At 38.6% G+C, this 131387-nt stretch overlaps 1 protein-coding gene across 3 annotated transcripts; it reads left to right on the top strand.

Moving 5' to 3' along the window:
* Positions 1-9997: 9997 nt before the first annotated feature.
* On the top strand, positions 9998-95992 carry cnih3 (cornichon family AMPA receptor auxiliary protein 3). Of its 3 annotated transcripts, XR_015090899.1 has the most exons (8): positions 9998-10563; positions 32605-32673; positions 42244-42291; positions 76279-76391; positions 85380-85526; positions 85960-86015; positions 87222-87281; positions 93923-95992. XR_015090899.1 is itself a non-coding variant. In XM_086061438.1 (7 exons), exons 1-6 carry the CDS (start codon positions 10486-10488, stop codon positions 85985-85987), a joined length of 483 nt encoding a protein of 160 aa, XP_085917564.1. In that variant the 5' UTR covers positions 9998-10485; the 3' UTR covers positions 85988-86015; positions 93923-95992. The 3 variants fall into 3 exon arrangements, 2 of the variants coding, with proteins under 2 accessions (XP_085917564.1, XP_085917565.1); XM_086061438.1 differs by lacking the exon at positions 87222-87281; XM_086061439.1 differs by lacking the exons at positions 85960-86015; positions 87222-87281.
* Positions 95993-131387: the final 35395 nt, after the last annotated feature.

The raw sequence follows: 131387 nt of genomic DNA, 5'->3' as shown, positions 1-131387 counted from the left end.
TTAAGAGGATGCTGTGGAATTAACAGCGGAGTTCTCTATTTAACATCGTAGGAAATCTTGAGTGACAGGCTTAAGACAAAGAAGCTCTGAACTAAGGAACATGTTTGCCTCGTTTTCACTCTAACGCCAACTATACTGTAAATGTGTTTACTTGAGAATAATAAGTTCTATCCTTGTAATTAGATGTTATTATGTTTATTATGTTTCTTTATGTTTGTTGTTGTTTGTCATATCAGGCAGTAATTGTAATGTTGATTATAGTATGCTCATGATCAAAAAAATAATAGTGCAAAGACTTCATGCATGTCCTTTGTGTTAAAATAGAACACCACAAGCTTTACCACTGGATCTCCATGGAAATGATAGCTACTGTACTAAAAAAAATATCTAAAATAAATACTTGAGAAAATACAGGTACCTGTATTTATTTTCTGACAATTTTTACCTTTTTATCCGTCCTTTATTTGTCATAATATCGTCATTATTTTGTTTTCAACCTCCATGGATGATGGCACAATGTAAAATACACAGAAAAAATATTATCACGATTGAAAAGCTAATTGATTGACATTGGGATTTGCTCTGTTAAAACTGTTTGCAAGATTTGAATATAGCCTCACTTCACTAATCCCTCCTCCCATTGAGTTGCTGACAAAAGCAATGCCTTTCATTACGGGTGAAGTCGGGGCTGGACTGGCACAAATAATCGGCCCTGGCATTTTGACATAGGCCCGCCGGCCCAACCCGATTTCTGACCACCATCTAGCTCCACCACTGATGTTGATTGGTTCAATTTGCTCTCCATAGTGTAAATTGATTAATTGGCTGCTCCCTCTAAATTGTGGGCTGGTCTCTTTTGTAAAATTTGAGGAAAATAATTGAATAGCGGCACATCGGCCCCGTAAGACATTGGCCCACCGGGCATCTACCAACTGTGATGTAATTTTCAGTCGAACGGGATAAAGACGGGTGGATTTTGTTCCTTAAAGGTACAGTGTGCTTTATTTAGTGCCATTTAGTGGTGAACTAATAGAATGCAACGATTTTTAAGCATATACACTATGGTGCCTCAGACAGACCACACGCCACAAGCCTACCACTAATTACTGCCATACTACGAGTGGACGAGTGAGCGATTAACACAGCAAGCTGGAGCTAGCATAAGTAGCGAGCAAGAGTGGCTAGCAAGAACTAGCTGGAGCGGCTAACAAGAGCAGCTACACAGTAAACTTCGTAGAGTAAATTTTACTCTAAAAAGACTATAGACTATAGTTTGGTCCCACTCTAAACAGAGTCAACTTTCACACTTGGAAGAGAGCAAAATACTAAAACAGCAACAACAAAACACTCAAGGGTTGAGGAACGATCCCACAACTTTCAGCATGTAAGACAGCCACCACAGCTATACTAGACTTATTTTTAGCTAACATATTGCTGATATGTCCCAAGGGAGACCAAAAAAATTGAGGTATATGAGGACTCCACCTGACACCTGCAATATATTGACACAGAGTACGAGTGGCATAGGTAAGTGGATAGGTTGGCTGCCTCCCAAGCTGAAGGTTCTGTGATTGTTCCTCAACTGCTGAGTTTTGGTTGTTTTTTGTGTACAAAAACAAAAAACCTCTCTTCCAAGTAGAAAGTTTACTTTGTTTAGAGAAGACTGGGACCGAATATAGTCTTTTTCGGAGTAAACTTTACTGTGTAGCGGGAGAAGCTAGCAATTAACTCAATTCCACAAACGCAACATTAATCAGAATGCCGCGTTAAGATTAGTGGTAATGCGACAATGTTTGGGTTTACTTTAATTAGTATACACAAACATGATTCTCAAACATAGCTATTCATAATGGCACGCAAGTATGAAAGTACATAGTTGTGGTGAATAGTCACCGAGAACGTCTATTTAACTTCAACAAAATAGCACTAGCGAAACTAAGCTAGCATTAGAACTGTAAACAATCCGATGTGAGCCATGGTGACATTGACTAATTTGTCATGGAGTGTTATCGTAACACTAAAGGCTCTATTTTCATGCCCAACGCAAGTCTAACGTGAGACGTGTTAGAGTAGACAATATTAAGTATTGTACTCTTTGCGTGTTCAATTAACTGAATGGTGAGATTCTGTTGAAGAAGTTCCTTTGCAAAGGTTTTAATTAACAGAAGCTTCTGGTCCACATCAGACAGACCATCCAAGCGATCATCTGTTCAAATGTGTCTCCCTCTCTCCAGCTCACATCGTTATTTATTCACAAAAAGGGTTCAGAAAAAGGTCAGCCCACAACACACCTGGTTACAACTGAATACAAGAGAATCCGTTCCCATGGGTATAAATCAGATTAGAAAGAAACAATCACACATCGGCCCGTCTCCTTCGGAAGAGACAGATACCAGACCCATACACTCCCTTATTTTCTCAGGAGTGTGAGACACATAAAAATGCTATTCATTTAGCCATACTGAGTTAACTAAATCTAAAACGACTAAAATATAATTTAAAACTGAAAAACAATGTTAATAACTTAACAATCCCTCATTTGAGCTCATAAGAGCTCAACACATTAAAACATTTTTTTTTCCATGGTTGTGTGATAAAAATAATTATCCTTAAAACATCCCTTTAGCAGAAGAGGAGATAGTTTAGCAATCATATGACATTAAAAAACAATTTGATACATTTAAAAGATTTTTAGTGGAATCCTTTCAACCTGAGAGCATCAGTTGATGAGATGGCCGAGCCTGGCACGTCTCCTTTCCAGTTGTGGAATTTCTCCTCATCAACCCCCTCAGCCGTTCTCCTGAGTGCAAAAACTTTTCATTTTTAGTTTCTCATAAACTCACATAAATTTTATTTGGAGAAAAAAAACCCTGATAGTTTTTGTTAGTTGGGATTAGTAAATGTTATTTGATTAAGATCCGTAGGTCCTGTGCTGTTGGAACAGGAAAATATCTATTTTTGTGACATTAAAATAGAGCGCTCATTCATTAATATAAGACAGAGCTTATAAATATTTATTTTTCAAATAGGTTTTGTTCAATAATAGGTAATTTTTTACCATGACTAAATTTGTTCTAAATTTTCATAACTGTGCCTTTCATATCTTATTCTCTTCCCAGAATCCCATGACCGGCCGAATCCTGGCATGCTGGGAAAAACTCACATATATTCATATTATCTATACTCTTTTGCAAACACTGGGCTCCAAACATTACATTTTTCAAATATGATTCTGAGATAAAAGATATAATATAATATAATTACCTTCATTCGGCGAATATGCATTATTGTCCTTGCTTGCTTCAGACTTACTTTGCGATCGATTTCCTCTGATAGATTTCTTCAAACTGTGGATTATCATTTTCAAACTCATTCTGTCAATTGGAGTGTAGGCCGATACCCCACAACCTTTTTAATTTCGTTTTTAATTTTCTAACTCGTCTACATTGGTTAAATTCTTAAACATAAACTCCCTCATTTGACAAAGATCCACTGATTTTTTCAAACACGTCAAGATAAAGGGAGGGCAAAATAGAGACCTCATGACTCAAAAGACGTCATAAATAACTCAACCCTCTAAATCAGGCTATGAGATAAACAAAAGAGCTACAAAACACTATAAAACTGAGCATAAGCAGATACAACTTAAGACACTAATATATGATGACTTTGGGGCCATAAAAAATAGAGGTAACCATATTACTCTAATTCTCCTAGAGTCCCGAAAATTATTTAAACTGCCAATCAACCTCACCTCTTTTATAGATTAGTGGGGCGGAGGATAAAATCACACAAAATTTACAAATATCTACCATTTCCTAGATTTAATCAAACTAAAAATCATCTTCAAACTGCTAATCTTTCACATATTAGCGGGGCTCATAAAAAACACAGCACACAAAATATTTCTGGGATTTATAAATCACAGTGCTGTTAAAAAAAAATCAAACTTAGCCATCAAACTCTTAGTTAGTCTTTTACTTGTTACTACTCATTTTATTCTATTATTTATTTTATACTATAGCTGCAGCTGGACGAAGTCCAAAAAAGTTCCTCACGGGGAAAATAAAAATATATCATATCATAACATATTAATAAAATTCCCATTGTACCAATTCAGAAACTGATTCTCCCAAAAATATAGGCAAAAATTTAGTAGGCTATAGATTGAAATAAATTTTCTCAATCCCTCATTTCAAATTTACATATGTTGTTTTCAATTTCCTGAAATATCTTGCTATAGATCACAGTTCCCCACTCAACACATTAAAAATGCCTTGCATATCACTATGTAGCATTTTACTGAATGGATCACATCTCATTCCGACCACCAACTTTCTTTGTCCAGACCCCCAGCAAAAGGCAGGACGGCAGCTGTTGTCAATGTTCAGTCCTGGCCAGCATGGCGGCTGCTGTGGCAGCAATGTTCAGAGCAGGCATTTAGATTTCCTCTGGATGCAAAACAGCCATAGGGGAGAAGTCACTAGAATGAGGCGTATACACAGTCACTGGGCATTGAGGAATTTGAACATCATGTTTTTCTTAGGCACAGGACGAGAAGATTGTTGCTCTGCGGCTTTTGACCTTTGATCTCTGCCACATCCATTCAGACGCAGTCTGCAATGTGGATCCGATGACACACAGTCTTTCTGAGAGCTCACCTGATCAAAAAAAATGCACACTCGTTGATACAATGCATTAAAAATGCCAGACTGAGGATATGGGATCATAGCAAGACAGTTCACTCCCTGCTTTCTCAAAAATGTTCCGTAAAAAACACAGCCTCATTTCTTTTTTTTTTTTTTTTCAATACCCCTTCAAATAGCTATTAGCCATACAACGTATCAGCAGCTGGGGCGCATCCCGTTCGCAGTTTGTAATCAGTGAAGGCCATCAAACCCTCATCTGCCTTGGAACTCAAACATCAGTTTCTGAAATGACACACTCAGAAAAAAAACAAATATTAAAAATCATTATCAACATGTCAATTTCAAAAACATTCATAACTCCTTATTCAACTATCTTACTTCCAGCCACAGCTATAAAGATGTAGGCATAATTATATCAACTCTCAAACAAAATGCCATTATTTTATCATTACTCTTTATTCATTTGTCCCGAAAAGGGAAAGTTAACAAATTAACCATCGTCATCAATCATTAAAGTGTAAAGATTTATTAGCTCAGTCAAATACTTTTACTTATTTTATATTGTTTATCATTCCTCTCTTACCATTTTGACAAAAAAAGAGTCCCATTACGAGGACACATTATGCTCACAGCGCACAGCCCAGCCCCCACCTTTTTTTCTAACCTAGAAACGGGGGAAGGGGGGGGGGAGGAATCTTAACATTATAAATCGCAAAACCTATTTTATCATATTCCCATTAATAAAACAAACGCCACTATCACAACAGTATCATCTCACACAAAAACAACACCAAACTTAGTTAAAAATATCGATGAAAAACAAACAAAATCCCCATATGCACATTTCTCACATACAAACCCCCACCTCTTTTTTTTTTCAGAAGCTAGGTCACACACTCAAATGCATACGCACACACTCTTCAGTCATTATAAAAAAATTAACGTTGTTATTCCTTCAATTCGTTGTCTACAAATCTTATAGCATTTAAACCGCAGCTTCGTACGGTAATTTCAATAAACGGGTTAACTTTAAACAAACCACCCGTAAACAGCTCCAAAAATACTGGAGTCATTTTAGCATCAAATTCAGCCTTTTTCCATTACCAACAAAAAAAATACAAAAGTCTGACATACCATTTTGTCCAGCGAAAGCTTTGTATACAATCGATCCATAGTTCGTTTTTTCATTGTTCATCGACGCTTTTATTTTTCGCTGAACCGGAAGCGCATTCAGGACAAACCATTCTGTATCCGGGTCGAAATCGCCTCCATTTTGTTTATAGTTTTTGATGTATACATTCGGTTTTAATACAGTGACGTCTCACTTTTAATATTAATAGTTCAATATGTTAACACATATGGCCACACATAGACAGACATAAGAATTACGTGACCTCTCGTTTATACACAGCGGTTACCCAATCCCGCTGAGCTAAACTGTTCTCCATACATTGCAAAATTTCTGCAAGGCGCTCATTTTCAAAATAAAATGTCACGTACCATCGAATTTAACCGTAGAACAAAAGGTATTCATACGGTAATCCTGATCCCAAAACTACAAAAGTAGGAGCGCCATAACTCCAAATAAAATCTTTCACGTAATCTCTCGATTGCAAATACAGTAAGATAAATCCAATTATTACTGTAATCAACCTGGACCCCTCAATACTGTTCAATTTCAAACAGGCGTTTTTTCAAAAAAAAACATATTACGTGTAAATAGGACTTTTTCAATAAGAGCCATGAACAAATATGATACTCGTCCCCAATCCGGTCAAAACTGTTATATCATTAATATAAACAGAAACGCTTACCATAATCTTCGCGATCCTTAGTAAACAAGAAAGACTTGTTACGTCATCCGGCAAACCCTTTTATTCAATATATATTATGGTCTAAGGATTCTTCATAGCGTTGACGAAAAACAAAACAAATCAAAAAATTAACCGCTATTTCTTCCTGTACAAAAAAGCTTCACCTATTTGAGTCTGCATTACGTCACTTCTAAAATGCACCACTCCACGACGTGTTTAGTTCAATATCATCGGAATTATCACAACTCACAATAGAACGACATCAAACTACACTCGTTCACACAGATCTCTTTTGAATTTTAGATAATTTGGAAGACGAAAAAACCAGCTGCAGCGGACCAGACAGACAAAATTTCTTCTACGTGGATAAAGATCTCCACTTACCGGAATTAATATGGCGCCAGAAATTCCGCCCGTCAGGGAACGCCGCAGCCTGCTCAATCGTCAACAACACCATCCGTTTGGTTCAACGGAGGAGACCATTCGTTATAATTCAGCGTCGGCGGTCACCATTTGTTAGAGTAGACAATATTAAGTATTGTACTCTTTGCGTGTTCAATTAACTGAATGGTGAGATTCTGTTGAAGAAGTTCCTTTGCAAAGGTTTTAATTAACAGAAGCTTCTGGTCCACATCAGACAGACCATCCAAGCGATCATCTGTTCAAATGTGTCTCCCTCTCTCCAGCTCACATCGTTATTTATTCACAAAAAGGGTTCAGAAAAAGGTCAGCCCACAACACACCTGGTTACAACTGAATACAAGAGAATCCGTTCCCATGGGTATAAATCAGATTAGAAAGAAACAATCACACATCGGCCCGTCTCCTTCGGAAGAGACAGATACCAGACCCATACACTCCCTTATTTTCTCAGGAGTGTGAGACACATAAAATGCTATTCATTTAGCCATACTGAGTTAACTAAATCTAAAACGACTAAAATATAATTTAAAACTGAAAAACAATGTTAATAACTTAACAGACGCCATCTAAATCTTACGCGGAGGCCGGATAGACCTTGATTTGGTATTTTAACAGATGTGTGCATGGCGAGTTTAAAAAAGAGCCTTTTGCACTTCATTTGCCCCCAATCAAAGCAGCTCCTCTCATTCCCTTTAAAATGCAGCACACGAGGGGTGCACTGACAGTCCTTGACATGACGCGAGAAGAAACTGATTTGCTAGAGTGCTGCGGTAACTTGAGGCGCGCAAAGTATGCTTACAAGAAATTGCTCTTTGCTAGTCTTCTCTGCAGTTGTTGGCAAATGAGGTATGTTTTCTTTTCTTGAGGTTAATATTCTACCATCATTTCAGCAAAGCTCCTGAAGCCCAAGGTAACACAGGTCAGCGTGAGACTGCAGGAGTGTGCCTGCTACGAGTGTCCCTACAAGTGCAAATGATTGTCAACTGTCAGTCATGTGCGTGGGTCCTAATAGATGCTTAAAAATATAATTAGTGGTACGAGATTGGGCCGCAGAGGACTGTTTTATTTACCAGATTATTCCACACATTAGGTCAACCAACTTTTTTGTGTTCTTTAACCCATAAAGTTGCAACAATTAAATTTTTTGGGGTTGTTTTGTTTAGACAGACCAAATTATAATCGGGGGGGGGGGGGGGGTCGTTGTGCAAAACAACCAAATATTTTGGGTTGGTTCAAGCATTGTTTAAGGGCAGGAATAGCTAGACAACTTGCACATTTTGAGGAGGGAAAAACAAGTAAGTAACACACAATCAGTATTAGCTTTGCATCTTTGACCACAACATCAACTTTTTTTGTGTTTTTCACACACTTCCTATTTAGTCTTCTTCAGCAACTGTCTCACATTCAGATTTGGAGAAGCAAGATATTTCGCATCCATGGCTTTGCTTATTTGATGCTGACAAAAATGATTTGCCGTGAATGCGTCATGTCTTGTGAGAGCCTATGAAAAAGTGGTATCGAGCCATTCTTATACATGACGTCACTTCTGGTGCACCTCGACCGCATGCCGATGTCCAAATTCACGTGGTTTTCTGATCTAGCCTTCAAATCGGGCTTTCGTTTCCATGGAGACAGGCCCTGAGCAAAGCCTGCTTCGTAGCACACTTTTGTAACCTACGCTGCTCTGCTCTACGCTTAACCTGTCCAAATTCACCACGGTTTATGCAGTCCACACAGGCTACATGAGGAGGAGCCTTCGAAGGACCCAGCCTGTGGAGGGTACTCCTGGACGCAGTCGATGAATCTGGACACAGCTACAGTGCATGGCTCCTGTGGAAGTGGTCTTACACCCATCCGGCAAGACCTCTCTCACAAAATGCAACGTGATGTGCATTATTATGTTTTGTTTCCTTGGTTCCAGCACTTTGTAAGTTAATAAAATATCAGAGCAATTGCAGTTTTTCCCATTTGGTGTTATTGTTAACGGTTATTGTTAATAACTGACAATTTAAAAAAGTTTAAAAAACATTTTTAGTCTTTACTCCCCCTTTTTTTTCTTCTTTTCACTTAAGTTTTGGTGTTGAATTGGTTTGTCGGTCTATGTTTTTATTTTTGTTTTTTGTATGTTGACTTCTTAAGTACCTTGACAGAGCAGACTCGGCACAATTGTTGCGATGTATATTTGAAGACAAGAAATACACTTTTGGGTGGTGTGGAATTTCATAATTACAGTAAAAAAAAATTGAAAACACTTATATGAAGATGAAACAATCAAACAGTAACACAGTAAATTTGTAGAGTACATTTTACGGTAAATAGATTTTGGTCCCAGTCCAAACAGAGAAAAAATTATCTACTTCAGACATTACATTTACATTTAGCCTACTCTGAATATTTTACTCTGTTTAGACTGAGACCAATTCATATAGTCTTTTCAGTCAAGGCAAGTCATCTTTATTTCTTTATTTATTTATGTACTCTACCAAATTTACTGTGTACAGCGGTAACGTGTGCCTTGTTTTGACATTTGGCTTGCACTGACGTAGAGTTAAATTGTTTTTGTTTTTTATAAAGTTCATTTGTTTACGTTCTGTGTTATTCCTTGAGCTATATACATTTACTAAAAAAAACGTATATGTAAAATGGTGGTGTTTTGGGGGGTGGGAGTGGATGGGATTTCAAATGTGAAAAAATATTTGATATATGAATGAATTAAGTACGAAAAGACAGAGAATCTGATGGTACAGCCATGTTATATACAATAATAACCAGTAGAGGGCGTCAGTCTCCCAGGCAAATATTTTATGGAGAGCTTGGTCATGTTTTAGGCACCATTAGAACAGTAGTTCAGTTAATGTGTCATTTTCACGGTTACAAATGTAACTAATTATTTCCCTACTGTCTTGCAATGTGTTATATTGTTTCCCTTTCATAATCAGTGATGTTGGCCAATTGATCGCCTGTGCAAAATATGGAAATCAATCACTAAATTTAGAATTGGGAGGGGTGTGGGTGCTCAAAAATCTTAGCCACGCAGCAAAAACAAAAGCAAACAAATTACCATGGTGTAGCCTAATAAATCAAAATTTTCTCCGCGCGTGCACCAGACACACGTGCACACGCCCTGGGTGTTGCTCATCCCAATCCACCTGTTCGCGCGCTTGCACATGATGTGCTCGCTTCTCTCCTCTCAAACGAATGGAGCATCCATCACTTCACCTTCCCTGGCTGCTTTTGCGCATCAAATAAACCGTCGGCATCTAGCTGTTATTGATTTATGTTTGAATAATCTTTTTCTGACGACATGAGCCTTCAAATGAAGACGGCGAACAACGCTTCTCGTCGAACGAGCCAAGTGGACTGATTTGGAACCAGTTTGTGATTCTGAGGCACAACACACGCAGTGTGGTTTCCTTTCATTTTCCCTTTTATTTATTTTTCTGCGTTTTATTCCTTGACATAGGCGAAGTCATGGTACCGGTACCACCTTGCCTTCTTGCGGCAGCGTGACAACTTTATTGTTCACCACAGCCCTTTTTTTTCCTCTTAATGGGATCGCGCTTTTTCTGGGGAATTACCCGTCGTTTTCTTTCCCAATTATGTTCACTTTTGCTGCCTTCTGCTATATGCTGTCTCTGGTCCTCTGCGTGTCCCTCATCTTCTTCGCAATATGGCACGTAAGTATATACTTTAGATGTGGTATAATTTTGGATGTGTCTAATGTATGCCAGTGCACCGTGACAACACTTTACATCTAAGATGCAATTAATGTTTGCGAAACATTTACCTTAATTTGTGTTGACTAGGTTCCCGGAAATGACTGGTGCACACCTGTATCAGATCTTGTCGCATAAATATCCCTTTTGTCACAATTTGGCTCTTAATTTTGCATGCTTAATGCAATCGTGATCCTGCTTAATGCAACCGACAACACGGTGCAGCCAAATAGCCTATCCTAAATCAATATATCATCAACCTTCCCTGATCTGTTTGGGAGTTCTGCAGCTTTCCCCGCACACAACACACACACTCACATACACACGTAATGGGATCCATTCTCAGCTGTTCTGCTACACCATGCAGTGCAGAGATGATTGACTGCATCATGATATTTGAATAATGATGGTTGCCCATACTTTAGTCTAAATATGCATGGATTGGATATTCTATCCTGTTCCATGAATTGTAAACAACAAAAATAATGCATTTGGAATAGCTGTACATAGTAGCATATAGATGCACTGTATTATTGCATATGTTTATGAAATAAAATATGTAGTGTTACGGTCTAAAATGTTATTCATGCATTAGGGCTTAACAATTATTTGAATTTTAATCATGATCACAATTATGGCTGCCATGATGAAATCAACCTGATTATCAGCAAAATTTTCATTTTGAATGTGTGTATTGCTGCATATCTTCTCAAGCGCTTCTTCAACCACTTAAAAAAAGAAACCCCAAAAAAACCTCTTCAACCACTGGTCGCCAACCACCAGGGGGGGGGAACATATGGTAAACATTGATTATAGGTGTCACAAGCTCATCTGTGTGTGCGCATGGGCAACAGCGGAACTCCCATTGCTTTTGAAAAACATTTTAGAATGTCTTTGTGACAAATCAGCTTGTGATAATACCACAATAAGCAAATGTGACCCAGAAAATAGCATTATTGTTTTCTCTTGAATAACGAAAATGTTGTCCAGTCGGATTGTGACTTTAAGCATATGTTTTTACTTGGCACCCTTCATCCAATGATAAAAATGCCAGGACTTAAAGTGTGATTCAAAATACACCAAGTGCTTTTGTCAAGATCTGGGATGGGTAAATTAAACAATGGAGGGTGCCACAATTTTTTTTGACTGTGCAGCTTCCTAACCAGGTATGACAAAAAATCATTTTACATCAGGACAAAAAATGCATGTCTGTATTTTTTTAATTGAACCAATGTAGGCTACAGAATAATACCTATGTAAAAATATTCTGATGCTCTTGTGATTCTTGTGAAAAAACAAAAACAAAACCAGAGCAACATTAAGTGCAAGAAACCATTTCCATAATTCATAGTAGGCTAATTTACTCTCCTATATAACACTGCAGTCGAGGGCAGTACATTTTGTCCCAATCCATCATAACTACTGCTTGTCAAAGTAATTCCAACGACATGTGGTTAATTGAACACTCCAAATTGCCCATAGGTGTGATTGTGAGTGTGGATGGTTGTTCGTCTCTGTGTGCCCTGCCATTGAATGGCAACCAGTTCAGGGTGTACCCTGCCTACTGCCCAAAGCCAGCTGGGATAGGCTCCAGCGCCCCCCTCCCGCGACCTTTGTACGCGGTTAGAAAAATGGATGGATTAATGGATGGTTGGATGGTGTTTGGAGCATTGAACCGATCCATGTATTTGGAGGACACTAATTTAGTAACTGCGCACTTTAAACAAACCGGTTCTTGTGTACTTTTGAGATCAGTGTTGTAGTCGCGATTTAGGTTGAAAATTTTCATGACTAATAGCGTTCCTAAGCAAACTTGGCAGATAGGTTTTTAAATTTGATGAACAAATAATGTGCTTCTTATTTTACCTGAAAGACAGTATTTTCTTGACCTTTCTTGGATTTGGCCTTGGCTTCTAGTCAGGACGGGTTTACTCTTCTCTGATGAAGAAGTGCAGTCTTAGCGTTAGAGGTGCTCTTGAGCAATGTCTTCCATCTAGTGTTGAACACTGTTATTACAACTCAAAACTGATCAGCAATAATAAACATTTTTATTTACAATAAAATAATCGAGGGACACTCAGTTTCTCACCACTGGTCGAGATCAAACAGGCATTTATGTTTATACAACCCCCTCCAAAAGTATTGGAACAGCAAGACAAATTCCTTTGCTTTTGTTGTATACTGACAACATTTGGGTTTCAGATCAAAATATGAATATGAAACAAAAGTTAAAAATTCCAGCTTTTATTTCATGGTATTTACATCTAGATGTGTTAAATTCAGGACAGAACACATCTTTATTTGAAACTACCAACTTTTCAAGTGAGCAAAAGTATTGCATTGCCACATTAACTTAAAGGTGCATTGTGCCGTTTAAAAGGGTAATATTAAAACTTTTTCTACATCATGCATGCTCTACCAATGCCCAGATGAGTACGAAGAGCCCTGACTGTTTTACTCTGACTGCACTTATCAGCTTTTATCTTCCCTTTATAGTAGAGTGTGCGGACCCACTTAGTCCAGTCTCTTTGGGGAGGGGAGGGGCGGAGTTTTTCTTACCTCATTTGTGAAGTCATGTCTTCATTTGTCAACTGTGACTGTCGCTTTAAGATCGTGCGCATGCGCACAATGAACGAGCGTGACACAGATGCTGCAGTTACGCTTTGGGCCAGAGGTGGCAGTCGTGAGTGAAAAAGTGACAAACTGCACAAATATCCTTTAAAGTAAATAACATAATATTTGGTGGCATAATCCTTACTTGCAATAACTGAAGTGTTGCCTTCTTCATTTGAAAGCCTTTTCCAGGCCTTTACTGTAGCCTCTTTCAGTTTTTCATATTCTTCTTTTGATCTAAAAACCAAATATTTTCAGTATGTAACAAAAGCAAAATAATTGACCTTGCCATTCCAATACTTTCAGAGAAAAAACGTTGAGTTTTAATGCCATATAATCCACGATTGAATTAGCATTTTTAAAAAAAATTTATCAAAAAAGTATGTCATTATTATGATTTTTTTTTTTGGGGGGGTATACAAGTTATCAGATGTTTACATTCTAATAGGGAGAACATCACCTTATAAAATGAATCTTATTTCCCTGCTGTTTTATAAATACGAGACGGAAAGCAGACCATCTCCACCAAATGTATGTATTATTTTGTTTACAACTATATATGTTATTCAGAAGATAACAATAATCTACATCGATTGTGTTTTCTGCTTAAAACAGCATAAAGAGTGGTGACGCCTTCTTCACGATTCCCTCTCACACTGACATGTAGACAAACGGCATAATAAGATCAGGCTGCACACCGAGAGGAAACATAATTAGGTAGAGGCTGAGTGTTGGGAATATGATGGCGGAAGCATGCTGCAGAGCCAAGCTTTGCACATTTAAACGCGACACCTGCCGAAAGCTGGGAATGTTGGCTCATTTACTTCTGTCAAGCCTGTTTGGCATACGCTCATCCCGCCAACTGTTTTTTGTGCTTTTAAGTCATATGCATTCAAACTACTTCAAAATGGGCTGCTGCTGCTGGGGGCTCTCAATAACTAAGACATTTATATCTGCAGTTAACCATCCATCCATCCATCCGTTTTCTGAAGCGCTTAGCCTCACTAGGGTCGTGGGCGTGCTGGAGCCTTTCCCAGCTGTTTTCGGGCAGTACACTGTGAACTGGTCGCCAGTTAATTGTTTAAAAATACATCCTTTCTTCCATGCATCTTCTACCGCTTATCCGGGGTCAATCAGCTTTAGCAGGGAAGCCAAGACTTCCCTCTCCCCAGCCACTTTCGTCCAACTTCCTGAGGTGTTCCCACGCCAGCCCGGAGATACAGTCTCTCCAGTGTGTCCTGGGTCGTCCTCTGGGCCACCTGCCTTTGGGATATAACCGCGACACCTTACCAGGGAGGCATCCTAATCAGGTGCCTGAGCCACCTCATCTTGCTCCTCTCAACGCGGAGTAGGAGCTCTACGCTGAGTCCCTTTTGGCTCAGCTCCTTCTTTACTTTGACAGATTGAGATATAGTCCACATCACAATAGATGTTGCACTGATCCGCCTTGCCTCACTTGTGAACAAGACCCCAAGATACTTGAACTTCTCGACGTGGGCTGGATCTTTTCCCCGCCCTGGCAAGCAAAGGTGTCAAATCCATGTCCAGAAAGTAAAAACCCTGCCACAGTTTTGTATAACCCCTGATACTTGCTAGCTAGCTCCCTAAAAGGTAAACAAACAACATGGGAGCTAGCTAGGGTGCTAGCTAGCTAGCACCTGGGGCTAAAGCCAAACCGTGGCAGGGTTTTTAGTTTCTGGACCTGGAATTGCCACCTCTGCTGGCAAGGGCACTTTACTTTTTTCCGACTGAGGACCATGGTCACAGATTTGAAGGTGCCGATTTTCATCCCAACCGCTTCACACTTTGGCTGGGAACCGATCCAGTGAGAGTTGGAGATAGCGGTTTTAATATTTGATAACAAATGGCAGCCTTGGCGGAGTCCAACCCTCACTGGAAACAAATCCGTCTTTCTGCTGGCAATGCAGACCATAGTCTGACACTGGTTCTAGAGGGATCTAATAGCAAATCTATCAGAGGGTTTGGCATCCCGTGTTCCCAAAACACTTACCACAGATCTCCCAGAGAGACACAGTCAAATGTCTTCTCCAAGTCCACCAAACGCATGTAGACTGGTTGGGCGAACTCCCATGCACCCTCGAGGACCCTGTCTGAAGGCTGTTTCATAGCCGGGACGAAAACCACACTGATCCTTCTGAAAATAAATGTGCATTGAAAATCAGTAGCCTATAGCGAAACCAAGCTATAAATAATTACAAGATAGACAAGTGTGATGAAAAACACGCCCTAGATGAAAAGGCATTGGAAATAAAAATGAATTGTGAACTTTTGGGACACTGAAAACACCAAGACAGTTTTTTTTTTTTTTACACACATGCTGGACCTCTTGGCCTACTTTCAAACACATTTTACAAAAGGCAAGACCATGCATAATTAATCACTCAGAGACAAGAAAGTGAATAATATTGTTAAATCTTAAAGAATTGTTGGGATCTCATCGTGAATTTTACATTATGTCATACATATTGTAATGTAAAGGAATGAAGGAGGTCTAATACATTCAATTCAATAAATAAAAATAATTGTAATTACTGTTAGAGGAAATTAACCATGTGAGGCATACTGACAAAGACATTGTTGTGTAATTGTTTTACAAAGTCAGAATGGGGACACAGAAGCGAGGAGTTAGAGGAAAGTCTTTTGAAAATGTGTTCATGTTAATTCTCCAGGCAGGAATACTGCCAGGGATTGAAAAGGAAAGTCATTCCAACACAAACTTGAAAGATTTTGATATTTATATATATATATATATATATATATGGTGGCATGGTGGCTCACTGGTTGCACATATGCAGGAGTTGTGGGTTTGAATCCAGGCTCCGGTCTTCCTGAGTGGAGTTTGCATGCTCTCCCTGTGTGTGCGTGGGTTTTCTCCTGGTACTCTGGTTTCCTCTCGCATTCCAAAAACATGCATGGTAGATTAATTAGAGACTCTTAATCAAGAGTGTCAAACTTGCAACCCGGGGGCCATTTACGGCCAGCAGAGGTATACTTTGGAGCTGCTCTACTTGACATCAAAGTTTAATGTCAGTGCGGCCCATCACATTTTTTGCCACTCTAATGCCCTGGGTGTTTTAATACGTGTGTGTGTGTGGGGGGGGGGGGGGGTGTCTTTTTGGGGGGATGGGGGGGGGGGCCTATACCGTAATGTCATGCTTATGACAGCTTTCGGCGAAACGCAATTCTTAGTAGTAGGAACTTTTCAACCTTAATAAAATATTTTCATAACTCTTCTGATGAAACAGTGACTTAAAACTAGTTGAATTGTACATTTGCCATGGCCTGAGGGGTCTGTATCATTTTTACTGGCACTAAGAAACTTTGGTAGGAACACTGCCACACAAAAAACTACAAATGTGCTGACTGCTTTATGGCATATATCACTTCCCCCTTTTGTTACAAAGACGGAAGTCAATTTGAATGTCGCTGCATGATTACTGCTTTCCTGGCCGAAGCTGCTAAACAACTGAAAAGTTTCTTCTGCGGAGACAAAAAAGAAACAGCTACCCGGATAAAAGGACAGTCAAGGATCAACAATGGCCCAGCTTTCACTCACTGGCGTGAGCTAAAAAACGATGCAATGCGCTTGTCCTCATGGGAAATGTGGTCTTCCTTCAAGCATAATATTAACGCTTTTGTCCATATGGAGCCGCCATAATCAACATGAACTGAAAGTTCCTTAGTGTTGCTTTAAGTGGCACCAAGTGAAAGGAAAATATATCCTGTCACCCAGTCCCAGTCATGTATTTTTTTTAAAACTGCAGAGAAGAGAGAGGACGGTGACGAGAACAGTCAATTTCCAGAAAAACAGGAGACAAAATGTTTTCATGTTGAGCACAGCGACTTGAATGCACGGAGAAAGTTGCAATGCTCAAGAAATCATGTCATGACTGAACTAGACTTGCTTAAGGAGTATGTGAAGTACAGTACCAGAGAGATGAGAGAGAGGTTACCAATCTTGTTAATGTTCTGAAAAAACATTAGTGTTCTAAACTGTTGACAAAATTGGATTGTATTTTTTGGAATAGTTGAACCCCTTTTTTGTGTAATAGTTGATGCGGCCCAGACACACCCAGACTCTATCAACAATATTCCCTACATAGGTTGAGTTTGAGACCCCTGCTCAAAATTGTTTGTAGGTGTGAAATTGTGAATGTGTCTATTTGTGTCCAGCGATTGACTGGCAACCAGTTAAGGATGAACCCTTCCTTTCGCCAAAGGACAGCTGGGATAGGCTTCAGCGTGCCTGCAACCCTATAGTGAGGATAAACAGTTTGGAGATTTAATTAACCAATCAATTAGTACAAAGGAGAAGTAATGTCGTGCTATATTTAAGATTAAATGTTGCGTGTACTGTACATGCAAGGGAAATGCACTCTTTCCGAGTTTTAATATTAATTAACTGTATTTAATCAATGACGTGTGAAAGTGTGAACTGTGTGTGTGTGTGTTTGTGGTTTGGGGGAGGTCAAAAAGGGTGACTTCTATTGCAGATAAATGCCATATTTGATCTTTCATACGTGAACCAGTCCTCAGTTCATTGTGTGCTATAGAGTGGGAATAGATCTGACACTAGCTGCACAAAAAAATCTAACAAAAAAACACAACTCTCTTTTGAAGATTTACTCGACACATGAATAAATAATGACAATGTTCTAAATCAGGGTGCCCATCCCTTTTTGCCCAAAGATCTACTTTTTGAGATATATTGCCGGTGACAACAGTGACCGAATCACCGAACTACGGTTTGATTGCGCAGAGCGTTCCCAGTGAGCTCAACTTCTTGGCCGCCAGCACAGCTCAATTCATTTGAACGCTCAGGGACAAAATGACTGCATTTGTATGTTCTTCAACCAGAAACTTAACACACCCCTCGGTTCAACCAGAAACGTAACTCACCCCTCGGTTTGGAGACTTCAACAACGGCGATGAAAGACAGACGTCTTTATCTATCTATCTATCTATTATTTCTATATATTTTAAGCACATGTAAACTGTGCTGTTAGTAGGGAGGTACTTTATTCCAATCACATTCCTCGGATCCCCCCTGCCCTCCCCTCACGTAAACAGCACTTCCGTTAGCGAAATGTTGTTGTGTTTCATCATTTGCCAATGTGTATCGGGGTTTTGTGTTTGCGCGTTTACCTTTTTGTGTTTGTGTTTTTTGTGTGTGTGTGTGTGTTCGCGATTTTTTTTTGGGGGGGGGGGGTCATATTTTGTGTTTGTGTTTTTAGATTTGTGTTTGTGCTTACTTTTTGTTGTTTTGGTTCATAATTTGTGTTTTTTTATTTATAGTGGCTAAACATTGGTTTCGAGTGTCATAAGTATGGCTTTAAAATGATAACTCATAGTTTTGAAGCAGGAATTTTTGTGTCGACTAATTTTTGTGGTGGACTTAAACAGCAAAAAAAAACAAGCAGACTACTGTGTGGCTCTCTACTTTGACCTGTTGGAGGAAGACAGAGGAGACGTAGAGCTAGACAATCTCAATAACAATACTATCAGGAACAGTCAGGCTGATAAGCAATAGTGATGGATGGCTATTTTCACCACCAAATATATATAGTATTAATAGTGCCAACAGAGTTATAGCAGAGATAATAAGATAAGATAATTATTTATTGATCCCCAAAGGGGGATTACAGCTGCACTGGGTAAAGCAGCACACAGCAGATTGTTACAAAAATAAATACAATAAAAGGCGCAGTAATTGGAAGACACTGTCTGGTCATTGCACAAGGAACAAGACCAGTTGCCCATAGGGAAGCTCACAGAAACGATTATGAAGCCATTGTAATTAACATACAAGGTGAACTGCAACCTCCCTTGAGCTCTAATGCGCGACGCTTCACTAGGCCAACACTTGAGTAATTCTCTTCTCATGTAACAAGAGTCTGTAATGTCCTCTATGTGTCATTAAAGCTGGAAGTGTGCCAAATAATCCTCCGGCACACCTCAGAGATGGGGAAGTCCTCTGGTGCAGACATGTTATATAGACTGTCTAGACCAGGGGTGCCCAAGTTCGGACCTCGAAAGCCCCTATCCACCCTGTTTTCCATGTTCCTTCCTGCAGCACAGCTGAATCTAATGATCAGCTAATCAGCAAGTTTTGCAGAAGCCTGATAACAATCCTGATCATGAATCAGGTGTGTTAGTGGAGTGAAACACGGAAAACAGGCTGGATAGGGGCTGTCGAGGACCCAACTTGAGCACCCCTGCTCTAGACAGTGTTGTGCAGGGCACTCTGGGAAAATGTCATTCTCTCTCAGCAACAGGCCACAACTTATTGTGTCACCTATGTAAAACACGATCAATCAAATGATAAACGTGTGCAGCCGTAACATCACACATAGCACTGCTTATAGTAAGGTTCCAAATGCATAAGGATCTTGTGAAATCCTTTGTCCTCAACCACAGACAAGAGCTCTTCGTCAATGGACATTAATTAGTTTCATTATTTAAAGGGATAGCTTTAAAAGAACGCAGACTCTCTATAATACAATATATATAATTATGTTTGTGTTGATTTGTGTATTTGTAATTCGAGCGGTCCAGTTAAGCTGGATTTTGTATGGGGTTTCAGTTGAGTGTGTACCAGATGATAACTATTGTTTGGCCATGTCACACACTTTAAATGCTATATTGGCATTATCCATTACTTATTGCATCAGGTAGGCAAGTGAGGCAGGGCCTCACTGGTGCCCCTTGTTGGCCATTCTCTGCACACGAAGAGTGGGGGGGATAACTTCAAATGATTACAACAAATTATATTCCATTTTAGTTCGATGGTCTGTGCTTTACCATTCATTTTCCTTTTCAATCAAATAATTATCAATTATTTAATCATTAAAATAGTTGAATGTGCGTATTTCCTGTTGCAATACATGGGCAGGAAGTGAAGTGAAGCATTGCACGCTCCATGCCTACAGTGACCACGTACACTTTCATTGCTGACTCAGGCAATGGCACACACAAATTGTGATGCTTCTAAAACTTTAGTTCTTAGTGTTTTTTTTTTGTGTTTTTTTTTAATCTTTACCCCTGCCTAATATACTAAATTTTGGATCCATGACAGGTCAGGTTTAGTATTATTACAGGGAGTCCGAGACTTACGTCTTACGTGACCTACGTCGTTTTGTCACAGTGTGGTCACGGAGCGGCGTGGTGTCTGTTGGCGTGTGACGTGGAGGACCCAAAATGCAGGGAGGGAGGAGAACCACAGCAGGAGTGCGAAACTGGCGTGCTTTATTTTACAGAAAACACTAACCAGGGTACTGGTTAATGCTAACTAAAACAACAAACTGAAAAGATACAAAATCAAAATGACAGACAGAACTCCGGTGTTGACCGTGACAAGCAGCAATGATCCCACGCCGACTGATCACCACCCGGGAATTAAATACACTCACACTAATTGGGTAACTAGCCACACCTGGGGCCAGGCTTAAGTGGCTGAGGGCCCGGATTGGTCAACCCGGAAGGGCTGGAACCCACTCAGGACCAATCGGGACCCTCAACCAAAACCAGATCTTCCCAGACATGACACGTTTCGACTTTACGGCCCCCGTGCCTCGTCCGTAGCACCTTCTTTTTCGTTAATTACCCACAGTAATCACGCCATTTCAAAGTTAAAGTTGTGTTGTTACCTCCAGCAACAAACATCCATTGAGCAGGTTGGCTCGCCATCAGGCACGTCACATTTCCGTGTTTAAGTTTGAATTAGCTTCGCTCTGCCGTCCGTCAGCAATGAATGTCCGTTTAGAAACACAAAATATTGGTTCCGGCTCTTCCGAGTCGCGCAAATATGTTTTTTAAAATTACTATAGAAAGTATTTTGATGTAAATATCGACTTTAATGGTGAAATTCGACTTAAGTCGAAATTCAGGTTACAACGCCAGCGTAGGAACGGAACTCGGCCATACCTCGAGTACTCCCTGTATTTATAATTTGTCAAAATGGAAATACCATTTTATTTTAGTTCATAATTTTTGCTGTTGTTTTGAAAGTAGAGGGTATTTTGTTTTGAATATTACAGTATGAACGCATGTGGCCTGACCCCAACCTCAACGAGGCCTTTGACTCATTGAAAACATGATTTGTGGGAATTTGTATTTGAATTGTACGCACCCATTTTCAACAACCAGATATATTCACGAGAACGGGGTATTTCAGTTTAACCGAGGTAATGTGAGAAGCACATATGCAAATACAGTAAATATCTAATAGTTATTGTTCATAAGCGATAAAAGAGCAAAACAACAATTAAAGGTGTTTTGTCATTGTCAGGGGATCCTGTGATTTCCATGTACTGTTTCTCTGATCTGAAATGCTGTTAACATCTAGAATAGAGAAATGGCTGCAGTAGCCGAGTCAAGCTACAAAAGACTGCCGCTGACAAGAACACAGGAGAATAGATAAAAGAGCTGAAGAATATAAAACATAACCTTAACCATAACCTCTGGAATGATGGATAAGCAAAGGATGAAAGGCCATTGAGACTACAAAGATTGCTCACTGGGGCATATCTGGCTTCTTGATAGATGAGTAGAGCAGAATTTAAAATGGATCGAATTGGAGATCGAACTGTTTAGAGGAGAAAATTCAGACAGCCATTAGAGAACGTCTAAAGTTGAACATCCATTCTGGGAAATTGGTCAACCTCCCTTCTATAGGAAAACATGGAAATAGTAAGATTCCTTTATAAATAGTCAGTTTGCTAATTTCATGTTTATTCTACTACAATTATATTTGAGGTTGGTCTTTTTTCTTTCTGTTTCTTTTCTTTCTTTCTGTTTCTTTCTTTATAAATATATATATATATATATATATATATATATATATATATATATATATATATATATATATATATATATATATATATGTATATATATATATATATATATATATATATATATATATATATATATATATATATATATATATATATATGTAAGCCCTCAAAAGCAAAACACTGCCAAAGTTAATCTTAACATACCGAACTAACGTTGAAAAGTTGGATGAAGTAATCTTTTTAGGCGTCATTTTAACAAAACATTTGGTCAGAATCCAAACTGCATGACCACAGGGTATTTCCACTCTAGAATAAATTATCTGTGCATATTTTAATGTGTGAAGCATTGTTTTAAGCTGGGGAAGCCCTGGCATGGCATGAGGCTTGTGAAAGATGAAGAACTAAATATTGAGAGGACAGAACTTGGGTGCAGTCCAGCGGTAGAAAAGAAAGTTGCAGTTAGCACACTCAGTCTTCATCTGGATTATTTATGTTTTAATATCATGAATGAAATAAAGATGAAGTACAATGGCTTTCCTTATAATGTCCTAGTTAAATATTTTCCCTTCAATCTATCTATCTATCCTGCTGGATAGGTTTTTTACTTTATTTTTGTATATATATTTTTTGATTCACTCACTCACACACAAACACGCACACATACAAACATGGTCTTCCAGGCGGGGAAGCGAACACACACCAACCTGCTCCATAGGCAAGTGACGGCTGCACTCCGCCACCTGGAGCCCATCTTGCTGGATAGTGTTGGATTATTAACATTGTTTTTCAGTTTTAATTTATATTTTAGCCGTTTTTGGAGTCATTTAATTATAGCTGTGTAGCTCAATGAATAGTATTGTCTATTGTATTCTTATCTGTCTCTCTTGCCTGGGAAAGAGGGAGTAGAGTTTGTACCAGTCTCAGTCGGTCGAGTCCAAGGACAGGCTGATTTATTATTGTTTAGGTCTAATCTGATTTGTATTTCTGGGAACTTCTGCCTTTTTGTGAATGGGAGGGGAGAGGAGACTTTTTGTATTCACCCACTTTTCAATAAATAATGATGTGCAGGAGAAGGAGGGACACACTTTTGAACAGAACACTGCTTGGGTGACTTCATTTGTGTGATCAGAAGCTTCTGATAATGATACCTTTGCAAAGGGACTTCTTCACCAGAATCTCACCATTCAGTTAATTGAACACGCAAAGAGTAGAATACAAATATTGTCTACTCTTACAATAGGTAATAGCTAGCAATCTACTTATCTAGCTAGCTAGGTAGCTAGCGAGCTATCTATCTAGTTTTTCGTCAAGAAATGAATTTACTGGGAAACGGTTCTCAAAAACAACCTAACTGCTATGCTTGATAGCCGGCCCAGCATAAGCAGAAGAAAATGAATGGACAAATGATGCAGAACACTGTCACTATAATATCAATTCACAACAGTAAAATAGCAAGATTAGAAAATCAAGCACACTAAGAGGTACAGTATAATGTATTTTGCCTTGCTTGATTTGTAGTGACAATTTCGTGTTTTTTGCTCCAAAGTAATCCGGCTGTACCTATTAGCAGTGTTAATAGAAAAAGAATACATAAAATCAGATAGTAGATAAATGTAAATGCAGCATAAACAGATAACTTGGATAATCCCGTCAATGAGAGTCTGACATCAAATAGGCTGCCCAAACAACTCAAAAGAACACCCGCTTTAAATCTAAACCATTAAATGTGCTCTAGATATGGTACATTAGATGTGTATCATCTATTAACGAATAGAAATAATTGGCAGTACAGTAATACCAAGGTTACTCTCATTTAAATGTGGTGGAGGGGGGATAGACCAGGCCAACTATAGTGTCAGCACGTATGGGTTGTTTCATGTGTTCACCGAATGTAAACCCAAATTTATTACATTGTGTCACTTAAAATGTACGTACATGTGAATCTAAATTGGAATTGGGTACTTGCAGTGTAAATCCAGCCTAGATGAAGTAACCAAACAGTACAGTACTGTATGTGATGTATCACAAACAAGTGTATATAACATCATGGGCGCTGATGTTTATGAATTACAACAATAACAAACATGGTAAAGTAAATGCAGGTCTTGATTGATTTCTCCTCATACGCATGGTGGGAGTTTCTGCCATGTGCACTGAGCTGAAACGTGTGGACAAGGCGCCCCAGTGAGACATCAAGTGGGAAGAAATTCATAGGTGCTACAATTGACTGTAATCTCAATGAAGCAAACAGTCAACAGAGTTTTTGGCACTAGGAAATGGAGGTTAATGGAGGTGGCGTTTGGTGTATAACTGGCTTGGCTCAGCATTGATCCACGTGTTCATTAACCCCCGCCGGCTCCTCATCCATCATCCTGACTCCACGGTTTCTATTGTTTCATTGCACAATGCACGCGCTTGGGGATTATATGGGTGATCCTCATCCTTTTTTTTTTTACATCTTTTTTCCCATCTTGCCAAACTGGCTAACACTCTGGCTCGCCACGTATCATAGGACTGTTTCAGGAGAGCGACTTAATCATTCATCAGAAAGTATAAGCAGGAAACTCTTGCTTCTCTAATTTATTATATTGGTCACATATTCATGATGTCAAACCTAACATTTATCTGTGCTGTGATCACAGTCGACTAGGTAAAATTTGTGGAATCATTAGGATTTGCATTGCTATAAAGACAGTGGGAGAATAACATCAGTGATACAGAAGCTGGAAACATTCTGTTGACTATCTCATTTGACAGGTTAGGTTAAGAAATAGTGAGTTGTTTCGTTGAATATGTATGAAAGCTACCATTTGAACCAATGAGTGTAGCAAACAAGGGGCCAAGACCTCTTGTTGCCTTTTAGACCTGTGAGGGTGAATAAAAGGAATGTTAATGAAACTACAAATTGGAGTAATTTATTAAAGGAACATATGACTCAATGTTCCTTTTCCTTCATTCTATGAGGCAGTGTGTATGAACATTGAAAATATCAATAATCAGGTTTCCATCCAATTGTTTCAAATTTTTTAAGCGAATTTACTGAAAATGCGCAAAACGGTTCCATATCTTCTTTAACGAATATTGAGAGGGTACTCCGCCGCTTTTACACCATAGAGATGTGATCCACCAGTAATTTAAAAGAAAAGAAGAAGAAGACCAGGAAGCGACTGCGCCGTGCGATGACATCAGATGAGATTGCTTTTGTAATTCTTGCTAAAACGTAGCGTTTCTTTGCTGGTTTCTATCTGAAATAGCATTAATATTCGCTTCTTTAATTAATTCCAAAAATATTTCTGTTTCGTCGTCCCCCCAAATATACCTTTACTTTATTGTCCGACATTGCTTTGGGACTACAAACGCACATGTGACGTAATATCCGATCAAAACGTGCGACGTGTATCTGGTCTTGCCAGCGGTTATTCGCAAAACCTGTTTCCATAGCCAAAATTCGCATTTTCCTTTTTTTTTGATACGCTTCAATATCCACCCCATCTAAGTGTAAAAACTTTTTGGGAGAATTTTGGGTCCTTTTTCGAATTTCTGGCGTTTTCATTCAGTTTTATTTTCACATTTCTTGAAAATTCAAATAAAAATGGGTGGATGGAAACCCAACTAATGGCATCTTATTTCCTTGTCTATTGTGCTATAAAAATGGCATATAGCGTTGTCAAATATTGATATAATTTAGATGTCACTTCAAACCATCGCAGGTTTCATATTCTTCCTTCAAGAAAAAAAAGATAGATAAATACAACCCACCATTCACTGCACAGCAGTGTACAGTCGGTCCATTTTGGTGCCATATATGAAAACCATGACTGAGTGTCCCCCAAATTTACGAGTACATGTGCACACATGCTAATCCAACCATCCATTTTCTGAACCGCTTGTCCTCACAAGGGTCGCGGGGGTTGCTGGAGCCTATCCCAGCTGGCTTCGGGCAGTAGGCGGGGTACACCCTGAACTGGTTGCCAGCCAATTGCAGGGCACACAGAGACGAACAACCATACTCACAATCACACCTATGGACAATTTGGAGTGTCCAATTCACCTGCCATGCATGTTTTTGGAATGTGGGAGGAAACCGGAGTACCCGGAGAAAACCCACGCAAGCACGGGGAGAACATGCAAACTCCACCCAGGAAGGCCGAAGCCCGGACTTGATCTCACAACCTTTGCACTGGGAGGCGGACGTGCTAACCAGTCAGCCACCGTGCCGCACACATGCTAATAAGAGTCTGAAAATATTAGAACGAAACTCGCAATATTTTGGCTAATATTAACGTAGGAAGCGTTATTATGCATATGCAGATGAATGTGGCAACGCTTCCATGGTATCTTAAATGTCCTTCCGATTTTCCCTACACGCTTTACAGAAAGTCTGACAGCAGCATACAGAAGACTCGTAGGAGATGTCTGCGAGGAAACGATTAGTTTCATTTGATTTCCTCAGAGTGAAGTAAAGGGTTAACTGTGCCAACACTATTTATCAACATCAGGGAAACTGGCTTCTCCAGCTGTCTCCCTCTGCCAAGGTGTTCTGCACAGATACAGGCCCTGTAGGGAACATGCAAGTGATTAAAGCAGAAGCCAACTCCCGGCTTATGGACTGCCATTGACCTCTGGTAAGTCTGCAGCACAGATTTCGATATTCCTTGCTAAATCCGAGTAAGGATTAGGTAAATTTTGCACCCAGGAAAAACAAAACAAAAAACGGTTGTTTTTGAATCTTTTATAATTAGTTTTCTGAGCTGTTCTATAAAACACTTCCAACAAAGGTAATTACAGTTTGGATATTGTGTCTGGAAACTTGTAAACCTTTCGTGCACACTGTCATTTTTATTATTTCAGCACTGTCAAACATTTGTGTAAAAACTTGTGATTACCAAGACAAAATAACTCACACACATCTCACACAACTTTGGTGCGTTTCACTCTGTGGCCAAGTTATTCAGGAAAATCCTCCTCATAGTTGAGATAAAAAAAATCTCAAGTTAAAGTTAACTTTAACATTAACTTGAGATCATTTTAGTTGACACCTAGACATATGACATGAATTGAAACCCGTCTGATGGGTAAAATGCAGAGATGGGCGCTTCCGTTAATCGTCAATTCCCCATCAATTGCCCACTTTTCGCTGAGTGCTTCTGCATTTTTGGCAAATGCTTTATGATACTAAGCCTCGCAAAAATACACAGAATGAGAATGACCGTCTGCTTCGCCCCGTTCGACGGACATAAATCTGCTTGAGTCAGGGCTCACTCCGTGTATTTTATTTTTTTTAGAATTGTCGTCATCAAGCACTCACCGAAAGGTGGGCACCGTCACTTGATGGGAATTTAATGAGGAACAAACACCTTAACCTGACCATGTTCTACCGAAAAATTGGATTAACAAACAGACTAGTCGATTAAAAAATAAATTCCTCTAGCTGCATTTATTCAACTTTCATTGATTAAATATTGGAGCCAGCTTTCTGCACGTTTCAGTCTCTGTAGGACATCCTATGTCAATTTTACAAGAGAAGAAAAATCTGGTTGAGTGGCATGTTTGAATTGACAAGGAAATATATTAATGTTATGTTTTAATACCCAAACTTTTTTTTTAATTTACATTTGAATTAAAAACCGCCATGCATAACAACATATCTTTACTTGGCTAATCTAACCATTTTCAGCACTAAAAAGTGAATATTTTGTGCATTATGTACAATTAATACCTTTAAAAACTATTTTTTCCACTTGCTGTTGACTGAAGATGACATCACCTGTGCTGAGGAAGTAGGTTAAAGTTAAAGTACCACTGGGGTGAAATTCGTTCTCTGCTAATGACTAATCATGGCTCAGTGTACTGACCAAAGCCAGAAAACAGGTGATTGGTCATTACCTACTTCTTCAGCACAGGTGATGTTATCTTCAGTCAACAGCTAGTGGAAATTTTTGTTTTTATAGGTATCAATTGCATATGAAAAATTATGAAGTTATCAAATCCAGACAAACAAAATATAAACTTTTATCTGCTGAAAATAGCTCAATGAGTCAAGTATCCCTTTAAGACCAAGATTAAAAAGTAATACTAGTAGACAAACAAACTAGGCTTCTTGTTACCCTAAATTGCCCTAAATATAGTTTAAACACGCATCCTGCACAAGAGGCGTAGTAGTGTTTAATCTATTTAAACAAAATATATTTAGTCAAGTAAGAATGTGCAAGAATGTACAAAATAGGCACTTTCATTAACATACAATCGATTAATGCATTCAAAATAATAACCTTTTATGAAGCCATATATGAATTTGTTACCACCCCTGCTACTCCGAATGGAATTACATTCAGATTATGCCTGTTTATTCCTATTAATGTGTTTATGTGGTGCATTTTCATTCGGTTTGGGCATGTGGTAAACTCGACTATTGGTTGACCACAGGGTTTGCACCCTGACATAAACCTGGTTAAGTATGCATGTTTATGTACAGTACCTCCCAATACACAGCGATCTGTGCACACATGATAACGCTGTATATGTAATTTCATCAGGCATGAGGATAGCCCAGGGGTAGCTAACACTGTAACAGAGTGAGGCAATGAACCAGGATCACACTTGGGATCCACTGGGTAATAACATGTAAAAAGCTGCCTGTCAGTTATGGAGTCAGGGGAAATAATCAGGATTGGAGCAAACCGCTGTTGTGTCTTTGTAGGTAACACATTCACGTAAAACATTTTGTGCACAGCAGTCATTTATTTTATTTTGTTTTTTTAGGGTTAAAATGAGACTTATGTCCTCCAATAGTGTCTTCCACTCTAATGGATAACATGCCTCCATTTTATTTATTGGTTTACTGAACAAGTACAACGCACATGAATGAACATTGCTAGAGTCAGACAATCACTGGTTGACAAGGCACCATGTGTTCCGAATGGTCCCATTTTCATAGCTGTTGCAAGCCGAAATGGCTGTATTTATATCTAGCAAAGTATCCTCCATTGTGGCCAGGGCCGGCCCTAAGTGATTTGGTGCCCCAAGCGAAAATGCAGATTGTAGCAGCCCACCCCCCCCCCCCCGCAGCAAATAAAGAAATACATATATAGATGTATAATTTTATAGCACACCACACTATAAATAAAAACATTTACAACAATACTACAAATAATTTTAAAAAATAATTAAAAAGTATGCCTCTACTATATGTTTGTTTATATTAAACCAGCACGCAATTCTTATCTTGCTAAATTAACATGGTTATGTGAAACAATGATTCATGCAAATAAGTTTGCAGGTATCTGAACTGCGTTGTTTTAAAGCCAGCAAGTTTTGCCACGCTCTGGTGCACAGAGCAGCATGGATGTAATGGTGGATTAAACAAGTTACAAGCAAGCTAAGAAGCTAACGCTATTTTCATGTCTATTTTTTATAGCCAATGATGATTGACTGATATACATGCCTCTACTCTGAGCCCGTTTTTCCTCCTACTCCTTTCGCCGCTCTCTTAATGCAGCACCTCAGGGCTTGGACCTTTTCATTGTAAAGGGTTTTGGGGAAAAATAATTATTTAAAATCTTTTTATTTTTGTATTTTTTTTTTTTGCAATTTGGCGCCCCGTCCACAAGATGGCGACTTAGGCGACAGCATACCCAAATAGTAAAATGCGGTTGAATCAATGTTGAAACATAATTCAGCTTAAGTATTGAATCTACGTTGAGATCTAAAGTTTAAATTATACAGTGTTCGTCTCAGCAAGCTGTATAACATTCTGTCATTAACTCCCCACAGGTTTTGAGTTATTAAGCATTGAAGTATGAATTAGGGTTAGTCTAAAGAGTGAGAACTTTGCGCAGGAGTGTCACACAGAAATTATACAAATGTCCACTTTTGTCTTGGCGAGTTTAACAACATACTAAAGGATGGTCTTTTAGGTGGATATTTTTTTTAGTTAGAGCTCTAGAAATGAAGAAGTTAAGTTTTATGCAACAGGATGAACACCAACATGTTCAAGGCAAAAAATGTGTTCAGAAAAAGTGTCTTTAAAAAAAAACATATATATATAAATATAAAACACATTATATATATATATATATATATATATATATATATATATATATATATATATATAGACAGCAATTGAAAATAATGTTTCTTTCGGAAAGATCGCAATTTAGAAGTTTTGTAGAGGATTCAGTTTCCCTCAAATAACAAGAAATTGTCCTGCTTGCTATTATGCAATATGTATATGTATGATTGTGCAATAATTATAGCAGGCCTGTCCACAGAATACCCCCACTCCTAATCCCTTTCTCCGCTGAAGGAGAAAAAGGAGAGAGGCAAAAATAGATTCAACATTAATTAAACATTGACCTTTCAAATGTTTAAATTCAACCAAAATACAATGTAGATGCAATGTCATCTTTTAAACACAAACTTCAATGCTGACATAATGTTGTTGAATCAATGTTGATTGACCAATCAATCTTCAACCGTAACCAGAAATCAACCTTCTTAACCCTATTTCAATGTTGATTTAACATATTTTACTATCTAGGTAGTTTAGCTATGCCCAGGGCCAGGCCTGGTAGTGGCCAAAGAACTAGACTGGTAAAACACAATGAAACAAAGCGTAAAAAAAATGAATATGGTTCTTACCAGCCAGCCTAGTCCAAACAAAATGGGAAATGGATTTATTCAAATAATTGTTTTAAAAAGTTAAAATCCTCTGATTTTATTTTCTCAAATGTGAATATTTCCAATTTATTAGTCCTCGATGAAAACATTTTGAAATATTTTTGTTCAAAGCAGACTTTACGGATATCAACTGACTGGAGAAAACTGGTTAACATTTTTGCCTATTTTCTGGCAAATAAATTAAGCACCAACCCAGTTCTTCCCAAAATGATACAGGGCTAGGGTGCAATTTGAAATGTGAAAATCCTTTGAGTCCCACCAAAACCTTAAATCATGTGAATAAGATGTATTTTTTCCACAAAACCTATGATCGCAAATTAACGGGAAGTATTACACAGATTAGAATGAAAGAACACATTTTCACATTGCTTAGATGTTAATCGGTGCCAAGAAAAAAAAGTGTAATTTAATTCCAACATATTGTTTAATGTCCAATAGTACACATTTCCACAATATAAGATAATATTTGCTCACCGTTAATCACAGACATGACTAAAAACTTGATCATCAAACTGTGACACCCATCTGTTTGAAGATGGTGCTTTTTAAGGACAACCCATGACAATCACAGAAGACCAATAACAAAGCACCACTCAGTTCCTCCCAATGATGCCCTACCAGATCTCAATAGTTGGGATTCCATCCACCCATTTTTATTCAAATTTTCAAGAAATCCGAAAATAAAACTGAATGGAAACGCTAAAAATTCAAAAAATGGCCCACAATTCGCAAAAAGAAAGTTTTTATGCTAAAGGGGGTGGATTTTGAAGCGTATCAGAAAAAGGAAATGCAAATTTTGGCTATGGAAACAAGACCGGATACACGTCACACGATTTGACCGGATATTACGTCACACGTACGTTTGTAGTCACAAAGCAATGTCGAACGATAAAGAAAGGTATGTTTGGGGTGACGACGAAACTGAAATATTTTTGGAATTAATTAAAGAAGCGAATATTAATACTATTTTAGATGGGAAACAGCAAAGAAACGCTACGGTTTATCAATAATTAAAAAATAAATCCCACACGACGTCATCGCACGGCGCAGTCGCTTCTTGGTCTTCTTCTTCTTTTAAATTACTGGTAGATCCCATCTCTATGGTGTATACCGCCACCTACAGCGGTAGAGTTCCCTCAATATTCACGAGAAGAACAGATGGAAACGGGCATAAGTCGCATTTCCGTTTTGTGCATTTTCAGTAAATTCACTTAAAACATTTGAAACAATTGGATAGAAACCCCTCTACTGCCGTTGCCACGTGATCATAAATGTGGGATCAGAATATGGGAGTCTCCAGCACCCCATTAAAGAACTCCAAAAAGTGTAAATAATGTGAGTTTTTGGTGCATAGGCACAAAGAACAGCCAAGACCCGTTCCGACGCAGAGGAAGGAGCATGCTTGTCGTTTCAGGGACAACTCTGGATTGGAAGAGTTCCCACAATGAAGCAGTGCAGAAATGCTGAGATAAAAGGAAATCAAACAATGCATTCTTTGAATAAGAAACAATATGGCAATTGTATCGAGAAGCCAAAGTCGAGCGAGTGAATGTTGATATATTGACGAAACAGCATGCAATAAGTTTGGTTTCGAAGTCTTACTTAGGGTTCTCACACTCTATTTTGCTTCTGGAAGTTCTCCTTGCCACCAGTTAAGTGATTTAATTTAGTCCTGTGATTGACAGGTGATCATTCATTCCACGGTGTCCTCTGCCTTTAATTCCAACTCATCAGGAATAAGAGATACAGGAGATTTATTACTGTATCCCAATATAGAAAATGTGATTAGACACTTCACTATTGGATTTGTAAGAATTTACTGTAGCTCAACTCATGCCTTTAATAATTCAGTGGTGCACTGATCACAAAGTCATTATATTTATTTTTTAATTCGCAGATAACCGCTTTTGATGAGCTCCAGGCTGACTTCAAGGTGCCAATCGATCAAGGAAATCCACTCCATGCAGTAAGGGGGCTTTCTTGGGCTTTATTTTTCTTTTTTTTGTTTTATTACATATGTTGTTATTACTGTATGTATGTATTGGATTTACTAGTATGTATAATTTAATCGAAATGAGGTATGCATCCCGAAAGTGTGTGGGGTGGGGGGGGGGGGGGGGGGGGGGGGTAAGCGTAAAGATTAGTTAAAAAAAAATAATCATTTTTTTTCTTAGCACTGTAGCATTTTGCATATTGTAATGAACTGGGTTATGGATATTTTATTACGTGTTTTGGAGGGGTTGTGACAAGCATGCCATGTTCGGTTAATTTGAGTACAGGGAGTCCTCGAGTTACGTCTTACGCGACCTACATCGTTTTGACTTTATGGCACCCACGCCTCATCCGTAGCACCTTCTTTTTCGTAGCAATGAATGTCCGTGCGGAAATACGAAATATTGGTTCCGGCTCTTCCGGGTCACGCAAATATATTTTTTAAAATTACTGTGCAAAGTATTTTGATGTAAATATCGGCTTTAAAGGTGAAAGCCGACTTAAATCGAAATTTGGGTTACATTGCCAGCGTAGGAACAGAACATGGCCGTAACTTTGACGACTCCCTGTACTTCAATTTCAATTTGTTTGACTGCGAGCGAACGACCATACAGTAGCTGTGCTTTGTTGTAAATAAATGTGAGCTTAATGTCTAACATCGTTCTTGAACCTTGGAAGACGTTACAATGTCTTGTTTTCAAAATACCGTTTAGTCTAGCCAGCCACAAAGCCTCGTTGTAAAGATAGCGCTGCATGGCACCTCATTTAACCACAATAGCTAAAAATACTGGTGCTAACTTCATTTTACATAAGTTGTCTTACTTGACAGACCATTTGAACACTAGAGCAAGCAGGTTGGCAGCCTATTTACAAAGCCAGGTTATGTGACTCTATTAATGCAATGCCGTCATATAAACCAAGGAGCTGCGACATATTTGCATTTCTGACACATTAGTGACATTGTTCAACTTTTCTCTACCAATGCAGGCTTCACCCACATTCAGTACTTGCAAGTAGGCTAACACCATGTTAGTTAGATTTCATCTGTTAGAATATGCTGTTTAGGCTCTTTATGACCTTTACAGACCATGACTTTTGCTTTAATAAGTAAATATCAAGACTATCTAAAAAGGTTTTTTGAGTTATAGCCAATTTATTTGGTGGAAAGTGTAAGCCAACAACTATTTAAAGTCCATCCATCCATTTTCTGTACCGCTTGTCCTCACAAGGGTCGCGGGGGTTGCTGGAGCCTATCCCAGCTGGCTTCGGGCAGTAGGCGGGGTACACCCTGAACTGGTTGCCAGCCAATCGCAGCTATTTAAAGTCAATTTCAATATTATAGGCTCCATTTTGGACTAAGCCACTCACCTAAGGACACTTCTAGCTCAATTTTGTCACTTTAGCTGGCCTTTACAACTCCCTCAAGCGTAAAGTGTCATCTGAGTCTTATTACTACACTTTTACTTCATCATCTCAGCGCTGATTTAAAATAACAAATCATTGAATCACTTGAGTTTTGACCACTTTGTAAATGTCTCTCAAGCTGTATCATTTGACTGCCACTTATTCCATGATGATTACAACCACCAAAATCTTGCCATTAAGCTCAACCTCTGGGCCTGTCTCCAGAAAGGGGGGTGCTCGGTGACCCACTGTCTGGGCAAGGGAAACCATGCTTTGTCCGGTCTCTCACCTAGGTACGACATGTTTTCCATTTGGGACCATTCAACGCTATAAAGCTCCTAGGATCATTGGGACACACAAACCCCTCAATCACAATGTGGTGATGGCTCAGGGAGGTGAGGTGAATGAAATTGATTAATTCTGAATACAGCCAAGAGGGTGTGCAAACACATTATTTCAGTTGTTGTGCTGCATGAGGAAGTCTGGAGGGGCAGAGAAGTATGTCTGAATAATAGTACAGGACGGTAGCAGGACAGTAGTGAGGTGTACTTTAAGGCCAAGCTACACCAATCCCGACGTCGGACAAATGGGACCGACACCTACCCCCTGTGGCGTCGGCCTAGACGTCGGTAACCGGAAACCTCTTTACGGGGGCGGGATATAAAAACGTAAACAATGCATAACGGTTACTTTTACTAATTACAAAAAGTTGCTATACTTCTCAAGCATAAAAGTAAATCCTACCTGCTATATCCAGTCGCGTTCCCATGTCATGCCATAGTTTGGCTTTCATACCTTTGTCGGCATACCCTTTAACGGTAATATCATACAATGCCGGTCTCTCTTGAACCAAAGAGACGAAGTCATCTTCCCGATCTTCTGTCCAGACAGACATTGTATGTTCAAATGTGGAGGGTACAACACTGTGACAATAGGCAAAATGAGCGGGGAAAAAATGGTCCAGGCTTTCCATCAGGACTGTTTATCCGTGTTAGTCACTTCCTCTTCTTGCCCCGTGCGCTGATGATCAAATGCCCCGACGGCGATTCAACATGTCGAATTTGTTGGAAACGCCCCTCCCCCGACCCCAACATATTCCAACTCGATCCGACTTTACGACAATAATTTGAACACTGATCGGACGGCGCATGCTGTCGGCCCAACACTGTCCGACTCCCGAAGTCGGATTGGTGTATCTAGGCCTTTAGGTGAATTTAAGGTGGAGGTTGGATTGCATCCTGGGTCAGCTCCAAGCCACTTCCTCTTTGCAATAGTGATGAATATAAGGACAGATGAGGTTACACTAGAATCACCATGGACCATGATGTTTGCAGATGATACTGTGATGTGAAAGTAGGGCATCTGGAGGATCATTTAGAAAGGTGGAGGCATGCACTGGAAAGGAGAGGAATGAAGATTAGCAGAAGTGAGACAGATTATATGTGTGGGAATGAGAGTGCCAGAGGGGGAAGAGTGAGGCAACAGTGTGAAGACATAGGGGGTTAATAATTCAGAGCAAGGGTAAGGAACCCTGGTCCTCGGGATCCACTATCTTGCCTGTTTTCAATGGGTTAGGGTTACCCTAACCCAATGTCTCCTTCCACCAACACATTGCATTGGCGACTGTGGTAAGGAGGTGAAGAAACTGATCCAAGCAAGTTGGAGCGTGCAAAGTAAAGTGTCAGGCGTGTTATGTGGTAGAAAATTATCTGCTAGGATGAAGGGAAAAGATTCCAAGACAGTCAGGACGTACAGTTTAGAGACGGAGGCACTGAAGAGACAACAAGAAGCAGAGATGGAGGTGGCAGATATCAAGACGTTGAGTTTTTTTTTTATTAGGAGTAACCAGGATGGGTAGGATGAGAAATAAGCTCATCAGAGGGACAGCCAAGGTTAGATGTTTTAGGGAAAAATCTAGAGAAGGCAGACTGGTTTCGGCACATCCAGAGGAAAGATCGTGAGAAATCGGTAAAAGTATGGAGACATGGTGAAAGAGACCTAAGACAGGGACACAAGTCAGGCAAACCTGGTCCTAGAGAGCCACAGCCCTGCGTGTTTTTGATGTATCCCTCCTCCAACAGAGGTGATTCAAATGATCAGCAAGGTCTGGTGAAGCCTGATAACGATCCTCACCTCACGAAACAAGAGCATGATATATTTGTTTTAATTGCTTTAATCCTGATTTCTCTGAATGCTGATTTCCACACCAACTTTACTGGAAGACATTTCAGTATGATCAGAATTTTGTTCTAAAAAAGTGACTGCTCTGCATCCTTTGCCATTGTTGCTTCACTACATACGTTCACACCTTTTACTTCAGTTCATTTTCACGACCATTAACACATTCAACACTTTCTCTTGTTTGGCCTTCGTTAGCTTACCGTGCATGAGCAATGCACTTCCTGTCAATGTTCTTAATTGCCATCGATAATAAACATAAATTCAAAATGACTGTTGTCTAATTGTAACCAATTTTGTTATGATTGTATGATATGAAGAGATGTTACTTGAAATCGTTGGGGTGTTGTGTCTCATCTAATTGTAATTAGTTATTACTGATTATTTACATTACATCATGACTGTTAGGATGATAATGTGTTTGCGTTGGATGAGGTCATCTTCAGGACAGAGGAAGGATCAGAGACTTCTTGAGCATACTAAAAGGATCTGCAATTTGTTTTTTTTCCACCGTTCTTCTGTGAATCATTTTCCCCTCAGTTTTGCCACCACTGTACATGAGACACCAGAGGCAAACTTTCTTCCCCTGAAATGACTTCTCCTTCCTCTCTGAAACACTTAAAATAATGAAAAAGCAGCAAGATACATTTTATGCTCTTTTCCCACTCCCACGTCTTCTTTGCTAAATCTGAAATGAGATAGAGTCCCATGTGGCATTTGGGATAAATGAAAGATAGTAGCAGTTGAAGACATGATTGCCTTATACACACACACACACGCCCCCCCTCCCCCACACGCACGCACACGCACACGCACGCACACAAACACCCCCCCCCCCCCCCCCCCGCACACACACCCACGCACACACACACACACACGTACAAAGCCATGTTTCAATCACTTCATAGTACATAGAAATGTCTCTATAGTTTATTTTCTGGAGATGCATTCTCACAGATTTTAAAAATTAACTATTAATGCTGTCGACGGGAATTCCCGGTAACGTTAGCACGAACGAGTAGCGCTTGTCGACGGGAATTCCCGGTAACTACGTTTTTTTATGGTAATTAGCGTAAGAGCGCCTTGTGCTCACGGTATCAAGCTAACTAATAACTAACTATGGCCAAATAATAAAATAATAATGATACAAACAAATGTACTGGCTATAAAATGTCTGCAACCCTGTTTAAATGCCATGTTTTGTTTTGTTTTTAAATTTAACACCCCCAAAAAACAAACAAAAATAAAAACAAAAAATCTTTAAAAAACTATTTTTATCATTAGTATGACCTTTACTTGTACAAGTTACCTGAAAAAACAATCAAATATTTTCAAGAGGGGAACTAAGAATAAACAAAAACCAAAGGAAGTCAGATAATGTTTTAAGTGTGACCTTTTGGTGTTCAGGAGCAAGAAGTCACATTTAAACTCATTCATTCAAGCAATGTTACATGATAAATAAACAAAATAAATGCACAACAAATGTCAATAAATGCATACTACAGGGTCACACAAAAAAACGGGAACTTTTTACCAATCCAATCAAATCAAGAGTAATTTTTTTTTAATTCAGAATAATTGAAACCCTAAAACATGCCATTTAAGGCCGCGTCCACACGAAAGCCCGTTCCAATGTATCCGCACAAGTTTCTTACCGTTTGGGCAGTTCATCCACAAGGCGGCGCCGTTTGGGAGCTTGAAACCGATCAATATTGGAACGGGGCTCCAGAGTGGAAAGATTTCAAAACGCGCCCCGTACGTTCCAATGTGGACATCATATGCGGGATACTTCTCCAGTGATGATGTTATTCTCGTGCACGAACCGCCAGTCTGTCAACAACAATAGTGGATAACCGCGTTGTCGTCATTTTGTACAACCTCCTTAGCTTGTTTATGCTTTTACAGCAAAATGTTTTGCGGGATGTTGTTGTACTTGAATCACCCGGCATTGTGTTCGTCTCTCTGATCTGTATATACTACTGGATAGCCGATAGCCCATACACGCCCGTGCAAGCAGCAGGGCGGCCATCTTACTTCTCCCATCTCGCAAGCAGACTACTGTATAAACTACTTTGAAGACCCCCTTTTCTTTTATCGGTCAGTTCCTAGACCCCAATATTAGATTTGGCAAAGTCATCTTTTGTTGAATTACAGTTATAATTCTTTAATAAATAAATAAATACAAGTTTCCTCCTGTACACATCATTAAGCATATAATTTATACCTGTATTTAAGGCAAGTTGTAAAATGTTTTAAGTCCTCTTGTTCATGTTCAACAAATTTAAAATTAAATCATGCTGTTTCTACTAAGTACTGTCTCAAATGTTCTCCAATTTTGATACTGTTAATGTATAAGATCGTATGCCGAGAAACGTTTCTTGGGAGGAGTAATATGGCGGCCTCGTGTCTTCAAATTTTTGGCCTTATCGGCTATTCAGTTCAGTGGTTCATCTTCTTCTCTGATTCTTCGTCTACGCTTTCCGTTAATTCCCTGTGGCTGCGCTACAACGCAACTCCAGACTTGGCATAAGTCTTCTTTTGTACACACGAATGTCTTCAAACGTTTCTGTGTGTACAAAAGATTATTTTGAGGAACGTGTGAACAGGGCCTTAAAGTGCCTCTGGTTAACCCCAAATGAAGTTCAGGTGTTATACAGGGTGAAACAAAGAAAATAAAAAACAAAGATGTGCTGTCACTACCCACTTCCTGAGGTCCCCTGAGATTTTCTCTTCCTCTCAGCATGACTGACCTGTTCACCTGGGTAAGACTAAAGTGATGTGGTTTTGTCTCTGTTTCAGTCAGTGATGCACAATATATTTTTGCTAAATCTCTCATTTCATTGGTCCATTTCAGTGGTTAGTTTAGCTACCAATTTGTCCTATCTGATCCTACTTGACTGCTTGTTTTAAGCAATGCAGCTCAGGGTTCACTTACTTTTGCACCGACCTGAATTGACCAAAAACTATTTTTAATTTAGTTTTATATATATATATATATATATATATATATACTAGCCTACGAGCTGTACATGTCTAATCTGTTTAATACAGTAGTCTGCTCGCGAGATGGGAGTAGTAAAATGGCCGCCCTGTCGCTTCAACGGCTTGCACGGGTGTGTTGGGCTATCGGCTATCCAGTAGTATATACAGATCAGTGAGACGAACACAGGAGAAGTGACAATGGCGGGTGATTCCAGTACAACAACATCGCGTAAAATATTTTGCTGTGAAAGCAAAGGAGGTTGTGCAAAATGACTACGACACGGCTATCCGCCATTGCTGACAGACTGGCAATTTGCACGCAGTCGCACGAGAATTGGAGCATACGTCATCAAACTTGGAGGAGTATCCCACATATGGTGTCCACATTCGTACACTATGGAGCCCGGTTCTAAAAGTGATCAGTTTCAAGCTCCAAAATAGCGCCGCCTTGTGGACGAACTGCCCAAACGGCAAGAAACTTGTGCGGATACATTGAAACGGGCTTTCGTGTGGACACGTCCTAAATTGTATCAGGTGTGTGCTGAGTCTCATTCATCGTAACTTTGAATGTAATAGTTTATTTCTGACCTCAGCCCTCTCTCCATTTCCGAGGGTGTGCGCACTTGTGCAAGCACATTATTTCAGTTATTTTTTACTTTCCTCACTAAAATGTATAGTCTTGTTTGTTTGTTTGTTTGTTTTTTCAATTGAGTTGTGCAGGTTATAGTTTTACAGTGGAAAACCCTTTTTTAAATTATCTTGATCTAATTTTTGTATATCACAAAAACCTGTTGTTTGAACAAGGCTTTGTGGACTTTTTATATCCACATATTCAAATACTTTTGGTGATGGGTGCCTCTTTTTGGCTTGAGCACTGGCTTGCACAATGTCTGTGCACGTGCCTGCAGACACTCTTACCTTTCCAAATTTAGGCTCAGGAACCAAAATAGCACTTTGGTCAATTTCTACTGGAGAATTTTGACTGGTCAAATTGAAAATTCACATATGCCAAATATAGCTCCCATTTTTTTTAAATGCCACATATGCCTTTTGCTATGTGCCTTATACTAAGGAGTAGCTTCCATCTGGCCACTCTACCACAGAGGCCTTATCAGTGGATTACTGGTTTAAAGACATTCTCTTTCAAAAAAGGCACAATGGAACTCTGACAGAGTGCTTATTGGGTTCTAGGGCCCTTCATAGATGTGCCTGCCTCACCCGATAATTTCCAATCAACTGAATTTGGCACAGACAGACTTCAATCAAATTGTAGAAACGTCTCAAAGATGATTAACGGAAACAGTATGCATGTCAGCTCAATGTTGAGCTTCATGGCAACTAATGCTGTCACTATCAAATAATTTTAGAATCGTTTACTCTATCGATTATTCAACCAATTAATCAACTAATCAGACTCTTTTTAATTTTGCACTAAAGTGTATTGCAAAAGCAATAGGGCCTAGGTGATTTGGTGCCCTAGGTGAAAATGAAAGAAGAAATTATCATATAAAAAATATATGCTGTATAACATGTTTTATTTTTGAAAACCCTGCCCTGCAATTTGGCACCCCCTCCACTAGATGGTGCCCTTGGCGACCGCCTAGTTCGCCTATGCCCAGCCTATACAGATGCGCAAATATATGTGTACTGTACACACATACTGGAGCTTTCAGATGCAGTACATTTTTATATAATTTGTTATTCACTGCAAACTCGTGTTTCTGGCAGTGGTCAGCTAATAAGAAGTAGAGCTTAAGTCATCAACTAACCACATGAACACCTATTCTGACACTAATAGAAATCCTCCATAAATAGAAGCCAAAGTTATACACACCCCATTCTTTAGAACTAGCAACACAGCCAGGAAAAACCCAGAATGTGATGCTGTGGGAATTTGTTTAATATTTGATGATGATGTTAAAAGCTTAAGTGAAATAGTGGCTGCTCAAGTCAGCACTTTGGCGAGTGCTGATTTGTGCTTCTGAAGCTTTTTACACGTTATTAAACAAGCTGAAAAGCCAACACATTATTAATACAGTCACATAATGTTTTTTTATTGAAGTATTTGTGAGCTTCTTGATGTCACACCACATGACTAACCGGTGTGGTTATATACTAGTACTTGATGTGTTGTGCTCTTACACTGTTTGATGTGAAGTTTCCACAACATTTTTCATGAGTCAAAAACTTTTAGAACTGCTGGAAATGTAAAACATTCCCTTTTCACTTCCATGTAAAATGCATCGCATTTTATCAGGTACTATTTTTTGAGGCAGCATTCAAAAAATGTACTGCCTGTTTCGACTGTGACAGAAACCAACCACCTTACAACTACAGGTTTGGTTGACCGCCTCAATAATTGCGGCATGGAAAGAGGGCCACTCGCACTCAATGTCCACAGCCTCCACGGTCAAACTCTGCTCCAACTCTGCCGCACTTTCCCAGCAGACCCTCATGGTGGTTTGAGTTTGTTAGGCCTGACCAGCAGAGATGGCAAGTCCAGGTCTAGAAAGTAAAAACCCTGCCACAGTTTGGCTTTCGCTCCTGATAGCTATCTAGCTAGCTCCCTAAAAGGTAAACAAGCATCAAGGGAGCTAGCTAGCTAGCACTTGGAGCTAAAGCCAAACTGTGGCAGGGTTTTTACTTACTGGATCTGGATTTGCCACATCTGCTGACCAACATAGCTCAAGTATGAGGTCGTAATTCGAGTATTTAGTAGTAATCAAGTATTTCTAGAAAGCACAGTAAAGAGTACAATTATTTTTGTAGTGATGAAATATTACCTTTTAGATTACTTTTAAATCCCATAAGAGTAGACGGCCATGGGACTAAAACAGCAACACAACAAAAACATTGAATGTCATTTCTACTCTGTTTCATCATTAAACAGATAGCATCATAGCAGATAATGCAACATAGCCACAGTATTCTGTAAACGCACGTAAGTGACCTCATTTCTTTTTGCTATGTCGTCTTACAGAGGGAGAGACTGCGAAACATTGAGAGGATCTGCAACCTGCTGAGGAAGGTGAGCACCTTACAGCCCTCTGATGGCTCTACATATTTGCTTTCATTGCACTATTGATTTATTTTTCATACTTCCATAATGATGATAATTTGGGAGTTTAGAGTCAGTCGTGGACTGTTTAATCATTCATAATTGCACACAGATGCTTCCCGTGTCTTCTTGCCTCATGTTGAACTGGCATTAAGGCAACACAGATTGAAATATGACATGCTCTGCAGAGCCATCATGTGTGTGTGTGTGTGTGTGTGTGTGTGTGTGTGTGCGTGTGTTTGTGTGTGTGTGTGTGTGTGTGTGTGTGTGTGTGTGTGTGTGTGTGTGTGTGTGTGTGTGTGTGTGTGTGTGTGTGTGTGTGTGTGTGTGCGTGCGTGCGTGCGTGTGCGGGGGTGGGTGTGTGTGTGGGTGTGTGTGTGTAAGTGTGCGTCTGTTGACAGTTTGCCTTGAGGATGCATTTCGAGGTAGAACTAAGGCCTACTCAGAGCTTTAACATGAGATTACTCTCGCTGCTGTTCTGAAACTCACACTTTGGTCTATCTATCTATCTATCTATCTATCTATGTTTCTATCGATTCATCCATCTATCTATCTATCTATCTATCTATCTATCTACCTACCTATCTCTCTTTTTGGCTGAAACAGGTTTTAAAAAACGTTAAAACCGATCGGGTCAATAGTTTAAAATTCGGTCTGCGTTCCGTTTGGTCCTTCTACCCAACTCTTTTGTTCCTCCCCTTATGAGCTCTAATCCATGATGGCGCCATCCATGATTACAGCGGCGATTCATGACATGTGCGTCATAACCGTCAGCGACGCTGCAGCCCATCATATTGCAGCGGGCGGGTAGCGCCTCGGAGGCTTGTCGAGTTCTCCGGTTTCATGACGCTAGTAGTAGACTACGGTGCTACCAGCGCTAGCGTCCAGAGCCATCACTCATCGCTGCCAAGTCTTTATCCACCCAACACATGATTTGTGGAACATGAAACGGACATCGGAATTACAACTGGCCAGAAACGCTATGTTCATGACTGAGGTGTTTTGTTTCAAATGGGAATTTGGTTTAACCCGAGGATAATCGATGATAGCATAGCACACAGCTAGCCGACGCTCCTAGGCCTCCAGCCGCATACGAGCGCATACACAAATATTTACTTTGAAGAGATGTACTAAGAAGTTTGAGAAAGATAAATCAACTTCAACTTATTACTTTTGATTTGTGTCATATTTGATATAGCAAATCACAATTCTTTAAAATTCATACATTTATAACTGTCAAAAATATAATAATAAACAGACATATTAAGCATAGTATTTCCAAAAATCGGAAAGAGCATTTCCCACTATTAATAAGTATAGTTGTCTCTTCTTTCTCATTTGGGGCGATCTTGCCAATCAATAAAAAACAATCAATCAATCTTGCAAGGTCGCTGGAAAAGCCATCAGCTGGGTGACACTGCCCTCTAATGGATTATCCATGCAGTGCATGTGTCAGATCATATACATCAGAGTTTTCATGGAAATAATATTATGCTCATGAAATATAGGGCTCAAAATGTCTTGTATTTAACAGGATGTTAATGCACAATATACCAAATATACAGTAATAGTAATTTATTTTCATTTGTAACAACAGTTACAAATTCTTGCATTTGGGGCAAGAATGCAATTAAAGTCAAAATCTTCATAAAGTAGCCTACACTTTGATTTTATTTACATAGTAGCAACATTCTTTGACTATATTTTTCTAAAATAATAATAATAATAATAATAATAATTAATAGAGCTTATAAACACTTACTTTCCATGACCAGCAAAAGAGACGTTTTCTCCCATATGCAAAGTTTTGCCAATGTATGATGTGACTGAACAGCCCCCAAGAGACGATTTTCCTATTCATGCATTAAATGCCGAGAGTTCACAGAATATATTTTCTTTCTGTTTAGTGGATGCCCGAGGCTGTGAAACAGGAGGTTTTGTGGTTTTGTGAATGTTTCCCCTCTTTTATCCAGAACTCTTTTTCTCTCTAGTGAACTATTCAACTCACTCCAACTGGCACAGTCACAGTCACAGATCTTGATTGATTTGGATAAAAGCGTTGGATAACGTTTTTTTTTTAAATATATGTTGGCAAACCAACAGTTACATTTAAAATAGTGCTGTCAAAGTTAAAGCGTTAACTGATTAATTAATCACAAAAAATAAATGCATTAATCATGAATTGATGCAGATTAATCGCACTATTAATTTTGATCATAGATTATCCTTTAGCGAGACAGTAGATGGCTACGTTTAAGGTAGCACAGGTTGTGTTTGAGCAATAAACATAGTTACATGCATTAAAGTAAAGCATTTAATAAATATTTGCGTATTACATTTAGAATATTTGTTTATGTCAAAATATTGGGGTAATTTTCGTTCCCATTTTAAATTATGCAAGTAATTAACTGTTTAGCAAAAGAGGAGGATGAATGTGCAGTGGATCAAAAAATGTTGAAGATGTCCTTATAACCTCAAATGTCAAAAGAATTAACACATAACCGGTGCTCTTTAAATTTGGCGGGAAAATGTTTTTGATTAATCGTGATTTAAAATAATTTACCTCTTGGATTTAATTTTTTATTTTTTGTCAAGCAGCAGGGGTGTATATGACAACATCACCAGGAGAAGTGTTGCGCTCTTTTGATGCAAATGCGAATGTTATTCATTAGCTGTTCAGTCTTGTGGCTTGGAGCAATGAGCCAGCACGTTGTCATAGCAACCGAGCAAGTGTACTCATTAAAACTCGTATTTTTGGTTTACATGCTTTTCCTCACTTTCCTTCTCTAGTTTAATGCACTCTCTAGCTCCTAGATGATCAAACAAGCGACTTTCAGATGGACGACGAGTTGTCCTGATTAAATGTTCTCTATGTTTTTAACTTTTTGTCAGTGCTCTAATAACTTAAGCTTTGCTCCAGCCCTTCATCTAATTTTATAAAGCTTTCTATCTCACATCTCAAACTTTCCTTGCTTCGGATTGTGGCTGGTAATGCACCTCTTTTAAGGAGAAAGAAATGAAAGAAAATATTGTAAAACTGGTAACTGCCAGCTTATGAACAATGGTGGCTGAAGAGATTCTCGAGAACTACCAACAGCTCGAGAATCCAATATATCCAATATGTATTGATTCAAGTCACCAAGATCAAAAAGCCAGACAAGCGCAACCAAGGGGAAAGACATGACCACTTGAGAAACGGCTTCAACGCTAATGTTACGAAAACCCGCTAGCTGTTCAGATGCTTCTGACCATCACAATCAATCAGTCCACACAGAGTCATGGCGCTTTTGACTGCAGTGTGCTGGAAGGTTGAAGTCTGCAGGGATGCTTTATGTCTGAACAAAAGCCCCATGGGTGCTTTGTTGTAAGGATGAAATAACTAATTAAGGAAAGTGGGTTATTTAAAGGATAAGTAAAATGATTTAATCTGACCTTGAAGTGAAGTAGATGGTTAATAAAAATAAACTCAGGCTGAGTAAAAGCCAAACCAAAGAAATACTTTCTTGTTTACAATTTAGCCACAAGATCACACTAACCTTCACAGCTTTACAGTAAGTCCCAAAACCTCAAGAGTGTGCAGTATATACTGTGCGACTGGGCTGTCTCAGATTAAATGTATCTCAGTCATGTACCTCAAAATCGGTGTAAGTACATATCAGTGAGACAAGAGCAAAGATGAAAGATGTAATCGGCGACTTGACTAAGAATGACTGTCCCCAGATCCACAATTGAATTCCTTGTTTATGATGCCAGTATTTTGACCATTAGCCTACTGAGGCATTGAATGCCTTCTTCTCTACTCAGTCAAAACTTGCGGCTGTCGACAAAATGTCTTCAACTGAAAAGGGACCAAGTACTCCTAATGGCTTGCAAACTTTTTTTTTCAATTGAACATTTTCAGTAAAAAATGTGTTATATAAATAAATATATATTTTGGGCAAGATAAAATGAATGCTATGTGGTTTTCATTTTTTTTAAATGGAGCTCCTAAATCAGTGATGTTCTATTCTGATGCATAATGTTGTGACCGTGTCCTCACAAAAACAGGTTTGCAGGTGGTTTTTCTTTGTTTTTAGTCATTATTAGGGGTGTCAGATGATTAAAATTTCTAATCGTAATTAATTATGACTTCAATTGTTAACTTACTATTAATTGCAAATTTGATATCTGTTCTAAATGTAAAATAAAATAAAATAAAAATTTCCCCTAAGTTTTCATACTCTTGTTAACATAAAAATAGGGAAAAAATAAACTAATAATAATAATCATATGGCTGCATCTTTTAGTCATTGATACAGTAATTTCTAGGGATGTAACGATGTTTTGTGGAAAACACTACTTCACCTTTATATTTTTATGCAGGATCGTGAGTGGTCGGCGGCAACAATGAATACACAGAGACTGATATTCTTTGCTAGAATAACTGTGCCTTTTATTCCCCGCAAACAGCAATAAACACTTTTATACTGTGCTAGAATAATCATACGTTTTTTTCCCCGCAGACAGTCATCAACACCTTTGCTTTGCTAGAATGATTGTACCTTTTATTCCCCGCAAACAGCAATAATCACAACTTGCTTTGCTAGAATGATTGTACCTTTTATTCCCCGCAATCAATAGACGACAACGTTAAGCAGCATAATATGATCATCATCAGCGCTTACCTTGACACTAGACCGGGGAGCCTACGATCCGGGTGAAGCGAGCTGCAAAACGGCTGGGCAATCGTACGTGTTCCACAGCTGACTCCGTCCGGACCGTGTGCCCCTCCATCTTTTATTCGTTAGCAAAAAGTTGTGAGTGTGAGAAACCAGGCTGTCCAAGCCCTCTCCCAGACACTCTCGAAAACATGTTTGCGAAGCAGGGAAGGCTGTAGTATAAACAAGGTATTCACTCCCAGGCTGATTCCGCCCTTTATTTACAAATTGTTGGGCACCTGGATTCGTACAACAGTTCAGGACAACAACATATCCTTATATAAGAGGTTACATGAGGACATAGCAAACCATGGTTATTTTCCCTTCATTCCACCCCCTGGACTCATGAAACCATATAATATTTTCAGATAACGCATTGGTCCTGGCACATTTGTCCAAATCAAAAATGGGTTCATTATAGACCCATACCTCTGTTATAGTTTTGTCGTTTGATGACCCTCCCATAATTGACCAGTATGGAAAGTGATTGTTTCCCATAGATATTATCCATACATGTTATTACAAAATATTGTCCCCTTATTCCAAAAGTGTTCTAGTTAATTTGTCATCCATGGCGCGTTTTACCTGTTTTACATAGAAGCAAGTACATACATTGAGTAAAGATATCGCACATAATACCACAATAAGTACAATCAATGGAGGAGTCGTTACTTTTCGTACAAAGGGTGATAATCCTGTGAATATATCATACCAGTGCGACGCCGGTGATTGTTCCACCGTCTTTGCCACTGCAAGTACCTGTTCCCTGGCTACCACTGTCATTAATTTAGTAATGTTATGACGGTGGTCTTTCACTATCTGTTTTAGCACCTTAGAGTCGCTCAGTGCGCAACTGTACTTCTCCAAGTAGATACCCAAACGGTTGTCATGCAACACCTCCCACTGGATCAAGTATGATTGTTCCATGTCCACAGGTAGACATCCTAGAGGCAGCCAGAGAATGGTACTTTCGGAATTATTTGTCATTACAATTGCTTTAAATCGATTTCTTTGTACTTTGGCATGCATGTATTGCAATGAACACGCAGTCCAATTCATCCAATCAGTCATATTTTGCAATACCTCATCAGTGGAGTTGTTTACTCTTTCTCGAAACTGCACTTGTTTTTCCCAAATTAATACATTCTGTGCTTGACCTTGCACCGCAGTTGGCATCCACCGTGCCACTTTTCATGTGTGTATTGTCCAGTGTAGTGCAGCTTGCTTGTAGTAATCTGGTTGTCAATCAGGTTGGCGAATCCCAGCAACTTTCCCATCCCCCCCCCCAGAAGAGTGTCATACCACGCCCGTTGAGCACGATGACACTCTGGTAAGATAGGGAACTTGATTGTCCAACGTACCTCAGTTCAAATCAGTCCATGTGCCATATAAAGAACACGTGGCATCCACCGTCAGTTGGCACCCTCAGGCTATCAGAGGAATGTCCTGGCCACAGAAGCACCTCCGACACACCTGGAGCGGACAATCACTGCTTACGTTGGCAATCAGGCAGGCTTGCCCCCCTGGACAAGTAAAGTCGTCCTGGGTGCGGTTGTCAGCAGCGTTTCTCTACCGCAACCGAAACCACCACACGTGCTCCAGCGTTCGACCAATGGTGGCCGTCTGAATCGGCTCCCAGCAAAGGACGATCATCCCCATCAGGAGCACACCACCTGCAAGGCCTCCGATGCCCCATCGTCCGGCACCACCATGACTTCGGCCAGCATACATCATCTCGTTGTACTTGGATCCCCAATCGAGGAGAATTCATACCTGTACACATACACATAGACAACTACACGCTTGGATTAGTTTTCTCGTAAATAACATTTGTTAACGGGAATATACACTTACTTTTCGTCTCCAGGATACATTACGGCCACAGAGCTATCTTTCCCCTGCGCTATAATTGCTCCAGCTTTGTCGGTCAAATTTTCCCCTTTTGTTAACACCCGTTTTGGCATTTTTCACAATTTTCGACCGCTGTTTTTACATCATCTATTTTTAGATCAATGCCTCGATCCACGGCCCACTGTCTGGTCCCCTGGATACCCCAATGTCCGCTTTTCCGATGTGCCCATCTTGCTAGGCCCACAGTGGATTCCCACTGCACTATCATCGCTTTTACTAACTGGTCTATCGCTTGATTGTGTCGTGCTTCAGAATCTGTATATTTAGTGTGTGCATCTACATGTGACACCGTAATTTTCACACCCTGTACTTTGTCCCAAATGTCTTTCCCTAGCTCTGCACCCCATACCTCATTCCCGTGTAATTTCCACGCATGTGCATGCCATGGGCCGCCCAAAAATGGAAGAAAAAAAAGAAAAAGAAAAAAAATTATTTAAAAAAAAAAAATGGATGGTGTGTGGCAAATGGCCCCAGGGCTGAGGTTTGGACACCTTTGCCCTATGTTTTGACTTCTGGGAAATTAAAAAGATAACATCAGACATTTTTGTCTAAACATCAAATTCACACAGAGCTAGTTATAAATCGCGTTACATAATATGCATTTTATCACACATTGGTTTATTTCCCCTTTAAATCCACAAGATCACATCGTAATTATTCTTAAATTACATTACAATCGTAAGAATGTTGAACACAAGGAACTGTCAGGTTCCTGAATCTCATGAACAGCGTGTGACATTGTATTGTTTGTAGCCGGCCAGTCACTCACGTAAGGCTGCTGTTCCAACATAGCCATAACACATGCTTCCAATAAATCACTTTCTCCTCCCTCAGTAACACCAACACGTATCACAGCATTAATTCCTGACTCAACTGTGCACAGCGTGTGACATTGTTTTGTTTTAGCCGGCCAGTCACTCACGTAAGGCCGCTGTTACAACATAGCCAAATCATACGCTTCCAATAAATCACTTTCTCCTCCCTCAGTAACACCAACGCGTACCACAGCTTTAATTCCTGCATCAGTACTCAACCGTGCAAACTTTTAAATGTCCATATGGTCCAACTTAACCTCTGATGCACCCATTTCCACCAGACGCACCAACCAAGTATCTAGCGCTTCACCTGACTGCTACTTATATTTACTAGTCAGATGTGCAATCTCGTCCTGAGTGTAATCCTCTAGTATCGTGCTAATCTGTGGCACTGGCTGTGGTCCCAAAACTCTATTCCCTTCTCCATCCACCATGGGGACGCCCTGCAAATCCCGCTCTACTCGCCTCTCATCAGGCAGTACATCCTGCAATTTCCTACGTCTCAACACAGGTCTCGCCTTTAGTTCTGTATCCCTCCTTACTTCGGTTTTACACTCCTCATAATTCCAGATATAATCACGCCAGTCGTCTTCCTCATCACTATTACAAATGTCACCATCCCATGAGGAAGGATCAAACCCCCCCCCCCCACCCTGTAGTGCAGCTTTGGTTACAAAGGCGCGCACAATTTTCAAGGATGGTTGTTGTTTCTTTTTCCTTGCTTTATTTATTTTGGCCACATGTAGAACAGATTGCTCAGCCATGTCTCGGTATTTCCCCAGCTGCACTTGTATTACTTGCACTTGTGCTTGGGCTACCGCTTTATCACCTTTTTCCTTAATCACCTCATCCTCCTTTTCATGTAACTGTTTTTCCAATTGCTTAATCTGTTCCGTTTGTTTTCGCCATGCAGAAGCCGTTAGTCACAACCGTCTTTGCAGAGCATCTATCGGCTTTTTGCCAGTTACATAAATTTGCTGTAGAGCCGCGGTTAGCGCTGTAGGACCCCGTCTTTCAGCACTTCAGCTCACGACTCCATTCGCCCGCCCCCCTTACGCAGCTCCTGAGCTACTGTATACGTGGGCGAACATTCATCCCAACCGGGTATACTTTCACTTTCGTTTTTGTCTTACGACTTATTCTCTTTTCTCCGAAACATTGTACCGAAGCCACTCACTTACTTCTCTTTACCGAGAAGTTAGTAAATGTGCCGACAACGGCAAAATGTTTTGTGGAAAACACTACTTCACCTTTATATTTTTATGCACGATCGTGAGTGGTCGGCGGCAACAATGAATACACAGAGACTTGATATGCTTTGCTAGAATAACTGTGTCTTTTATTCCCCGCAAACAGCAATCAACATTTTTATACTGTGCTAGAATAATTGTACGTTTTATTCCCCGCAAACAGTAATCGACACCTGTGCTTTGATAGAATGATTGTACCTTTTATTCCCCGCAAACAGCAATATTCACAACTTGCTTTGCTAGAATGATTGTACCTTTTATTCCCCGCAAACAGCAATCTATACACTACAACGTTGAGCAGCATAATATGATCATCATCAGCGCTTACCTTGACACTAGACCGGGGAGCCTACGGTCCGGGTGAAGCGAGCTGCAAAACGGCTGGGCAATCGTACGTGTTCCACAGCTGACTCCATTCGGACCGTGGGCCGCTCCGTCTTTTATTCGTTAGCGTGGGAAACCGGGATAGCCAAGCCCTTTCGAAAACATGTTTTGCAAAGCAGGGAAATGTCATGTCTGGGAAGATCTGGTTTTGGTTGAGGGTACCGATTGGTCCTGAGTAGGTTCCAGCCCTTCCGCGGGTTGACCAATCCGGGCCCTCAGCCACTTGTGCCTGGCCCCAGGTGTGGCTAGTTACCCAATTAGTGTGGGTGTATTTAGTTCCCGGGTGGTGATCAGTCGGGTGGGATCATTGCCGCTTGTCACGGTCAACCCCGGAGTTCTGTCTGTCATTTTGATTTTATATCTTTTCAGTTTGTTGTTTAGTTAGCATTAACTAGTACCCTGGTTAGTGTTTTCTGTAAAGTAAAGAACGCCAGTCTCGCCCGCACTCCTGCTGTGGTTCTCCTGCCTCCCTGCATTTTGGGTCCTCCACTTCACACGCCGACAGACACCACGCCGCTCCGTGACCACACCGTAACAGAACTCCGGGGGTGACCGTGACAAGCGGCAATGATCCCACCCCGACTGATCACCACCCGGGAACTAAATACACCCACACTAATTGGGTAACTAGCCACACCTGGGGCCAGGCACAAGTGGCTGAGGGCCTGGATTGGTCAACCCGCGGAAGGGCTGGAACCCACTCAGGACCAATCGGGACCCTCAACCAAAACCAGATCTTCCCAGACATGACAGGAAAACTGTAGTAAAAATTCGTACAACAGTTCAGGACAACAACATATCCTTATATAAGAGGTTACATGAGGACATATCAAACCATGTTTTTTTTCCCCTTCAAATGATAACGGTAATAATGTGATATTGCGATATTAAAACTGCCACAATATATCGTCGCCGTCATGTCACGATATTAAAAGCAGAACATCTGTTTAAAAAAGCTTGGGTTGATTTGCATTTGTGCAGTTCTAGCACCCTGCAGTTAAATTTTCATAAGGGATGTTTTGGCCCTTCTATATTTAAAATCCATGCTAATTGTCAGATGAAGGGGAGCGTAATGTGCTTGTGAACAGAGTCAATATGTGTAAGAACTCAATGTGTGCTTGCATTAGCAAGTGCCTTAATATACAGTATATATATTTATATTTGTATTATATTTTTCATTGCTGTAATGTACAAAAGCACAATATTGTTTGTGTTTTTTTAGTATGAATTCTTATTTTTTTACAATATTGTGACCTTTTTTTGTATCACCAACCGCCCCACAATATTGTGATAATTATTGTATTGTGACCTTAATCTTGTGATAATATCGTATCATGATGTTTGAATATTATATTCCTAGTAATTTCAAAATAATTCATAAAATTGAGTTAAAATTAAAAAGATGTACTGTACTGTAAAAAAAACGTGTGATACTGATTTGTGTTGAGGTAATTTTTCTGCCACTAGATGGCATAATTGCATTTGTAAGACGGTGACAGCTCAGTGCATTTTTCTTTTCATATTAAGAGCTATCTAATCTTTAACTTGAAGTAACTGTTACGGTGTGGTCACGGAGCGGCATGGTGTCTGTCGGTGTGTGAAGTGGAGGACCCAAAATGCAGGGAGGCAGGAGAACCACAGCAGGAGTGCAGGCGAGACTGCCGTGCTTTATTTTACAGAAAACACTAACCAGGGTACTGGTTAATGCTAACTAAACAACAAACTGAAAATATACAAAATCAAAATGACAGACAGAACTCCGGGGGTGACCGTGACAAGCGGCAATGATCCCACGCCGACTGATCACCACCCGGGAATTAAATACACCAACACTAATTAGGTAACTAGCCACACCTGGGGCCAGGCACAAGTGGCTGAGGGCCCGGATTGGTCAACCCGCGGAAGGGCTGGAACCCACTCAGGACCAATCGGGACCCTCAACCGAAACCAGATCTTCCCAGACATGACAAATATTAGGGGTGTGAATTGCCTAGTAATTGGCGATTCGATTCGTATCACGATTCATAGGTCACAATTCGATTCAATAATGATTAATCCCGATACGAATATATAAATTGATTATTACGATTTTTTTTAACTCAAATTTAGAAAATACTCATCAGTAAACTTGTACATGTACACTGTAAGATTTGTATGAAAATGTATTTATTTATCTGAAAATTCAAGCTTATAACTGAGCCACTGCATTTAACAAACAGGTTGCAGTTAAATTGAATTTTAATTAAATTTGAACAGCACTGAAATAAAATATTAAGACTTAAAGTTCCATTAATATAACATTCTTCCATGCTTAATGTGTGAATCCAACCCTAATTAAGACGTTTTGTTGAATAGTCCCATAAAAAAATGTATGTTTAAAAATCGATTCGGCCGCATATTGAATCGTTACGAGAATTGTGCACTATAATATCATGATATATTGCAGAATCGATTTTTTAACACCCCTAAAATATATATTTATATCTATATAAATATATATTCTTTTAACAATTACCATCAAAAATACATTTACAAAAGTCCCCTTTAAACAGGCATTATTGTGCGCTGTAATATCGCGATATTTTGCCAAATAGATTTTTTCTAACACCCTTACTAAATATGACCTACTACATTTCCATTAAGTGCAACAAAAATTATCCAGTGTTGCTGATAAAAGCTGTGCTGTATGTGTGAGTGAGATCCCTCACGTGGGAACATTGTAAATCAGGCACTCCGAATAATGAGCTTATGTGCAAACCACAGCACTACGTTGGTCCCACGCAGTGTAGCAGGCAGGAAGTCCTCAGATGTGGAGAACACTGTAGAGGAATGGTGTCAGGAGCAGAGAAAGGGAAGATAAAGCACCAGGCAGCAAAGAGGATAATAATAGGAGAGGAGAACTGGGGGAAGGGAACCCCATCTTTGACAGGAAAATAGCAGCCACTCGGGGATCTGTAAGAAATTAATATTAATCGTGCCATGACTCACGCTGTAAACAGCATACATTTACAGGATTGCCGCCATTGTATTAATCTGTAATGTCATTATAATTTTATTCTACACCGCAGAGGAGTTTATGAAATCCAGCAGATTGGATAATTATAGAAAAAGTGCTTTATATATGCATGCCCAAGATTGTTTTCACTGATCTAACATACTGTATGAATATGATGTACAACAGCTGAAATGTACAATAGTATATTATTTATATACGTAGGTCACTCTGTGTTGAGAACACACATATTGATTAGAGCTGTCACTCCAGGTGCAGAATTAGGACCTTAATGCAGACAAAGACACGGAAGGTGGGAAACAGAGAATCTTTATGTACAACAATTCCAAGTATCAACAGAGAGTGAGGCGAAGAAAACACTTGATGGAGAAAGCTTTGGCTAAGAACCTTGAGCGGGCTGGATGCATAGAAACCTCTATTATATGGAAGACAGCTTGTATGGAAGAGCAGGTTTAAGAAACCTCAACGTGCTGGGAGAAAAACTTGACATACTGACAAAAGTGTCATTCAGTGACTCTCACTAGGGCTATGCACAAATCGATATGACAGTATAAAGGCATATATGACAAAACAAGGGTCACAAATATAGAACCTAAATACAGAACTAAGAGTGACAATTACAGAACCATAGCAACTGCATAGCAACTGACAACATCATCAAGAGCTGTGCACGTATCGGTGGTGACTCGACTTGAGAATGAATCAAAAGCATACTGACAAGTACACTAGTGTCACAGAAAACACATGTGACGTATGCACATTCGTGAGGAGTGCATGTTATTTGAGGTGCGCTGTCCGAGAGCGACACGTGTAAGTGTTTGCTTGTGGACGGGATTGTTTGGCTGGCTAATGAGCATTATATTGAGGGAGTTTGCAAACTTAGATGCTAGACCTAGGAAATTAACCCTTTAGTGCTGCCCCTATGAATTTTTTTTTAATCGATTATCCTAATTACATCCAATAATTGAGTAACATTTTTATTTATTTAATTATTTATTCTTGTTAATCCACTAGGTTGGACCTAAGTTAAATTGAGTGGATATAAGTACTCATAATTTAATATCGTCTATACATATGTATTATTAAACACCAACAAAATTTGCCTATGCTAAATGGCTAGCAACCGCGATTAGCAATAGCACACTAGCGGTTACCATTTCAGGTAAACAAACACTAACTACCATTGAGTTTACACATGCATCATATTAGCCTATGCTAAACGGTTAGCAATCACAATTAGCATTAGTGCGCTAGCAATTACTACTCAAGATAAACAAACACTAACTACCATCTACATTACACATGTAATAGTGTCTTAAAAGTCACTTACAGATGATGCTTCAACATTATTCCATGAGTAAACAAGGATAGAGCTAAGTGTTAGCTACATGAGGTCAATAACTTCCTCAATGTGATGTATTGTCTAAAAACCCACTAAGTACTAAGACAGTGAGCGTTTTTAAGCAGACAAATAACACCCCCCATTCAGTCACTAGATGGTGCACTAATAGAAGAAATAAAGATCAGATCACAGCCGCCATTCCAATACTGCGTGCATCTGCAAAAAAACAAAAACAAAAAATAGTCAGGGCCAGACCCACTAAAGGTTTGCGTAGTAAATTAGGTAATTTGCATACATTTGGCGAACAAATTGCCCACCTCTATTCAAATGAGTCTCATTGATAAACTGCGTCTAATTCGCTAACACCAGCGCTTATAGCCACACGGAGTTTGAGTGACGCAAACAACGTTTATGGAGGGCTGATGTAAATTTGGCACTTCCTTGATCCTGTGGATTATAGCAGTAGTGGTTGTGGCACGGAGAAGGCAGTGCCCGTCCCCCTAACGCTGATCACGCATGGTGCGCAGGGTGAGAGAGAGGAGCGGCGGGGTGGTGGTGGATTCTGCTGTGTTGGTTTACAACAGATGACGTTACCCGGGATGATCGGCGATCGCAAGAAGGGTTAGGGGGGGCTTTTTTGCGATAATTTTCACGTGAAAGATGCATGCTGTATGCCCACGTCAACCTCTGAGAAAGAAAAAAAATATCTTAGTGGATTTGGCCCTCAGTGTATAAAACTTGGACGGCCCAAACATGGTTTGACCTATTTTTAAAGTTGACTTTTTTCCCCAGCCCGAGAACCCTTCCGTAGTTTGCGCAGCTGGGCTTCTGTAGCAACTACCATTTAACGCGGAGTCATTTGGCTTTGGATACAAGATAGATAACCATGGTGAATTAAAAAAAGGAGGAGACTTTTTACAGCTCCATTCTGAGAAGCTGACAGAGGGTTTGACGAATCACGATGAGTGGTCCCTGGATCGCTCAGCAGTTTCAGACAGCAAGTCCAAACAAGACCAGCCCACCCCGCTAAAAGGAGCCGTGTTATCCGCTCCACTGGAAGTGGCGACGCAGTTCAAGTTATAGTAAAAGCTTGTAGAAAAAAAAATGGTCTCCTAGATGTGAGGGAGTCATAACGTTTTTGGCAGTACAAGCCTGATAATCAAAATTAATACACCCATCTTCCACAGAAAACCAAGAGAGGGGCTTTATTTGCTACTCAAAACAGCGAGTAATAACCGCATTAGCCGTTTATGTGAGTACGAGAGAGCAAGCTGTCAAAATGACGGTCTGGGAGATCCAGTTGTTTTAGAATTCTAGTAGTGCTAGTGTTAAAACTTTACCTAAACGAAAAAAACAACCTGGGTTCTGCTGTTGGCCAGTTTGTTTAAAGTTTAAAGGTCTCATATTATTAAAATTTTCCACATACTAAAATAGTTCTCAAATGTGTAAAAAACAAGCATTTTTCAAAATTGACTTTGGATCTAATAGTATTGCTATCCCTAAGTTGAACTCTGTTCAAGACAGCCTGTTTTGGGCTCTCCCTGATGTCCGGGGCGGCGCCGCTGCGGTGCGGTCCGTCGCTCTGAGCCCGGCGACGCGGTTCGGGGCCTGTGGGCCACCGGGGTGCCCCGTGGTTCCCTCTCCCCTCCCCCTTCCTCCCCCTTGCTGCCTCTCCCTCCACCGTCTTCGCCCTACAACTCCCCTCCAATTTTAATGCACCACACAACTGTGTCTGGGTGGGGTGCCATCGGTTGGGGCAGACCGCAGTATAGAGCAGTGCTGCGGTCCCCTGTCCGTGTCCCCGCCCAGCCGCCCCCCCCCCCCTATACATTTTTTTAATGCACCACATACACTCACGGGGGGGGGGGTCGTGGGGGGAGCGGGGGCTGTGGACCGGTGGGGTGCCTGGCGGGCCTGCAGTGCCCCGTCCTGCTGCGTTGGGTTGGGGGGGCGCGGGCCGTGTTGGGGCGGGGGGCGCTCCTGCTCCTGGGTTTGCTCTCCGGCCGATGGCTCTGGCCATACCCTTCTCTCCCGAAAGGGCTTTGATTTTGGCTCCGGTAGCCATGTGATAATGTTGTGAATGGAAACAACTCGGCCATGGCGAGCAGAAGCCATATAGACATGTATTTTACACATTTGAGAACGATTTTGATATGTGGAAAAGTGGCATAATGTTTTACCGTAAGAAGAAGTAGCATTAAATTACTACAGAGACTATGTTGTAGTGTTAGTTTGCGATTGTTCGGGCAGTGGTTATTTTGCCGTAACCGGCAAGTCTCCTGTGAGCATTATTTTGCCGTGAATATCTCTGATTTGACGTGAATGGTTGTAGACATTTACAAGCGGTTATGAATAACACAAATGTGCACAGTTAGTTAGCAGCCGGTTAACATCACAAAGTCAGGTCAACTAGGTGGCGAGTTGCCAGTCATGGCAAGATAACCGCCGCGGATTGTATTTGAGCAAAACAATATACAGCCGCTTCATTATTATCCAACCACCGTCTGCTTTATCATATCTGACCTCTTGTAACCAAACAACCTCCACACAACAAATGTAGCTCCCACTTGCACTAAAATACACCGGTAATATGGTAGAAGGTATGATATGGCACATCTCTAATTGAAAGGATAGGAAGGAAGGCTAAATCAAAATAAAATGTTAAACTTACATCTTTCACATTTGCAGTCGTGTCAAACACCGTTGGAACCGATCCAGCTCTGAACAGGCTTTTCATTAACAAAACAGTCCTTCGAGAAATGCTGTCGGTACACGTCCTTCAAAAATAGATAATTCCCGTGTGGTCACCCGTGCATCCACCATATTTTTGGGTTTTCCTAGCAGTTGGCACGGTGCGCGGCACTATGCGCTTGTAAATTTCAGCAAACAAGTGTTCCTTTTCATAACCAATATGGTTGTTTCGTGTTGGGTACATGGTTGTCCTAAGAAAGCTGACAAACTTTTAAATTGGAATTCTATTCCATTCCAAAGATCCGAGCACATGAAGGGGATTTCACTAAAACAGTGATCCCGTCGCAGACTGTGTTTAGCCAGTGTCAACAGAAAGGATGAACCAAAGAAAAACTCCAAGATCTGCTCAGATCACTTCCTCACAGGTTAATTAATATTCCTTTTAACGTTTCTTCTTCTACTAAGCATGTTTACATTGTGCACATCGTCTGTTCCTGTCCAGTCTTGCACCTTCATGCTAAATCCCTCAGTAGTAAACAGAACCCCCGCGCCCCCTTACAATAAAAGGAGCAGCTTTTAGAATTTCTGTGGGTGTGACAAACCTTTACCAGAGGCGGTGCCACTAACCCGAGGGGGCAGGGTCGAGTGCACTTCCGTGTCTTATTGATGTCATTAAGTCACGGAAGTTTCATCTGCCCGTTTAAAGCTCACATTGTAGAAAGGAGGAGAAAGCTAAAGAAGTGGATTTTTTAAATTTTGGACTATGATGTGTTTTTCAGCAAAAGTGATGTCAAGGTGAAGCCCTCTGCAAAAAACTCAGCCAATCAGGTTTGGGAGTTTCGTAGTGAGTCATAGTTGTGGGTTGGAATTGAAGAGGTTTCCACGATGCTTTCTGATGTTTCTCTACAAATACCAGAGACTATAAAAATGGGACCCATTTGCCTCCCTGCTTGACACTCAGCATTAAGGGTTGGAATTGGGGGGTTAGATCACCAAATGATTCCCGAGTGCGGCTCCTGCTGCTGCTCAACGCTCCCTCAGTAGATGGGTCAAATGCGGAGAAAGAATTTCGCCCCACTTAGGTGGGTGTGACAATCAGTGGTACTTTAATTTAACTTAATTCTTGACCCTGCCTCTGTCTCATTCGTTTTTGCTGTGTCCATCATGCATCACATCCATCTCTACATCTTATAGTCTGCTACTCACCCTCTCTTTAGCTTTTATCTTCCAACTAGGTACACGCACGCACGCACGCACGCACGCACACTCAATATGTATCTACATTGGCCATAGAAACAGAGCAGCTGGGCTTGCTGTTGCTTTAATCAGTGTGAAGTAGATTGTCTGAGATGGTGCCACTGAGGACCTGTCCTGCATACTTTGATAAAGTTTGCCAAAACACATACTGTAGAAGGATAGCGATACAGATGGTGGCTGTATTTGCTGTGAGAGAGTGAACGAGAGAAAGACATTCCAAATAAATTTATATTAACTGGCCTACAAATATACTACAAAGGATTTTGCACTGGGCTAGCCAAGTTTCGGGCTTGGTTTGAATTCTCAACTGATTTTAAAACTCTGAGTTGAATAAAGAACCCAGTTTAGTTCGACGGATTTTCAGTACTTTTTTTTGCTGCTGCATATGCATTTCCATTATATTTTATTTTATTATTTTTACTTTTAAGTTAACGTTTATTCACCTCACATCTCATTTTAGCCCTATGAAGCCAAACGTATCATATTAAATACAAGACATTTTGAACCCCCTGTATTTCATGAGTATAATATTTTTTCCCCATTAAAACCCTCACATATATGGTCTGACACATTCATTTTCAAAGAATCATTTTCAAGAATTGTCTCTCATATATTTCATGGTTCAGGCTTTATATGATTAAAAAGGAAACATGAAAACAGCAATCTACTGTACACTGTACCACTAATATTGCTAGCCACATTAATGTGATGACAAGCAACAACGCATATCATTATGCCGTAGTCTTCAACTTTTCATCTACACTTTTTTGTACCAAAAAAATTATTTTTCCACTGAAAATTCTCTGCTAAAAATGATCCAAAAGTGCATTTTTTGTTTCGGTCTGAAAGGCTTTTGCCACCGAAACAACATGGCCGAAACAGTATGTTGTGATGTTGTTACAACCTTTCTAAGGAACCCCGACTGTAATGACAAGTTTGCTCCATACGATTTATTTGGTTGTTACTAACATATCTATGAGATTAATTTTTCAAAAATCACCTGCAGTTTAATAGATTTTGTAGAAACTTTATTTGTATGTACCATTGCCACCATTGTTGTTTACATCGCAAACACATTCTGCGAAATGACGTCAAATGGCCACTCGCTCTCTGCTGAGCAATGTGAAACGGGTATGAAAAAGTGAGGTAAGCCTCGTAGCGTTAAAGAAAGAAAGAAACTATATATCATATTGCAGTAAAGAGTGTGTTTGGAGAGGCAGAAACATACAAAAAAAAATTACTTTGAAAATGCTTACAAAGAGCTCAATCGTCGGCATGAGTAAAGACTTTTTAACGTGGGCTTTAAAGCATTCACAGTGGGGCTGACTTCACTACTGTTGGAAGCTTATTCCGTAACCATGTGTGTGCAGCATAACAGCTAAATACTTCTTCACCATATTTACTTTGAATTTTGGGCTCCACTAATTAATCTGCTGACCTCATTAAATACAAAATATAACATAGACGGCAACATATGTGCGGTATACACGTCAAAATCCTTATACTATTTTTCGCCTAAGTCTACTCACCTTATTTTTTTATTAACAAATCTAAACATTTTGTTCAAATGCTCAAGAAGAGCACTTAACTTAGTAAAATAGCTATAGCACACTCCCCAGAGGAAAACTGTTTTAAGGGAAAATCTCCAGATACATATCGTAAGGGATAAATAGGATTTAAACTTGCATTTCTCCCTCTAGATTTCCCATCTGACAGTGATGTTGCATACGTTCCTCGTCTCACATCTCCACCCAAGTGTATGAAGGCGTTTAGAATGTAGCAAAGCCCAAAGCAGCTGTCCTGACAACTCATGCGCAGAGGGAATTTCATCAACTCAATTGCAAAAAGGAGACTTCAATTTCATGCCTATCACTGCTGCCCTCGGGTTGAAAGGCCATCAGCATCGTGCTGCTGAATACTGCAGTAAGTGCTGAAAGAGGACTGATGTTTCAGCTAAAACGAAAGTTTTAACAAAAACTCAGTTTCCAAAATACAAATTCTGCAAAACCTGCCATATATGCAGCTCATGCAATATTTAGCCATAGTTTAATTGTACCTGCTGTTGCTTTAAATGGGTTAAAATACACCATACAGTATATTTCATTAATTCTTTTTTATGCTGTGTTACTCTAAAAAAAGAGGTGCTGTAGTTGTGTTGTATTTAGACATGTTCCTTTCTGACAGTCACTGCTCCCCTGATGGTAAACGGCAAATATTGCCATTCATTTCTGAATTTGAAAAAAGTTTGGCAGAATCTAACAGATACTGTTTTCCAGCTGAGGTAATTAAGATGTATACTGTATAGCAAGGGTCCTCCTTGAACTACTGAGTAATTACCTCCATCCTTCTTCAATCGAGTAACTGAAGTAGGTCAGCAGTTCATTAAATGGGCCAATGTTGGAATGGCCACCAGGCAATTAAACATTAGTGACCATCGCCTGTTGGGTTGCAGAACAAATTGGACCTCAGAGAGATAATGGTTCTGTGGCAGTGATCCTCAAGTATGAGTGGGCAGCCTGATCCAATATACTGTACTTTGCGGTGAAACACTGACAGCAGCAAATTCATGAGTTAAAAAAGGCAGAACACACTAAGAAGACAACACAACTTTGCTGTTAAGAATCGAAACAATACAGAAACAATACAAATACACATGACAACACAAAAGATTCGGTGTATTTTAGTGTTGACAAGTAAATGAATCAATAAGCCACTTTTTCAAATGTTTAGTAAAAGCCTTATATGTTGTTAACTGTCTAATCTGATCTGGTAGTGAGTTCCATTTCCTGGCCCCGCTCGCAGACCAGGCGGACTGACTGAAGGTGCTCTTACGCAGAGGGATAACAAAGTCTCCTCTCGCAAATCCTCTCGTCACACTCTCACTGCTTATACAATAATTCGACTGGTCTCATTGTGCTAGTTGAGGCCTGAGATCAACTCATTACACAATAATTAAGGTGGCTAAAAATCATTGAGTGTAAAAAGAGTTTTGCCGCCTCAGCACACATTCCATTCCTGATTGAACGAAAATTTGCAAGATTTAACTTAATTTTTGTAACATTATTTTTCAACATGAGCTTTAAAGGAAAGGTTAGAGTCAATCAATAGTCCAAGATATTTATATTGATTAACAGTCTGTAGTTTTTTACCTGAAACCCATATATCAGGATCATGGGAATTTGTATTGGTTTTACTAAAAAACACATTGTAGACAGCGTTTTTGCAGCCATGTAATAACATTATCCATTGCTTTAGTGAGTTTAGCTGCAACAATGTATTTGGAACGACCGTAAGCAAATACAACTGTATCATCTGCATACATGATGCATTTGACATCTGGGGGCAGAACGGAAGGAAAATCATTAATATAAAGACTAAATAAAAAGTGGCCTATAACTGATCCCTGAGGAACACCTGTTGATAATTTGAGAAACTCAGATTTATAGTTGTTATTTGAAACCCACTGAGAGCGATTGTTTAAGTAGGATTCAATCCATTGTTGTCTAAATAATGGACAATTTGTTCAGTGACCCATTTTTCTGCTACTTTTGAAATAGTTGGAAGAATACTTATTGGTCTATATATATATATATATATATATATGTATATATATATATATATATATATATATATATATATATATATATATATATATATATATATATATATATATGCTGCCAGGTACTCTTTTGTTTCTATATTTTTACATGACTTTTTGGTTATATTGTGGATACATTGTTTGGGCTTTGTTGCAACTTCACACAGTTCTCACATCGTTCAGTGCTAGTAAAGCTTTAACATAACAGTCCATTGAGAAATTGAAATAGGAATTTAGAGCTGAATGTGAACATTAATTTATTTCCCTTACATTCCTTGGTTATAGTGTATCATTTGTCAGTGGACATCTTTATAGGCAGTGAAGTAGTACATAATAGACCCATGATGACCACATCTTGCATAGCGACTAAATCACAATGACACTATCACACTAATTCCCCTTGAGGGCTGACTGTGGACTAACGCTTGTGTTACACTAATATAGTGTAGCATTGTGGCCCTCCCAAGTTATTAATGGCAAAGTAACAAATGTGCGTGTGAAAGTCAGCTTTATGGAGCACAGTAGAATGTGTCAATAAGTAAACAGGAAACAGATCGGAAGCGTGCAACTGCCAATATGAAATAAATGTTTGCTTGGCGAGTATATTCAAACGTACTTGCAGATACATTTGAACATAGTTATTAAAATGTGTACGTTCGGAGGGTACTTGTAAGCTAACACTACAAACATAGCATATTTCCTCATAATGCCACGGGTTATTTGGTCCACATACAATCAAAAATTTAATAAAAAAGATAGTTTTTTTCCATAACTTATGATTCATTATTATTTCTGCATTTGTGTGATTTAGGTTCGGCAAAAAAATGCTATATTTTTGTAGCATTTAGCCTACAAGTACGTTCGAACGTACTTGTGAGTATGTTTGAACGTATTTGTAATGTAAAGTAATGTATTAAATAAAAAAATATTCTTTTTTCGTAACTTATGATTTATTATTATTTCTGCATTGCGTAATTTAGGTTAGGCAAAGATATGCTATGTTTCTAACATTTCGCCTACAAGTACCTGAAACGTACTTGTGAGCACTAAGTACGTTTGAACGTATTTGCGAGTACGTTCAAACATATTTAAATATGTTTGAACATGTTTGGCAGTTACACGCTTCCGTAAAACAGGACCAATCAATGCTGCAAATTTGAGCGGTCCCCTCAAAGTTGGCAAAATACTCCTTCATTGTGAGTGGCATTAGATTCCACTACATTCTAAAAAGAGAATTGTTGAACCAATTTAAGACTACAAATTGAATTGTTGACCGAATAAAAAAAAAAATCGCTTAATTGGTAACACACGTTTGAATTAAATTAGTTGAAAATGAATATATTAAGTTTAATTAATTATGAGTTCATTCAACTTAATATATTCACCTGAATTAAGTTAATCCAAAGTATTAAATATATTCACTTTGGACTAACTTAATTCAATTGTGTTACCAATTGAAGCGATTTTTTTTAAGTTGGTCAACAATTCAATTCATGATTTTAAATTGGTTCAACAATTCTCTTTTTAGAGTGTAGGTGTACCTAATCGAGTGCCAGAGCATATAGGCTGTTGTGTCTCTGCAAGCAGGTGGTGAGAAGCCAAGTGCTGGCATAACCTATTAAAAAACCAACAACAGTCCTGTAAAATAGAAGACTGGCTTACGGTAATTGCTATTTCAATCATCAACATTTTCCATGTGGTTACCCTGCACCTGTGAGAGCACGTGCCTGAAAAGTCACATTTGAAAAGCTCTCTTGTCCTTTTTTGTTATCTGTGAGTGTGCACACACCAAGGCGGGTGGCCTCACTAATTGGAGTTGGAGAGGATGAGGCTAAGATGAGACCCCTTGAGCAACTGAATGAAACGTGGGCAGGCGCTCTCATTTACCATGTAGGACACCTTGGAACTTTCAGTGGCTAATATAAGAGGAAACATTTAGGACCTGATTTACTGAGATCCCAAATAGCAGCTTTGCTCTAGTATTTATTTCTTATTTTATAAAAGCAGATATTGACCCTACAATTAATATGTATGAGCGGTCAGTGACACAGCTCATGAGTGCCGCAAGCAAGAGCTAGATGTTGTATATCTGTAAAGGGAATCAATGATGATGCAATGTCATTCATATTCAGTGGATGTACAGTACCTGCACATCAGAGGAGTCGCTGCGGGTGAAAGAGAGGGTGGATGTCACTCATCATGTGCAGCAGAAATATAAACAGAAGGAGATGATGATACATTGAACATGGGAAAGGGGGATTTTACGGTTTTGTTTTTTCTTTAAGATAGGATATTATACTTTTGGGCTTTTGGGTTTGAGAATAGACTTTTGTGAAATACAAAGCATTTTGACTATGCTCCCTGTAAGAGGATTTTGGAGTGCACTGCCCCTTTTGTCAAGGGAAATTCTGGGTGTGGGTGTGAATGTAACACAAGAGTCCAAAATCAAGTTTGTTTCAGAACTTGAATTTGGTGTATTCTTTCCATTCCAGGAGGGCCCACAAAACTAACAGAAAACAGAAATGTGGCACATTTTTCAAAATAATTTTCCAAAGGAATTACTGTAATGTGAACTGTTCAACATTCTCATTCGTACAGCATATGCCATCATAATGTATTCCCAGATGAGGGTGTTTTTATGATCTTACTCTGATTCATCACCACTATCAGCTATAAAGAGACGTAACCAACTTGCAGCATCTCAGCCCTATCCTGGCAAATGTATATTGCAGAATCAGCTGGCAGCTTTAACCCCTTCAGACCCGCATTTTTTTTGTGCTGGGCAAGATTTCTTGTTTTTCTTTTTCTTTTTTCTTTTTTTTGTGCTGATTTTGACTATTTTCCCACCATATGAACAACATGGATTTTTTTTTTCTTTAGGGTTATCTCATGTTTTTAGTTGTTATAGTGGACGCCAGGATAATATGGCTGTAACGTGTTGCAAACTTACCAAGCTTATGTGCAACATTTTTAACATGAACATCATGCAAATCAACTTGCGATTGTGATTGGTTAGTTAAGATCCAATCATGAACCAGAAGTGTTGACATCATCCAAATTATACAATTTAATGGTTTAGACACGCAAATATGTCATGTCCATTGCAACCATCTATGGGTCTGAAGTGGTTAAACTCTCGATAGCTTTGAACACTGGCAAATGTCCACACTCTCACCTCATCCAGATCAGTTTCTCGCTGGCCTAATTATTTCCGTCAATATGTTCATGCTTAACACCCATTAAAATCGTACGTACTGTACATTTGACTGAACAATTTCCAAATACAAAGTACATATTTGTTTCAACCCCTTGGTGCCATTTTTTTAATATTTAGCATTTTTAGCACACACTCACAACATCATAAGTCACAATTTGGTAAATTTCATATTTTTTCAAAAATGTATCCTATTAGTCAGTCCACACGTGTGGGTGTTATTTTTACAAAACCGACCAATCTAAAGTGTTGAAAATAGCTTGCTCTCTTGCAATGTTAATGGTTTAGCAACCGTTTTTGGGGTCTCCTGAAAAATGAGTACCATATTTTCACGACCATAAGGCGCACCGTATTAAAAGGTGCAGTCTCAGTTACGGGTGCTATTTCTGTATTTAACAGACAGATAAGGCACTATTGGGCGCAGGCATGGTGAAACATACGCTAGCTCAAAACATATGGTAGCATGCTTTCACGTTAAAACATACGCTAGCATACATGTTAGCATGCATGCTAGCATATGTTTTTAAAAAGGCAGCGGAACAAAACTGAGTTCGGTTGTACTCTATTGAAGTATTTAACAATGTACTCATGTTACTTTTGATCAATCTTCATCCACAAATCCCTCAAAGTCCTCATCTGTATCTGAAGCAAACAGCTGGGCTAGTTCTCCATCAAACACACCAGGTTCTCTCTCGTCATTGTAGTATTGTCAGTGTCTCTTAACCGTGCGGCTCCTCAGAAATGATGCCGGCTTTTGCGAAAGCTCCAACATTAGTGCAAGCAGACGCCCAAGCATGCACAATTCATTCACAAATTGTGGCGTAACTCACTCTAGCAGTTCCGTAAATTGAAAGCAGTGAGCACCATGACGTCCTACTGTATCTTATATACAGGAAACCCGGCCCTGGTTGAGGACTGGCAGGCATGAGATCCCAAAAGACTGACGTCATCTTTAAGTTAAGTCTTTTGTGTTCTCATGCCTGCCAGTCCTCAACCAGGGCCGGATTTCCTGTATGTAAGCAATATGTCGGCACTGCGCTTATTGAAATAGCCCAACATTTACAGATTTTGGAACTCGTTGCACACAAAAGGGGCACCTCACTATTGGGCGCCCCGTTGATTTTTGTTTTTTTTATGTAAGGCTTTTAAGTGCGCCCTATAGTCGTGAAAATAGGGTATTTTGAAGGTACAACCGTACAAGGTTGGCCCGACGGCAGCGAAAATATCCTCAAAACGTTGAATAATTTCCATTGAAAAAGTCAAACTTTCATAGATTATAGATTCAGCGCCCACAATTTAAATGATTTCAAGTATTTAAGGGGCTGCATGGCTCAGTGGTGGAGTGGTTATCGCTTGACACCTGAATTCCCATGATGAGTAGTTTTCTGGCGTCAAACAGCAGGATTGTGGATGTGCGAATGACCGTAGTCCAAAGTATAGTGATTCTTTCTATCATGAGACACGTCCCAGGAGTAAAATTACATTTCAGATTAGCACATGAATGAGGCCTCGCCAGTGACACAGAAGAGCGACTTTGTGGTGGATCAGATGGATGCTAGGATGGCCTCCGGGCACTGTAACACTGCAGCGAGGGATGCACTACTGCAGTCCCAGATGGACACAGTCCCAGATGGGCACCTCTGTCAACACACTCACTCACTCATTTAGAATAGTCGCCTAGCAATTAAATCGAAGGTGTATACACACTTTCACTTTCATATCTCCTGTAGTGAACATGTTTGCTTAGTGTGTTTGCCTAGTGTTCAGTATGATTTATTGACTCGTAGTTTACAAAATTTTAGTTGTAGAAGAGTACTTCAAGGGCGGGTATGGGCTTGGCAGGAGTTTGGTGTTGGTGGACTGCATCACATGCAGTTACATTGATTGTGTTACGTTTCTGTTGAATGACTATAGTCAAACACAGCTGTTCACACAAATATACAACACGTGCGCTCAAACGTGAATATTTCATGACTGGAGCCAAGGATTCTGTTTGTTGTTTGTCCTTCCAAAGTTTGATCAGTTGGTTCTTACAGCTAATGAGGTGTGGCATGGTCAAAACAAAACTTTATGAAGTGAAGCATAATACCTAAACCTCTGTATTGAAAGTTCCTTATTTTCTTCATTTGTTACCATTGATGGGTGCCCATAGCGACACACAAGCCAAATATAATGATGGAGTTATGTGATACCAGCATAGTTTTAGTTAGGGTGAACGAACTTTAAAAATAAAAAAACGGGACACAAAAATGTTACTGAAAATCTATTGTACAATAAATTCTCACCAGGAACTATTGTTAACAATTTTTATTGCTGGTCAATCTGGTGACCAGTGGTTGTGTTAATACTTTAGCTCAGGGGTCAGCAACCTGTACGGTCAAGTAAATAACAAAACATTTGAACATTGTGATGAAGGAAACCGTGTGTTAATCTGATGTACTGAGTGCCCAAGAGCTAACCATAACACAAAAATATGACGGCAGTATCCGATACGTAGAAATTAATGTTCTTCTACCTTTTATCTTCTGTTTTTGGAGATATATTTTGTTTTCATGCTTCATTTTTCATACATTTTTAGACTTTTCAGAATTTCTGTCAAAATTCTAACATTTTGGAGGATTTCTTCTTTTGTTTTTGGACATTTTTCAATGTTTTCTTTTCAGCCTTATTAAAAAAAAAAAATTCTCACTTTTTGGCAATTTTGTGTACGCTTTATGGGAGTTAGGGTTATTTTCTGCCTTTCTTCTTTTGTTTTAAGACATTTTATGGTTACTTTTTGGATATTTTCTGCCTTATTTTTTATTAAATTCTCTGCCATTTTTGTTTCGTTTTTATTTGTTCATTTTTTCTTTCGGACAATCATAGAAACAATTTACAACATTCACTATTCACATACAATTATAGCCGAAAAGAAAAAGGGCTGACGGGATGAAGCAGACGCTTATTGATTATAATTATATATAATTATATATAATCCCAGAATGCAATAGGACGCACATAGTCAAAGAGGTAATTCGTCACATATAGTTGTGTGGATTATCAAGTTGTTGATTGATGCAAAAGTTCGTCTTCCCAATAGTCTTTGATCAAAACGTTGATTTTTTTCTCTTGTTGATCAGTTTGGTCCAGTAGCATTGGATTGGCTAAGGATAAATGGAAGCCCGCATCCAGCCACACCCTTCAGTCGGTTTCTTCCTCGTCTCGATTTCTGTTCATTGCTGCGTTCCGATGAGCAATCATCTCCAGGTTGTTCAGCTTTGTAGACAAGTTCATTGCCATTCTGTTTGTGGCAATGTCGGATGCAGCTAGGTCGTTGTTCACCTGTGACATGTCGTCACAAGCCATGGACAAGCCAGCTTGCACTCCAGTGATGGGTGATGGTGCTCAGAGCCACAGCGGCCATTTTCACCACCTTTTTGCCCATCCTGCATTTTTCTAAGGATTCGATGCAGCCAGAGGGCTCCGATCCCTAGCAGAAGCATCCCAGCCACCAGCGTGATGAACAGGTAGATGTCTTAGTTGTCTTCAACTTCGAGTGAGGCTAGACCAGGGGTGGGCACACTCGGTCCTCGAGGGCCGGAATCCTGCAGGTTTTGGAGGTTTCCCTTCTCCAACACAGCTTATATATGATCAGCTCATCAGCAAGCTTTGCATAAGCTTGGTAACGATCCTGTTGATTGGAATCAGCTGCGTTGCAGCAGGGAAACCTCCAAAACCTGCAGGACGCCGGCCCTTGAGGACCGAGTTTGCCCACCACTGGGCTAGACACAGCGGCCGCCATTTTCCCCAGCCATCTTCCGCAAATCCAGACATGAACGTTCCACCCGGACATGAGCGTTGACCAGGTCCAATTCTCAATGTTGAGAAGATTTTGTCCAGAGCACTTAAAGAACAGTTCACTAGTTCCATTTTCAAAGACGTAATAACTCCCAAGTCCTTGAGCAAAGATATCAGGTTGAGCTGTGTGTTTTTTTGTTCTGTTTTTAGGAACACCAAGCCTTGTTTACAGTTCAGGGTTTTCACCCAGATTTTTGACCTTGTGTGCAAATGTCATCATATCCACAATCTATCGATTTTCATCAGTGTATCTGTTAAATAGAAGTTCTTTTACTTTTTTTTTAAGCCAGCCAATGTCCCTGAGTTGGTTACTCCAAAATCGAAGTTATTCCATTGTTGTACACCAATACAGGAGATCGAAAATGATTTCAGTGTTGTTCTGATATGGCTTTTGTACAAATACATGTTTCCTTCTCAAATCATATTTCGATTCCCTGGCCTAGAAGCGAATTTGCAAGTTATAAGGGAGGCAGTTTTTTGACGCTTTATACATTGTCTGCACAGTCCTGAAGTTTATTAAATCATATAATTTCAATCATTTAGTTTTGATAAATAAATCGTGTGTATGTACATTGTAAGGAAAGTTGTGTATGATTCTTACTGCTTTTTTCTGGAGTACCATCAAAGGATGTAGGCGACTTATATAGGTATTCCCCTAAATTTCAGCACAATAGGTCAAGTAAGGCAGGATCAGCGTGCAATAAATTATTTGAAGGGCCCTGTGATTTAACATATTTTGGGCTCTTCTAGCTGACTTGAATGTTTATAGATTCTTTAAGACCTATTTTTTTACCAAATAACATACATTTTGTCTTGTTAAGATTCAGTGAGTTTGTTTGCATTAAACCATTGTTGCAGCTTGTACAGTTCTTCGTTTACACTTATTTAATTCAATTCAATATGTATTTGTCATTGCAAATAACATGGTTATAAACGAGATAACGTTATGAGCCCCAAATACCGGCATAGTGTGTCTGTAAAGTGCAGAAGTGCAAATCCTCACCTGCACAGAAAATATTTGTATCATCAGCAAAGAGTACCCTTTTTAAGACACTAGAGACCTTGCATATGTAATTTATGTTTAGTATAAACAATTGTATATATATATATATATATATATATATATATATATATATATATATATATATATATATATATATATAGAGAGAGAGAGAGAGAGAGAGAGAGAGAGATATAGATATATATAGATATATATATATATATGTATAGATATATATATATATATATATATATATATATATATATATATATATATATATATATATATATATATATATAAATTCTAGTAATTTTTTTTAGATCCACAAGAGAAGGACTAAAGAGTCACATGTGACTCCAGAAACACAGGTTGCAGACCCCTGCTTCAGCTAATGCTACATGCTATCTTGGTTGACAGATCAATAGTGCAAAACTAGTATTTTTTGCTCTGTCCCGACAGCTATTGGAAACTGGCTGGGCCATTTGCCTTGCGCTGGTTCCGCATTGTTACATTGGAAATATGTCGCCAGAAAAGCTCAGCTTGCATTCGGTCTGACCGGCAACCGCAGCAGTAGCCTAGTAAGATTATTCTTAGACACGGAAGACGAAATGGTTCTAGTTCCAGTTTGACAAAAACACGCCTGCTAGCGATTAGATGCAGATGAGAATGAGAATTCAAAATTATTGTATGAATCCCTATGACAACTGCGTGATTGACATACACATGGCCCAAACAATTAGCTTGCTGACTGGGGAAAAAAACAAAAAAACATTGAGGCTGGGAAATCCACCGGGACTTATGACACAAGGCTCAAAATGGGACTGTCCCGGTTAAACGGTGACATCTGGTCATCCTAGTCTTCTTCTTTTCTTGCTCCTCAGTTCTGCAAGGTGTCAAGTCAATTTCTCCAATAGGAATGTCATCATGTCAGGCATTCAATGTAAGACAGTTAAGTTCAAAGAGGAAAATCTAGACATACAGTATAAGACTATTATAAATATTGGACGCAACCATGTTCATGTTCAAGTGGAGCATTGCTGTTTATGGTTGCTGTGACTTCTGCTTCACCGCATGTTTTTTTACGCTGTTCTTGCTGCAGTGGCTCGATTAGCAAAGCAAACACAGCTGCAACAAAACAAACCACTGACAAGACTCTGATTTGACACTTTTATAATAATTCTATCAGTATTTTAACTCCACTATGGCCTCAAATGCTAAATTTAAGGTCAGTATCATGGGTAAATCATACACTTCAGCAATGACCAGTATGTGAGAACAGTATTTTCCTCCATTTCTCCTTTGGTGATTCTTCAAAATCAGCTTCAAATTCAGCAATATTGCCTTGCTGCGGACAGCACACTCCCCTCTCGTCCAACTTTCCTCCTTTCCATCACAACCTGTTCTTCTAGGTGATTTATCTCAAAAGGATCATCTAATATTTACCGGCTGTTAGGGGTGTGAATTGCGTAATACCTGGCGATTCGATCCGTATCAGGATTCATAGGTCACGATTCGATGCCTATTAATCCCGATACAAATCTATAAATTGATTATTGTGATTTTTTTTTTTTACTTAAGAAAATACTAATCAGTAAACTTGTACATGTACACTGCAAGATTCGTATGAAAATGTATTTATTTATCTGAAACTTCAGGCTTATAACTGAGCCACTGTATGGAACAAACAGGTTGCAGTCTGTTTCATGTTTGAACAGCACTGAAATAAAATATTAAAGCTTAATGCTCCATTAATATTATATTCTTCTATGCTTAAAGTGTGAACCCTAACCCTAAGTAAGATGTTTTGTTGAATAATTCCATCAAAAAATTATGTTAAAATATCTATTCGTCCACATATTGAATCGATTCGAGAATTGTGCACTGTAATATCGCGATATACTGCCCCATTAGATTTTTTTTAACACCCCAACTGGCTGTACTGGTATTTGGACCCCAAGGATCAATCTTCAGTCTCAAAGTGTTTGTTCCATTTCCTTCCATGTTAGCTAGATATTGGACATTGCAAAAATATTTGCTACTAGATTAATGAATAAAATAAAGCAGTAATATGCAATACAGTGGACCCCCACTATTCACAGGGGATAGAAACCAGGCGAATCCGGGAATGCCGAAAATCACGTATAATTGATGGCCATAGAAATAAATGCATTGAAAAAAATATGGTTTTTTTTAATCTCCAAAGTCGTTAAAAAAAATCCACAGAAAATTGGGGCTTTTTTTAGTAGCTCTAACTAACCTCATTGAATAGTTTTTCATCATTGTCATATAAGCAGAACTCTGCAGGTCACAATTCTCTAAATAAGGCACATATCATACACAATGTGATTTGCATTGTACATTACTTATTTTAAGTACAACTTTTAAAAGCATTTACAAACAAAAGAACTAATGACATCTAAAATCAAAGTACAATTAAAGGTAACTTAACTAAAACTTGTTCAGATCCATAGCTAATGGTTTATTTATTTTGAAAAGTGTCGTCTGATGCTGAAAGCTAGCATGCATTTAATCATTTCATTGAAATTATAATGCATTTCCTGATATGGTAGTCAGTTGGTATACATGTATAACCAACCCTTAGCATAATGGCCATGGATACATTTGCAATGTACAGTCGGCAATGGGATTTGAACCGGCAACCTCCTGATTACTAGACAATGCACTTTAAAAAGTGTGCCATTGAGCAGTATTAGGCAGTTGGTCATGATGAGCAGTTGTATGTATGGAAATGGGCATGGAAAGTGGGACTTTGAAAAATTTCAATGTCTGTCACATTAAAAATGAATGGAGAAAAGTTTATATTTAACGTTAAATTGTGCGAATACTGTAAATAATGTGGAATCTTATTATATATTTACCCTGGGAAGCGTGAAAGTATTAATGTGGGAGTTACACGGCAAAAAAGTATTGAGAATAAAAATCACAATAACATAAGCATTCCCACAATTACTAGGGCTGTTAAAATTGAAGCATTAACTCTGGAGATTAATTTAAAGACTTTAAAGCATTAAAAAAATCCACTCAGTTAACTCAGTTTTACATTTTTATTTACGGCCTATAACCTGCAGCCAAGCGTAGACACTGGCACGAAGATGGACTAACACAGACTAAGTAGTTTTTCTTTCAGTTTTACTTGTTTGATGCTTGTTGGAAAAATTTCAAGTAATTTGAGCACTTTACACAGCCAAATTCAAATAGCATATTAAACTAATATGCTATAGTTGTACGTCAAAATAACCTGCTCGAGTTCCCTCGTAAATCAACCTTTCTAATTAAAAACTAAAAGCAAAAGTAGAAAGTGTGATTAATCATGATGCATCACAGAAAACTGTGTGATAAATTAGTTAAAAACAATTTAATCGCTTCACAGCACTAAAAATGAATACATCACAAACAATGTGTGTTTGTTTTTTAATGAGCTTTTTGTTCATATGGGGAGTGGAAAAGTGTTTTAGCACTCATCCATGCATGCTATATTACGGGGGTCATGGTGGATGGTGGGTGGGGGGGGGGGCGGTAATGGATAAATTTAGGTTTAGTCTTAACAGCATTTTTCTTATGTTGTTTGCTGATGAGGCGCTTTTCTGAAGAAATGTGCCCATGTGCTTTTATAAAGGTGTGCAGCCATTTGATATGAATAATGCATCCAGAACACAACCTCCTAATGGCAGCAGACATCTTGAAAGTCTAACTGTTTTATTTGAAGCACTCAAATAAATAAATATGTGTGTATTAGTCATAAAGCAACAGTAATGTGTTTTAATGTCTGATGCTTTTTAGGACCCTTTTTGTTTTCACGTGATTGATTCACAGAATAGAAAATTGTCATTAATTGCATTCAGTTTTAAGGCGAAATGCTAAATCGGGATGCATAGGTCTTCCTTTAAAATGAACTGTCATTGGGTTTTTTACAGAAATGTTATGCATCAAAAGTACAAGTGGTACTTGGTATCGGTGAGGTCAGTACTAATGCTGTACTGATATGAGTCTGAAAAAAATTGTTATTGGACAATCCTTTACTACTCTGTATTAAAAGTAAAACTAAAAGAAAGAAATATCAACACAGCCGTCGCTAGTGACCCCTCTAAAATATTTATTTCAGGCCACGGCCTTCACGGATTTGGTTGACTGAATGATTTTTGTCATTGCATTTGACATTTTATAAATCTTAAGCCATGATACAAATGTTTGGGTAACTTTTTAAGACTAAAGGACAAGGATTGTTAATTTTAAGTTTGGAGGGATTTTGGATATGACTGAATCAACTGAAGCTAACTAAATAGGGCTCACCAACACTGAAATTTACCTGAAGCACAACAAGTCATGTGGAGGACTACTTCTTTGATAATTATAATTCATATAATGAAAAAGTGTGCGTCACTGTTTTCGCATGTGGCTAGCATATCAGCCATGCAGTCTGGTTCAGGCCCTCCTGTGTCAAGTCAACATGTTCTCCCAGCGCTTGTGTTGTTTTTTTCTGGGTACTCCGCTGCCCTCCCACATTGCTCTTAGTCGTGAATGTGCGCGGCAGTGCGTGAGTCATTGTTTGTCTATATGTGTCCTGTGATTGGTTGGTGACCAAATGCTTCAAGTGGAAGGTTATGATGCTCAACAACCTGAAGTCATACGGGTGAAGCTTTATCACTACACAATGGAGCAGTGTGATGGTCATATTTTCACAGTTTTCGATGTTTCAGAAAACATTATGGATTTTTTTATTTAAAAAAAGCTTAACCTAATCTGTTTTATTTGGAGATGGGATTATTATTTTTTTTAACCACAATGCCAACCGTGGCTGTCTTAAAATGGTGCATACTGTACGTTATTATATCATATGCTCACAAACTGATTTACTGCTTTGGAGTGGGAGTTCTGTGACTCATTATGCTTTTCCTGTGCATCTATCTCTGTCTGTCTTATCTTTTAGTTGGTGCTACCAGAATACTCGATCCATGTGCTCTTCTGTATCATGTTCCTGTGTGCCCAAGAATGGCTGACAGTGGGCCTCAACATCCCCCTGCTCTTCTACAACACATGGAGGTGAATACCGTCGTCACAAATATTGTCCTTGTGAATGAGGGTGTGTCACTAATTTTAAACAGCTAAACTAAAGTTTAAGGGGCAGATGGTGTACACAGCTGCCCGAAATTAAGAGCATGTTTAATAATTTGATTAAAAAAATTATTTCTGTGTTTCTTCATTTTTTTTCCTTTTCTTAAACGACTATTTTGCACTTTTGGGGGTGGTTTGTAGTAACTGGTGAAAACAGACTTCTAACATTAAATAATAATTTTAAAAAATCCAATGGCAAAAAAAAAAACCTGTAAAAATAAATAAATAGAGTCATTATTTTATTTATTTATTTACCAACAAGAATGGCCTTCCATACTAATACACCAATTTGCAGAAACTCTTTGACTCCTGGAGCTCGCCAAGCAGGCTCTCCACAACCATGAACAGGATAAGCTATACAGTATATAATGGATAGATGATCTTTTTACTACTATTAAAATTGTTATTCATTCATGAATTACAGTTAAAGAGTATAAACAAAAATGTAAATAAAAGAAACAAAAAACAAACAAGAATTATTTATACATGACAATAACAATGATGCATCTAGGTGACATGGAGCAGCAAAGAAATGCAAAGGCGATATGCCAGGGAAAAAATAATTGTCAACCTTAGATTCGGATGATATACAAATCAGAGTTATATACAAACATCAATTTATGACTTTACATTTATTTTTTGCGGAATCATTTCTTCAAGAGACTAAACTGCCACCATTACTCACTTTTAACTGTTCAGGCAGTGATTTTTTGTTTAATTTTAATATTATTAAGCAGAAGTTATCAAGTTATCTGTTTATTAAAAACCACGAAACATTTTTTTAAACACATTCTCACCTTTGAAATAAATGAGAATGGGTAATAAACATTGAGTGGCTTTATGTTTTTAAATGTAAAGTTGAATTTTGGATTGCATATTGGCAGCTAATTTTTTTTTATCCCTTTACAGTATATTTAATGTATTTTAATGTTTTGTGTTTTTTTTCTTTTTGTGTGGAACGCGTACATGAATGTTTATCAGCGCTATTTTAAAGAACTGTTTTTCCCTCCACAATGCATTTCAATGGGCATCAATCGGGGTTATGTAATAACCCTGGAAGCGTTCAGCTAAACAGAATGACTCACTTCCGGCGCTTCACTCAGCCTCGGTGGTAAACGTAGAAGACCTGGAAAATTATGGTTGGCCAATTCCGGACTGCGTATGGAACTTTCCTTTCAAACGCCGGACCGCGTTTTTTAAAATATAAATGCGGATATGCGTTGTATGATCATATTGGCAGCCATACTAACAAAACCCCATATTTCAATGCTGCTCAGTCGACGGACAACCGACACGGTCATTTTTGGCAAGTCCCATAGCGATCGTGTGTAAAAAAAAAAGAAGTGCTATTCTCCAGGTCTCCGATGTTTACTGCCGAGCGCCGGAAGTGAGTTGTCCGGTTAGCTGAACGCTTCCGGGGTGAGTGCATAACCCCCCATATACGCAATGGTTGCGATCCCAATAACAGGGGTTGACTATACTAGTAAAAAATAATAATAATACATTGGATTTATATAGCGCTTTTCTAGACACTAGACGTTTTACAATGGAATGGATACATTATTCATGCACTCAAACATTCACACTGTGGTGTTGGTAAGTTACTTAAGTAGCAACAGCTGCCCTGGGGCATGCTGACGGAAGCGTGGCTGCCAGTGTACGCCTACGGCCCCTCCGTCCACCACCAAACATTCGCACCTTTCATACATCAGTGTGAGTAGGCAATGTGTGTGAAGTGCCTTGCCCAAGGACACGACACATGACTTGGTGAGAGCGGGGATCAAAAAGCCGATCTTCTGGTTACTGAACGACCATCTCTACACCCTGAGCCACAGCCGCCACAAAATCTACCGTGAACATAATTTAAAACACTAAAACATAGCACATATAGTCTAACAATCACATTTTGTGTCAAGCATTTGGCAGCAAGCTAGTCAGTACTAGCTAGCTAAATTGTCGCTCCTTCGAGTCAAATCTTAGAAAACTAAAATCAGTCATTTGTTAACCAAAAGCTCCTCAACACTGCCTGAGAGTTCTATTAAAGTACAATCAAAGAAAAAAAAAGAAAAAAATGGACTGCAGTAACCTACACACCTATTCACCGGAGAACGCAGTGAGAAACATTCACACAAAAGAAATGTAAAAAAAAAAAAATTGTTTAGACACACATTCGTAACAGTAATATACTGTAAATGCTGAATGTAAATTACTGAATGTCAAGCAAAGGTTTCATTAGTTTAACTCATTCACTCCCAGCCATTTTCACTGAAGCAACCCCCTTTGCTCCCGGCTGTTATACTGGATTTTAACTGATTTTGCAAGGCCCACAGAATATTGTGTTAAATTGCTATAAAAACATGGAACCTACCAAAAGAATGATTAAAGTCTCTTCTTTCATCAGGAAAAAAAGTACATTTCTATCTGTTTCCATTTTGCAGCAATTAGCATAAGAATATAGCGTTTCATCATTATTCACAAATCATTTTAAAACAGTGGGAAAAATGGTCCCTGGTTGATCTCTTATACTCTGCTGCCACCTTACTGGCCGTTTTTGTAATAACTACCATTGCTTCAAGCATTCTGTTCAGTTCTGAGGCTGCATCAAAGCCTTCAAAACTTGTTCATGTGAATGCACAGAAGCTAAACTATTCTTTCTATCTCAGTGTTTCAAATATATATTACATTTCTGGGGGGCCAGGAGGCATCAAGAGGAAATTGGGTCACCATTAATTCTTTTTTCTCCGTCATTATGACTGTTTTTCCCGTCAGTGTTATCCCGATGCAGACCGCCAGCAACCTGATGGGTCTGAGCTCAGCTGGTTGTTGTTGTAAAGGAGAGGGGAGTCAGGGAGAGAAAACACATCTTGCTCTTTCATTAATTGGAGACTGTGCCAGATGCCTCCTGGCTACAGATGCTGCTTCCCATGCAGCTGAGATGAGAAGACAAGAAACGGGGGAGGGAGAGTAAGGCAGAGCTGGAGAGGAGAAGGAGGAGCAGCTGGAGGCTTGGACGATGTGGCAGAAGAGAAAGCATGTGAGTGATAGCTCATCTAGACAAGGTGATTCAGTGGAGAGTGGCAGTGATGGAGAGCCAAATACACACATCTCCAGATGGGAGTGTGAGTGCAGCGGCATCTTCTTGTGATATTCGCATGCCTCCTGGGTTGACGCCGATTGCCAAAGTTGAATTTTAGTCATCAGAAGGATTAGCAGCCAATCAAAGCAGATGGAACCTGACACCAATTTCATTTTAGCTCCTGAATTGAAAGATTATGATATCACATTGTCACTGGTTTATTAACGCTTCGTTTACACTACATGATTTGAACCAGTTCTGTTTTCTGTTTTTCTTTATACGTATTGTCAGGTTCAGTCGACCTAGAACATTTAATAAACAACAGACAAGGAAGGAAGACAAGAGACTTAGATATTTTTTTTGCCCGCTAGGAGAATGGACAGAGATGTGCACAGATTACAATCTCCTACCTGCTCTGTAGCACATTCTGTCGACCCCTCTCTTTTCATTTATTTTAAGGCGGTCCGTGGTTACACAGTGGTAGCTGCTCTAAAGGTTAGGGGAATACACAGCAGCACCCATTACGGATATGAGTCATTGTGCAGATAATAATAGGCATGTCTTTCTTCTATGGGGAGAGATTTGTCTCAAAAATATTCACACAAATACATTTGTGATTTTCCCATGTGTTTTTCAAATCCCCCCAAATTTTCTTGATTTTCACGTGTTTATCAGATCTACAAATGTATCCGCGATTTTCACATGTCTTTTTTAATTTTGTGTGTGCATTTTCCATGACTTTTTCTTGCGAGATGTCGAAAGTGCGTTTGTGGATCGTTGTGCACACGCATTTATTTTTGAGACAAACATCACGCTGTTTCGAGATATTCACACACAGCAACCCTCAGATATTCACGTGTCTAAGGCCCGTTCCTCCGCCGTCCACGGAGAGGCAGTGTTACTGCCTCCATTAAACGGGAACAAACCGTTTCTGTTTCTTATTTAAAATTGGACATTGAAAAACAGAAATTGAGTCTTTATCTGATCTGTCATTATGTGTTTATTTTGCACAAATCGGGAAACAAAATGCGTCCTTAGTTTGTTTCCCTTGAGCTTGTTTTGCTTTCACTCGAAAGACACTCTTCTTCTGCTGTTACATTTTCTTCTTCTATGCCAATAAAGCAGAAGCGGCCCACTGATCTGGATATAACTGTAGTTTGTGGCGGGGTGGTCACTATTTTTTAATAAGTAGACGGCACGGTATTTGCTGCTTTGAAAACCCCCTTTTTCTTTAATCGCCCAGTTCATTAGACTCCGGTATTAGATTTGGCAGAGGCATCTTTTGTTGAATTACAATTATAATTCTTTAATTAAAAAAATATACAAGTTTCCTCCTGTAAATATCATTATGGATGTAATTTATACATGTATTTAAGGCAAGTTGTGTAATGTCTCAAGTCCTATTGTTTATGTTTAACAAATTTAAAACATCATAAATCATGCCGTTCTTGAGAGGCGTAACGGCAGCCTCGCGACTTCAAAAGTCTTGGCCTATCGGCTATCCAGTAATATATACAGATCAGTGCAGCGGCCAAAGAGCAACGAGCCGTCTTCCGTTTCTCGTTTAAAAATGGAAATTTAAAAATGGAAATCGAGCCGTCATCTCATCTTCTATTATGTGTTAATCTTCCAAAATTCGGGAAACAAAATGCAACCTTAATTTGTTTCCCTCAAGTTTGTATTAGCTTCACTCGAAAGACACTCTTCAGGAAACAAACTAAGGTTGCATTTTGTTTCCCAACTTGTGCAAAATAAACACATAATGGAAGGTCAGATAAAGACTCGATTTCTGTTTTTCAATGTCCAATTCTAAACGAGAAACATAAACCGTTTGTTCCCGTTCAATGCAGACAGTAATACTGCATCCTCATGGACGGCGAAGGAACGGGCCTTAGACACATGTGAATATCTGGGAGCTTGTGTGTGAATATCTCGAAACAGCGTGATGTTTGTCTCAAAAATAAATGCGCGTGCAAAACGATCCACAAACGCACTTTCGACAACTCGCAAACAAAAGTCATGGAAAAATTTAAAAAAAGACATGTGAAAATCGCGGATACATTTGTGGATCTGAAAAACATGTGAAAATCAAGAAAATGTTTGTGGATTTGAAAAACACGTGAAAATCACAGATGTATTTGTGGATCTCATGTGTGTACATTTATTCCAACATTTATACTGGGGATGCACCGAAATGAAAATGTTTGGACCTCCTGCCTGGCATTTGGAAACTCAGCATCCTTCTGCCAATATACTCACTATCTCTCCTCTGGACATGTCCAAACCATCTCCGTCTATAATTGCTTTTATTATAATTAATTAAAATTATAATATTATTATAAAATATTTATTTAGCACAATATGAACTGAAATGTGCCCACACCGCAGACATGTTGGCTAATGGTACATTAAACAGCAAAGGAGGTATGAGCATTTTCTGGTGGTGCGATTGCACTTTATAGTCAATGTAGTTCGCACAGGTGGGCACGGATGCGCGCGGCGGGACAAGGTGCAGCGCACTTAAAATACGCACATTCAGATATCCACCATCGTTTAAAAATAAATTAAATACATTTGTTCGCACCAGCTAATCGGCTTCGGGAATGAACTGCAAAGTCACACAGCATCCTGTACAGGTCTGTAGCCACCCTGAGATAGCGGTAAGTGTTTCCGTGTTGATAGCAATAGTGCTAGCATTAGCTAAAGTATTTAGCATGGCCACCGGGATGCCGGTGAAAAAGTGGAAGCGTTCAAGAGGCTCTTATTTAAAAAATAAAAAATAAAAAAAGGAAGGCGCTGCAGGAGAAAGAGTGGCTCACATGTACTGCAGTACACGGCAGTTCTGTCTTTTTTCAACCTGCTTAAATGTTGTACACCAAGCTAGTCGACGCCCCTCTCCTCCAGTGTATGCAATGACCCCAGGGGCGGCTGCAATCGACCAGTGCAAACTCACACGTAAAAAGCCAGCGAGAAGCGCAGCGGACACTCACCCCCGCGTTCGTTGTTTAATTGAAACAGACGCTTGCTTGCAGCGTTTTTTTCTTTGCGTCACCACAACATCCTATTTCAGCCATTTTCTTTCGGGTTTAATTTTATTTCAGCCGAATGTCGAAAATGGCAAAGATATGAATTTTCGGCCAAACATTTTGGGTGGCCAAATATTCGGTGCATCACTAATTTATACACACAAGTTACCTTATATATTTATCAAGTGAAGTTAAAGTTGATAATCACACGGTTACCTGGCAGCTTGTCGGGTTTGGCAACCAGTTTTGTAGCCGACTCATGCAACTGGTTTTGTTTTCACAAAAAAATACAAAGAAAAAAGTTCCTAAGTTTTCAGCGTTAAGTGAGACCACGCCGGCCACTGCGGCACCACCAAGCCATACCAAAACAGTATATGCAGTATTTAGTTTAACAATATTACTCATCTATAGTTTTAGTTTCATACGTACCTGTGGCTAGAAGTCAAAGCAGAGAGATTCTCTGCACTGTAAAAAAATAAAAATAAAAATTGTAAAAAAGTTGATTGAACTCAAAATTTCAAGGCAACAAACCTTGCTAAAATTTGAAATTAAGTAATTCAACAAAAAAATTTCAAGTTTTGCTTTTGTGAAAAATTGGCTTTCCCGCATTTCAGAGCAAATAAATAAGAGTTAGTAATTGTCTCTTGTATTGTCCCCCAACCTGAGGCGTGGAGTCACAAAACAAAAAATATTTTCCTGAGCCAAATTTTAAATATAAGATAGAAGATATATAAATAAAAAATACTCTGCAAATAGTTTTGGAGCACACATCCGCCTCTTCTATGACAATCATGCCATGTTTTATGGTTCATTAAAAAATAAAAACACCATACAGTATGTTTCATGTAGAGCCTTAAAACTTGACATATGATCAGTGCTCATTCGTTTGGCGTGTGGCAAAGCCGAAGAATCGCTGACTGTAATTTTTCTCCACGGTTTACTTCAGTTGCATTCAGCCGTGTCGCTCGGTGTGTGGCATGCCTTAGATCAGGGGTTTCAAACGTATGGCCCGCATACCGGAACCGGCCCGTCAGGTTGTCCAATCTGGCTCCAGAACACAAACTGCAGTTTTTCACTACAATTAGCTGTCTTTGCTAGTTTTGTCCACTCGGGCACACACTGATGACCACTTAAAAGAGGAATTAACAATATATATATAATTAATTTATTTATTTATTTTAATAGTCTTTACAGGGTGTGCTGATTATTGAATATTGTATTTTTGAAATAGAGTTAAGCAGTAAAATCCACCCGTTTTTATCCATCTCACGGGGCAGCAATTTTGTCATTTACAGTCAAGTGAAAATGACATCCCAATTGCTCAGGGAATGACCAATCACTGCTCACCTGCTTTCTGAGTTTGGTCCTGTGATGTTTGCAAACTGAGTCGTGATTTGTCGTTACCTGAGCCATGAGCAACAGTGATGTAATTTTCAGTCGACAGCATGTGGAAAAATGGAGATGGATTAAAAAAAGTTGGATTTTCTTATGAATTCATATTCCACAAAGCAATATTAATCAGAGTGCTGTGTTTAGACTAGTGAAGGCGCATAGAACATATTATTGTAAAGAATTTTGGGGGGTTGACTTCCTCTTTAAATGACATTCTGAAATTTGCCTGTTACTCAGGATTTAAAGCACAGATTTTTTACTCATTTTTGTTAAGAAATTTCAGACTACCCTCTTTATAATAAATTGATATATTTTCAGTATGTACTTGTATTTATTTGCACAAACAGAAAAAGGGAAATACTGTGATCTGTTGTTATTTATAGATTGTTGGGCCACTGACATACTGGTCCTACCCACTTGGGCTAAATTTTTGGTGGAAGGGGCCCCTGAATTAAAATTATTTTGTCGCCCCTGCCTTAGAAGATGATCTGTATGTTTTGTTTGTCAATGATACATTCCTATTATGGACTGTACTGCTTGGGTCATTCTAGTTTTTTAATCGTAGCTCTTAATTAAGACTCACTAGAATGGAGAATCTCCAGGAAACCTCCCATGATGCCACCAAAATAATTCTGCTATTAATATTCCACATTAGTTAAAGTGTAAAATTACACTCTTTGTGAAGGAGAATACACTTCTTCTGCTTTTAACTTTAAGTATACAGTACTCCCACCATTACCAGAATTGAGTTCAAAATAGACATGAACATTCATAACATTAATTTATCAGTCAATTCCATTTTTAAAAAAGTGTCTCCATTATTCATATTGTTGTTTTGATCTTATATCTTATCTTCTCTATTTCATGAGTATAATATTTTTTTCAAATTAAAATCCTGGCGTATATGAGCTGACACATGCATTGCACGGATAATCCATTAGAGGGCAGTATCACCCAGCCAAATGCTTTTCCAGCGACCTTGCAAGATCATACCAACTGAGAAAGGACAGACACTTATAATTATTAATAGCGGAAAATGTTATTTCTGATTTTTGGAAATACTAATATGTTTGATATGTCTGTTTATTATAATATTTTTGACAGTTATGAATGTGTGAATTTAAAGCATTGTGACCTGATGTATCAAATATGACACAAATCAAAAGGCATAAGTGGAAGTTGAGTTTAAATTTCTTGTTTGTTTGTTCGTTCAAAAGGACCAATAACAACTCTATTTACAAAGAATCTGAATTTTCCCTCACAAAAAAATCAGAATTTTCTTTCATATATTTCATGGTTCAGGCTTTATAGGGTTCATCTTTATCATTTACTTGCCAGCATGAATTCCATCCCTCAGGCATCACCCCATGCCGATGTGTGGAACAGGTCAACTACCCGTGGTGTGTTGTTTGCCCTCTGCGGTAGGTACTTCCATTCCCCAACGGATACCAAGGAGTTGATCTACGACCCAGCTTCGGTCATGAACGGCGACACGCTCAAGTTCTGCCTGAAGGAGGCCTGGTGCAAGCTGTCCTTCTTTGTCATGTCCTTCTTCTACTATCTCTACTGGTGAGCATTCAGCATACAGTGTGGGAGCCGTAGATGTATCACAGGTCAAACGGTCGATTATAATAACTGCAGGTAATATACGAGGATAAAATACAGAAGGAGGCTACATCAGGCCTACCATTTATTCCAACATTTCAAGGTCCGGCCAAGCAGCATGAGTGCAACTCACTGAATAAAGTAACCATTTCTCTAGCAGTCACATGCAAGTTCAGGTCTGCTAAAATAGTTAGGGTGTACATTTAGGCTTGTTGTCGCTAATGCATGTGATGTTGAGAGAATTTGATTCTTTACTTCATTGACAAGCACTTGAAGAATTTATATATTTTTTTAAAATGTTGATTGAAATGTGTTGCTCTTGTCAATTTGTTCTTGTCTGATGTTGCTGATAATAATCACTACGGATCTTGTTCCATGTGTCATGTGGGGGCTGCAGTGTGTGGAACCTGGATATATCCCTCTAATAGGTCTTACAAATGGGAACACTTAAAGGTACCATCCTTACATTTTTAACCGTATATTTATATACTGTATTTATTCTTTTGAATGGCAATGCAGTCATGTTAATCACCATAGTTGTAAATGTTTTATTTACTTGCCAATAAATACTTCTGATATAATAAATATTCACTGGCCATAACATTAGATACCCCATCCATCAAAAAATGAGAACAATTCAAAAATATAAATGTCTATGCTCTCATTTCATTGTGTAAGTGTACCTAACGTTGTGACCAGTAAGTGCATATGTGTGGCTTCTAGCTGTACAGTGGTTATGTGATTTTTACAGCGCCATGTTAGGAGTGTAGATTTTTGAATACTTTTAGCTCTGTGCTAAATATATATTTTTATTTTTATTTATTTTTTTGCTCTTGTATGTGTTTGATAATGTAGTACTTTTAAATTAACGTTGTAGGTATTGAAGTTTTGAAAAATAATGTGGTAGAGTTTTAAGCCCCGATGAAGGATGTTGTCACAACATCTTGACCTTTTACTTGTTTTTTTGTACGCCAACATGTGTAAAATACAGCATATTCACTCTTCTTAGTCAAAATGAAGGTGATATCTTTGGGATTTAGAATGCCAGGGTTTGGTTTTCCCCACCATTTTTTTAAACATTGATATTAAGAGAAAAGAAAAGTTATACTTGAACTAAAAACTAAAATTTTGACTCCCATTACTTTGGCAGACTCCCTCCTGGCATGTGTGCGTGCGTGCGTGCGTGCGTGCGTGCGTGCGTGTGTGAATATATATATATATATATATGTGTGTGTGTGTGTGTGTGGGTGTGTGTGTGTGTGTGTGTATATGTTTCATTTATTTATTTTTTATTTCGTAGTTTTTGGTTCTCCATAGGAATTAATTCAGGGTCTACTTAGTCATATATTGCATTCATTTTTATGGGATTTATTTTATTTTTTGCCTAGCTGTCACACAAAAAAATGCAAATTTCTTCTTTCTCAAAAATATTCAAGTGCTTAACTTCTTACAAAGGCAAGTTCAAAGAAAACGATGCAGACTAAGTTGACTAACATTATGACGCAAAGCCGTGGTAAACATAGGTTTTGTGTTGCAGTATTTATGCAGCCATAATTAGATAAAATTGGGTAATTATATTTCTGAGCTTCTGGTTGGCTTGCTGTAAACATTCACTTTGACTTGAACCACTTGGCTTACCTCTGTTAATCTATCCTTTAGCTATACTGGACGTACTTGCTGTTTTAAAAGACCGCTGGCAGCAACAAAAGCAGCAGTGAGGTATCTTCAAGAAGTGCTGGGTGATGGTCATTTCACTTCCAATCCTGATTTTTTTATTTATTTTTAATTCTGCAAACCAACAACAAAAATGGCTACCTAATAAAAATCTTTGATTCAACCTTAACTTTATTACCAAACATTTTACATTTTTTGACAGAAAATTATTCAAATTTATTTCAGCAACAATGTCAAATGTCAAATCACATCAGTATTAAAAGCTGATTGAACTGGATGTGAAGTCAGCCTGAAACCTGGACTTTGTGGCTCGTTTTCTTGGTACACCAATCCTCGCTGTAGTACCTGCATTTGTGTCCAATTCACAATGTGTCTACGATACTTCACTTGCACGCACTGATGAATTTGTACGACTCACTTTCACAAGTGTTAAACTCACATCCTGACAATATACGTACAAGTAGATCCTCAGTTTAAGACGGAATGCCATTTCTACAACACTGACATTACTGACCGATTTTGTACATCGCACAAGCACTTAATTCTTATGTTAAGACACTAGCAGTGTCAATCTTAGGTTAGCTTAGCATTTAGCATGGCTTCTTCCTACGTTTTTTCTCGTCATGCCTTTGTGAGAATGACACTTAGAAGTGTAGCTTATTCGCCACCATAAAGGCGATGATTAATGATTTAGGAGTGATCCTGTTTAGGTAGTAGTAGCCATCCAAAGCTCATTGCTTGCTAGCTAGCTGCATCATAATTAGCACAGCACTTTCCTTGACCTTGACCTGAAAGCTTTTTGGAACAGTCTCCGCGGGTTGGAATATCTTTTTAAAAAATAAAATAATAATTGATTCTCAGTTTTGTTATTTAGTGTGTTTTGATGAGGCACAAAATGCAAATTTTGCATTGAATTGGAATTTATTTATTTAAAAGGGACAATGCACAGTAAAGGACAGCCTAAGATAAGAGTCATTAAAATCACAAATCAATTTCCAACAATATACAATAATTTTATACAGAGTACATCTCCTGTACAGTTGATAGTGCTAACTAATCTCTCTCATTCAACGAGAACTTCGGCCACTGTTTCAGTTTTTTGCTGAAGACACTTTAATTCATCTCCAATTTAAGTTCAGTGCGGACACAGTCCCCACTTATTTATAAATGTATTTGTAAACTGTGATGCAAAGCTGCTTATTTTGAGCCTTGTAATATTAAAAAGAAAATTGACGACAGTTTACCAAGGCAGCACACCAGACCAGGTGCAGCAGAATGGCCATTCAATTGATGCAGTGTGACAAATGTTGTTTATTATTTTAATTCTATTGAATTATTTCATGACTGTATGCTTTCATAATGTACAATATTATGGAGCCCTATTTTTCTTGACCATTTTCAACAATTTAGAATCTAGAATTAAATTGATAACTTCATTATTTTTCCTGTACAATTAACCTTTAAAAACACATGTTGTCACTTGCAGTTGACTGAAAATGATATCACAGGTGCTCAGAGCTCAATTAATCATGGTTCACCTGTTTTCTGGGTTTGTTCATGTGGCGTTAGCCAACTAAGCCATGATTGGTCATTACCTGACCTGAGAACAAGTGATGTCATTTTCAGTCGACAGCTATAGGCAAATTGTGTTTATAAAGGTATTAATTGTACCTGGAAAATTATTAAGTTAGCAAATTATTTCTAGATAAAATATTAAATTCTTATTGCTGAAAATGGCTGAATGAGTCAAGTATCCCTTTAAAATACACTTTAAAATATTTTGGGGGGAAAGGCTGAAATGGATTAATGACTTTTCCATTCATTTCAATTGGAAAAGATGATTTGAAATGTGAGTGTAGTCCTGAAACAAATTAAACTCATAACTCAAAGCACAATGTCGTAGTTTACTATTAAAAATCAGCAAATATATCAGAAGCAGACTCTCTGACATTGTCTCCATTGGGGAATTCATATGTGACTTGTAAAATAGTAGTAGGTAGTTCAATCATAAAAAGACAAAATCAAGACCAGGCCCGCCCGTACCACTTTGACTTTGATCAACAGGAACAAAAATGGAAGAATTTACAGTCTATCATTTTATCTTCTTTATTTTTTCAATTTGGTGAATTACACTGTGTCTCGCTGCTTTGAAGTCGTAGTATTTATTCATTAACGTTGCAGTTAGTCTCAGTGGCGCACTGCACCGTCCGTCACACTACCAAGTCATGCTGTAGTGAACCAAATTAAATTGTAACTTTATTGTAAGTAAGCATACTAATTTCAGATAAAATGTATGTAATTTATGTTTAGAATATGAAAAGATGTTTTATTTTATTAATTTTTTTAAACAGTAGAGCATTGTATGTAGCTACATTACCTCGTGAAAAGAAAAAAGCTTGAGCAAACAGAAATGTATCTTAACTCATCACGTTACTTACCTTTTCCTTTTTCCACTAATGTGTTGTTTCTGTCACAGGAATGTGTTGCTCTTCACTCACTAATGCACTTCCCTTCCCTGCAACATCTTTTTCTCTCGCCGGTCTGTTTTATATGTAATGCATGCATGTTGTCTTGATGCTGTTCTAATTTGTTTTTCAGATGTGGGCATTTATGGGACCATTGGGATGAATATTTTTAATACACTTGCTCTTTCCCCTGGCATACAAATCTGTGTTTTATAGATTCACAACACACACACACACACACACACACACACAAATCACCTTTGGCTCATTTACTTGACAGATGTGTAAAGCTAATGGGGCATGAAATGAGCGACATCTGTCACTTCATCATGCAGCAGCCAAGAAATTATTTCACATGGCATAATTATATGTTTGTCTAGTTTATTTTATCTACATGGACTAAGCCGGAAGTCAAAACAACAATAACCAAATGTCAGTTAAAGATTTTTTATTTTATTTTTAAGTATGGGATATGAGTTGTGGCAACAAACATCAACAGGTATAACCAGTATTTACTATTTTAATATATATTTTTAATATTATAACAGTTGTTTAAAAGTAATGAATCCTCTACTTTGGACTGTCAAAATATTCGTACCTCGGAGTTTGAAAACAATTCGTTCCTGTGAAGTGTTCAAAGTCCAAACATTTTTCCCCATAGGAAATAACGTAAATGCAATTAATCTGTTCCCAAGCTCCAAAAACAGAATATTCCTATTTTAATTTCTATTTATGTAAAAAATATATATATATATTAACTTGGTTGAAATTTTCTTTGAGCATATGTTTTTGAACAACTTTTCAGATTCCCAAAATGTTTATTTTGTATTATTTTTTATTAAACTATTTTACACTCTACATTTTTGTTTTAAAATTATAACTAAAAGTTCAAGGAGGCCCGAGGGTCATAAACATGTCTTAAAAAGTTAAATGAAAACTTAAACAAGTAAATAGCTCCCTATTGTTTTCTATAGTAAATACATTTCAAAATATCTGAAATGTTAATATTTTCACTTATCTTAGTTTTAATTTCAAACAAAAACAGAAGTTGCAAAGGTTTTCCAGAGTCAGCAGCAACCCTCTTATAAAGTTAACTAAAAATGTAAATGAATGGGTGCCTGACGTTAACAGTTTAAAATTGAACTATCAATTGTCTGCTTTTTCAAAAATAGGCCAATGCCAATTTTCGTCAAAATGCTGAATATCAGTGCAGATAATCGGCGTGGCCGATAATCTGTCTATCCCTTTTTTTGTCACACAGGCAGAAGAATTAGATGACATGTTGCCTTTGAATGCCACCATGACTTGATTGGGTTGAATGAAATGTGTGAGGATTTACAATGTGCACGAGTGGTCATTGTATTACGTGTGCGCAGACATTTGAGATCTGAACCAGATTATATCCTACGTTGGCAACATTTCTCAGCTTTTGTCTGTCACAAACACCACATCCAAAGCGTTCGAAATAAAGATGTACATACTGTACTTAGATGCTGGATTGAGCGCTGAGAGGATGATGATGAAGGTGTGTTAAGTCTTAGTTTGGCGAAACAGTCGCTAGCCAAAGCAGACAGCTATGCTCGCAATCCATCATCAATCACCACAAATCTAACATGGCTGCTGAGTTTTGATTCTCAGTGATTTACTGTATATCAATTTAGCAAGTAATAATTGCAATGCATATTTACCGTTTGGAATTCATGATTTCACCAATTTGCTTTTTTTTTTCAACCTATTATTCGCTGAAAAACTAATTGATTCACAATTCACTATTTTCAGCGGAAAAAATGTCAAAATAATTTGTGGATTCTTGTGGCAAAATACTGTCTGCAGTATGTATGAAATGTATTGTATTGCGGTGTCTTTTAAATGTATCGTTAAATCAAACTAGTCTTTAAGCTCGTTCATCCAGTGATTTCACAACCCAAAGCAGAGCTGGCCCATCTCAGATTTCAGGTTCCAGCTCCTTCACCATGATCAACGTTAATATTCCGAGAAAAAACCTCACAAATTTACAAGAAAAATCTCATATATTTGCGACATTACAAACTAGCAAATTTGTGGCAAAAAAACACAAATTTACAGATTTGTGACATTAAATAGTGGCGAATTCACGAGAGGAAAAAAAAATCACTATTTTACGAGAAATAAACTCGCAGATTTGTGACATTAAATAGTGGCGACCTTACGAGAAAATAAACTCACAAATCACGAGAAATAAACTTGTAGATTGTAACATTATAAAGTGGCAAATTTGCGGGAAAAATTCTCACAAATTTACGAGAAATACACTACTCGGTTGTTTGTGCAATACTTTTCGAGTTTATTTCTCATGAATTTATGAGGTTTTTCTCTCGCAAATTTGACACTTTCTAATATCACCGATCTCCAAGTTTATTTCTCGTAAATATGTGAGTTTTTTTTCTGTGAATATTACAACCCCAAAAAATTTGTATATATAAAAAATATGTATATATATTTATACGTGGCCCTACTACGCCACGTAGTAGGGCGTAGTTTATGAGTGAACTTGAGTGAATATTAAAGAAAGTGTCGTGAGCTCCCAAAAGCACCAAGGATGAGCACTGACTCATTAGTTAGCTCTTTGCTGATCTGTTCTTGTCAATTCACAGCTCATGAAGACAAGTGTTAAATCCACAATCTGTGACTTTTTATTTTCATTTTATTGTACGCTGTATTGAGGGATGAATGCACACATCACTTTGCAGGTTATTGGTGTGGACATTCTAGCTCCATTACATGCTTCTGTGTTATTATTTTTGCTTTTCAACTGCAGCTTTTATGTATAATGACAGAATAAAACAACATGAAGGATTTTGTTTTGAGGTAAAGGCAAAATCTTACACACAAAACAGAGAACTATGAATGTATTTTGTTTTTATTTTGTTGATGCAGATAATAGTGCCTATTCCAAAGTCAGGAGATCCCAGCCAGGGTGGTATCTATAGTGGCACTAGCCTCAGCTCAATCGGGGCAACAGCTTATCCTTAACAGAATAAGATCTAAGCTTGATAACATCTACGGAAAAGTCCAAATGGATTTAGTGTTGAAAGCACAGCAGCTGGCCACATAGTTGCCCTTAGAAAGACTATAGAACCTATAAAGACCTGCAATCTCCCTGCAATCATGTCCTTTATTGATTTAAAAATAGATATATTGTTTATATTCGACCAACCAATAGAGGGAAAATGCTGAAAATCTTGAGAAAATGCACAACCAAACAGAACAACTGAAGACATTCGCAGAACATACTGTATATTTACAGAATTTAAGCATATTTGCAACCAAAAGATTGATAGAATTTAAAAGCAATAAAGGAAATAAATAAAAAATAGCTTTATGAAATGACTTTGACAGTACAAATTTTAAAGATGTTTATCAAAGGAATGGGTAAAAAAAAATACAACATCATTTTAAATGTGGATTTTAAAACTGATGGCAATTTATTCCATTTGTGTGTAGCATTACAGCTAAATGCTGCTTCACTATGTTTGCTTTTGAAACTTAACTGGTCTGCAGACCTTAGAGCTCTGCTCTGTTTATATAAGTAGTGTAAGAAATGCAAATTATTTTTGCAACTAAGACAATAATTAATAAATGAAAAATTTTAATGTTTTAAACATGTATTCAATTAACGCAGCAAATATTGTGAATCAAACTCGTTTGCTGCACTTCCTGCTCTGTGTCAAGGTTCAATTTACGAAATGTGTCAAACAAATTATCTACAAGCAAATGCCTGTTTAAATGTAATTAGCTTGGTACAGTTTGTTCTTGTTTTGGTTCTAAATGCAGCGATGTGATTCTGCGGCTGTTCAGTGGCGGAGCTACTTTCATCAGATCCAAGACCACAGCCCATCCTAAAATCCTGAAAGATCCTAATCTAGTTTTTATTTTTCAATAAAAAAACAAAACTTTTTTTTTTCCATGAAAAACACATATTGGTGGTTTATCAGTGTTGTTGTTGTTGTTGTTTTTTAAGAATTATATGAGAGCTTAATTTTTTTCCCATTATGTTTATAATGGGCATCAATGGGCAGATGTTCCTATCCAAGTGAAAAACGGGGGTCCACTGAATACACTGATACAAAAAGAACCATAATTGTTTTGTGCAGCAGTTTTTACGTGTTGATAATTTAACATACATACACAAATCATACTGTTCACTCACTTCTATTCCCTCTTCTTCGTCTTGTGTTTCAGTATGGTCTACTCCCTGGTTACCTCATAACTGACGTATCAACAAGTGAAGAGACAAAAAGCCTCTGGAAACACAAACTGCCATTTTTACAAGAGACGTAAAAGTATGCTTCTTTGCTGCTTCCCTTTCAACTCAAAAGCAAAGGGGCATATTGATGCTCGACTATACATACAAAAACTATTCACAGTTTGATTTGTCATGTGAACTCTCTCACATACACACGCAAACAAACACGCTCACAAGAGAGTTTCCTATGGAGTGGTGCAGTAACAGTATTTACTGTCGAGTAGCAGTGATGGTAGCGCACAGGATGAAAAGCACAGTAGCATTTGCACAGTTTGTCTCAGGCACAGCAGTACTGCCCGATCCAGCACAGCTCGTCCCGCTTCGGAACCTCACCGACCGTAGCAACAGTGAGTCAGAAATGGAGGATGCGTGGACCAATTGGATCACACTGCTAAAGGGAAGAAAACAAACATTTGGGGGAGCAGCACATACATTCATGATGACTTAGTGTGGTGGGCATTTTGATGTACTCTTTGTCAAAAGGCATTTCCAATGGAAACATGGAGCTACTGTATACAGCCTTGCCTTCTTCATGTTGTTTTAGTGTTGTTCTATAAGAAAATTTTCTAAAACTCCCATCTAAAAAGCAAACTTGATAGAAGTCTCATTCACACCAAACATTTGCACAAATCGTATATTTAATCTCACACAATGTTCGCAATATTTGGCTGCGTGTTCATGATCATGAGTGATAGTTGAGGCACACCTTTGACGGCTTATTCGGGCCATGTAAATATATATATATATATATATATATATATGTTTAGAGGGTGGGGGCAATATTACAAGAAAAAAACTAATACATTTCTAAAGATTTTATAAAGTGGCAAATTTGCAAGAAAAACACTTAGTGTACTACTCTGATGTTAGTGGCAATACTTTTCGGTCAGGTTTTCAAATAAGGAAATAGTACGGTAATTGCTTTAGCGGAGATTAACCATTCGCACTTTGAAGCGTTGGGTACTGCCAGCGACAGATGCCTCGCTTTGCAAAGTTCCACACCCCGAGGATCAAGCATTTAAGTTAGTTAAAATTTATATTTACTTGTGCATTTATGTTTCCAGAATTATTATTTACACATTCATAAAAAAAATTGTTTTTGTACAAGTAGCTAAATTGTATCAAATCTGCTGCTTTCCATCTTTCACTTGCATTTACCTAAAGTTTGCTAGCTTCTGATTGATTAGTGCTAGTCAGCTGATAGGGGATCAGGAAGTTTTGTCGCTCTAGCTGCCGTGTATGATGAGTAAAGTCTCAATTAAGAATGAATCCGTCTCCATCCAGCCTTTTATTTTGACAACCACCAACAAACCCTCACATTAGGCTATAGCTTAGTTTATGAGTTTTTTTTTCTCGCAAATTTGTGAGTTTGTATTCTCTGAATATTACCCCCCACCCCTGATTTTTATTTATTTTTTATATGTGGCCCAAATACGCTGTCGTACACACTGGTGAAGGTCTTCCAGTATATAAAATTTCAAACAGGGAAGCTACTGTATGTGACGATTTTCTAGTTCTATTTAATTAAACAAGGGACCAAAATGCTCTTTGGGTAATAATTTATTATGTCAAGTGTGAGATTTTATTGCATCCATGTTTACCGGAATGATTATTTCTTCCAATGTTTAGAATGATGAATGAAGCGCAAATGGACACTGTTGATTGGAATCGGTGACTCATTTGGAATCTAATAAAAGCAACTGTAGCAGCTGATGTAGGCGTCACCTCCACTGACACGAAATACACCACCTTATGCTTGCTATAACACACGATTCCCTTAAAGTAAGATATACTCAACAGGTCACATGGCAAAGATGTATTTTTGCATCCTCTATGTGTCCTAGTCCAAAGCACCTCTTGTTCCTATTCCCATCATCAACATGGAGTAGATTGGAAGTCTTGCAATTCCCCCCCTGTATTTTGTCTTATTCCAATTCTAGCATTTTATATCCTGACTGTGTATGTGATTTTAGATATTGTTTATGAAATAAACTATTTTAAAATTAATTAAACGTATCGGTAGTAATTGTGCATTTTACTGTCGATATAAAAATTTATCTGTGAAAGATATGTTCAAAATACTAAAATAAAAATCTGTGACCACACAGCCACAGTACCAAACACAAAAGAGAGGAAGGAAAAGTAAAGTGGAATACTTCTATGTGGTAAACATAACTGGTTTATTTTTCATTGGAACAAGGCTGAATCGCTTTCTCACCAGAGTGGAAAAGTTAAGAATTTTCTTCTTTGTGGTCTTAAGTTGATTTGGTCCACATTGAAGTTGTCCACACACACACACAAAAAAAAAGAAGAAGCAATTTCTTCCCATTCAGATCACCTGCAGAGTCCTTTTTGTGTTGATGATCATAACTGATCTTCAATAGTACAGTTTAAGTTTTTTTTACAAAAAATAAAAAAAGGGGCAAATTGTTTTTAAAACGTTCAAGGCTTAAAAAGAAGACACATACCAATGTTAAAACATTATCGTGTGAAATTGATCACTTTAGAAATTTACTACAATTATAACCTGGCATGTAAGTTTATTTATATAGCCCTTAATCACACAAGAGTCTCAAAGGGCTTCACATGCCCACAGTTGACAAATATCAACAACATCCCCTAATCAAACCACAAGAGGGCAAGGAAAAACTAAAAAATTAAAAATAAAAATAGGCAAAAAAATGAGAAACCTTGAGAAGGGACCGCAAATGTGGCAATCCCCCTTCCAGGATGATTAGACTGCAATGGATGCCGAATGGGCAAAAACGTACATAGTGTGTGATGCTAAACATTATTAACTAGAATAGTGCGAAAATCCATTGAAGAAATTGAAGCCCAGCAAGAAGACGTGAGGGAAGTGGGTCCTCATCCAAATCCAGCCCGGTTGCTCGGAGCAGCTATCTCCATGGCGGCAACTTCATGGTGATGGTCCGGATCGCATCCCGGTCAACCAGCACAGAACCCGTAATGCAGCATCCAAATCGGTCATTGACACCTAACTCCCACTCCAGGCCGCGGAGAAGGGAGGGAAAGAAAGCAGCGGCAGTCACCAGGTACACATCATTCAGCCAAATGCAAGAGTATAGAAGTCTTAAGACGCGATTTAAACGTTTCTACAGATGTAGCGTCTCTGACTCCCGAGGGTAGGGCATTCCAAAGCACTGGAGCCCGAATCGAAAATGCTCTAGAACCCGCGGACTTCTTTTTAGCTCTTGCTCTCAAAACTTTTATCTGCCAATTCCTGGAATGTGTCTTTAAGCCAGCATTTCGACTCCACTGTTACATAACAGTGGGGCAAATTAGCACAATAACTACCCCCACCAATAGCATGATCACCAAGGTTAGCTGAAGGTCAACAGCTATAGAAGCAAGATGACATGAGCACTATTATGGCAAAGCTGAAAGGCAAACTGGAATTCTGTGTAAGCACAATTAGCATCGGCTTACAGTGTTGCTAGGGTTGTGTATCGTCTTTGAGCGAATCTCCAAAGTAATCGTGAACAGTCAGGGCATCCTTCCGTCATCTTCAATCTATCACTATTTCAAACTGAAGCGCATTGTAATCGTCAATCCGTCACGCCTACCAAACTTCTGGTTAAGCCAATCAGCGGTACAAGATTAATTCTCAGGGGATTTGTAAACTCACAAATACCGCGAGAATACGGCTCACAGGTAAGCTTACTAAACGAATACCTCAAGGTGATAAGGAAAAATCATTTCCTGTTCTTTGACTCCTAGGTAAAGAGTAATGGCTTTAAATACCATAACATTGGAATGTCTCTTTCCTTTGAAGTTTAAACAGTTCAATGTGTGTGTGCGTGTGTGTGTGTGTGTGTGTATGTATGTATGTATGTATGTATATATATATATATATATATATATATATATATATATATATATATATATATATATATATATATATATATATATATATATTATTATTATTATTATTATTATTATTATTTTAAAGAAATCCACAGGGAGCTACAATAGATGTACTAAAGAGCCACATGGTTGCAGACCACTGACCGAAATAGATCAGGCTGAAACTACAGATAATCAGTGGTTAATCACTTCATAGTAAAGAAAACTTGTGCAATGTTGGAGTTATTTTACAGTATTAGCTTCTGATAATATTTTCAGAAAAATGTTCGGCTAAGTGGCCGATGTGATTGCTGGGGGAGTACTTGTGAAAGTCAACATTAAACATTAAATTCCAAGTCTGTTTCAGTGTCTTGGTACTAAATGTTGCCTCTTCTTGTGACAATGCAAATGAATCTCTGGATGCTGGCTCTAAAATAAGAGAAAATAGACCAAGATGTGAATGTTTATTGTTGTCTGTCTTACAGCTGCTGCGAGTGAGCAGCAATCTGCAGCAGCTCTAACTCAGTTTCTCTTTTATTTATTTGTTTAATTTTTCCTTGTTTGAAGTTTTACCCCCATTGTTTGTTTTTTTAGTCCAGGATATATTGTCGGGGAAAAAACAGTGACAATCCGTCCAAGAAACCCGAAAAGTAACAATGACCAACAGAGGGGAGACAGAACGGGAAGCCTGTTAATTAGTGTTTCTTCGATGGGGAAAAAAAGGAAACATGAGGAAGAAGTGCACCAAACAATGACGTTGAAATTGTCTGGTGTGACAACACATACACTTGCAGCTGGGTTCTGTTAAACAGGCGAAGACGGATAAATGCGGATAATAATACCTGAAGGTTGATGCAGCGGAAAACAAGAACTGGTGTGTGCGTGTGCGTGTGCGTGTGCGTGTGTGTGTGTGTGTGTGTATCCAACCCGTGGCAGACACAGGGTGACAGATTGGTGACAACCTGTCTTCCGAGTAAGCACTCCATACCAATTCCATGCAGGTCATCATAATTACACCAGACAACCACTGCTTACCTTCTGACCCCTCATCACATGCACATGTTTGTGTACGTGTGTGTGTGCGTGTGCATGAATTTAGTTACAGAATTGGATCCCCACCTCCTGCATTAGCCCCCTCTCTTTTCCCACAAGTCCTTGCCAGCATCAAGCTTTCGTCTTAAAGCTGAAGAATGACACTGAGCTCTTGTCCCGCGGCTCTGGCACACAGTGCTCAGCTTTCTGGAACTTCAGGTCTTTCTGTACAACTTGTCTGTTTCCTCAGCATGGGAGCTGATTTTAATCCCCGTCTGCATAGAACTGAAGCCCACTTATACATATTGATATTTTGTGCGTGCGTGCGCGTGTGTGTGTGTCGGAGGGGGGGGGGGGGGGGGAGTGGCTGTGTGTGAAAAAAAGGCCCAGTAAAAACAGACTTTAAATGCCATTCGGAAGTATAAATTATAAATGATGAATCAAGTTGCTTACAGCGTGCCGGTTTCCGCCAGTACGCCACTGCGGCATAAGCATGTCAGACCACAGAATGCATGAAACACCTCTGAGCTGATTTGTGTCTGCCAATTACATTTAACCACCTGGGAACATTCACAATTATTGCTACAAATCTAAAAATATTCATGTCAACCCTGTGTTTTTGAACTAGTATGTGGTTGTAGAATTCATTGTGTGTTTTATCAATTTATATTAACCTCTAAGATGAACAAAGAACTCACAAAATTGTTAAAGGGTGCAACCTTCATTTTAATGACTGATTTAACGAGGTTATCATCTGTTATACTGATAAAATTATCAAAAATTGATGTCGTGCTCCACAGGCTAGTCTCAAAATTTATTTAAATGTTATATTTAAGTCTCCTTCAATTAATGAGTCAATTGATTTTTTATTTAATAATTATCAATTGTTAATTTATTAATTAATTGAACCGATTTACCCTACAAATTCAACCAAAACATTTTGTAAATAGACTGCGGTCATACATGACATCACACGAAATGTCAGATATCACATAAGACCACTGTACAGTCAATGAAGGATTTATTATGCTGATATGCTGAATTTGGAACTGATTAATTCTAGTTCCATTACTTCTGATGAGTTATTAACATTGTTTTTTAGTTTTAATTTATATTTTAGCCGTTTTGGATTTAGTTGACTCAGTGTAGGCTCAATGAATTGTATTCTTGTCTGTGTTACTTTCATGAGGAAGGGCAACGAGTTCATACATTCATTCGCTATCTCTAAATGGGAGGGCCGGTCTCTACTGGTCGGAAGGGAGTCAGGCTTATTATTATTGTATTTTTTCTAATCTGATTTATACCCATGGGAACAGATTCTCTTGTATTTGCTGAGTTGTGGCCGGGTGTGTTGTGGGCGGATGGGAGGAGACTTCTACTTTCCCACTTTTCTGAATAAGTATTGATGCCCCACGTTGGACGAGACAGACAACCTGATAGAACACGGCTTCAGTGTCATCAGCTTTTTGTCCTCAGAAGCTTCTGATAATTATTTACCTTTGCAAAGGGACTTCTTCACCAGAATCTCACCATTCAGTTAATTGAACACGCAAAGAGTACAATACTTAATATTGTCTACTCTAACAAATGGTGATCCCCGACGCTGAATTATAACGAATGGTCTCCTCCGCTGAATTGAACACGGATGGTGGTATTTTGACGTGGAGCTAGATGCGGCGTTTACGGACGGGCGGAACTTCTAGGCCTAAATAAATAAAGTACGGTAAGTGGAGACTTTCATCCACGTAGAGAGGTTCTGTCTGTTTGGGTCCGCTGCAACTGGTTTTTCGTCTTCCAAATTGTCTAAATTTTAAATGAGATCTGTGTGAACAAGTTATAGTTTGATGTTGTTAGGGAGTTGATAATTCCGACGATATTGAACTAAACACGTCGTGGAGTGGTGCATTTTGAAGTGACGTGAATGCAGACTCAAAGAGATGAAGCTTTTTTTGTACAGGAAGAAATAGCGGTTAATTTTTTGATTTGTTTTGTTTCTCGTCAACGCTATGAAGAATCCTTAGACCATAATATATATTGAAGATTATGGTATGCGCTTCTGTCTTTTTTGGCAGTTTTGGCCGATTTGAGGACTACTATCATAATTGTTCATGGCTCTTGGTGAAAACGTCCTATCACGTAATATGTTTTTTAAAAAAGCGCCTGTTTGAAATTGAACAGTATATAGGGGTCCAGGTTGATTACAGCGATGATTGGATTTTGTGTCACTGTATATCAATCGAGAGATTACGTGAAACTTTTATTTTAAATTTTGGCGCTTCTACAATATGTAGTTTTGAGGTCAGGATTCCCGTTTGAATTCCTTTTGTTCCACGGTTGAATTCGTTAGTGCGTGACAATTTCTTTAAAAAATGAGCGCCTTGCAAAAATTTTGCAATATATGGAGAACAGTTTAGCTCAGCGGGATTGGGTAACCGCTGTGTATAAACGAGAGGTCACGTGATTCTTATGTGTGTCTGTTGTGTGGCCATATGTGTTAACATATTGAACTATTAATACTAAAAGTGAGACGTCACTGTATCGAAACCGAAAGTAAAAATAGCCTATAAACAAAATGGAGGCGATTTTGACCCGGATACAGAATGATTTGTCCTGAATGCGCTTCCGGTTCAGCGGAAAAATAAAAGCGTCGATGAACAATGAAAAAACGAACTATGGATCGATTGTATAAAAAGCTTTCGCTGGACAAAATGGTATGTCAGACTTTTGTATTTTCTTTGTTGGTAATGATGTAGTGGCTGAATTTGATGCTAAAATGACTCCAGCATTTCTGGAGCAGTTTACGGGTGGTTTGTTCGAAGTTAACCCGTTTACTGAAATCACCGTATAAAACTGCGGTTTAAATGCTATAAGATTTGTAGACGACGAATTGATAGAATAACACCGTTTATTATTTTATAATGACTAAAGAGTGTGTGCGTATGTATTTGAGTGTGTGACCTGGCTTTTGAAAGGTGGGGGTTTGGGAGTGAGAAATGTGCATATGGGGATTTTGTTTGTTTTTCTTCAATATTTTAACTAAGTTTGGTGTTGTTTTGTGTGAGATGAGACTGTTGTGATAGTGGCGTTTGTTTTATTAATGGGAATGGGATAAAATAGGTTTTGAGATTTATAATGTTAAGATCCCCCCCCCCCCCCCCCCCCGTTTCTAGGTTAGAAAAAAAGGTGGGGGCTGTGCATTGGAGCATAATGTGTCCTCGTAATGGAATTTTTTCTTTGTCAAAATGGTAAGAGAGGAATGATAAACAATATAAAATAAGTAATAGTATTTGAAAGATATTGTTGAGTTTTTGAAAAAAGAATATTAAATTAGTGTTTTATTTTTTATTTTATTTTTTTTTAGTGACTGAGCCAATAGTCTTTACACTTTAATGATTGATGAAGACGGTTAATTTGTTAACTTTCCCTTTTCGGGACAAATGTATAAAGAATAATGATGCCTACATCTGTACAGCTGTGGCTGGAAGTAAGATGGTTGAATAAGGAGTTATAAATGTTTTTGGAATTGACATAATGATAATGATTTTTAATATTTGTTTTTTCTCTGAGTGTGTCATTTCAGAAACTGATGTTTGAGTTCCAAGGCAGATGAGGGTTTGATGGCCTTCACTGATTACAAACTGCGAACAGGATGCGCCCCAGCTGCTGATACGTTGTATTGCTAGTAGCTATTTTGAAGGGGTATTTAAAAAAATTTAAAAAAAGGCTGTTTTATTACGAAACATTTTTGAAAGCAGGAAGTGAACTGTCTTGCTATGATCCCATATCCTCAGTCTGGCATTTTTAATGCATTGTATCAACGAGTGTGCATTTTTTGATCAGGTGAGCTCTCAGAAAGACTGTGTGTCATCGGATCCACATTGCAGACAGCGTCTGAATGGATGTGGCAGAGATCAAAGGTCAAAAGCCGCAGAGCAACAGTCTTCTCGTCCTGTGCCTAAGAAAAACATGATGTTCACCTTCCAAAATGCCCAGTGACTGTGTACAAGCCTCATTACAGAGATGTCTCCTCTCATCGAACTTTGTCTGACACAGCCCCGCCCTGAACATTGACAACAGCTGCCGTCCTGCCTTCTGCTGGGGGACTGGACTATGAAAGTTGGTGGTCGGAATGGGATGTGATCCTTGTTCAGTAAAATGCTGCACGGAGTATGCAGGGCATTTTTAATGTGTTGAGTGGGGAACTGTGATCTATAGCAAGATATTTCAGGAAATTGAAAACGACATATGTAAATTTGAAATGAGGGATTGAGAAAATTTATTTCAATCTATAGCCTACTAAATTTTTGCCTATATTTTTGGGAGAATCAGTTTCTGAATTGGTACAATGGGAATTTTATTAATATGATATGATACGATATATTTTTATTTTCCCTGTGAGGAACTTTTTTGGACTTCGTCCAGCTGCAGCTATAGTATAAAATACATTATAGAATAACATGAGTGGTAACAAGTAAAAGACTAACTAAGAGTTTGATGGTTAAATTATTTATTTATTTATTTTTTATTTCACAGCACTGTGATTTATGAATCCCAGAAATATTTAGTGTGCTGTGTTTTTTATGAGCCCCGCTAATATGTAAAAGATTAGCAGTTTGAAGATAATTTTTAGTTTGATTAAATCAAGGAAATGGTAGATATTTGTGAATTTTGTGTGATTTTATCCTCAGCCCCACTAATCTGTAAAAGAGGTGAGGTTGATTGGCAGTTTAAATAATTTTCGGGACTCTAGGAGAATTAGAGTAATATGGTTACCTCTATTTTTTATGGCCCCAAAGTCATCATATATTAGTGTCTTACATTGTATCTGCTTGTGCTCCTTTTTTATTGTGTTATTTATGACGTATTTTGAAAAAATCAGTGGATCTTTGTCAAATGAGGGAGTTTATGTTTAAGAAATTAACCAATGTAGACGAGTTAGAAAATTAAAATTAAACTTAAAAACAAAATTAAAAAGGTTGTGGGGTATCGGCCTACACTCCAATTGACAGGATGAGTTTGAATGGGATAATTCACAGTTTGAATATGAAGAAATCTACCAGAGGAAATCGATCGCAAAGTAAGTCTGAAGAAAGAGGACAATAATGCATATTCGCCGAATGAAGGTAATTATATTATATTATATCTTTTATCTCAGAATCACATTTGAAAAATGTAATGTTTGGAGCCCAGTGTTTGCAAAAGAGTATAGATAATATGAATATATGTGAGCTTTTTCCAGGATCATCAGGATTCGGCCGATCATGGGATTCTGGGAAGAGAATATATGATATGAAAGGCAAAGTTATGCAAATTTAGAACAAATTTAGTCGTGGTAAAAAATTACCTATTATTGAACAAAACCTATTTGAAAAATAAATATTTACAAGCTTTGTCTTATATTAATGAATGAGCGAATGTCATTCAACTCAATCAAAGGCTGGGCTCTATTTTAATGTCACAAAAATAGATATTTTCCTGTTCCAACAGCACAGGACCTACGGATCTTAACCAAATAACATTTACTAATCCCAACTAACAAAAACTATCAGGGTTTTTCCTCCAAATAAAATTTATGTGAGTTTATGAGAAACTAAAAATGAAAAGTTTCTGCACTCAGGAGAACGGCCCCAGGGGGTTGGTGAGGAAATCTTGTGCAGTTCTCTGCACAGAAAGAAGGATGGAGAAATTCCACATCTGGTCTACAAGGCTTCCGGAGACGTGCCAGGCTCGGCTATCTCATCAACTGATGATCATCAATCTTATCACCTCCGACCTGGAGCCACGTCAGCTGACCCAGTGTTCGTTCTGGAGCGGCCGTTTCGACATCATTCGACACCGTTTGAGGACATCAGTCAACTAAGATCAAGTCAAGTGCCTTTTCTTGGGCAATCATTCCACGAAGAGTCACATTTTCGGGCAGAATAATCCCGGTGACAAATCGAAGAATTTGGGTAGTCTACCCCAGATTCTTAAAGAAGAGAAAGAACTATTGCGTCACTTTTTTTATTCAACAAAACTTCATCACAAGATGGCTTCAAAGAACACATATTCGTCTGCCGATACATTGCGACACTTTTTAATGAACAACATTTTATGTTAAGCCTCACATATGCTATGCTTATTCCACTAAAAATCTTTTAAATGTATCAAATTGTTTTTTTATGTCATATGATTGCTAAACTACCTCCTCTTTTGCTAAAGGGATGTTTTAAGGATAATTATTTTTACCACACAACCATTGAAAAAAAAATGTTTTAATGTGTTGAGCTCTCAAGCGCTCAAATGAGGGAATGATGAGTTATTAACATTGTTTTTTAGTTTTAATTTATATTTTAGCCGTTTTGGATTTAGTTGACTCAGTGTAGGCTCAATGAATTGTATTCTTGTCTGTGTTACTTTCATGAGGAAGGGCAACGAGTTCATACATTCATTCGCTATCTCTAAATGGGAGGGCCGGTCTCTACTGGTCGGAAGGGAGTCAGGCTTATTATTATTGTATTTTTTCTAATCTGATTTATACCCATGGGAACAGATTCTCTTGTATTTGCTGAGTTGTGGCCGGGTGTGTTGTGGGCTGATGGGAGGAGACTTCTAGTCTCCCACTTTTCTGAATAAGTATTGATGCCCCACGTTGGACGAGACAGACAACCTGATAGAACACGGCTTCAGTGTCATCAGCTTTTTGTCCTCAGAAGCTTCTGATAATTATTTACCTTTGCAAAGGGGCTTCTTCACCAGAATCTCACCATTCAGTTAATTGAACACGCAAAGAGTACAATACTTAATATTGTCTACTCTAACACTTCCTATTGGAAAAATAGTTTTAAATCAGAACAGATTATTTGGAGATATGTGAACATTTCAAGATATGAAAATTACATTGCAAAGTCGATCTGAATTCAATTAATTGTTGAGCTCTACTATAGAGGCATAATTGCTCTTCTCCAGAGTTGGCAAACCCTGGTCCAGAAAGTAAAATCCCCCTGCCACAGTTTGGCTTTAGCCCCTAGTGCTAGCTAGCTACCTAGCAGGTAAACGAGCACCATGGGTGCTAGCTTCCGAGCAGGTAAACGAGTACCACGGATGCTAGCTCGCTCCTTAGCTGGTAAACGAGCACTATAAGAGCTAGCTAGGGAGCTAGCTAACTAGCACCTGAGGCTAAAGCCAAACTTTGGCAGGGTTTTTACTTTCTGGACCTGGATTTGGCACCTCTGCTCTCCTCTACTCAAGCACATTATCTCAAGAGTGTTAATGAATCATATGTGGTGGGAGATGTATTTTCTTACCTTTGTAAGCACAAAAGCACTTTGAGTTCTGGCAACGTCTGAGTGCCTAACATTGACTTTCCTTAATGGATTTGTGACATAATCCATCTGCTAGGTCATGTAAAGTCTTCTTTGGGTAATTTGTCCTATAACTGAAATTTATTTTTTCCAGCAATGCTTAAACAGCTGTCTGTGTAATCTTTACTGTATGTTGTTAAGCAGGCTTACGATGATTTAATTGTCACAAGTGACAGTCGAAAAATTATGCTTTTCAATGAGTGGGTTGTTATAAATCTCTTCTTCATGTTTCTTAGTTTGGTAGAATATACACAGTTGCTCAAATTACCTTTAATGTGTCATTATTGATAATTACTGCTGTTAAAGTTAAAGTGTTAGCTCATTGATTAATCACAAAAATTATTGCATTAATCATATGTTAACGCAGATTAATCACACTATTAATTTTGACCGCAGATTATCCTTTAGCTTGACAGGGGATGGTTACGTTAAAGGTAGCACAGGCTGTGTTTGAGCAATAAACATAACTACATGCATTAAAGGAAATAATTTAATAAATGTTTATGTATGACATTCAGAATATTTGTTCATGTCAAACTACTGGGGTCTTTTTTTTCCATTTTAATTTATGCAAGTAATTCACCGATTAGAAAAAGAGGAGGATGAGAGTGTGAAAGGGTCATAAGATGTTGACGACTCATAACATTAAATGTTAAAAGAATTAACATATAACAGGTGCTCTTCAAATTTGAAACAACATGAAATCACAACATTTCTGTTCTTTTACAACAACAAAACTCCATTAGAAATGAATATATCGATTGTTAAAATGTATCGTAATTTCACAAATATTTGTCTGTTATTTAATGGAATAAAATGTAAAATTAATTTTTAAAACCCTAAAAAAAAAAGAATATATATATATATATATATATATATATATATATATATATATATATATATATACACTGAGAAATTATTAGTCTAAAGTCAGCATTTTACCATAATTTCTTCGTGAATTGACAATTTGTCAAAGTGAAAATGACCAAAAAAATTGTAATGTCATAGATGGTAGCATTCATTGTAATAACATTTATTTTGAAAGGACATCTAATGAGATATACAAACAACATATATACATGTATATAAGTCAGTGCTTCTGGTGTGCAAGCCACCGGAAATTCTCAAGCAGAGGTAAACAAACATGACAACACAGCAAAGAACTACAACCGGGGGATGTTTGAGTTAAGAATCTACTGAGCCATAACGAACCCACCACACTTCTTTACTTAGTACATTCACTAAGAAAAATAGCTGTACACTGAATACATGAAATCAGATTCTTGCTCCGCCGCCTCACTAAGATTTGAAATCGGCACTCAAAGGGGGTATTGCCTGGAGGACCGTTGGGTTGCGAATGGGAAGAGGGTTGGGCGTTGTCTGGCTGTGATTGAAATCGGCAACTCGATTTTAATACTTTGTCCATCCCTCCCAAAAACGTATTTATGTTTTTTGTTTGTTTTATGCAAGAGCAAACAGAAGGCTTTGATGCAGCATCTGACATAAAGAGGTGGCTTAAAGCAATGGTAGTTATTACAAAAAACGGCCTCTTGGCAGCAGAGTATAAGAGATCAACCAGGGCCATGTTGCAACAACCTCTTTTTGCCTGTGTTTTCAACAGGAATATGAATAATGATGAAACTTGATGAAGCGATTTTCTAATGCTAATTGCTGCAAAATGGAAACAGATACAAATATACTTTGTTCCTGATGAAAGAAGAGACTGTAATCTTTCTTTTGGTAGGTTACATGTTTTCATAGCAATAGAACACAATATTCTTTGACACTTGCAAAATCAGTCAAAATCCAGTAAAACAGCCGGGAGTGAAGGGCTTGCTTCAGTGAAAATGGCTGGGAGTGAACAAGTTAAGATGGCACCAAACACACAGTTTTGGCCCAAATTCAAGCTTTCAACAAACAACTAAAATGTCAAAAATAATGACCAGGACATGTAGACAGCATTTGTAGACACCAGTTTCTACAGTTTATCAGCAAAAAACACAAATTTGATTTCGTGTTGAGCACACCTTGAAGGCTTTTTCTATATGACTAAATTCATGGCTTTAAATAATAAGGTTAAAAATATTTATTTGTCATTAAAAAAGGTTTACTAATTGTTTGGATTTGATAATTACTCATTTATTTATGTTTAAAGGAAAAGTATTACCGCTAAACATACTTTCTGTTTCGAATTACGTGTTTCTGGTTTCCGCCACTGTACTTCCGGTTTAACAGGACAGATTAGCTTGGGGGTTAAAGTACCTGTGGGTTAAAGTGTCCTAAAACAGATTAATCGCCAGGGGTTAAAGCAGGGTTAGGGGCTAACCCTAACCTTAACAAACATTGGGAAAAGACAATCACATTCCTTAAAGTTCATAGCTATATTATTATTATTATTATTATTTATAGAAACATACAATACAAAAAATAACACATCGCTAGAACGTTTAGAGGGGTGTAGAAAAAAAGTACATTAAAAAAAAATATATATATAGCAGATAATTATTTGCTAAATATTGGGTAGTCTATCCTAGAGTGGTATAATCTGTCCTAGGACACTTTAACCCTCGGGATTTAAACCCTCCTACTCCACCACGAACCTAAAGCCTATTAAAAAATCCCATACCGTTCACCTAAACCGAATACTTCAGAATCCAGCTAGAGTCGTGAGGTTGTCAGGAGACCCGAGGAAGGATCAAAGAAAATAAAGAAAAGTGAAATCCAGCTCGGACCAACACCTCAACCAGAATCTTTCACCAGCCCCAGAAACATCTAAATTCCAACAAATTAGGGAGACCTCAAGAGACCAAAGGATAGACTGAGGAAAGGAAGGAAGGATAGATGAAGCAGAGTGAGATCCACAGACATCAGCTTCCACCGATTCAACGACCAGAGGAAGAAGCAGATTGTGTTTGAATTTCGATAGATGCTGGTGTGGTGGATCTGGCATGCATGAAAACCTCCACCAAAGAGGGGAGCCGTCGACTCCGGCCAGGACAGAGCAAGCACAACCGGGGGATGGGCGGCACCCCCGAACCCCAGGCCCAGCGGGGAAAGGCCCCAGTCGTCACGCCAGCGTACTTAGTGAAAGCTAACCCTGTTACTGAGTTTGCCAGCTCGCCGACTGGTGAACTCTACCCCTACACCGTGGATGTGACCCCATTCAGTGTATATACAAGTGTGTGTGTGTGTGTGGTGCATTAAAATTGGGAGCAGGTGAGATGGAGCAGAGGGAAATGATATCCCCACGCTCCGATCCAACTACCTCCCAGACGTGTCAGTGAGTGTATGTGGTGCATAAAAAAAATAATAAATAGGAGGGCGTGGTGGCACGGCGGGGATACGGATGGGGGACCGCAGCACTGCTTAATACTGCGGTCTGCCCCAACAGATGGCACCTCCCCCCATCCCAGTTGTGGGGTGCATTCAAATTGGAGGGGAGTTGTAGGGCGAAGACGGTGTCTCCTACATGCGCCCCCAACCACCCCCACCACCAACCCCAAAATGTGTGTTATGTGCCCTATGTGTCTATTAACAAAGTGTATTGTGCAAAAGTAGTGCAGTGAGTTAAGAGGAGCGACCAGCTGGGCGGGGGCAGGAGGCGCACCCGCGCACCAAACCCCCACCCAGCCCACTCAAACCCCCACCGGCAATAGGGCTCGCCCCCCGGATACTGGGGGCCCGCACGAGGTGCCAGGAGGCCCACCGGAGCGGGGCAGGCACAAATCACCCGCCCGCCCGGCCACCGGAGCCACAAGACCCGGGCCATGGATGGAGACCCCGTGTTTAATCTGTTCTGTCGGTTTGCGTAACATGTCCGCCTTCACGGAGCAGTATGGAAATGCCGGAATGGAATTATCAGGCAGAAATGCCGTAAATTTCATTTTATTATACTTTATGCATACGAGTGGGAATATTAATACAGATTTTCGTCGAGATGTTGCTATAAATAATTCGATGAACTTTTGTTTGCAATGGTGCTACAGTGTATGTAGAAATTGACTTACTATATTATGGTTTACGGACCCAAATAAAAATCCGCGATACAGTAAATCGTGAATAAGTAAACCGTGTAGCAAGGGACCACTGTAAATGCTCAATACAATAATGACTGAATAAAACATGTTTGAATTGGTTACAAAATACAGATATCAATGTTAAAAATTCTAAATCACAATGAAGTAGTCATTCGAGACAGAAAGATGGTGGAGAGTAGTGCTTTTAAAGACCTAGAAATATCATGTCATCTTGAACATTCCCAAGGGTGCTAAAAGTGTTTGATCACAAACACATTTTCCCACTTTTTTACTGCTTGTCCATCACTTTCTGTCACCACTGTCCCCAGCGATTTCTGCATCCTCAGCCACGAAAAGGCAGACAAACGTAGGCGAGCCAATAGAATGATGAGCCATCCAGCAACCCTGTAATTTCTTCTGTCCTCAGGTGACCATCGTGTCAAACTAAATCCGGCCATCCACTCTGTGCCGATTATCCTCACAAGGGTCACGGGGTTGCTTGAGCCTTTCCCAGAGCAAAAAAATAAAGCTCAGTCTTTTGCATATTAGATAGCTTTCTTAAAGTGTGTGGAACTTCAATATGATGTTTCACCTTCCTGGATTGCTGGATTTAATTCAGCTTCTATTGTGCTTAAGAGGAAACTTGGGTAAGTCAATTGAAGAATGCGTGAACGTCCAGATTTGTCAGGACGCACTGAAATTTTAGGGTTTCTCCACCATGAGTGCATATGTGATAGAATTAATTGGTGTTGTGGATTTTGCAGTAATTTGGTGAGATGAGTAAAACACTCTGGAAAACAGTTTGTCTTTTGGGTTTCTTCATATTTGAAACTTCAAATATACACAAGTCAGTCTACAAGAAGTGATCTGTGAGAGTGTGCACAGTAAATGATCATGGGAAGATTTTTATGCAGCCTGGTTAGGTTTTGGGGGGAGAAAGGGAGGGTCAGCTAAACAGGAAAGCTCGCAGTCTGTTCCGATCAGGCTTATCAGTCAAAAGGTCACTTCAATATTGCTTCATGTAAAAGAAGTGAAAAGCCCATTGTTAAACAGGTGCCCGCAATACAACATAAACGTATGTTAATACTGGCTAAATAGTTATTTTCTATAACAGTAGACAGTGCAGCCAGAAAAGCGCATAGTACTCAGTGGCGGAGCTAGACTTTTATAAATGGAAGGGGGGGTCAGGGGGGAGCAAGGATATATACGTAGGATGCGTATATATACTTTTGTTTTATACAATTTGTTTTACAATTAATTTCAATCGGAGTCTCTATGTTGAAATATATTTAAGTACATATTATAGCACACGTAGGCTCCAGCGCTCCCGCGACCCTTGTGAAGAATAAGCGGTTCAGAAAATGCATGGCTGGATTATAGCACACAGGAGATTTTTGCCCATTAAGTGCTGAACAAAATGTACAATATTCGAACAATGAACAATTAACAGTGTTTAACATGAATGAAATTTGCAATTTGTTTTTTTAAATTTGAAATTGGTTTCGTTTAAAGGTGCATGTCGCAATGTTGGCGCAATTTGGAATGTTAAAATAACCATATTTTTCACCCACACATGCTTAAAAAAAATTATAACGGACAGAAGGCACTACTGTGGCACAATGGCTGTTGCCCCTATTTTCCTGTAGATTCAAATAATGATTACGGTTTCAGGACTGAAATTTAAACTTAAGGTTTCTCCTTGAGCTTGACCTCAGGCGCGTGCACGCTCTCTCTCTAGCTCGGTGGAAGCGCTTGGAAGGCGGAAATGTTTGGTAGTGTGTGGACCGTGGAGAAAGACGCGACAGCGAATATAAAAGTGTGCAATAAAATAAAATAATTAATAAACCAAGACTGCAGTGCGGCCCTCTGTCTCCCAGTGGCTCCTTTTGTTTGACCATCGAGCCGAAAGTTTGGCGACATGCAACGGGAGTTGTCCCCGTTGATGAGCCTGGAGAAAAAAATCTCCCCTGCATCTCCCGACCACGGTCTGGATACCGATCAGGAAAGGATAAGACTTGTCAAGTGTGACAAAAAGTGCAAAACTGAAGTCGCACAAGCGTCGCTGGAGGATGTGGATCAATATTGGAGAAGTGTTATAGTATGTGGAACGATCTAAGAGAATGAAACGGGACCCACATCTTGCTAAAAAGGTAAGACCTCGTCACGAAAATGCGAAATGTCTATTTATGATGAGCAATGCACAATAAAACTACCACTAACTAATGTTCCGGCACTCTGGGCGCGTGCGCTGGCTGCCATTCCGCTTTTCGCCAGAAGGGTCAAAAATCTGCAAAAACTGCCCCCAGGCTCACGGGGCAGCCAGAAAAAATGTCATCTTCACATTGTATCTTGTGACATGCACCTTTAAGGATTATTATTATTGTTATTTAATAATAATGTTATTAAATCCTTCTTTTAAACCCCCCATTTCTAGACTAAAAACGTTAGGGTATATATATTCTAAGTGAGTAAGTGCTAAGCTGTATTCTTCAAGCTGTTTTATGTGTTATGTTCAAATATCTTATTTTTAAATCTATGCTTTTAATTTGGAAGGCCACTCCGTACTTCTGTTTCCTGCTTCACGTCTCCGTTGGTCGTTCAGCTCATGCATTTATTTTGTTTGTGCAAAACGTTAACTTATTGATGTCCGTTCAAAACAATCTATCTGAACATAAAAAATATGACAACATGACATTGACAAAAATGTATAATCTTCATGGGACTCAGGAGATTTTTCTTCTCCAGACTCCTATTGAGGTGGATTACAACATATTGTGGTACATAACGCCATCTAATGTGCAGCATAACAATTAGAAGGCGTCTGAAATGGCAGGATGCATTGGCACGACGGCCGGTGCCGTGACATGTCAATCATTTGACGCCTGCGGGGTCCAATCTCATTTGGGCAGGGGCACGTGCCACCCCGGCCTCCCCTTTAGCTCCGCCAGTGGTAGTACTTAAACACGCAAGAAAATGTAGCGCGATGTGCAGATGCACAGGGTAGCATTTTGGGGAAGATTTTGCTCTCTATTGGCATCATGACATTTAAATAATTGACATTTGTATGGGAAGTTTTAGCTCTTTATGAGTCCCCAACATTATAAGGAATCTTGAAGGATTTTGCTCATATGAACCTGATTGAATACTGTAATCATGAATTTAGTAAAAACAAAGCAAACCAAAAATAAAGAGATCAGAACATATCACTCCGGTCCTCCGACTCCCAAACAGCTGTAGAATAGATTTCAAAATTTTCCTACTGGTCTATAAATCACTGAATGGTTTGAGTCTTGAATATATTCAAGAAATGCTGATTGAATACAAACCCAGCAGGCCTCTGAGGTCTGCAGACTCGGGTCTATTAGTGGAGCTCAGAATTCAAAGCGAACATGGTGAACGGGCATTTAGTTTTTATGCTGCACGCAAATGTAATAAGCTGCCAGCAGAAGTAAAGACAGCCCCGAGCGTAAATGTTTTTTAAACTAGGTTAAATACTGCGTTCTTTGGTAAGCTACTTTGATTCTCTCTGGTTTGCTTCAGAATGTCATTAACTGTTGTGTGTTGTAAATGTTTATAGGTGTTGTATCTTTCCTTGTGTGAAGCAAATTGCCTTGGGAATGGAATGTGCTATATAAATAAAGCTGCCTTACCCTTGCCCTGCCTAATAAACGTTGACGTGAGAGGTTGCCGGTGTCAAGAAGTATGACATCTTCGTTGTTCGAAGATCTCTGTATTTGGGGGAGGGGCTACGGTTAGCTTGTGGTGGTAGAGTGATTGAGAGCATCACTCCATGAGTATGTTCTTTCGCAGAGGTGGCCTGCTTTTCTATAATATAAAGATGCCACTCAGACTTTTTAATCTTCTCAAATAGGAAAAATGTTTGGGCTTTAGTCAACATGACCTGCATTAAACTCCAATAGAAGCTGGTGTGTATCCGTTAATTTGATTTCTCTCAAATGTAGACAGATTAAAACTAAGGTTGCGGCTTGAGCGAAAAACACACACTCCTCCTGAATCTGAGACTTGACTCCCGGAACCCTTCTCAGACTTCAGAACTTCCTCTCCAGAGCCCCTGAATCGAGCTTGGCAGGAAAGCTGACACGTTTTAGCTCCGCGTAGTTGGAACAAACCCTCCCTCTACCCCTTATTAAAAAAAAAAAAATTCTAAAGACTAATTAGAACTATAAATAACAAGCGACACTTTTCCTGCCAGGGAAAACAAAACTGACCTTTCATAGTGTCCTGCAGTACCGTCTATTGTACTATGAAATCCTTCCACTATAAAAGCCTTCAATGACGTTTCCCATCAGCTCCTCTGAATCATGTCCAAATTATGTTTTCTGTGTTGGCAAGATTAGCTATCTTTATCTTTGTGCTTTGTATCTTTCTTTAATGCTTACAGTCAAACCAAAGATATAGAAAAAAATGTTTGAACATCGCTAGTCAATCCAGTGGCCGTAGATTATACTAAAACTTTGTCTTATGCTAATGCTATCTTGGTTCACAGTTCAACAGCTGTAAACATAAACTACACTTAACAGATACGGAAACTTTCTCACTCATCATTCTAAAAGCTTGATCCTTTTTGTCTCAGCCATTTCATTAACTTTATGTAATCATCATGTCACGAAAATATTAAAATTGTTGTTAGTGCTGGCTGATTTGAATAGCACTGTGTTTAAAAGGACAAGCCAAATGAGAGGCGACTGGGAGAATTTTTCTGCCCCTGTCTTTCCAACAAAAATTATAATGAACGTAATTTTGGAGCTTCTAAATGAGTTAAAGACATAAAGCCAAATCTTATACATTGTCGCTGTCCTGTGAAAAACACTTATGTCCATTTTTGACCTTTTTACATTTATGGGATGCAACTGAATGCAGACATCCCAAAAACGTAAAAAAAAAAAAAAATACAAAATAAAATAAAAATGGATGCAAATGTTTTTCACAGAACAGGGACAATATGTAAATATAAGAGATACACAGACATGTACTAAACATGTAAAATATTACAGTACAGTAGAGCTATAGAATACAGCACATTTGTACATTCCTGCAGGCGTAAAAGGTAGCATCAAGAACAGAGAACAATAAGAACAGAACATCTGCTGTGACATAGTCAGGTCAGAGGGAATAAGAACATACCTTCAAGCAACGGTTGCACTGTGGCCCTGCCAACAGCTATGGTTTGCACAGAGAAGGTTTACATTAGCATGGCTGCATGTGACAGGTAAAAAAAATAAAAATAAAAAAAAAACTACTGGGGAACAGTGTACTGTTTCAATGATGAAAGTCGTAATTAGAATTTTGATTCTTGCTGGCTATCATCTTTAGGAAAAGATGTAAACAATTTATTAATATATTTCAATTATTAGCTAGAAATCCATGGTTATAGGTAACCACAATTCTTTATATAACTGTTGATGTGTATGTACAACAATCAAGCTTTATTTTGTAATTTAGCTCTTGTTAAACTCTAAACCTACAAAGTATGAGGGGTGGAAATCAAAGCTTCATTAAAATTGAATCAAGAAATGGGAATGGGTATTAAAAATGGTAAAGAAAATCTTTTATTTTTCCTGGGAATTCTTCTTCTTTTTTTATCTTCCCATCCATCCACTTTCTATACCGCTTATCCTGATTAGGGTTAATTTATAGTATTGAAATAAATCAAATAACAAGGTACTCTATTATTGTAAAATTACTAGCTATACTTTGAGCACGAGGACACCAATAGGATACAATAATCAACAATAAATACAGTTGAAAATTGTCATATTTTTATTCTATAGATAATAAATATATCCTGAAAAATGAATTTCTGTAAAGCTGTGATTCTCGCATGTAAGCAATGACCATGCACATCTTAGACAGACGCAGATGCGAGGCCCTCTGTGGGAGTGCTAATTAGCTGAGATATGTTCCTATCCTTAACACCGAGCTGACCTTCAACACTGTTCTATTAAACAAGCGCCCACAACAACCCTGACCTTATGTACATCTGTGGTCTTGTACACCCTCTAGAGGCAGGCAAACTACCCCCACGGCCAAGAAATCACATACATACTGGCTAATAACTGGGTTTACGTTCATTATTTATTGGGGGCCAGAGATTTGCCAGACATATTAAATGCCTTTCTATATATTAGTTCTACATACTGTACAACAAAACTGTATTAGCTGTAAATTAGCATTTTGGAAAATGAACTGGCTGACTTTATCATCTTCCCACATGGGGCACCTGACTAAGTTACTGCACTGTGCACCACCCCGCCTACACCCCCCCACCCCCCCCCCCCCCCCAGTAAACATGGGATTGTGTATTATCAGAGTCCTGAGGCTGATTCAGACAGTTGAACTCCCAGAATAGAGCCCGCAACCCACACTACAATGATGCATTTTACCTCAACACGAGTATTTTGCCACAGCCCGTTTTTAGTCTTCCAGTGGGGAAGTTTAATCGCCTAGTTAAGTACTGGAAACAATCAAGCTGGAGCAGCAGGTTGCTATAAACTGACACAGCTTCAAACAAGACAGTTATAGGCCATATTAAACATTTGTACTGAAATTAGAGCTGCCCAAAAAATAATTTGGTCTTTACTTCCTTTTTCTTTTGTATTTTGTGAAACTGCAACATACAGATCAGAACAAAACATAAGTGCTTCTGCATTAAAAAAATAACATTACAATGTAACCAATATCACTTAACATCTGCGTAGCACATGTAGGCTAACATTGACTTTAGCATAGGTTAGCAGTTAATGGCTAATAGCAAGGAGCTACCGTTTTAACAAAAGTTCACCATTAATCACAAACACAAAATACGTCACAGCATTATGACTGGTATGACTTACAGATTATGCTCTGCCAAGGCTCCGAAATGAAAAACAATGTTGGGAGAGTTTTCGCCAGTTTTACAAGACTGTTTTACAAAATCAAATATGTGAACACACATGTGAGAGCAACATCTACTAGCAAAGGAAGAACATACCTAGATTTCTTCACAACAGATAAATTGGCTTTACAATATAATTCAATTTACCAACAAATGAGGGATGAAACAGATCAAGATTAATCAATTAAAAAAGGCCTTTTATCCCAAAAAATTTGCCCGCCAATTTTGAAGAGCACCTGTGTTATTTCGTCATTTAATTTTATGAGTGGGGATGTAACGATAACGGCACTATTGTGATATTAAAAGCAGCACATCTGTTTAAAAGTCAGGTTGATTTCCATTTATGCAGTTTTGACACCCTCTAATGGCTGTTTTTTTAGTGCAGTTACATTTTCATTAGGGATGTTTTGGCCCTTCTATGTTTAAAATCCATGCTAATCGTCAGATGAAGGGGAACGTAATATGCCTGTGAAGCTTTTTTATTAATATCGCCAACAATAGAGCATAATTTGTTTTTGTCGCAAATGTAATGGAAAAAAAAAGATACTGGCTATTTTGTTGTTGTTGTTGTGTGTGGGGGGGGGGGGGTGATTTTTCACTGGTTGGGTCCTGACCACAACACAGAGGAACACGTTGGAGGCCTAAATGAAGGTCTCTGGTTATTCTAATCTGGTTAGTCTCAATTGTCTGTTTTACATCCAGAACAGTAGGGTTCAGAGGCTGTAATTTTTTTTTGTGTGTGTTTTGTGCCCTGATAAACTTTTCTTTAGAGCATTGTGTGGTGTTTCATGTCACAATATTGTAATGTACACTTGTATCTTTCATTTATTTTAATGTTTCTACACCCAAGCAAGATGTTTATCAAAGCTTGCATGTTCAATCGAAAAGCTAAAAACAAAATCTATGTTCACATAATATTTGATCCTTTTTGTTGGTTTACTGCATTTCAGGGTGCCTTCAATGTTGTAGAAATTTAGCAGCACCCTCACATGATGATGATGATGATGACCAAGCCATGATTGAAAGCTTCTTAATATTTGTATTAAAACACACATTGCACATATACACACACACACATTATTATACATTATAGTTATTGTGCATTATCATAAGTAAATTGAGTATTTCAAGTGTGACTGTCTGGCTTAATGCCATCTCGATTTAGTAGCAAATAGCAATACAATTTGGTGTAAACGTGTGTGTCTGTACCCACACAGATAACAGATAAACCACAAACACGTCTGAACATCACTTGGCACAGAAGCAGAGATGCTTGAGCTGGATGGATTAAGCGTGCAATTAATTAAGCCGTTTCTGTGGTGACAAAAATAGTTTGAATGTGTCAAGAAAAATGCAAATAGGGATGCCAGGGAAAGAAGACTCAGATTGATTGGTGCTGATTCACATCCCAATCGCTTCAAACTCGCTTCCAAACAACTCCAGTGGCTTTTAACTGGTAAATATATATTTATTTATTTTTAAACATCGCCAAAACGCTTTAAGGCCATGAAACTGACGATGCATCAACCTTAATTATTAAATCGTCGATACTGGCTCTGTATTTATTTTAATTTGGATCAATCCTAAAACACCTTCTGAATCTGACATTTGACTTCCCGGTGGACCTTGCTCTCGAACACCCTCGAATTTGAGGGAGGCTGAGGAATGTATTTAGTTTGAACACACCCTCCGATCCTCCTGAAAAATGCTGACAACCACCCAAGGGCCCGGCCGTTTTTTTTACCATCTCTTTGACTTTTACCAGAGGTTAATGTCAGGTTCAGTCAACCAAGAAACTTTAATAAACAACAGACAAAGGAAGACAAGACACTCAGATTATTTTTGCTTGCAAAGAGAACGGACAGCGATGTGCACAGTTTCAATCTCCTACCGCTCTGAAGCACATTCTGCCCAGTTCTCTCTTTTTATTTATTTTAGGGCGGTCTCTGGTTACACTGTCGTTGCTACTCTAAAGGTCAGGGGAACACAGAGCAGCAACCATCACGGATATGAGTCATTGTGCAGATAATAATACAGACGTGTCTTTCTTCAGCGCTGAAGGTTTCAACAGTCAAAGTTCAACATTTCATCCGTGTTTTAGTCGCTATCTTGTGATAAGGGCACACTTCCTGTTTTGCAGGTGCAAGAACATGAGGCATGCTTTGCAATACTATAAGAGTAAATATGGGATAACATATGTACATTTATTCTAACAATCCCACCTCAGAGTCCTGAGACTGTGTCCTCATAGGAAGATATGTTGGTGAATTGAGGAAGTCTTTTCCCCACTGACTCACAACATGAAGGTCAGAAGCACAAAGACAACATGAAAAAATGCCTAGTATGATTCTTTTATTAATTTTTTAATGGTGCTCAAAAGCCTTCATGTTGGTGTCTAAATATGTCTTCTGTTAGTTTTATTCTACTTGCCTTCTCCTTCTCCTCTATGTTGTTCTCAGCCCACTTACTTTCTGTCTCACATTCCTATCACCATCTCATCTCTTTTTGGTGAGGCCAAATTGTGAAGACAGTAACAACGACTCCTCAGAGACGGTTGCAGATCAATTTCCTTGCACTCTGCTTTTGAATGGTGTCTTTGCGTTGGGCTAATGTATTACATTCAGCGACCTCCATTCTGCCGCTCGACCCGATGCTTTACTGGAAGCTATCAACATTGGCCAGCCTTCTGCAATATCTCACTTCTGCCCTCCATCCGCTGACAGAACTGACACGTTCAATTAAACAAGGCATTGTTGCTTGGGAATTACTATTTCATAATGAGATAGTTGGTTGAGCTCTAAAGAGGTAAGATATCTCAAGGGGTCCATCTTGCGTATAATGTGGGCAGGCAGCATGTGAAAATAACACAACGGCCCTTCATCAATTGCCACAGAGACTTTTAACCTGCAGTAAAGCTGCTCAGTAGCCAGCAGCCATGATGATGATGTGATTGAGTCAGCATCTTCCTGTGTATAATTTGCTTTTCAGTGATGCTGTGGTGTCGGAGAGGACCTAGTTGCGAACAAACAACATCTTGAAAAATCTGTATATCTTGAATATATCAATAGCTAGATTGATTAGTTAGGAAAGAGAGCATTATACACTCTAAAAACAGTTGGGTCAAAAAATAACCCATTTTTGGGTCAAATATGGACCAATCTGCTACTTGGGTCGGTTTGACCCAATTTTAAGTCTAGAAATGGGTCTTTCAGCGTGAAACAACTTATAAATATTGGTCAGATCCTTTACTTGACAAAAATGTAGTCATTTTGTATAAAACAACCCAGAAAGTTGGGTCAAATTGACCCATAAAGTGGATCGGTCAATTTTTGATCCATAATTGGGCTGCTTTTGACCCAACTGTTTTTAGAGTGGTGTCAACATTAGTGCGTTAATTTTGAGTTTATTTAAAGTTATTTTAACTCCACAAATGTTTTAATTAATTAATTAATCACCGCCCCTTACTTGAAAAGCCTGTACTGGGGAAATTCCCGTCGCAACGCAGCAGACATGTACACGTCATCATATAGCAGTAATAAATTTAATAATAATGCATATATTTGTGGAGAATGGGGTCAAGTTGCATTTTACAATTTTAAAAATGTGCAGAATTTCACAAGTTATGAAATTTATGTTAAAGATTAGATAGCTCTTAATATGAAAAGAAAAACACACTGAGCTGTCACCAATGTCTTACAAATGCAATTATGCCATCTAGTGGGAGTAAAATGACCAACACAAATCAATATCACACTGTTTTTGACAGTAAAGTACATCTTTTTAAACTAAATTATGTGAATTATGAAATTACTGTATCAATGACTAAAAGATGCAGCCATATGTCTATTAGTTTAACATTTTTTCTACCTTTATGTTAACAAAAGTACGAAACCTTAGAAAAAATATTTTGCTGTACATGTTATTGTAAATTTAGAACAGATATAAAATTTGCGAATAATTGTGAGTTAACTATTGAAGAATAATTACGAATAAACATTTTAATCGCCTGACACCAGTGATATATATACAGTACTGTTGACAGCCGTTTGTCACACTACAATGTTTGTGTGACAAAAATATCAATACAGATATAACGGTTGGCATTTTACTGACAACCGGTAGCAGTTCCCACAATATACATTTAATCATCACAACTAATGGATTGCTTTACTCAAAAAAATGTTTCACAAATGCAGCAGAATTATGTGTTATGTATTAAACAAATGACGTAATGACAATGTAACTTGAACATAAAAACTGGCTAAACTGTTGATTTCAGTACTGAGCAGGTGGGTTTCGATCAAGTCATTCAGTACATGCTCAATACAAAAACGTGTTATTATTATTATTATTATTATGATTGACTGTAGCATGTCTTCATGAATGAGCATAATTTACTTGAGAAATTCTTACATTGCACTTGGATTGTTGATAATGTACTGTAACTTGATGAATTGTCCAGTTACAATAAGGTATGAATGGACAAAGTCCAGTTGTGTTTAACCTTGCATTACTGTGTTATTTGGCAATGTAGAGCAAACCTTCTTATTGTTCCCTGAAGCTCACCAACAACTTCTGTCTCACCTTTGTTTTAGCGCATTTTCATGTTTCACCATGTGAAATAAAATAAAACCAGAAATTAGCAGACCAAGTTTAAGAGCACAAAAACAAATTCAGGCAAAGACAATGTGAACTCGATGTAACAGAACCCTGAATCAACCCTGTAACAGCTCAATCCCTTTCTAACCAACAGTGATGAAATAATCACAAATGCAGCCAACACCGCAAACCGACATCTGCAACTTAGCAGAAGCTAACGCTGGTAAATTTGTTAGCTAATGCTGATCTGTGCTAACACCACAGCTCTGATTTTCTTTTAGCTTTGACACGATAGTGCTTCAGCAGTCATTTTAAAACGGTTATTTCATCAGTGTACACCTGAGGCAAGTGGACATTTTGAAAAAAGTGAAGCTGAAGCAGAACAAAGTAGACTGGAACAAAAGAGGGAACATTTTGTTTATTTACCATATTGACAACAGTGACAACTTCGTGTCAACATTAGCACGTCACTATGATTACCAATAAGCTACTGTAAATATTGACCATGTTTCCCCCAAAAAAAGAGTGGCTGAAAATATTGAATCAATATTTAGAGTGCACAAGACAGAATTGAACTGACTAATAACAGAGACACGTGACTGTGACTTAACATTGGCAAGTTAAGACCTGATTGGCTCTGCCACAGCACATTAGCAAATTGAATAAAATTAACAAAAAAGTGGAGTTTAAAATAACAAATCATAAAATTGCATTTCAACCTTTGCTGTCAGAGAACAGTGTTAAGAAATAACATTTGGATTGATTAAATAGCAATAAAAGGTTACCATTCCAAGTAACATCACATGACGCCCCTCTAGCTGTTTTCATCTTTCACTTACGCTGCGATTCAGGGTGTGAGCACTTATGCCTGTGTGTTGGAGTGAGCACTTGTGCCTGTGTGTTGGAGTGTGTTCTTTGTGTTCCATCTCAGCGTGTCCTCCATTTTGCTCCCAGCGTGTATGTCCGGGGTTGGAGGAAGACCTTCGGATTAGTTTTAAAGTAGCGCCACATGGAACCATGCATAAATATTAACAACCTCAGCATGACAAGCACATAGAATGCACTCACATAATGTATTTGCAATCAGAGTCGATAGAAATATATTTATAATTATTATGATTATTGACATCATAACAAATTTATGTTTCATAAATTGAATGATGACAAGTCATCTATCTATCCATTTTCTATACAGTTTATCCTCATTAAGGTAATGGCCTGGGTAGCCGAGCTGACTGAGCGAGACATGGGCTATTTGGACTCCTTACCAGCACACCACAAGGTACTAACTAGATAAACAACCATACACACTCTAAGACAATTTAGAGTCTTTAGTGAACACTTTTTTTTTTAAGTATGAGGAAGCCATTCAAGTACAAATGTGATCTTTGCACTTCTTATAACAACATACTCTATATCTATGAAGAAACAGGTATTTGTATATATTAGAGGTTCAAAGTCTCCACATCCACAAAGCGTGATCCTGCAATTACCGCTCGGATGCTTTTAAGTCACATTCTCTCTGATCAAAGTGCAACGTGATGATGAATGTGAAAACAGTCTTCTGGTGTTGAGACAGTTACGATTTTTTTCTCCCATCGTGACGACAGCGCCTTTAGCGTTTGCATCTTTTGATATGTTAATGAACTACTGTAATTTCCAAAGTAGGAACACATCAGTTCATAGAACAAAAACAAAACAATGCTTTATGTTCCTTTGAAGGGAAAATTCAATTTACACTGCTAAATGGTTTCGTACAGCGAAATAAATATAGTCCAGAATTATACAAAGCGAAATGTTTATGATGACAAGAATTATGGGATTGAAACACTATGACTCCCCACTTTTAATTTCTTCTTAGAGGAATGATATAAATCACCTAGACAACGCAAATAATTCATTAAAAACCTTCACAACAATGGGTGTAGATACAAATTGCTTCAATTAAAGTGGTATACAAAATGATAATCTGAAAAAGTGTACAATGACCACATTAGCTCTAAACAATATTCCATTTATAGTGGTTGGGTTTCAAATAGTGAACAGAAGGTCAAGTCGTCTAAAAAAGCAAAGAGAGCTGGTGGCAATGAATGGCTACAGCAAAAATTCCTGCATTTTAAGCACTAATGAGAATTGATGTGTATCCACCCCTGTTAATGGCTAATCTACATTGCTGTGCCTCTCTTTGTACACCAGAAGACAAGGCTCCAACTAAATTTACACAAGATGTCATATTAGTGGATATATTGGTATGTAGTCAAATTTGTCAACAACAGTGCTCATTAGAAGTGGAGAAGCGTGGCCCTTTTCACATTTGTGCCGAGCAGTGATTAAAAAGATTTAATGCAGATGGCTTGCAACATGCATCCCAGCTGGTAACGGGAACACAGAGGGACAGGAAACTGACTGCAAATTATTTTCATCAAGTGTGACACATCCATTCGACATTTCATGGAGAGGGGGGGAAAAAGTGTCGAAAGCATTAGCATCGCATCAAAGCTGCTACATAATTTTATATGTAGCTCTTTCTGCCCTCGTTGCAAAGACGGAAAAAGTTTAGTGTAATGTGGTTTTCATTTTTCCATGGGCCCATACCCGCAGTCAGAATTCAGTCTCAAAGGGGTCACATGAAATGCATGAGAGGCCCAATTACAATTTAAGGCCTACTTTGCTGCGTGTTTTTGAGGCTGTTGCTGCTACTATACTGTTGCAAATTAGATTAAGCATGAATCAAAGAAAATTACATATTTGTTTCTTCCTCTTCCTGTTTTTTCAACCTCCTGCTGATACCTGACCTGGACGGTGCCCACGAAGCAGCAATCTGGATTACTGAAAGCATGCAAATAGAGAAAATGGCAGAACACCTCGCATCTCGTCAATACCGCAACGATTTATTAAGTCCTCACAGAAAATTATATATTCTGTTTTTACTGTGCAACACTAAAACATAAGTTCCTATCAAACATCTAAAACATCCAGGACAAATTTAACAACACATATTCAGATCTGTGCCAAAATTAACACAACAAATGCCAGCTGAGCGAGTCGACAATCTTGATAGCCGTTAATTAACACTGTTGGTTCAGCTGCTTAGCACTGCTTTTGATACAGTCCACTACATTATTATTTTAAACACAATAAAACATGTAGCTGGCCTCTCTGGTGCTGCATGTAAATAGTTTTTTATCCTACCTAAATGATGAAACTTTTATGGTCAACATTGGATATACGCTCCTCATAAATCCATCAAATATTGTGGTGTGCCACAGAGATCAATTTTAAGCCCTGTCCTATTTAATTTAGCAACTGTATGGTACCTCTTGGCAGTGCCAACAGGAGGAACGGAGAGAACTTTTGCAGCTAGGTTGATGATACGCAGCTGTACATCTCCGTGTCTCCTGATGATACCAGTCCAATAGATACTCTTTTTTAACTGTATTTTAGATATACAATTCTGGAAAGCAGAGACCTCCAATTTAACCAGGACGAAACTGAAGTTTTTGTCATTGGTTTTGGGGCCAAAGGAGAAAAACTAATAACCCTAAATTACAGAAAAATTACATTACAGAATTATAAGCGCAGTCTTGAAAACCTTCCTCAAAGTTGAAAAACACTGAAGTGGCAGGAGGAGATTGACTTTAACTCCAGTATGTGAAGAACTTTGAGTTGCATTATATTATATAGAAAGTGCATTACAAAAAGCGTTTAATTAAATGGGAAGTTAACCATAAATATTTCTTAACAATATGTTATATGTATCTTCACTTGTATAAAAAAATTACATTCTGATTAATATTACATTTATGGAATATGAGTTGTGAAGCAAAATCCAGCCGTTTTTAATCCATCTAAGGGGGCGGCCATTTTGTCACTTGCCGTCGACTGAAGATGACATCACAGTTGCTCAGGGCTCAGGCAACGACCAATCACAGCTGACCTGGTTTCTGAAGCTGCGCTGTAATTGGTTGTTGCTTGAGACCTGAGCAACATTGATGTCATCTTCAGTCGACAGCAAGTGGCAAAATGGCCGCCCCCTGAGATGGATAAAAATGGCTAGATTTTTCTGCAATATTAACCAAAATACCGTATTTAGACTAGTGGGGCTGCATAGAACATATTATTGTCAAATTTTGGGGGGGTTGACTTCCTCTTTAATTGAATTATTGATAATCGTGATGATGAATGAGTCAGACTTTTCCTTTGCTGTAATACACCAACTCACTCAGGTTGAATTTCATCATCCTCCCTATACATTTTTTCCCCCCACCTAATGAGTATTAATGACATAATCGTGCTTCTGATCAGAAAAAAATGTGCATTGAACACCATGTACAATCACATTTGGAGTAAATCAGCCGTTCATGAGCATCGTTTGACCTTAAAATGAGCATGTCAGGGATTGCAGGCTTACACGCACACACACACACACACACACACACAAACAGACAGTGTTTTCTTGCCCAGTGAGGTGGGTGATAACCCATGAGAGCTCAATATTAGAAACCTTCTGCTTGGCTAGGCTGCAGCATTGTTCCTAAACAACACTGAAATAGAGGAAGACCATTTATCTGAGATCTGAATCACAGTTGGGTGGCTGCAGCTCTGTGATTTCGAAAAACATTGAGCGATTGAGGCGGATGCGTATGAAGACAGAATGGAAGACAAAATAGAATTAAGAGTAGCTGGAAAAAGGTTGCTATTGAGACGGCCTTGTAGAATGCCCCTGATATGTTAATGCCCTTGCATTACGTAATGCCCTTAATTTTCTTCAGTGCACTCATATTTTGTATGTTTGTCAAAGTTACGTGGTGAACTTTTGGTTAAAACACGCCCACTTCCGGTTTAGGCCCCGCCTCCCCCAAATAAAGATCTTTACGAGTTGAACAGATACAGCTGTACTCGCTCATCCCTTGAAGATAGAATGCCCAATATCCATTTCCCAGCAGTTGGGCATGCAAATCCCTGTCAAAACCAAAGTAGGGATAAGTTTGACTGATTTCTCAAGAGAAGGACACTGCTCTGTTGCGTTATGGACCTTGAATCAGATGGTATAGTGTATTCTCCAAACATTATTATGATGAATATAAGAGTAAGAAAGCAGAAGAAACTGATGACGAATGTTTGCGGAGAAGGGGGTGTTTCAGTTTTCTCCCTCATGAATCATGTCTCAAAAATATCTTATTTTTCTATCTGTGACTGTGTTTGTATTGCATCACACTTACACAAAAACCAAATATTTTCAGTCCTCATTTTAAAGATGGTAATCCTTCTGGGTTGACAGATTTAAAATGAGGAAAAGTAGATTACTGTATACCGAGGGTGTTTTCTTTTATACACCCCCCAGTGCACCTGACAATTTGGTTGCTGAAAGTAGGCTAAACTTTATTTGCTGGAAGCAGGGCTAAGTTGTGGCGCAGGTTGTGTATTTTGGCGGATTTGATCAAAGTGCAGGCAGCAAGAAGGCGGGTTTTTATCCACTTATTTTTATTGGAATTTTCAAGAATTGCAGAAATAAACCTGAAAGGAAATGCTAGAAATTCAGTGGGAAAAAAGGCTACAATTGGCTTTATTTTCCATCATATCAATTCAAGAAAAAATGCGTATGTCGTGTACATATTGTAGTCACAAAAAATGGTGGTGGACGATAAAATAAGGTATGTTTGGGGGATGAAAAAAAATTAAATATTTCCAGAATTAATAAAAGAAGCAAACTTTAATCTTTTGTTGACAGTAAATCGAGTATCTTGTAGCAGAACACAAATCTCATGTCAGTTTCCTCTCCTCTCAATATTCGCAAAATAATAACAAATGTAAACGGTCATAAGTCGCATGTTTGTTTTGCGCATTTTCACAGAATTTGTTTATCATTATGAAAATTACCATACTTCATTGTTGAGAATCTTTGTGTATCATCCATGTTGGCACCACTGTCAAAGCCATATTTTAAATTGTGTGCTGATACTTTGACAGGCAGCATCAGTGTCAGCAGTCAGTACCGATTTAACAGCCTGTATGTGATGTCTGAGGCACAAAACTGCTACACTCGTGGTTCCATGACATTTAAACTACACCCCTGAGCAAAGAATGGCTCTATTAAATATCACTGGTTGTATAAAGGTCCAGATGAGACTAAATATACTAGAAGGTCAAGTTTGTATTTTTAGTGTTGTGCAAGGCATAACTATGTAATGATATGTTATTTTCTCAAACCTGACACATTGCACATTTTTTCCCAAGGAAAAAAAGGCAGATGGAAACAAGCAACATATATGTTGTATACTGTATAGCTGTAGTTGGAACTGAGTGAATGGGGATTTTGTTTTGAATTATTACATTAATTGATGAATTACCTTTTCAACAGTGGTGGTCAAAAATTAACATTGCTTTGTTATCGGACTGATGAATATGACATAATTTCTCCCACCCCCAATATTGGTCCATTACTCATTTGTCCGATAGTTATCGTGCATCCCTAGTCCACTGTATATTTATAATCACAGTATATGCCGTATGTACTATACTGTATATGAATATGTTATATCGTCCCATCTAAGTGGTGTTTATCTACTGTGTGCCTTTTTTTGTGACTTTAATTTCCATATGAGATGGTTCAATCATTGCTCCTGGCATCTTATGATGGCTCCACTTCATTTCCCCCAAGGAGATTTACATTAGCTGAGCCAAGATGAGGTCCAGGAAAGAAGTTCAAGTAGTGAGTGGAGCCAGCATTTCAAGCGTGTGTTTGGGAAAAGGAGCATCTATTCAAAGCTAAGTGAGTAGCTTAGTTTTCGCTAATGAGCAACAAAAATCTTTTGGAAAGGAAACGGGGAAAGGGAAGAAAATGTTTTTGCCATGGACTTTTCTAGTTACATCACAAGTCAGAAGCCATCTGGTCATACAAAAAAGCTTGTCGGAGTTTACTTTTTATTTTTATTACACAAAAAATTTACATGTATTCATGCTTATACATACCCTACCATAAAATGACTGCTTTGGTTATTATACACAAGCCAGTGTGTTATGTATAGTATGTATGCATGCTTTGCATCCTAGCTATTCTGTCCAAATAAAAACATTGCTGAGCTGCTGACAGCACATAAAGGCATCATACATTTTTCATACATTTGAAATGAAATCGAACGCTGACATGGTGCAAGTCACCTCTGCAGTCTCTCACTTTTTATGCATTTGATAACTATTCCATTGTATAAGCTTGTTTATGTTACACAGACGAGAATGATGGGCCAAGTCATCTGCCGTGCAACGTATTTCAATTCTTTATTTCGTCCACTGTAGCCTGTCAAAGCACAATACCTAACAAATTAAACAACGTTCGCGATGTGCGACCATGTCTTGCGTCATCATCTACTGACTCGTCTTCCTCGAACGCATGAAAACATTTTTAATACAGCTTATGACAATCCTATAGCTAGTTACACATTTACATTCACATACAGAACTGTTTCATTTTCACACCAAAAAAAATCAATATGCATTTTACTCTATAACAAACACTCAAATAAACAATATTTTAACAGTGGTTTTAACCCCTGTTTCAATAATCTGGTTTACTCTTCAAACATCTCCTTTTACTCTTTTAATAGACTAGCTTTCACTATTATACTGTTCTCTTAACTATTAAAGCTCAAATATATTTCCTATTGGTCTACTAGAAAATATGTAGTTCCTCTTTAATCCAAAACACAAAATGTGGACAGTTATGGCGTCCATCACTAGCTAATAAATGAATTAGTGCTGATACAAATCCACGCGTGTGCACATTGGATCAATCTAGCATAACTACGCTTAGCTTAACGTGTAGCTGACTCATACAAGTAACACTAGTGTCTCATTACATGACACGTACTGCTTAACATAGGTTTCTGTTCACATACATTATATGCGTTTCTCAGCAGTAGTTACAATAATTTCTCCTATTTCAACACACACGGACATCATGTTCATTTCGGCGTTCGCGTCGGACTTCGTGTCCGCCATTACAAGGATACATCGTACGTGACTCACTTCTACAAGCTCTTAAACATGTACATTTACTATCTAGCTCGACATGTGACATCCTCAAACACTTACAATCACTTTCTACCACTGTCTATCATTTACATTCTACTTAAAATATATCTTACCTGTCAAAGCACAATAACAAACAAATTAAACAACGTTCGCGATGTGCGACCATGTCTTGCGTCATCATCTACTGACTCGTCTTCCTCGACCACTGCTCTCTGATACGCAAGCTTCTAAGCACCATCTACTGGTGAAAACGTATATTTTCACTATTATCACTTTGATATCAAATAGACACAAAACAGTAGTTTTCTCAGTAGAAAATGACTTTTAAGCATATATGAAAATAAAAGTATGGGGGCAACTATTTCTATGTATTCACTTTTACCTTTGCGCCACATTTACTATTGACTAATTTTGACTAATTCATGAGGCAGGCCAAGGCTGCAATATGTAAGAAAATAGATTTGAGTTGGTGACTTGCAATTTGGATCAAAGCAAATTTGCTGCAAAAAAAATAGTGAACGTCACTGTGGTTGACACATTTTTAAACTTCTACGTCAGTTAAGAATGTTAAATTGTGATGTGAGGTTTGAACTTCCAGAGACTCTTTATGCCACACGTTATGTCAATGTATCCATTTTCTTATATTCTTATTAGTGTCAAAGGTCAACTGTAGCCTGGCAGAAGTCAGGTGAATGAACTACTACACATTATTTCCAAAGAAAGTTTTTGTTTTTAATAAAAATCCAGACAAATTGCACCATATCGCAGTGTAATGTGTTGAACTTTACAAATATAAATCAATGGTATCTGAATTTGTTAATAGAAAATGACATCTTTTAAGCAGTACCAAACAAGATAGAACCACATTTTTGGTATAGCAGATTAAGCCGCAAGTGTTCATAAGTATTCACCCACAGCAAAAAATAATAAAATTTAAAATGGAGCATTAAAATTCCAATTCCAATTTTTAGGGGTTGATTTTAACTCTTTGACTGCCAAGCATTTTCAGAAAAGAGGATATGTGGGTGCCAGCTGATTTAAGCATTTTGACTGATCTTTCAAGGTCCACAGAAAATTTTGTGTTTGGACTATGGAAACACAGATACTACCAAATGAAAGTTTGAACTCTCATCTTTCATCAGAAAAAAAAAAGTTAGTTTCTACCTGTTTTGTGGAAAACACTACTTCGCCTTTATATTTTTATGCAGGATCGTGAGTGGTCGGTGGCAACATTGAATACACAGAGACTGATATGCTTTGCTAGAATAACTGTGCCTTTTATTCCCCGCAAACAGCAATAAACACTTTTATACTGTGCTAGAATAATTGTACGTTTTATTCCCCGCAGACAGTCATCAACACCTTTGCTTTGCTAGAATGATTGTACTTTTTATTCCCCACAAACAGCAATAATCACAACTTGCTTTGCTAGAATGATTGTACCATTTATTCCCCGCAAACAGCAATCAATACACTACAACGTTAAGCAGCATAATATGATCATCATCAGCGCTTACCTTGACACTAGACGGGGAGCCTATGGTCCGGGTGAAGCGAGCCGCAACAACGGCTGGGCAATCGTACGTGTTCCACAGCTGAACCGTGTGCCCCTCCGTCTTTT

This window comes from Leptonotus elevatus, chromosome 18 (genome assembly GCF_054856555.1).
Source record: "Leptonotus elevatus isolate MCC_2025b chromosome 18, RoL_Lele_1.0, whole genome shotgun sequence".
NCBI classification, from domain to species: domain Eukaryota; kingdom Metazoa; phylum Chordata; class Actinopteri; order Syngnathiformes; family Syngnathidae; genus Leptonotus; species Leptonotus elevatus.
This window is presented reverse-complemented; position numbering and strand designations above follow the sequence as displayed.

Coding starts and splice junctions, on each gene's coding strand:
- cnih3 (XM_086061439.1), top strand. CDS start 10,486: ATGTTCACTTTTGCTGCCTTCTGCTATATGCTGTCTCTGGTCCTCTGC. Junction 42,292..76,278: donor TCTGCAACCTGCTGAGGAAG/GTGAGCACCTTA, acceptor CTTATCTTTTAG/TTGGTGCTACCAGAATACTC. Junction 76,392..85,379: donor CTCTTCTACAACACATGGAG/GTGAATACCGTC, acceptor TGCCCTCTGCGG/TAGGTACTTCCATTCCCCAA.